This window comes from Mya arenaria, chromosome 15, assembly GCF_026914265.1.
Source record: "Mya arenaria isolate MELC-2E11 chromosome 15, ASM2691426v1".
NCBI lineage: Eukaryota > Metazoa > Mollusca > Bivalvia > Myida > Myidae > Mya > Mya arenaria.
Genome location: NC_069136.1, coordinates 392,060 through 511,360, shown reverse-complemented (window position 1 = coordinate 511,360; position 119,301 = coordinate 392,060). Strand labels below are relative to the sequence as shown.

At 35.0% G+C, this 119,301-nt stretch overlaps 6 protein-coding genes and 1 long non-coding RNA gene across 14 annotated transcripts; 3 read left to right on the top strand and 4 right to left on the bottom strand.

Annotated features, from left to right (window-relative positions):
* The first annotated feature begins 2,291 nt into the window (after positions 1-2,291).
* On the top strand, positions 2,292-19,015 carry LOC128220748 (excitatory amino acid transporter-like). 4 transcript variants are annotated; one of them, XM_052929256.1, is made up of 11 exons: positions 2,292-2,470; positions 9,932-10,084; positions 12,220-12,294; positions 13,121-13,243; positions 13,954-14,038; positions 15,152-15,300; positions 15,691-15,817; positions 16,356-16,589; positions 16,870-16,963; positions 17,554-17,688; positions 18,419-18,557. In XM_052929256.1, exons 2-10 carry the CDS (start codon positions 9,943-9,945, stop codon positions 17,677-17,679), a joined length of 1,155 nt encoding a protein of 384 aa, XP_052785216.1. In that variant the 5' UTR covers positions 2,292-2,470; positions 9,932-9,942; the 3' UTR covers positions 17,680-17,688; positions 18,419-18,557. The 4 variants fall into 4 exon arrangements, with proteins under 4 accessions (XP_052785216.1, XP_052785213.1, XP_052785215.1 ...); XM_052929253.1 differs by having other exon boundaries at positions 2,293-2,470; positions 16,870-17,064; positions 18,419-19,015; XM_052929254.1 differs by lacking the exon at positions 2,292-2,470 and adding an exon at positions 7,638-7,753 and having other exon boundaries at positions 16,870-17,064; positions 18,419-19,015.
* Positions 19,016-23,139: 4,124 nt separating this feature from the next.
* Positions 23,140-30,005, top strand: LOC128219959 (uncharacterized). Its single transcript, XM_052928173.1, has 4 exons — positions 23,140-23,297; positions 24,758-25,172; positions 25,768-25,920; positions 26,602-30,005. The coding sequence occupies exons 1-4, from the start codon at positions 23,166-23,168 to the stop codon at positions 27,162-27,164; spliced, it is 1,263 nt and encodes a 420-aa protein (XP_052784133.1). The 5' UTR covers positions 23,140-23,165; the 3' UTR covers positions 27,165-30,005.
* A 575-nt stretch (positions 30,006-30,580) lies between these two features.
* Positions 30,581-37,570, bottom strand: LOC128219960 (tumor necrosis factor receptor superfamily member 16-like). Of its 2 annotated transcripts, none has more exons than XM_052928174.1 (4): positions 37,329-37,570; positions 32,595-33,009; positions 31,898-32,050; positions 30,581-31,313 (listed from the first exon to the last, which is right to left on the bottom strand). In XM_052928174.1, exons 1-4 carry the CDS (start codon positions 37,461-37,463, stop codon positions 31,069-31,071), a joined length of 948 nt encoding a protein of 315 aa, XP_052784134.1. In that variant the 5' UTR covers positions 37,464-37,570; the 3' UTR covers positions 30,581-31,068. The 2 variants fall into 2 exon arrangements, with proteins under 2 accessions (XP_052784134.1, XP_052784135.1); XM_052928175.1 differs by lacking the exon at positions 37,329-37,570 and adding an exon at positions 35,122-35,265.
* Positions 37,571-41,189: 3,619 nt separating this feature from the next.
* On the bottom strand, positions 41,190-65,653 carry LOC128220489 (uncharacterized). 4 transcript variants are annotated; one of them, XM_052928906.1, is made up of 15 exons: positions 65,260-65,653; positions 60,042-60,110; positions 56,775-56,897; positions 56,158-56,256; positions 55,561-55,659; positions 55,126-55,224; positions 54,693-54,791; positions 53,952-54,050; positions 53,519-53,617; positions 53,081-53,179; positions 50,317-50,445; positions 49,638-50,010; positions 49,411-49,455; positions 48,941-49,024; positions 41,190-48,716 (listed from the first exon to the last, which is right to left on the bottom strand). In XM_052928906.1, exons 2-15 carry the CDS (start codon positions 60,102-60,104, stop codon positions 48,511-48,513), a joined length of 1,716 nt encoding a protein of 571 aa, XP_052784866.1. In that variant the 5' UTR covers positions 60,105-60,110; positions 65,260-65,653; the 3' UTR covers positions 41,190-48,510. The 4 variants fall into 4 exon arrangements, with proteins under 4 accessions (XP_052784866.1, XP_052784867.1, XP_052784868.1 ...); XM_052928907.1 differs by having other exon boundaries at positions 53,120-53,179; XM_052928908.1 differs by lacking the exon at positions 53,081-53,179 and having other exon boundaries at positions 65,260-65,652.
* Positions 65,654-70,806: 5,153 nt separating this feature from the next.
* Positions 70,807-80,529, bottom strand: LOC128219060 (uncharacterized). The gene is made up of 3 exons (XR_008258542.1): positions 80,321-80,529; positions 72,894-73,096; positions 70,807-71,726 (listed from the first exon to the last, which is right to left on the bottom strand). It is a non-coding gene; the product is annotated as an uncharacterized LOC128219060 (long non-coding RNA).
* Positions 80,530-81,054: 525 nt separating this feature from the next.
* Positions 81,055-101,763, top strand: LOC128220038 (uncharacterized). Its single transcript, XM_052928283.1, has 11 exons — positions 81,055-81,163; positions 93,004-93,033; positions 94,121-94,227; positions 94,952-95,105; positions 95,345-95,488; positions 95,686-95,853; positions 96,056-96,865; positions 97,225-97,309; positions 97,772-97,832; positions 99,710-100,085; positions 101,636-101,763. Exons 1-11 carry the CDS (start codon positions 81,055-81,057, stop codon positions 101,653-101,655), a joined length of 2,064 nt encoding a protein of 687 aa, XP_052784243.1. The 3' UTR covers positions 101,656-101,763.
* Positions 101,764-104,436: 2,673 nt separating this feature from the next.
* On the bottom strand, positions 104,437-115,626 carry LOC128219049 (trafficking protein particle complex subunit 1-like). The gene is made up of 4 exons (XM_052926859.1): positions 115,488-115,626; positions 111,893-111,963; positions 109,187-109,325; positions 104,437-104,789 (listed from the first exon to the last, which is right to left on the bottom strand). The coding sequence occupies exons 1-4, from the start codon at positions 115,584-115,586 to the stop codon at positions 104,652-104,654; spliced, it is 447 nt and encodes a 148-aa protein (XP_052782819.1). The 5' UTR covers positions 115,587-115,626; the 3' UTR covers positions 104,437-104,651.
* Between the last annotated feature and the right edge of the window lie 3,675 nt (positions 115,627-119,301).

The following is a 119,301-nucleotide window of genomic DNA, read 5'->3' as shown; positions in this document are numbered from 1 at the left end:
AAACTGCGAAAGATTCATCAGGGGCGGCTCCAGGATTCGATGTTAGAGGAGGCATAACTTAGGGGCGTAACCTTTTGACTTGCGACCTTCCCTCAAAAACTTTTTTTTTTTGGGGGGGGGGGGGTTCAAGTGTGTGCAGGAGGGCTTGGGGTACTCCCATCTGAAAATTGTAACAATATATAATCCGAAATGCACTTTGGGCGTATTTTATTACTTATTCACCTATATTAAAATGAAAATTGTACTCGGACGATTTTTTGCCCTTTTTCGACCCCCCCCCCCTTTCCCAGTCTATGGCTCGTAAGCGATGTTTAATATTCAATGCGTTAAACACAACGATGCCAATTTTATGTTAGTTTTTTACCATTTACATTTTTCTTGCAATTGTATCATCTGGTGTCTAGCCCCTTTTACAAGTCATATATTCTATTCCACGAGTTGCCGAAAGTCATGTAGCTTTGTACTGTAATATAATAAGCTTAGCAAGGACTCAATCGATATCTGGTTTCCAAATGAACTTTATAGGAGTTGATGATTTAGAACAGAAAATAGAATTACGATTAAATGGACTTTAAAGAGTTGTTTTAGAACACACGTTTAAGAGCACAAAACCATAACATGCTAAGGAAATATCACAATGTGCCCACGACTCGTATCTTTTTTAACTCGAGTGAACCCGCGTTTTACTGAGGTAGGGGTCAGGCCATCATGTGTTGATAAAGCTATGTTGATGCACGTGTTGTCCATCTGTGGTTGGTGGTTGTACGCCTGTGTCTCTCGTTCAGTGTATTTTGGGCATATTTGGTCTTTAAATCATCTTTCTAGGAGTTAATGATTTAGAACAAATATAAATAGCTGGATGAACTTGAGAGTTGTTTAAGAACACTAGTTTTAGAGCATGAAACATTTCATGTGATGTGCTCATGACAAATCGAATATGCGTTCCAGTCAAGTCGTTTGCATAAAGTCGCTGTCGTGCTGTACGCCTTTACTTTGGCGATATGTTGTTGTGTCGTCATGAGGAATGATTTCCTGCAAGTAACGGCACAAGCTCGTTCTATCTAGGAATGTCTCTAACGGTATGTTAGAGCTCAATTTGGCGATCGACAGAAAATTTAGCCTGCGGTAGAGATAGCCCGACCTTTTTTCTGAAGATCGCCAAAATTAGACATTAACTTATAATCTACGTAAAACGGATGAACAGAAAATTTGAAAAAAATCCTCGATTGTCATTGGCCCACACAAAAATGCAAACACCTTTTACTACTTACGCTAGTTAAACAAGATAGCCATGGTGAAAACATAGACTGGCCGAAATATACTCTGACACTATCGTTGGAGCATTCGTCAGAATCTATCATCTTTCATCTACATATGACTAATGAAAAGAAGATTACCCTCGATTGTCACTGACCCACACAAAAATTCAAACTCCAATACATACCACTGCATTACTGTTGCTACATGTAAACCAGCATTAGTAAAAGAAGATTCTAATCGTCTTCTAAAGCACCTCACATATATTTTGTTGGAAAGCGTCTTTCACTTTAGTATATTTCAGTTTAATATAAACACACACACTTTGTCAGGAGCTGGGCTGTTGTAAACACCTACACTCAAGGTTGTATATTTAGAATGCGATTATCCTACTTATCGGTGTTTGATTGTTCTACTTGTTATGGTTAGTTTTAACCGCAACATCACGTAAACTCTCAAGTCATTTCTCAATCTCAAGCTTGACTCGTGTCTTTGTGCACATTACATCACATGATACCCTCCCCCATCCCTACTCAATATTCTCACGAATTTGTTTTCTAGAGCACAGCATGTATTTGAAAAATAACTTAAATATAATAAATTGGACTCCGGCAGAATTCTTGTCCTAGAATAAGTTTTCTATGAAATATTGACAAAATATTTTATCAACATAATATATATCAGAGAATGCACTTCAAAAAGAAGACACATATTATTTTTAAATAATGTTATGCGGTTCAGTTGCAAAATAAGTTGAGATTGAGAATTGACTTGAGTATTTTTGTGATATTGGGCCTGCTTAGCATATGTTTGAGGCACAGATTTCAATTTTAAGCAAACAGAAATATTCTGTCCCCGTTCAGTTTGATATATATGTGATTTATTGCTGTAGCGACTACTGGTCGCTTTAAATCATCAACTTTAATCAAGAAACAACAATTACCACGCAGCATGAAACACACTGGAGGAGTTTCAGTGGCCTTATGATGATGTAGTACATTTATAGCCAATCAATTATTACGCGTAAAACAGAACATTATCCAAGGCCGCTGATGCAATAGCATTTATGTACATTATGTGTTTTGTACTTCAATATAAGTACACCAGTTTCATTGATCATTCGGTACATAACCTTCCGACTCGATCATTCATACACCAGGATAAGGATTTACGCCATAATAACTCGGAGGAATTTCGATTCGGTCCCACAAATGTAAGTTATCAATAATTAACTTTCACTAAAACATAGAACATCAATTGTTGAATATTTGATTCACTATTTAAATATTTAAAAACTTACAATTATGATATTCAAAATGATTATTATGATGAAAAAGTTAAGTTAAAATTGTGTACGACACATGTATTGCTTAAACTACTCGTTTCAGGTTTTGTTTACAAATCAAAGTATGTTTTTGACATCTTTAAGATGAAGGCTATGTAATTATAATTTGAGATAATACGTATTTACTTGCACTGTTATTGTATATACTCCCTTAAGATTAAATATCCTGGTTTCAAGGACAAGTGCAACCAGATGGACGCTTAGACAATTAACATAATACGAAGGATATATTTAAGAAATATAACACACCACTGAGGGTCATATGAAATTATAAGGACCGGTCAGTCAGCCCCCGAAGGTGTATATGGACCGAGGCGTTAGCCGAGGTCCATTCACTTTCGGGGGCTGACTGACCGGTCCTTATAATGCCATATGGCCCGAAGTGGTGTGTTATAATTTTTATATTATACCGAACATTTTTCATTACAAGTCAATATTTGTAAAGCGATTTAAATGGGTTTAATTGAACAAAGCTAATAATGTTTACTTGCGACAAATATTCGCCGTTGTGAAAATAGCAAGCCGCACTTACCAATTGTATGACGTCAGCGGTCCATATTACATTTTTGGCGAGGTCCGGACCGGCCAAAAATATAATATGGACCGCTGACGTCATTTAACTAGATTTTCATCAAAATACAGTGATATACGGACCGATCGAGTTTATATATACAAAGAAGGGACAAATTTATGTGAGGTATAATATTTAAGAAAAATAACACACCACTGAGGGTCATATGACATTATAAGGACCGGCCAGTCAGCCCCCGAAGGCGTATGTGGACCGAGGCGTTAGCCGAGGTCCATTCACCTTCGAGGGCTGACTGACCGGTCCTTATAATGCCATATGACCCGAAGTGGTGTGTTATATTTCTTACATTATACCGAACACTTTTCATTTCAATCCAATATTTGTAAAGCGATTTAAATGTGTTTTATTGAACAAAGCTAATAATGTTCACTTGATACAAGTTTTCGCCGTTGTAAAACTAGCAAAGCGCACTTACAAATTGTATGACGTCAGCAGATATTACATTTCTTGCGAGGTCCGGACCGGCCAAAAATATTATATGGACCGCTGACGTCATAAAACTAGATTTTCTTAAAAATACAGTGATATACGGACCGATCGAGTTTATAAATACTAAGAAGGCACAAATTTATGTGAGGTATAATATCAATGTTTATTTTGTGGTTCTTGTTTATGAAGTTTTCGTTTGCAGACAATCGTCGATAACTGTTGTGACAAGTGTAAGGTTGGGTATTCCAAACCAGTTTCACTGTCAAGTGTAAGGTTTGATAGTAGATACTCAAAAACTGTTTCGCTGACAAGTGTACCGTTGGTACTCGAAACCTGTTTCATTGACAAGTGTACCGTTGGACACTCGAAACCTATTTCGCTGACAAGTGCAAGGTGCGACACTCAAAACCTGTTTCGCTGACAAGTGCAAGGTTGGACACTCGAAACCTGTTTCGCTGACAAGTGTACCGTTGAACACTCGAAACCTGTTTCGCTGACAAGCGTACCAATCGACAATCAAAACCTGTTTCGCTGACAAGTGTACCGTTCGTTACTAGACATCTGTTCAAAACCTGTTTCGCTGATAAGTGTACCGTTCGGCACTAGACATCTGTTCAAAACCTGTTTCGCTGACAAGTGTACCGTTCGACATTAGACATCTGTTCAAAACCTGTTTCGCTGACAAGTGTACCGTTCGACACTAGACATCTGTTCAAAACCTGTTTCGCTGACAAGTGTACCGTTCGACACTAGACATCTGTTCAAAACCTGTTTCGCTGACAAGTGTACCGTTCGTTACTAGACATCTGTTCAAAACCTGTTTCTCTGACAAGTGTACCGTTCGACACTAGACATCTGTTCAAAACCTGTTTCGCTGACATGTGCAAGGTTGGACACTCAAAACCTGTTTTGTTGACAACAGGTGTAAAGTTGGGCACTCGAAACCTGTTTCGCTGACAGGTGTAAAGTTGAGCAATAAATCCTGCTTCGCTGACAGGTGTAAGGTGGGACACTCATGGTTACAATAGCGCAGAACACTTCAACGTTTTTTCCTGATGGTTACAATAGCGAGTACACGTCAACTCTTCGTCCCGATAGGTACAATACCGCAGTTAACACGTTAACGTTTTGTCCCGATGGTTCGATGGTTCAACGTTTCGTCCCGATAGTTACAATAGCGCAGTACACGTCATCGTTTCGTCCCGATAGTTACAATTGCGCAGTACAGGTCAACGTTTCGTCCCGATGGTTACAATAGCGCTGTACAGGTCAACGTTTCGTCCTGATAGTTACAATAGCGCAGTACAGGTCAACAATTCGTCCCGATAGTTACAATAGCGCAGTACACGTCATCGTTTCGTCCCGATAGTTACAATAGCGCAGTACAGGTCAACGTTTCGTCCGCATAGTTACAATAGCGCAGTACAGGTCAACGTTTCGTCCCGATAGTTACAATAGCGCAGTACAGGTCAACGTTTCGTCCCGATAGTTACAATAGCGCAGTACAGGTCAACGTTTCGTCCCGATAGTTACAATAGCGCAGTACACGTCAACGTTTCGTCCCGATAGTTACAATAGCACAGTACAGGTCAACGTTTCGTCCCGATAGTTACAATAGCGCAGTACACGTCATCGGTTCGTCCCGATAGTTACAATAGCGCAGTACACGTCAACGTTTCGTCCCGATAGTTACAATTGCGCAGTACAGGTCAACGTTTCGTCCCGATGGTTACAATAGCGCTGTACAGGTCAACGTTTCGTCCTGATAGTTACAATAGCGCAGTACAGGTCAACAATTCGTCCCGATAGTTACAATAGCGCAGTACACGTCATCGTTTCGTCCCGATAGTTACAATAGCGCAGTACAGGTCAACGTTTCGTCCGCATAGTTACAATAGCGCAGTACACGTCAACGTTTCGTCCCGATAGTTACAATAGCGCAGTACAGGTCAACGTTTCGTCCCGATAGTTACAATAGCGCAGTACAGGTCAACGTTTCGTCCCGATAGTTACAATAGCGCAGTACACGTCAACGTTTCGTCCCGATAGTTACAATAGCACAGTACAGGTCAACGTTTCGTCCCGATAGTTACAATAGCGCAGTACACGTCATCGGTTCGTCCCGATTGTTACAATAGCGCAGTACACGTCAACGTTTCGTCCCGATAGTTACAATAGCGGAGTACAGGTCAACGTTTCGTCCTGTTAGTTACAATAGCGCAATACAGGTCAACGTTTCGTCCCGATGAATTCAATAGTGCAGTACACGTCAACGTTTCGTCACGATAGTTACACTAGCGCAGTACACGTCAACGTTTCGTCCCGATAGTTACAATAGCGCAGTACAGGTCAACGTGTCGTCCCGATAGTCACACTAGCGCAGTACACGTCAACGTTTCGTCACGATAGTTACAATAGCGCAGTACACGTCAACGTTTCGTCCCGATAGTCACACTAGCGCAGTACACGTCAACGTTTCGTCCCGATAGTTACAATAGCGCAGTACACGTCATCGTTTCGTCCCGATCGTCACAATAGCGCAGTACACGTCAACGTTTTGTCCCGATGGTTACACTTGCGCAGTACAGGTAAACGTTTCGCCCCGATAGTTGCAATAGCGCAGTACACGTCATCGTTTAGTCCCTATAGTCACAATAGCGCAGCACAGGTCAACGTTTCGTCCCGATAGTTACAATAGCGCAGTACACGTCATCGTTTCGTCCCGATGGTTACAATTGCGCTGTACACGTAAACGTTTCGCCCCGATAGTTACAAAAGCGCAGTACAGGTCAACGTTTCGTCTCGATAGTTACAATAGCGCAGTACAGGTCAACGTTTCGTCCCGATGGTTACAATAGCGCAGTACACATCAACGTTTCGTCTCGATAATCACACTAGCGCAGTACACGTCAACGTTTCGTCCCGATGGTTACAATAGCGCAGTACACGTCAACGTTTCGTCACGATAGTCACACTAGCGCAGTACACGTCAACGTTTCGTCCCGATAGTCACACTAGCGCAGTACACGTCAACGTTTCGCCCTGATAGTTACAATAGCGCAGTACACGTCATCGTTTCGTCCCGATGGTTACAATTGCGCAGTACACGTAAACGTTTCGTCCCGATAGTCACAATAGCGCAGTACACGTCAACGTTTCGTTCCCATAGTCACAATAGCGCTGTTCAGGTCAACGTTTTGTCCCGATAGTTACAATAGCGCAGTACAGGTCAACGTTTCGTCCCGATAGTTTCAATAGCGCAGTACAGGTCAACGTTTCGTCCCGATAGTTTCAATAGCGCAGTACAGGTCAACGTTTCGTCCCGATAGTTACAATAGCGCTGTACACGTCAACGTTTCGTCCTGATAGTTACAATAGCGAAGTACACGTCAACGTTTTGTCCAATAAATTTTAATTGCCCAGTAAATCTCCACGATTTGTCTAACGGGTTACACAATGGCACTATTTACATTATTACGTACAAAACTATATACAAAATAAGAAAACCCATTTGTTACCGCCTTGGAAAATTCTACAAAAAACGGGGAATAAACTCTCAGAGGGGATAAAGGTAACATTTTTGTTATCAAAACATGACATGACCAGTGAGGCTTACGTGTCCTAATTTGTCCATGATCAATTACTACATGACCCATGTCAATGGGAAACCGAGAATATGTCCCTAACGTGTTTCTGTTGTGCTGTTTGACTTCACTATAGCGACTTGCCTGTTGTGTCAATGTCCTGGAGGCACAACCTCCATTTATCATGGAGTATCTCTTAAAAAAGCATATTTGAACCTTTAACCTGCTACATTATACCACAGTATAGCTGTCCGGGCGGCAAAAGCGTCGCATATATAGTGCGTGGCAATATATTTTTTTTAAAACGTGCCCTGCCTCTTCGCTGCTTCATTTATGGGGAGTAAGTATGACGTGCAACTATACAGGTGTATTCATAGTTGTGTCCCTTGTTTATACATATACAAGGAGCTGATGCAATACTGTTCATTAGAAATGTTGAATGAAAGCATTGAAGTATTCATTGCTAAAATTTATCAAACATTCATACAGAAAGGCCAGGTTCAGATACAACTGTGTTTGGATAATTTACAATTGAATTGTCAATATGTAAGTAGTTTCATATACTAGAATAAGGATTTACTCGCTAAAACTGGAAGAAAGTTCCGCTCGGTCACCTATTCAGTATTATAAAAGGTGTTGCTATTTTCAATAAAAAGTGTTGCTATTTTCAATTGTGTTGTAATAAATTAATAAATATTACCGAAACACGTTTATATACAGTTCAGACCGATTTTTGCAGTAAGGATTCATGTCTGTGTGTAATATAGGTAAATGCTTCAAAAATGCCATCGTTTTTTAGTTCTTTTTTAAATACATATCGATGACTCTTAACTACCCACATATAGTATTTAATTTCAATTAAGTATATATATCAGAATTAAAACTAACATACTGGTTTTGGTGTTGCTGATAATTTGCTAATGTTAACATTGGGTCAATCGTTCAGATTTCTTAAAGTTAACAACATGATTAACGACGCCGTTGTTAACTTTTAAACGTGAACTATTTCATAATGTGCTAATACATTAAAATAAAACAATTACAGCTGAAAGAGTTGTCTCATCTTGTTAGGAAAACTGCAGATCACAGTGTATTCATTAACTCTGCTGGCCCAAATTTCTCGAAACGTCTTAAGCTTAACAGGCTTAAGAAGCTTATTTCATTGAGCCAAAATACATACTTAAATTATTTTTTTATAAATGAAAAATGGTTTATTGTAATTACCATAAACATAACTCCTATCATATGTTTAAATACTCTTAAAGAAGTAAATATTATACAGATTATAGGAACACAAAAATAGTGAGCTTAGCTTAATTCTGTTATCAGGGACTTAAGAAGTTTCGAGAAATTGGGGCCAGAGCAGTATCTTTCTTATTGTAAAAAACGATGGCGTTAACAACGTTTTCGCCCAATGTTTACTACTTCAGTCAACGTTGTCGCCCAATGTTTACTACTTCACTCAATGTTGTCGCCCAATGTTTACTACTTCAGTCAACGTTGTCGCCCAATGTTTACTACTTCAGACAATGTTGTCACCCAATGTTTACTACTTCAGACAATGTTGTCGCCCAATGTTTACTACTTCACTCAATGTTGTCGCCCAATGTTTACTACTTCACTCAATGTTGTCACCCAATGTTTACTACTTCACTCAATGTTGTCGCCCAATGTTTACTACTTCAGACAATGTTGTCACCCAATGTTTACTACATCAGACAATGTTGTCACCCAATGTTTACTACTTCACTCAATGTTGTCGCCCAATGTTTACTACTTCAGTCAACGTTGTCGCCCAATTTTTAGTACTTCAGACAATGTTGTCGTCCAATGTTTACTACTTCAGTCAATGTTGTCGCCCAATGTTTACTACTTCACTCAATGTTGTCGCCCAATGTTTACTACTTCAGTCAACGTTGTCGCCCAATGTTTACTACTTCAGACAATGTTGTCGCCCGATGTTTACTACTTCAGTCAATGTTGTCGCCCAATGTTGACTTCTTCAGCCAATGTTGTCGCCCAATGTTTACTACTTCAGACAATGTTGTCGCCCAATGTTTACTACTTCAGTCAACGTTGTCGCCCAATGTTTACTACTTCAGTCAACGTTGTCGCCCAATGTTTACTATTATAGTCAACGTTGTCGCCCAATTTTTAGTACTTCAGACAATGTTGTCGTCCAATGTTTACTACTTCAGTCAACGTTGTCGCCCAATGTTTACTACTTCAAACAATGTTGTCGCCCAATGTTTACTACTTCAGTCAACGTTGTCGCCCAATGTTTACTTCTTCAGTCAATGTTGTCGCCCAATGTTTACTACTTCAGATAATGTTGTCGCCCAATGTTTACTACTTCAGACAACGTTGTCGCCCAATGTTTACTACTTCAGTGAACGTTGTCGCCCAATTTTTACTACTATAGTCAACGTTGTCGCCCAATGTTTACTACTTCACACAACGTTTGTCGCCCAATGTGTACTACTTCAGTCAATGTTGTCGCCCAATGTTTACTACTTCACTTAATGTTGTCGCCCAATGTTTACTACTTCAGACAATGTTGTCGCCCAATGTTTACTACTTCAGTCAACGTTGTCGCCCTATGTTTACTACTATAGTCAACGTTGTCGCCCAATGTTTACTACTTCAGTCAATGTTGTCGCCTTAATTGCAAAATTCATCAAGTTGATATTGACAATGGCAATAAAATAATATCTCTGTATGTAGAACAAACAGCCATGAAGACCTGCGCACTAATAACATCAGTCGTCAAGGAAAACGCTTTGTTGGTCCTCACGCTGGTTGGCGTGTCACTTGGTATTGGACTGGGATTCGCGGTCAGGGAGACAAACCCGTCTGACACCACCCTGATGTGGTTAGGTAAGGAGGAAAGTTTTCGTGTAAAACTTGATTTGTTTTAGTTCACTATAGTACAGAAGGATAATAGAAGAAAAGCATATTTGGCTCAGAATCAGATTGGCACATTCCAACTCTTAATGTCATCACGGTTGTCCATTTCGCGAATTCAAGTGTCCCGGGTTTGATTCCCGGCCATGGAAAGTGCGAGTTTGAAGGTCATCAAGCCGGACAAGGGTGTTGCCCAGTATATTCTTCTTTCTCCCGCAACATAATACCACATTCCCGCAGACGATCGTGTGTAAGCTGGCGTTATGAGTGAAACGGTGCAAATAATTGCCTACAATTGCCGTAAAGTAAATAATGAATTATGCTTTCAGGGATCGAATTTAACTTTGAATTGTTATTTAAAGGGCGTTTTTCTTGCTGTAAGTTGCCAAATTAATAAGTTGTTTTGTTGTTGCATTATGGACATCTGTTTACCAAGTGCACTAAAATAAGAATAAACCATAAACCGTAACATTTTGTTTTAATTTGTACATAGACAAAGTCATATACCCAGCTGGGCTAACTAAGCTTCTGGTTACTCAAGCCTTGAATCTCTAGTAGTAAATGACTACACTCCTCCCAACCTAAGATTATACTTTCAAAGTATAAAGTGGGGAGAAGTGTTAAAGTCACTTTTAGCCATTCAAGGCTACTGAGTAACCAGGTGCCTGGTACGTCCAGTTGGATACTTTTGAAAATTACTATGTACATTGACATTTACGATGTTAATGTATTTTGCACAACTGGCCAAAGCATGCAGAATAAAGCAAGTATTATGGGCAGGGTCCGAACTGTTTATTACTAAATAAAAACTAAAATACTGTAGTGCCTACAGTTGATGTTTTATCGCTGACCAACTCTTTACAATTACAAACATCACAGCACATCACAGCACATTTTGACAACAACATTGTCATCATTCTCTTTTGTTTCATACAAAAGTTTGATGTTCAGCTCCGTTTTCCATTTTTGACGATTCTGACAGATGCCGTAGAATCGAACCGACACTTTTTGGTTTCCGACGAAGTACCGACGATGGAGGCTTTTTCGCTAGATTAGAGGGTCTTGGGGGTCTTTGGTTAAATCCTTGCGCCTCCATCAGCCTTTTCACCTCCTGTGGGCCTTTTTCGCGTGAAAAAAACTGGTTATTTTGCGCTCAATTTTTGGCAGTTGCGAATTACAAACCAGACGAAAACAGTTGTCATCTAGGCGCTTACTTAAATATCCGACAATAACATTTGTACACAGCGACAAGCGTCCATACACGGTCACGTGATTATCTATAACAGTTTTCTCCGAGGCGCTTACTTAAATATCCGATAATAACATTTGTACACAGCGACAAGCGTCCATACACGGTCACGTGATTATCTATAACAGTTTTCTCCGAGGCGCTTACTTAAATATCCGATAATAACATTTGTACACAGCGACAAGCGTCCATACACGGTCACGTGATTATCTATAACAGTTTTCTCCGAGGCGCTTACTTAAATATCCGATAATAACATTTGTACACAGCGACAAGCGTCCATACACGGTCAAGTGATTATCTATTATAAACTTCCGGAAAGGAGTTTTTAAAGCGCAAAGTACAGTTTGACGAATTCGTCGCTTTTATACGCGGTCGCGGAAATATTCGAGTGCCAGGATTTTTATTTTTAGTCGCATTTTACGAGTTAGCGACCGTTAAATTCGATCACTGACTACTTTTTCGCTGTAAAGTAAATAATGCATTTTACTTGACTTCACCACAAACGAACATTATATTTCAATCAAGATTTTACGCGTCAACTGTATAATACATATAACTGTTGTCATGTTATGTTTGTTATACACGCAAAACTAATATATTATAAGTTTCGGAAAACCATATCGGTTAGGAGCGAAGTATATATCACGTCGACAATCAGTTAACATTGATCAATTTATTGGAAATGTTTCATTTATTCAAAGGAATCGGAAAATAGACGCCATGTTAGTACTATATTCTTTGGTGACCAAATATGTAAAAAATTGAGGTCACCGCGTGACAAGTCCTTGACAAATGTCATGTTGGAGGTGTAATATACGTATTACTTATGTCATTATCTTTTATTTCTACAACTCAGGTCTGCCTGGACACCTGTATTTGCGTCTGTTGAAGATGATGATTGTTCCGTTGATTGTTGCAAGCGTTATTTCAGGTAGGCCACTTTGATTCTAGTTAGCCATTTCATCACCTAAATAATTTAGTAAACATTATTCTGTAACCAAGGGCGTTTAAGGAAGTCATCGCACCATTTAAAAGCTTTCCACACACAGTTTGGACTGTATGAGCATGTTAAAATGTACCTCGATCTCTGTCTTCATAAGGATATCAAATATAGTACAAATACAGTCGAACCCCGTTGGCTCGAACTCCCAGGGACCAGCGAAAATACCTCTAGCCTAGAAAAATACGAGCCAAGCGGGAATGTTTAACTTCAGTTTAAAGAAACGGTCCTTAACATCTAGTTCAAGCCAACGAGGAATTCGAGCAAAGCGAATTCGAGCCAACGAGGAATTCGAGCAAAGCGAGTTCGAGCCAACGGGGTTTGACAGTAAACATGAAACTAAGAGACATCGGCGTTGAGCATTGCGAGCTATAAGATGATGCCATACCATGCACCGGTTATATCTTGAAGCCGCACTACCAACCAAATTGTTAGATTGGAGAGCTGTCGCATGTCCACGATGTACTAAATAAAAAATAACCACCCTTAAGCGTACTTAACTCAAGTTTGGAGGTGACAGTGACGTACTCGTCAGTGATTAAGTTGAAAACAAATGTTAAGTTCCGTATCTAAATTAAATAGCCATAGGATCCGTTTTAGCATTAAACGATCAATACATACTAACATACACTGAATGTATGCTACTAGACTAGTGTAAGGACACATATGTCGTTGACCGGGATGCGTAAAAGAGTAGTCTAGTTTTATTATGTCACCAACACTTAGTACTTAAAAATTATTTGCCAACATCTTCCAGGTACAGCGTCTCTGGAGCCACGTGCTAACGGTAAAATCAGCGTGGTTGCATTCACTTTCGTGTTTCTAACGAACTTACTGGGTGCTGTCCTCGGAGTTTTGGCTTTCCTTGCGTTTAAACCTGGTAGGTTGGGTTTGTTTTTTGGTTAATTAAGGCATGAACTCAGTTGAAGTACAACAATCTCAGTGTTTGGCCGTCAGAACAAAGGTTTGCTTGCATTTGCCCAAACAATAAGTAACCTCCAAAATATACCAGATAATGCATTTATATTACCTGCTGTCCTTGCTGTGCCTTTGCCTTGTGGCTGTTTGTTTTAGAATGTTTTGTTAATACAAATCTGGACGAGTGAGGTTGAGCTTTCGCAAGCCGGTGTAAATCCCCGATAAACCCATTATGTCACTAACTCTTTCAAGGTTTACACCCATCATTTACTGACAAGCAAGATATCTATTAATATTATAAACTAACGTACGGTTCGTGAGTGGTATACACCCATCCACTATTGCCCATATATATAACTAAATCAAACTTCATCGCGCACACGGTTGCTGCCGAAAAAATATATCGACGTCATTTCCGAAATGAAGCAACGTTCGCATAAATTTTGACGCGTTTTTCTTTAAGACTTCAATTAACTGCCATTTTATATCAGTTTCAGGCGTATGATAAACAAACGAATCTTGCAAAGAAACAAACAAATATCATCTATGTATACTATCTTTCGGTGTGTGTCCATATGTGTTACTAGTTGCATGTCTGTTTGGATTCTGGCTTTTGTTTTATTTGTCATGCAATAAGATCACCATTGGGTGATTCCGAAAAATTCATTTCAGGTAACAAAAGTGGCCAAGTTCTCAACCAGGCTGTCAGTATAAGCCACACAATTAATACCCCAGACATATTTGCAGACTTGCTAAGGTTTGACTTAACATTATCAAAAGTATACCCCATTATTCCGATTTTATAATATTGCGGTTGTTGACCCATAAGTAAGCGTAATTCTTCTAATAGTTCCATTTACCGTCATGTTAATGTTATTAAGACTAATAACATCATTCAATTGTGGAATTATTTGAATAGATTTTGCTTGCTGCTTCTTCATAGCATGTTATCTATATGACCGTAAAAACGGAATGGACAACGTTATTGTAGTTTACATTTATTCCAATTAAAATCTGACTTGAAATGTTTTATTTCGCAATTTCTTAAGAAAGAAAAATTCTTATCAGTGGAATTATTATAATTATAACGTTTACATTTTTTTCTTGACATATAAACCCCTTTGAAATGATAACTGAAGAGTGTGAGGTCACAAGGCATCCAACATTCGCATTATTGAATATCAGGCCCCAATATCACGAACAAACTGAAGTCAAATCTCAATCTCAGACTCAACTCATTTTATTATATAAAAGCATAGTATGATTCAAAAGTTTGAATGTTTTTATACTTTTTGATAACATACTTTTTAATGGAATGTGTTGATAAAAGAAATGTCAATGTTTCAAAGAAAAAAAAATATAGAGCAAAAAAATATACTTGAGTAATTGTTAAAAAAAATGAATTGTACTTAAATTATTTTTTGGCTGTTGAATACATTTCCATTGGAATCTGGACTGAATGTTTTAATCAACATATTCTATGATAGAACGCGCTATTAAAAACATATATAAAATTTGTAATAACTTTTTATGTGATATGGTACAATGAGCTGAGATGAAGATTAAGATCTGACTTAAGTATTCTCGTGATATTGGAGCCAGATATATTGAATAATGAAAGAAGGGGCTTAACTCACCTTAACAGTACAAATGGTAAAATAAGGTTTGATTTTAACATAGTTTATTCAACATATATAAACAAACTACACAGAATATGCACACACACAAAAGTTGTATGTGATATTGCAATGGATTTTAAAGAAAGCATAGCAGTTCCTCTTAATAAGGTTTACTGAGTCTAACAGAGTTAGTGCTATTTCTTATATTGCTAATATTTTTGTTGTGTGAAATGAATCATTTCCTTCTCCAGGAATATTATACCAGACAATTTGTTTGAGGCGACATTTCGACAGACGCAAACCTCATATGTAGAAACAACCACGGTGAACCTTACCAGCAACATGACAAACACACAATTGGTGAAGGAAGTAGGAAAAAGCGACGGACCAAACCTGCTGGGTAAGGATAACTGCCATAATTAAAATATAAACTATAATTCGTTCTGGAGACGTTGTCTTCTATCCAATAACTTAGCTGAAATGTTGAAATTAATCTGATATGTAATATCTTTTGAAAAGATACTGTTTTATAATAAACAACCTGTTGATTTAAGTGCAACATACCTGTGTGTGATGATGGCTTATTATTGTAAAACATGCCTACAGACAATTTAATACTGATGGTATTTTGAACACTCGTTCTACCTGAAATATTTTTTCGGTATTTGTTTAAATCTCAATGTTACTCTAATATAGGAATAATATAAATCAACTGTTAACCTATTAAGTATGAAAGTATGTTTTAATCTTAAGTGTCTTGTGGAATAAAGGGTCACATTATTTTTGGAAGGTTTGATTTTCGCCTGCACTCTGCTGGGCATAGCAGCAGCGTCATTGAAGAGCAAAGGGAAACCACTTATCGACTTCTTTGAGGCCGCAACTCAGACAATTATTGCCATTATAAGATGGTTTCTATGGTTAAGTCCACTTATTTTACTGTATCATCATTAACAAGCGAGTTTTTTAAACCTTTAACATGGCGCTATTTTTGTATTGTAAGTAATTGATTAAGAAAAGAAACACAGTGACGTAATTACATTACATACACAAGATCGAATACAATCCATCACTTGTCAAGAAGCGCCTAACATCGGCGATACTCCATTATGGCCGTCAACAATCAATTTTGAGCTGTAAAAACTTAATTGTTTTACCTTAAAATACATAAAACATTTAGACTAATCATCATGTATTATTTATAAGTTTTGCTATGAATGTACAAAGATAACATTTTTGTTTTTGATTTATTTTTGTGTTGTTTAATATATTTAGCCAGTTTAGAAATAAAGAAACAGCAATTGTGAATAAAATGGTATTTTAATACCAATAGTTAGTATCGATTTGCTAATTGATTACGGTTAACCATTTCGATATGATCGAATATAAAATTGTAACAAACACTGGCAACCTCTCTGCTACATCTGTAATTATTATCTTTGTCTTTGCGTTTCACAGGACAACTCCCATTGGTGTCCTCAGCCTCATTTTAGTTGCTGTTGCGGGTTTATCAGACGTTGCCGTCATTTTTAGCGACCTTGGCATATTTATAGCAGCAGTGACCGTTGCCTTGGTGATACAACAGTTGGTTGTTATGCCGCTAGTGTTATTCGGATTGACGCGGCGAAATCCGTATGGGCACATGATGGGTATTTCAAGGCCGTGGCTGATAGCTTTTGCATCCGCAAGCACGTAATACTTTACTTTTAAATATAATGTTCAGTACACAATTTCTTTTTCCAGATTTAAATAAGATCAATGAAAAAACAATAAAACCGTTTCAAAAGTCCCTGTTTGATATTCATGTAACTATTATAAAAGATGGAGTATGATTATAAGCAATCATTTATTTGTGTTAAATTCGAATTGCAAATACACTAGAAACATTTTTATCAACACCACTTATACGATATAAGAAGTTGGCAACCTGTTGAAGGCATAGAAAACTGCTAAAACGAGGTGTTTATTCCAGGGCGGTGGCGATTCCGGAAATGCTGTACGCATGTGAGGTGAAGCTTTCTACGGACAAACGGATAGCCCGCTTCGTGATCCCTTTTAGCGTCACTGTGAGCGCTAACGGAAGTGCAGTATTCATTGCATGCTCTTGCCTATTTATTGCAAACTTCTCAGGAAATTTCCCCTCTCTTGATATAATTTTCACGACGGGGTTTGTATTTTTGTCATCTATGTTTAATTGTCTATTTTTTGGTCTTTCATATTAAACCAAATTCAGCCTTTCCCTTAATGAGGTAACTCGATGCAGTTTCACGATATGTCTGTGGAACATTTTGTTCGGTAACTATAAATAATAAAGAACTCTAAAGAACACTGTTGAAATTGATGGCATTATTTTAGTTTTGTTTAAGAGTAAATGTAAGATATTCGTTCAGAACGGCTTGTTTGCAGTGTTTGTAATTTGGTTCGGTATTGTGCGACTGTTGTGACTAAACGCTAAACATGAAAGGCACATGTGACATTATCCTTATTCCAGAGGTTACACAAATTCGAGTCGGAACATTTCCACTGAGACTGTCGGGTCGCAACAACAGTCACACTAGAAGGACGGCCTAACGGCAGATATCATGACGTGCTTGTCATGTGCACATCTATTTTGTGTCCATTGTTATTTATAAGAACTTTGTTGTCTTCATTTCAGCATTCTTTCGACGGTGGCATCCCTTGCAATTCCGTCGGTTCCCAGCTCGTCTATTGTTACCATAGTGATGATTCTTACGTCGCTCAATATTCCCGTGGAAGCTGTAGCACTTCTGTTGGCAGTTGAGTTTTTCTTGTAAGCAGCAGTTGTCTATAAACGGGATTTGAACGGATATGTTTACAAGTTTACAAGTTTATTTCCATTATATATTAGACAATATGTCCATGAGTATACACATAACAAAATGTATATTTTAATACAAAGTCTTAAGTCGCAAGACAGAATGTAGTTACAACGAAAAGAAAATATGTTTTCTTCTCATAATGAAAAGTGTTTCGTAATTCAAACGCTTTATACACATACACAGCCAAATTCCTAATAACAACAGAATTTTGAGAGGTCATCAACTCAATAAGCTTAAACATATTCGGTCTTTTAAAGTAATATGGCTTGATATACATATTTCGTAGTTCGGCATACAATTGAAATTCAAGTCAAAATGACATTCGTCTTCAATTATGATAAACATAGACAATTTCTTTCATTACAAGGGGTTGCCGTTGGCAAATGCCATCAACCGGTTTCTATGCTTAACATATGACTTGACATTCCTAACCTAGACAATGTTTGATGTTTAGTTATTTAGTACATTTGTCATCTTTCTAGGCATAGCCTTTACCATAACACCAGCACAGTGGCTAGTGGACACTCTCCGCCGTTAAATTGTATGCTTTCTTGTTTGCTGAGTATATCTGAGTTTTTATTGTTTTCCAAATCAAGACAAATATAGGACACACTGTCCCCGAAGTTTTATGTTGTAACACAAATTGTTCATTGACTGTTGAAAGTATATTCTTTTTTTCAGAGACCGTTTGCGTTCCACAAGCAGTGTTGTTAGTCACACCATGTGTGCAGTTGTAACTCAACACATGTGCAAAAGCAGTTTGACACCGCTTGATGAAGACATCATCGTGGATGACGTCGAACTACAAGTGTTACCGGAAGAAAGGAAATTTCTTTCTCGAGACAATACTTGCACATGACATTCTATGTATACTGTTTCACAAGGATTCTGATAGTCGTAATTGAACTGATTGCCCCAAAAATGTTTAAAGTAACCACGTTGTTAACAGAATCGTTCGGTATTAACTTGAAAACGGTAAATTTATTGATATGCGCTCATATATTTAAATATAAACAAGGACAGTTTGTCTCAAATCGTGTTAGAAGTACCAAAGACCACAAGTGTATCCATTTAAGTGGCAGAGCAGACGAGGCAAACGATGACATTAACAACGTTGTTGATATCATAACCAAAATATGAGCAATCGAACCAATGTGTGCGTCATAACTATTGTTGAAGCATGCCATTTTCCATACCTTATCAGTGAAAACAGCGATGTGAACTTCAAATAAATGTCAACCTTCATATTTAATACATTATATTTGCTTTTAAAACATTTGTTATATGTTTGGTATATTTCCTCCCCTTTTCATTGGTTAAGACATCGACACATATTGTCGTCATTACAATGGGATATTTCCTCCCTTTTCATTGGTTGAGACATCGCCACATGTTGTCGTCATTGAATTGGGATTCCCTCCCCCTTTTTCATTGGTTGAGTGATCGTCACATGACAATTCACAGTATCTGTATCACGTTTTGTCCTCTATAAAATCGGATAATTACACGTGATAATCAGTCAATAACAGCATGATAATTATAATAGAAAGAAGATAGCCCATCCATCTAATATGTTATCAGTCAATTTGAGTTCAATTATAGCATATACAAGTACTAGTGTTAGTGCGAGAATAAGATGTAATCGATTATTCATGAATCATCGGCGATATGAATATAAAAAAAATCCAATTTTGAATCAATTATTTTGTCATTGAATATGTTTTGAATAATTTTGATACGTATTAAATACATAAGACATAGAAGTTGTATTTAGTATAAACAAATTTAATACACTTATCGATTATGGTTGTTCATTTCTATATCGATAATTTGTCCGACTTCTCAAAAATAACATATGCGTTGATAAAACACTTAGCACCTGTTGTATGTTTGAGTATTTAGCTAGTTGGTGTCGATGTTTCAAGTCACACAGCGTTTCCGATGCCGCATTAAGTCTTTATTTCCGTCCCGAATTACGTCTATAATCCCGTATCAGACGTCCGATCCCGTATCCTTTGTGCGCTCCCGTATCGTGGCATCAACGGACAACAATGAGGATAGTGTCTCACCGGTTTGTTTGAACGCTTATAATATGATGGCGACTAAACAATCTTTCACATGTGAAGCCTTGGAAATCAAATCTAACTGTATATCCATTACACTAGCGGTTTAAGAGGCGTGTGCCCCCTCTAAAATCATCGAAGTTTTCATCAATATGACAGAAACAAAGGTAATAAAATAAGCTCATAATACACCATCCGATTACAAATTGTTAGAATTTTCATGAGGGAGTGACCCCCAATCCCCATACAAACAGTTCATGCCATATACTTTCGGTTCTGAGGGAGGGACACATGTCGAAAGTTGCGCCCCTAAGTTACGTCCCCTCTAACGTCAATTCCTGGACCCGCCCCTGCATTATGACAAAAAAATGAGGTGATTTTAAGAAGAATGTAACAGCTTAATTCTAGCTCAGAATTCACGTTTAGCATATACATTGTGCATGGCAAATAAAATAACAAATAAGGAAGGACAAACGATACGAATACCCAATAATAATTCAACATGGAACCTTTATAATGAACAACACGTGCAAATACGCATATGATCCCTCAATGTTACATATTCGATATGCTGTTTCTCAATAAATTTAATTTATATGCAATACAACTATCATCTGTAACAGAAACTTAAATCAAATTGAATCAAATAACACTCATTTTTCATCTCGTTCTGGCGTTTGAATTCAACTTAAATGTGATCTTCATATGTGTAGGTCGTTGAAGTATTTGCTAGAAAGGGGGTATCCTATTTATCACTTATGAATGACCTGCTGTGGAGTGCTTGTTCTTTGTATGAACATTGTAGGTTAGGCCCCCTATCAAGATGTCAAGGTTGTGGCGACATTTGGTAGAGCATCGGTATCTACTCAGTTACTTTTACAATCCTTGTTATAGAGTTCCCAACCGTTGTGTAGATACATTCCTTATAATCAGATAATAATGCCCCATCCACGACGATGACTTTATTATGTTTTGCACGTGTGCTGAATGTTTTGCACGTGTGCTGAATTTTGCTTCAATAGGTCAAGGACCGGATAATCATCAACAGCTTTGAACACATGACAACAGTGGCAATATGCACATGTGTATCACGGCCCGTAACTCTTGACCTAGAGTGCCGCCATATAGCCGAATAGTGAGTATGAATGACCATGACGAAAAACTTACAAAAATAGCAAATTTTATAAATGTTTTGGCTTCAACTTTAGCAACAAGTGTACATACATGTATCCTTATAAAATTTGTTTAGTGCTAAAAGAGTACAAATTATTTAATGTGCCCATTTTGTTTACACTAAACCATAACCAATGTCTTGTGTTTGTTTTATAAGTTATAATTGAAGATATCTATTTTCATTTTAAACAAACCAACCAGGAAAATGAACTAATTGCACTATTTTACTTAAAACCTCATACATTGTCGAAATACTTCTGCGTTTGAAGGGCGATTGCCTTTCGATAAAAATGATAAAAATTTCCTCAAGTCATTGTCTACACAATAAAGCATGAATCAAAATAAATATCTACTTAAATGGTAAACAGGAAACACTGGGAATTGAGGAAGAGCGCAACTTCTTGATATTAAAGTTTTAAAAGAACTTAAGTATGTTCAATTGAAATGAATTATAAACCAGTAACCAATGTATATACAAATCAGGAGGTTTTTTGAATAGTTATTATTATGTAAATTTACTAACCAGTTATATGATTTTGTTTTGAGCGTGTTTGTTTTGTCTTTAAAAACAAATCGCTTAACACAATTAAGTAACTGTAAATGGGTTCTATAAAGATACCAACACAAGTACATTGGTACTGACAGTAATTTTATTTACGCAAATATATTGCCATAAGAATTTCATCCTCTAATTAATCAAAATTTTATATGCTAACCAATTTGCATTTTTATTTTTATCCGCAAGCCGATACTTCAATACGCATGTACAAATGTACAATTGCAGTTTGTTTGCTTGTTGTTGTATAGAATTTTGGAATGGTTTTCATGGTTTCTCCCGATGTTTGTGCTCCCATGAATCGTTCTTCAATCTTTAAATAGTTTAAGCACGGACACACTCTCATTATAGAGATTAAGATTTGCGATGAGCTACGGCAACTTAAGATGTTCATTTGCAGCCTTAGATGTTTATATGCAGCCTAAGATGTTTATTGGCAGCTTTAGATGTTTATTTGCAGCCTTAAAGGCATAATTTAAGGAATGTTTGGCATGATAATCTCCTGCTGTGCATCTCCTGTTAAATACTCTGGTGTCACAGTAGGGGTCATTTTCCTGTGTATTCATTTATTGGCTCTGGACCGTTTAGGTTCCATTTCTATAATAAAACTTCCGAAACTGCACAGCAGGACACTCGGATCGGAGATCTTATAAGAGGGATCAAGGCAAGTAGATTTATATCAATAAATAGAGGGTGACACCAGTGCGATTAGAAAGAGATGCACAGCTGGGGATTATAATGTCAAACATTCCTTAAACTTGGCCTTTTAAATAGGCCTTTAAATGTGTTTGGGCGGAATGCCTACTCGAAAGCGGAAAATAACACAATCAGATCCTAAAGCAAGTTCGTGATATGAATTTAGTCACTCGTACATCTAATCTAACTGGATATACGTTATTTATAAAGGGAGTGGGTTATCACTCCCTCTTTATCATAATTAGTCATTAAACATTTATCATCGTTAAAGGCCATACTTTAGTATATTAAACTTCCGTTTTATGACATGCTCCATATAGCTTTACCTATGAAATGATTTATACATTTGAAATAGAGTACTGATTTAAATGTATATGTATGGTAATAATTTAACCTGTATTACGTCATTCTTGTATAGTTTTGAGGAAGATCTTAATCACCAGGCCCCAATTTCTCGAAACTTCTTAAGTCCATTATAACAGGATTAAGCTAATCTCACTATTTTTGTTGTTCTATAAAATGTGTTATATTTACTTCTTCGAGAATTTTTAGAAATTCTATAGGAATAATCTGTATGATTATCAGAATAAACCATTTTTCATTTATCAAAATCCATTTTCATTATGTATTTTGGCTAATTGAAATAAGCGACTTAAGCCTGTTAAGCTTAAGAAGTTTCGAGAAATTGGGGCCAGTAGCTGACGGGTTTACAATATTTCTTGTAAATAAGCCAACATATCTTAATTGTGGTATAAAGGTTTGAGGTTTGGAATGCCAATTAAAATAAGCGTCAATAGAATTTCAAAACTCGTTATGAATAAAACGCAAAGCATACTTTAGGTTCAAATTTCAGTTATTTATATGCAAATACAATGAACAGAGTATTTATTGCGTGCTATACCATGCTATATTTAGAACTCGATCACATTTGATAAAGAACATGGAGCGAAACACTCGGTTTGATTTTAGGATTTTTAATCGCTTGAATACATTTAAATACCAGTTTCTGTCTTCCAAATTTATATTAATAATCATTTTTAATATACACTTTGGCGCTGAAGGATTTCAACCGGTAGGACATTTATTCATTATTTTAAATAAGTTTCGTTAATTATTCTAACCAGTATTTCAAATCGAAAGTTGAATCAGGTAAGTCTAGTTTCTACTTTTACTTCCTATTTCTATTTTTTTTTAATGAGAAATAACACATACCAAACCATTTCTATAACAGCTCATTGAAATTTACAACGCATACAACTTTTATAGATTTATAAAGTAGGACTCTTCCTGGTTTTAGGTTGTTCAGTTATCATTAAACAAAACTATGAGGGCCACGGTGGCGCTTAATTATTCTTAAAGCTGTAATCTCACAGATTGAAAGTTTTGACAACATTTTTTTTATTTTTTGTCTTGGAAGGAGCCAATTTATACAAAAATGCATGTAAACCAGTCATGAAAAATCTGCCGACGAAAATTAGATCGCGGATTTTAATATTTAAATTTAAAAAAAAGATGTTTTTATGCATTTTTCTTAAACCGTGGATAAAGCTTTTAGCCACAAAACATTAATTTTCGATCTGATCTTTTATCAGTAGTCTTTTATCACTGGTTAGCAGATATATACGCAAAAGAATGCTCATTCCAAGACAAAGAATATAAAAGTTGAAAAAACGGTAAGTCTGTGAGAGTGCAGCTTTAAGTGTTACATCCGACCAAAGCACCTTCGATAGTTATCTACTTTGTTTAACAAGAGAATATATTGAATCCAAGTTCACGTGCATTTGTTTGTCCACGGTTATCATGTCATCAAATAATCACCCCTTGGCTTATTTGTTATAAATATTTATATGTAGCGGTTTGGTGACATGTCAATGAATGCCACTTGTTAAAATTGTGCGATTTTTTTAAATACTCGAGTATACAGTGTGTAATAATTTTGAAACCAGTATTATGCTTTAATTGAGAGATCAAGAGAACGGTCCCCTTGTGGAAATCGAACCCATAACCTTTGTTTTGTGCTAGCGGAACCGTATGCCATTAACCCAACCCAATCCCAACTGTTCAGTTGATCCATTAGCGCCATTGCAAAAATGCTATCATATTATTGGTCAGTTGGATTGACTACTGGTGATTTGTTACAATGTTTGTTAACTACATGTATTTGACGATTTGTTTAACTTCTTTTTGATGAATACCATGCGTAAATGTTTAAAAATATGTAAGACACTCGGAAGAGCTTTATGTTTTAATTCCCACTGATCACATTAATTTTATTCTAATTTGGGACACTTTAACATACTTACAAAGGCGTGTTATTATTAAATGAAAGTAGTTTTTATGAGTCGACCTCATATCATACATCATCGGCCAGGTTGAACTACCCAAACAAATCATACCCTTAACAATCTCATACAATTTCAGTATGTATAAACGACAAGTTTCCCATATCTGTCAAGATAAACGTGTATATTCGCCCATCGATTTGCACGACATGAATAATACAACTATGTGTACATGTTTGAATTATTTCAGAACTACCACCGGGCAAAGCTAACAGCTGTGGAATGTCCCGTAGGATACTACATCAAGAATATTGAACACAGCGCACGATGTTTGCCATGTAAGCTATGTCCAAAAGGTTTCCAGGTCAATAAGTGGTGTAATGTGACCAACGAAACTGAGTGCACATCGTGTCCTAAAGGCACATTTAACGACGTCCGAGGTGGATCTTGTCAACCCTGTTCCACCTGCAAAGTGGGTGAGTTCATTAAAAGAAAATGTTTGCCAGAGAAAGATACGAAATGTCGAAGATGTCAAAAGGGAAAGTATTCAGTGAATGGACAAGGGCACGCATGTCGGCCCTGCACTGGGTGTCTGGAATCCAACAGAGAAGAGATGTTCCCATGTAAGCCTGAACACGACAGAGTCTGTGGACAGTGTAAACACGGTAAGTAGAATTTATATTGCTTCGTTGCACCGCAAGTTCAATAACGAGCGGCACAATCATGTACTGCATACCCTAAAACATATTTCTTGTAGTGTATTAACCAATTTAGGTCTTTCTGCATCCTTGTATGGCCAAATTATGTATAAATAAGAAACAAATAGAATGGTACATTTTCATAATTATCGGTTTGATATTGCTCAACATGTACATATGTAGATAAACAGCTATCATATAAGTTGCTTTGACATTCTTATTTAGATACTGTATATTTATTACCTTATAATGCTTCCCTTAACATGTCATTGTGTTTGTGTTTGAGTCGTAGGCCTTTGTAATCAATGAACCAAATGACCCCTAACGGGAGGGATGGGGGTCAACCGCTGTACCCTCAAAAATTGGTAGCAATAACTTGCATAGAGCTCACTTAATTACCCTATTTTACTTATATAAAAAGTCATTTGTTTATTATTGTTGGTTTTGGAGGGGTGGGTGGATATTCCCCATATCGAATGTAAAGCCTATTTGTTTTAGTTTACTTCCAATTCTAGCTCTGTACTTGGTAAATTATGTATAAATGATGTAAACATAATTTTAGGGCACTTTTCCGAACTGGGAGGACGATGCTTGCCGTGCTCCTTTTGTGGGTACATGTCCCAAAAAAGGTTCGTTATTGATTGTGCCAGACAAAATGGCGTACATGACCCAAACTTGTGTTGGCCAGATACGGGAATACGACTTCTTCAAGCAGGTAAATAAATTCAACCATTGGCTGTATTAATGTGTAAATATGTAATTACTGATTTTTTTTGTTAAAGTTGAAACATGTTGAAGAGATAACAATCGCCTTGTTCCTTAATAAGTATTAAAACAAACATGCATAATTATACTCAAATTCAATACTACTAAATTACATAATGAGATGATGTTGATACTTGAATGTTACTTAAATGTTTAAATCGGCATGATTTCTTTCTGGGAGATTATTACACATTTTAGTATAACAATATACAAAAATCTTTATTTGAAGTAGGGTTTACGCTTAAGGAAACATTAGCTCAATGAGCTATTTTCCAAAACAATAAGCAATTTTCCGATTAATTTAAAAGTGGCTGTGCTTAGAATAAAACATTTCTTACTTCCTTTTAAACGTCATCTAATCATTTAGTCATTTTTATTTCGAGCTTGTTATCAATAAGAAGCGATAATTCATAGATATATTATTAAAAAAATGTGCCGAATTGAAGCTAAATGACATGCAACCGGTAATAACGTCTTTCTAATGATTAATTTTCTTTCTAACACTGTCTGCCGTTACGTCCATTCCTCATATGAAAACGGGCTAAAATGCCAGAAACAGTAAAGCTATATATTGTTTAAATGAATGTTTCGAACAATCAACAAACCATAAAATATTATCATTTTTTTTCAGATTCAAAGGGACCAACTACAGTTGTTTCTAATGAAATAGTACTTGGTTACCACAATGACAACGTGATGCTTGTGTTTATAGTTTGTGTTTTTGTTATCTGTTGGATTGTTCTAGTTTTCACCGGTGCATGGGCTATGCGTTTGCCGAGATTTCAAAACAAATTTAAACTATGTTTGAATCATGAAGACTCTTCCGCAACACAATCCAAAATACCCACTCGAGACATGAATCTTTCGTTGTGTACGGAACACCCGGAAACGTTAACTGAACAAATACTCAGTGGAACACAAAACGGAACAGTGCCAAACATTATTGAATGTAGCAGGTTAAGCATCACAACTGATTCTGATAAATCTGGATCAACAATGAAAGCTTGTACAAATGAGCTAATCTCATATCAAAAGAAAGGAGCAAATGCGCTAAATCCAACAATTCAAAGCAAGATAGGAGAAACAAATGTTGAGCCGAGGAGAAGAGCACATACCTGGCACGGGGACCAACCAACGAGATGTTATATTGCGAAAATAATAAAGAACAAAGGCGAGATCTTCAAATCAATGTAGAAGTATTTGCAGCAAATACTTTCTTGAACAGGCATCACTTGGCGAGTTGTTATATTGCGATACAAATACGTTGACATATTTGATTCACATACACAATACAATTCTCCAAAATTAGATGCGAGAAATGTGCTTCAAATACGGAAAACGGGGATCAGTTTATTAACTCTATAATTGCGATGAATGTTTTTTATGACCACATAGAAATCTTTCCTTCAAACTCATACTAGAAAGAGATCATTCAGGAGGGAGAATATACCAACATACTGAAAAACAACCAGTTCTGGATTGATTTAGACTGTTAACTGACTGCAATGGTAAATCACATTTTAGTAACGGCCTAAGCGGTATTCTTTTTTCTAGAAGCACTTAGTTATACGTGAAGATGCCAACATTAGAAACACCATATACTGTAGGTTAAGCTCGGCATTAGTTACCAACGACTTTCAGCTTCGTCCCGTTTCAAATTAAGATTTTCTTAAACTATCCGGACAATACTTCTGTTTCTGTTCTGTATAAAACATAGGTCAAGTTCGACTTTAATAACCAACCACTATTTTTGTCTACAGAGCTATTGCTCCCTTGCCCAAAATCCACAAAAGCCAACGCTTACTGTGGTCGAAATTAATAATTAAAGTTCTTCCTGTATACCATGGATAACTCTTATAATTGATCTCTAAATATTACAAGTATTAGTAATCGTCAGCCTTTTCCCATCAGTTGTTGTTTACTGTTTTGCTAATGGTTCTCATTATGATTTGTCGAAACGAACGCGCTTAGGGAGCACAACGCTCATTTTAACCTTTCCTAATCGAATCGTCGAAGAAGTTTATTCTGGCAACCTATTTTTTTTATTTTGGTTCTGGTTTTTCGGCTATTACCCAGTCGCCTTATGGAGCAACTGTGAATTCTTTGTAGCTCTGTTCAGCTTGCCTTAGCATTTATTTATATTGAAAAATGTAATATTATATATATATTATTTTATGAGAAAACATTTCGGATTGTGAAAACCAGTGTCGGAATTGAATGATAGCGATTATATTAGTAAATATCTAGCCTTACTGTTAAACATCCACCTGAGCGGGCATCTGTAATTTATACCTTTCGCCCGATAGTCCGCGAGGGCGGGTATTCTGGCGTTTCAATTTCCCGCAATGATGACTGCGCGCATTCTCGTTGTCAGTGTGAATGTAAAGTTAGTGTGGTATAGTGGCTGGTTATTGATTTAAATAAAAAATAGCAAAAATCGTATTTATTACGATATCGTCGCGAATTTAAAGGTGAGGAAAGATGAAAACAATTCCTAGTAATGGCAGAAAATTATTTATAGGCTGATGAGTGGACGGAAGACGAATTCATCGATACTTTTAGCGATCTCGATTTGAAGCAGTTTAATGAAAATAATCGACGAAGAATTGAAATGTTTTGTAAGACCTAAAAGCCAAACATGACACAGATGCAGGTGACGTGACCTTTTTGAAGACTGCAATACAATGAAAACTACAGTGACAAGCACATGAGTAAAACATTCAAATGTAAACCCTGTATAGAGAGGCATACGACATATTAACACCACATATACCACATATGTCGTACCTGAATAATTTGTGTGGAGCTATATCATGCAAATTGTGTGAAAGGCATTTTTTTATTATTCCGAAAACAGAATAACATAATAACATTTATTTCAGACCCACTCCCCTGTATAAGTACATGTATTAATCCCAAAATCTCTTCACAAATTGTTCTACCACTATTTTGTTACAGAACTATATAATTTTTCTAATTTCTTAAATATGAAAAACTAAAATAAGATTTTTGTTTTTCGTTTTGTTTTGAAACATTTTTTTATTTGCGGATTAATGAACCCTTTGAACTTGTACACAGGTAGTAGTCGACCTGACGGCAAATATTGCCCGGAAGGTTTACACTGTCTTCGTGGTTACTTCCTACACGAGCCTAATGCTAGCCCACTTTCTATCAACATAACATAACATAACATAACATAACATAACATAACACAACATGCAGTTTATTCTGATGTAAGCATGTACAGCATATTATCAATTACACAGTACATTCGAACATACATGCATGTAAATGGAATATACTTATATAATAACTTTAATAATGAAAAAAACAAAACAGAAAGCAAATAATAAGTGAATTTTGACCTGATAAACACCTCTAATGTTTTTTTTTAAATAGTATATATGTACTGATTTGTTTGTGTAGTTTTGTGCTGTTGTCCCATGTGTCTGGTTTGTGATTGTTTGTTTTTGTATTCTATGTCGGGCGTTTACCCTGTGCCATTAAACGGGGTTTATGTTTTCCCAAGTTAATGTGTACTTTGATAAGATTTACCATTTGCGTTTTACTTTATTCGGGATTTTTTGGGATAAGAGTGAGGTTGTGCACACAAACTGGTTTAAACCCCCAGTAAAATTACATTTTACTGACCGTTCCAAGGTTGTACCTAACAATCCTTGATAAACATACCTAGTTTTTTATATATATAGTATGTATGCACTGTGCCTCTTGTGGAGTTTTGTGCTGTTTTTCCATGTTTCATGTTTGTGATTTTATGTTCTATGTCTTTGGTGTTAACCCAGTGCCTTTAAACCGAGTTTATGTTTAAACGTTTTGCTACTGAGCTTGTTTCTGTTTCTTTTCGCATTAATACTGAGAGTAATGTCACACAGGAATGTCGAGTGCAGAGTTCTTACTTCGTTTACCTTTAGCCAGTAAGTTGCTATTTTGTGTAGTAAGTGTTTTTGTTGTATTAACCATGTTTAAAAATTTGGACATATTCGGTCTTACCCTATTATAAAAAGGAATATATTGTTTCACGTAATTCCCTATATGTTAATCAAATAAGAACGACAGACACGTACATAATTGTGAAACGCAGTATACTAACCGCAACGGTAACCCAAAGGGTATAGTGAAGACAATTGCGGAAGCAACATCAATACGAATGACAGCAATGTGATAGTATTGAATTTTATAAAGATAACAAAATGGTGTAGTTTCTACACAATAGTTAATTCAATATATAATGCAAAAGAAGACATACAGGCGATAAAATAAACAGAGTAAGTACAATATAGAAACATATCAATAAGTCAGTAAGTTATATATGGGTTTCTATGGGTATTATCTTAAGGTCAGTTAAACTTAAAATGAGCACATTATCAAGTTGTGTTAGTAAGCTGAACGTTATACAAGTTGAAGTGTTACATATAATGAAGCGTTTAACAGCTCCGTTGCATCTAGCAATACTAATAAAAAAACTAAAAGACAAATATGCATGAAGGCAGATACCTGGTTATACAATGTAAGTATATCGTGGTATGGTGGACAAAAACAATCAAGTAATTCATCACATTGATAAGATGGGTTGTTTACTATGATGTTAGAAAATAGAATACCGACTATGCCGTCACTAAGAACATTACAAGTGAGACAATTACAGTGAGACATTTACGATTGTAGTCAATGAACGGTCGCAATGAAACCAAATGTGTGGGTGTATTTCTTTCGGAGAATCTTCTTTCAAATATGTATTTTAATAAAAAATATGTCTACGTTTTTTTATTTAAATAAATCATCTAAGTATCAATCCGGTTTATACATAAACTATTTTACATGGATATTAGGATCTCTCCTTCGTACTCCATTCGTTTTGTAATATAACAACTAGTCGAGTGACTCCCCGACCAAGTATGTGATCTTCTCCTTGGTTCTGGATTGTTTTCTCCCATCTTGCTTTGAAACGTTCGACTCAGTACGTGGGCTCAATTCGTTCGATTTAGTTGTGGCTCATTTTTACAATAATTAATAGTTGATCTAAATGTATCGATACCAGACGTGACGCTATAGCTGTTGTATTCACCTCACAAATCCACTACGGATTCGTGTTTTGTCCAGTATTTTGCAAAAACGGTGTGAAAAAAGTAGCATCGCCTGAATTTATCAAAGTTCGTTTTAGCTTATACCGACATCTAACACGATGCATGGCCCACAAAAGTGTGAAAATCAGAAGAATCGAACCGACTGCAAAAATGCAAACACCAAATACAATCAGCGCATTTTCGTTGTGGTATCCACGTTCAGCTTGATTAGAAAAAGTTGTAATTGGTGCGATCGAATCTGAAAGAAAATATAGAGTGCGTCTTTTTTATTTCATTGAAAACAAATAGTATAATGTTAGATGTTTCAGTCATCTTTAATAAAGTGATATTATTCTAATATAATTTTACTTTTTGTGACAATTCAATCCATTCCTTTGATGTAAAAACGACGGTAAAGTAACACACTGCTTTAAAGAAAATAAATAATGACGCTATTTCCGGTATAACGTAATGTAGCTACAGTTTGGTATAGTGTCCAATATCATATCAATTAAAAAACAAGCATGACATAAAATAATTTAAATATATTTCACGTTTGGAATGAAATAGTTAATATTTCATTCGTGGCACATCTAGGTGTGATTTTTGGTGCTCTCTAAGTACTATGAAGCGCGATCTTACACTGAAATAAACAACTATCTCCTATCTAATTTTGTTAAATATTTTAAGCAGTACTGAATGTAAATATACTTTTGCACAAAACTCTTAATCAATGAAATATTCGATCATTATCTCTTGCATAATGTTATGTGGTATCGACAGTATAAAGGTAATTGAATTATTTCCTTCAAAGAAGTACAGCCAACTTTTCAGTTTATTTACCTGTATAAGGGAGTCGTATTCTCGGATCTGGCCAACACAGGTTAGGGTATTCTAAGCCCTTCTGCTTGGCACAATCTGGGACGAACTTTTGTTTGGACGTATATCCACAATAGGAGCATGGCAGGCACCGCCCTCCCAGTTCGGAAAAGTGACCTTAATTACATTTTAATAATACAAATTTTTCTATAGGAGCGGGGTCAGCTACTGATTTAACCAAACACTATTGGCTTTACGCTATATAAGAGAAATCTCCCCAAGAAATAGCCATAATTTGCTAACATAAGTCTACATTGTGCTTTTTTGTTTAAATCTGCAAATTATTTAATCAATATTCTATTAAAAAATAAATTTAATCAGCTGGGATCCCCGAGAGGACACATGGTTAAAAAACTGTACAAGGCCTACAACACAGACACAATGACACCTAAGAGAACATAATAAATATATACATATATACTACATCTTAACAACATAGGATAAATGTGATGTATATTTGGCATCTGTCAACAGACACCCACTTGATAGACCAGTCAAACGATATTGATGTACAAGTGAGGTTTTATTTGTTTGTTGTTTTCAAATGTTTACACTATAAAACATAGCAATATTTATGTTTAGTATATGTAACGGAAGTGCAAATGTTTGCTAGTAATCTACTTCGACACTGTCGGAACAAAGCCATATGAATACTACTTACCAAGTTTACACTGTCCACAGACTCTGTCGTGTTCAGACTTACATGGAAACATCTCTTCTCTGTTGGATTCCAGACACCCAGTGCAGGGCCGACATGCGAACCCTTGTCCATTCACTGAATACTTTCCTTTAGGACATCTTCGACATTTCGTATCTTTTTCTGGCAAACATTTTCTTCTTATGAATTCGCCAACTTTGCAGGTGGAACAGGGTTGGCACGCACCTCCTGTGGCATCATTAAATGTGCCTATAGGACATGGTTCGCACTCAGTATTTTTCGTACCATTACACCACTTATTGACCTGGAAACCTCTTGGACATAGCTCACATGGTAAACACCCTTCGCGTTGTTCAATATTCTTTATGAAGTAGCCTACGGGACAGTCTCCAGCTGGAGTCTTTCTCAGGTGGTAGCTCTACAACATTACAAGCATATATGCATACATTACACATTAAAACCCTTCATTTTAAGGAAATCAATGGGAATATTGAAAAGAACGTTAATCTTGACAATCATAAGGTAATGTCTCGTATGTTCGCAGCGAAACATGATTGCAAAGGAGGTTCCTTTTTGAGGTTGAGCCCATCTGATCTTACAGGATGATATAAGGTCGACTCATAGAAAATACTTTCATTTAATTTGAACAAAAACTTCAGAAAAATGGCAATGTATTATAATTTGGAAATTTAAAAGGTATCTCTGTTTAATAAACACAAATAAACACAAACAAATGTCAACACATGAAACAAGGAAAACAAATCACTTTTCAGCAAGCACTGTAACAAAACAAGAGATCAGTCATCAGTTGGTAATCACATTGAATCATTACAGGAAGTTAATTGTTTTCAATTGGTGCGTGTTGGTCAACTAAACAGTGGGAGCGAGTTTTGTCTAATGGCTTATTGCCCCGCTGCTAACATAGTAGGGTTCCAACCAGAAGAGCGTTATCTTGTTCTCTCAAATATGACACGATACTAGATTCTATCTGATTTCCGCTGGCTTACTAATTTAGCTGAAACAATTAATTAAAGAATTAATTCACTGAAAACTCGCGTTTAGCAACATTGACAAGTTTCATTTAATGAGCCCGAACCGGCCTGAAATAAAGGTTCATAACTGTTTAACCAATAGAGGGATTTAACATTCACGTGATAGCCATGAACAAACAGATGCACGTGCACTTGCATTTACGTAATAGATACGTACGATTATTACTTTACTTCGCCTCGGACAAAACTACGTCTGTAAGAGGACACTTATGAAGAAAAAACGAGTAAATGTATCTGACTTATACGACGATAAGTGTATTGCATATATTAGTGAGCTTATAGATGCACATATAAATAAATAAATAAGTATAATAAATAAATAAATGAATAAATAAATAAATAAATAAATAAATAAATAAATAAATAAATAAATAAATAAATAAATAAGCATAATAAATATATAAATAAATAAATAAATAAATAAATAAATAAATAAATAAATAAATAAATAAATAAATAAATAAATAAATAAATAAATAAATAAGAAAAATAATAGAAAATTATAGAAAAAACACCCTGCGCGAGGGTCGGGATGAGCCTATCTTACACGAGCGGCTATGGTAGATGCTTTTTCTCCCACCTCAGTTAAACAAAATAAAGTAAAAGTGTATTTTTTGCAGGAACTATTTTGTGCTTAGTGAAGAAAATTGCGTATGGATATGCGATAATTCGTGGTTGTCATGGATATGCGCGCAGTGATTCAGAATATTTTAATAGTCAAATCGGTCTTTAAATAGTTCTAAGGAGAGTGAAGCATTATTTCTTGAAAGGTGCGTTATAACTGTTTTATTGTGACATTTGAAGCGAGAAATACTTAATTAGCGTTCTAAATATTGCTACAAGACAAGATTTCCATGATGCTACAGACGACAGCCTTCAACAAGGGAGGTAATTACAATGTGGTAACCATTAAAAAGGAGTTCCATACGGGCATTTTATCTTCGCCCGTGGGCAGATAAGAATTTCTAGCATGGTTAAATTATTGGATCTATTTATCTGAGGTGGGAGAATAAATAATAATTATGGCCTTTCTGAAAACAATGTATCGGCTAGTGGGATTAATCAAAATTCTCGTGCATGGTCCGCTTACAACTGTAACAAGACACTTTTTGAATAGCTCAGCTCGGGGTATAGTCGTAGATTAGATCATTTTGTTAAACAAAAAAAGTAAAAACCAAAGAAGGTTTTAATTTGATCCTTTTTTATGACGACTGGTCGGTTGAAGCATTTAAGAGTGATATAGCGCCACTGTGGCCCTCCTAGGTATGTACATTAATTAGTATACTACATGAAACTAGTTAAAGCTGTTTGAGTTATTAATAACGTTAAGCAGTTGTAGAGGATTTGTTATTTCTACTTTCAAGAGAAAGAAAATACAAAGTAAAAAGTAGAAATTATAATAAGTTGGTTCTTTTTCGATTTGTAATGAAGGTTAGAATGATAAAGAAAGTCATTAAAAGAAAACATTGATATCGTACCGGCTGTAGTCCTTCCACGCCAAAATTAAAATGCAAAATGATTAAACTAGTCGAATTCAGAAACTGATATTTAAATGTATTCAACGCTTTTAAAATCCTACAATTCATCAAAGTGTTTTGCTCCATATTTGTTATCAAATGTTTCCTCGTTCTATTCTTCCGTATAACAAGTCATTTATACCTTCGCCTTGAAAATACATCCATCTGTCTTTCTTTTTATTCCTTTACAGTGGTGGATCAAGGAATTGAAGTAAGAGGTGGCGTTACTTAGTGGCTCAATGCGCCACTTCCTCTGAATGAAAATCTATAGGGCTTAAAATTATTGTATGGGGTGGGGTTACTCGACGAAGAAATGATTTACAATTAATACCCGAAATGGTGCACTTATGTGATGTGATATGTAAAATTGTCAACATATTTGCATCAGCCTATATAGTGCGCGTCTAATAGATCTACCTGAAATACATATACATCTATATACTTCAAAACGTGCTGTTAGTGTATATAATCATTTTATATATGTAAAGCTTTATAGAGCATGTCAAGAGACGGAATAATAATACTCCAAAGTATGTCGTTTATGTTTGATACCTACCTATGATGAAAAAGAAGTTAAATTACTTCATTTACATAATACGTGCATATCGTATATTACCCATCTAGATAGTGTTAGATTAGATAAGATCTCAATTGTAAACAATCGTCTTCGTGAAAGATATCCTTGTTTCGAAATGACGAAGGCTTTTTGACAAACTCCATTCATCTAAGGTTACCGTAGTTGATGAAAGTCTTGTTCTCTCTGTTAAGAGCGTAGCCGGTGTAAAATTGAATTTTGACCCATTGTATATTCATTCACGGTGCCATTTTTTTCAACAATAAAGTGATCAATTTGTACTGTTGAAGTGACTCCGACTATTACTTGATGACTGTTCTTAACGTGAAAAGTTGCCCTCGTTAAAATATATCAGACTCAGTCAAAACTTTTGATCATACTTCATTAACTTTAGTTCATGTACTTGTTTGTAATCTATATCGCGCGCCAATTTTAGATCCAATTAAGACCAATGTTGAAAACATGTCTAACTGTAGTCGGGCCATTTTCCCACGTTGAAAACTGACACTGCTAGTCACATGGGCAAATAGAAAAGAACGTTTATCTTGACAATTATAAGGAAATGTTTCGTACATACACGTATGTTCGCTCGAAACTTTATATGCTTCCGAAGTAGGTTGATTGGTTCCATTTTGAGGTTGAGCCTATCTGATCTTACAGGATGATATGAGGTCGACTCATAGAAACTACTCTTAATTAATTGTAACAAAACTTTCAAATAATGGCAGTGTATTCTATTTTAGAAATTTAAAATATATCGCTGTTGCGAATTCTGATTTATAAGAAACACAAACAAATGAGAACACATGAAACAAGGAAAACATTTCAAATATTTCAGCAAGCACTGTAACAAAACAAGGGATCATTTATCAGTTGTCAATCACATTGACTAATTACAGGAATGTAATTGTTTTAAATTGCGTGTAGGTCAACTAAACAGTGGGAGTGAGCTTTGTCTAATGGCATATAGTCCCGCTTCTTAGTTGGAACCCGTTTGTTCTCTCAAAAAGGACAACATACTGGTTTCTATCTAGGATGTGATCCATATCTGAATTCATCTGTCTTACCAGTTCAGCTAAAACAATGAATTATATACTTAATTCACTGAACATTGAAACATTAACAAATTGCATTTACTGACCCCGAACCAGCCTGAAATAATGTTCATAACTGAATTATCAATAGAGAGATGTAGAAGTCACGTGATAGCCATGGACGAACAAATGCACGTAGACATAGATTCAATGGATCATTTTGCTAAACAAACAAGGTAAAACTCGAAAGAGCCTTTAATTTGTTAACTTATCGGTTGAAGCGTTTCAATGATTCAGGGCCACCATGGTCTTCTTAGTAGTCGTAATGAGTTTTATACAACCTGAAACCAGGATTAGTCATACATTTAATTCATAGAAGCTGTTTGAGTTATTAATAACATTGAGATGTTATAGATATGACTTGAGATGTGTTATGACTACTTTCAAGGGAAAGAGAATAGAAAGTGAAAAGAAGTAATAGACTTGATGAATGAAGGTTAGAATGATAACTAAACTCATTAAAATAAATAAATAAATAAATAAATACATAAATATCCTACCTGTTGTAGTCCCTCTGCGCCAAAATTAATATTAATAATGATAATATTAATAATAATATTTGAACACAGAAACCGATATTTAAATGCATTTAACGCCTTTAAAATCCTAAAATTTAACAAAATGTTTAGATTCATTTTTGTTTTCAATAATTTCCTTGCTCTAAATATAGAATGCTTACGTTTAACAAGTCATTAATACTATAGTCTTGACTACCATGATATCTGTTTATCTTTTCTGTCCATTAATACATGTTAACTGAAATTTAAACATCCTTTGCTTTGCTCCATATTCAATCCTAGTTTTAAATAGTATTGGCAATTAAGGTATATCGGTACATTTGCAAGACTATATGGTGACTGTTTATTTACAAATAATTAAGTACAAGAATCAAATACAGAATTTTGTTCTCTTCATCAACCTAAAATACGTCTTTAGAAGGCGCATTATATAGGTTGATGCCAATTTCATTTCAATGCATTATTGTGTTTAGACATGTTAATTGTGGCCAATCAGTTATAATTAAAAACGTTATTATTAAAGCTTATATTATTTTATCTGTACCAAAATCACATATGTTTTTTTTGTTTAAATCATTAAAGTCAAATGAGTTAAATAAGATAATACATAATAATAATAATGGACCAACATATTTTTGCATCAACATATACTGTGCGCGTTTAAAATTTGAAATACATATCCATTTATATATTTTAAAACTTACTGTACTAAATCATGTTATATATGTAAAGATATATAGAGCATGTCAGGACGGAATAATTATACACTGAAATATGAGCTTTATATTAGATAGCTACTTATGATAAAAAGAAGTGTTAAATCACTTCATTCATAGAATACGTGAATGTTGTGTAACCCAGCTAGATTAGGTGTACGCTTTGATATGATTCTAATTGTAAATAAGCGTCTTCGTGAAGATATCCTTGTCTCGAAATGACGAAGGCTTTTTGACAAACTCCATTCGTCTAAGGTTACCGTAGTTGATACAAGTCTTGTTCTCTCTGTTTAGAGCGTAGCTGGTGTAAAATTGAATTTTGAACCCATTGAAAATTCACACACGGGGGCATGTTTTAAGCATATAAGTGATAAATGTTTAATGTTTAAATATGACCAGGACGATTATTTGATGACTATTCCTAACGTGAAAAGTTGCCCACGTTGAAATATATCAGACTCAATCAAAAGTATGATCATACTTTATATATTTACTCTTTTCCATGTACATGTTTGTTATCTATATCGCGCATCAAAATTAGCTCTAATTAACACGTACGTGAAAACATTCCCATCTGTAGTCGGGCCGATTTTCAAAGTTGAAAACTGACACTAATAATCGCAAGAACGTTACTATACAAAACACATCTAGGTCGATAAACCTTTCTTGGACCGTATGCAATACAGTTTTCTTACTAAATTGTTGTGCTACGTATGCCTTAACGCTAACACATTGTTGCAATAAATGAAAGGAAATACCTCTATTGATACTAGTCAGATAATCATGTTGATATTAAACGTATGCTGCTACATGTGAATTAGCAATACTGTAAAATTTGGTTTGAATTTTATATTCACTTAATAGCGCTGTATTTGTTTCTTTATTGCGGAAGAGATATAAAAGATAGTTTTTAATAACGCTTTATCATACTGAAAGATCGCTGTATTTCCATGACCTCAAACATTGTTGTTGTCTTGATGTCCCTTTCAATTACTCAAACCCCGCCTTTTTCTCGAAAAGCATGTACCGTCTTTTTTTGCAAACCGGACGGTGCGTATTACAGAAGCATGTTACGATATTTTTAACATATTTTAACTTCAGTGTAAAATTTGGAATTGTTATATTTCTTTGAAAAACAAAATCTTTAAAATGGATTTTTATTTTCTTTTTAAAACGTAAGTGTCCATATTTCAATAACAGAATAAACAATTATAAAACTTTCTTCAAATGATATAAATCTGTTAAGGAAATGGTTTCATTTAAGAAAAAGGTAAATAAATAACTAAAGGTGCTTCTGTAATATGGCCCCAGTGCTGGAAAAACACGTCTTGCACCCACATGTAAGATGAGTCACGCGCAACAACGCACCACATCTTATTTCTTTTATTGTATGGTTTATGAAAAGTATAGTATGCCATTTCAATAAAACGCAATTACACACATAAGTATGCAAGACTTTTAATTAAAATTGAAAATAAATAATCGTAAAAACGCGATTTTTAGAGAAACTATTTTACGTCAAAAGTGATTTAAACTAACTGCGCTTTATGACGTGAGTAAACAAAGTCGCACGCGCTTTTTGGTGAAATTTACAAAAGTACGTTTTCTACGTCAAGTCTCGCGTGCCCTCGGGTCTGATTTTTCTATCCGTAACGGAAACACATGATAGATACTTATAATCTCCCCTGCATCGCGAACTACTGCATGTCAGCTTTGATCGCATTACGTAGTAGTAACTTTCTTTTGACAGTTAGTTTAATAACATTGAGATGGTTCGAGCACCCGATGGAAAGTTGTGTGAGCTCGGGCTCGGCGTTGCGAGTTTCTTTGTAAAAATACAAGCAATAAAGCTTGTGTATGTCGCAACTCATAGACAATTTTTGATACGGACAATAAAAAAACACTTAATATTTTTATTTTTTATTTTAAAAATTGACCCCATTCCTGGACAAAAGTAAAGGGTTTGATCACCTGTTCACTTTAAAATGGTGTCGCTGTCAATTTTAACGGTTCAAAATTTAATGTTACCGAATAAGGATTGTTGACCAATCAATCAAAGTGCTTGCATGTGCAAATTATCTCATAGATAACCTGCGGATAACTTAACCAATATTATACAATTTGTCCCTGGTCAGCAAAGGATAAGAACTTCTTGACGATCTAATATATTCTAAGAAAGAAAATTGAAAAAATCAATGAACTTCCTGGTTGGTTAATAGTTTTTAACCCTTCTTCGACTAAAAGTAACATTTCAAGAAAAAGATAATGTTGATTGGATAGCATCAACAAAATGAGAACATTGAATAATTCGTATTACAGAAGTAAATTATATATAATCTGGACATGCCTGAAATTCCAACTATTTTTGATAAGTGTATAAGCAAGCGTCTTAAGTATCATAGGCGGAAACCGTTCTTCCAGTGTAGTTTCTCATGGCCTTGATCGTTGACCTACTGACTCAAAATTAAAAAGGAATTATAATCGGGTCATTATTAATGTAATTTTAACGGTTGAGAAGTCTATAAAAAGCATTGTCGAAAATACTGAAAAGAAACCGTTGTTTTATCAAAGGTCGTCACAATCTAGACATAAGTATTTACTTCCACATCAGAGGTTTATATACTGACCTTACACAATGTGCATACCAAGAGCAAGGACTCCACAACAAGTCATTTTCAAATAATTGACCTGATTAATTTCTAGGAAATGTTCCCACGGCCTTGCCATTTGACTATCCGACCACAAATTCAAAAGTGGTCTTCTACTGACAATAGCCAATGTACTGTATTTTTGTGACCTTGTTTATGCCTTCTTATGTATATTCAACAGGTTAAATATTACATATTCGTCTTCTTGACATCTCTTTTGTCGGATACGTCAAGCAATCGCCAATACTATCTTCGATAAATCGTACAACATTAGTACAAACATTTTCACAAGAATTTCACCTACGACGGGAGGCTATTAACGACGACTTCTGTCTTAAGATTTGAAGCGGCTGGTTGTGTTAAATCTCGTGAAAATACGACAGGAGTGTAACTGATAATCGACAAAATACACACATTACACCAATGTTTTTTGTTTTGTTTTAAATCCAAAAGTTTATACGTATGAACAACACGTGGAATGGTGATTATATTTATTATAGGCTAATAATATATACACAAAATCCTAATTAAACATATCTACATCTAAGATAAACTAGAGATTGTTTTTTTGAAAAAAGCGCTTGTCTCCCCTATTGTGTGGTCGTACATGAGAAAAAATAAATGATGGACATGAAATTTGTAATATTGGACTAGAGACGAAACAACAGTGAAGTTTGGTTTATTCACCTGTATTAAAAAGTGAAGAGAAAAAAGTGTTGTTGATTAATCTTGGAAAAAGTTTGCATTGTATGAAGTTCCTGGGTGCAAGCATTATTTAATTATTGATCGGAAACCGTTTTTTTTTTCACCTCAAGTTCACTGCGACTTTGACCTTTGACCTAGTAATCTCAGAATCAATAGGGGTCATCTACTAGTCATGACCAACTAGGATACAAAGTATGAAGTTCCTGGGTGCAAGCGTTCTTTAGTGATTAAGCAGAAACCATTTTTAAGCTTAAGGTCACCGCCAAAATATCGTTTTTTTACCTGAAGGAAACCTTGACCTATGACCTTTTGACCTCAAAATCAATAAGGGGCATCTACTAGTCGTGAACAACTTACATACCAAGTATAAAGTTCCTGGACCCAAAGGATCTTAAGTTTTTGAGCGGAAACCGTTTTTTCACCTCAAGGTCATGGTGACCTTGACCTTTGACCTAGTGATCCCAAAATCAATAGGGGTCATCTACTAGTCAAGACCAACTAGCATACAGAGTGTAAAGTTCATGGTTCTAAGCGTTCTATAGTTATTAAGCGAAAACGAAGTGTGACGTAGTGACTGACTGACGGACTGATGGACTGACTGACGGACAGGGCAAAAACAATATGTCTCCCCATGAATGGGGGAGACATAAAAACAGATTCAGAGCCTTGAGATAATAAGTCATTAATACACATGTACTCAAATACAAAAAAATGGTGATTTTATTTTGGAGACTAATTCCATTCTTTAAATATACACTTATAAGAAATCTTAGTCTAGAATAAAATACAAAACAAAACAAAATATTACAGAGTTGATGTTTATGTTTATGATTAAACATATGGCTACTGAGCTTGTTTCTGTATTTTTTTACATACGTATTGAAAAAATGATAATTTTCTTAATTTTGTAAATGAACAGAATAGAAAGTTCATTTTGGCTCATCGTTACTGTATAGTAAATGTGTAGTGTAGTAGTTGTTGCACACCTTGCAAAACTATCCGATTACAGATCTATTTGATATATTTGGTGATAGACACTACATGAACATTAATATTACAATGGAAACTAAACAATACAAAAGCGCTTTTTACAAACGAACAATACATACACAAGCGTGGGATTGATGGAGATAAACAAACATGAAAACAACATGAGCAATTATATAACTTAAGATGTGAATCCAAAAATTCTTTTCAATCAATTCATGAATAAGTAAAGTATGATGAAGATGATGGGGATATTTTCAGAAAATAAAACATGAAAACAACATGATATTAATGTGACCTGCAAACGTCATTTGTGCGTTAAAAAGTTAGAGATCATTTTACAAAAATAAAAACTCCTTCAGTATGAACTATACAAAACTCGGAGATGATATTAATAAATCCAAAATAAAATGAAACACACAGTGATGAACAACCATATATTTACACCATTTTAAAAGTAGTAACAAAGATGATTATACTGTTTGTATAGTATTGTTTTAGTTGGTAATGAATGTAATAGACCTTTCAAAGCACTTAAACGTGTCCGATTAAAATATATATGATATATATTACATTTGAAATAAAACAATGAAAATACAAATATATACAGCTGGTTGGGATTGATGGAGATAAATAAATACAAACTTGAAAACAACATGAGAAAATATACAATGTGTATCCCAGGTTTCTTTTTCAATAAGCTCTAAAACAAAGGTAGTATAACGATGACGATGATGATTATTATTATTATGGTGGTGGTTGTGTTGGTTGTTGTGGCGATGATGATGATGATGATGTTGTTGTTTTTGATGCTGCTGCTGCTGCTATTGCTGCTGCTGCTGATGATGATGGTGATGGTGATGATGATGATGATGATGATGATGAGGTTCGGGACATAGGTCTAAATCAGCGCGACATATCCCAATGCTTATGCGGTCACATTCGACCATAAAACATGTTTGTGACGTAATCCTGTGAGTTCCGTACTTTATTTTTGCTACCCGTCCAATGTTTGAAGAATAGACTGTCAGTTTAAAATGTGGTGTGGACAGTCTGTTTAAATAGTAGAATGGACAGTCAATTTAAAAAGTGGTATGGACAGTCTGTTTAAATAGTAGAATGGACAGTCAATTTAAAAAGTGGTATGGACAGTCTGTTTAAATAATGGTATAGACAGTCTGTTTAAATAGTGGTATGGACAGTCTGTTTAAAAAGTAGAATGGAAAGTCAATTTAAAAAGTGGTATGGACAGTCTGTTTAAATAGTGGTATAGACAGTATGTTTAAAAATTGGTATGGACAGTCTGTTTAAATAGTAGAATGGAAAGTCAATTTAAAAAGTGGTATGGATAGTCAGTTTAAATATTGGTATAGACAGTCAATTTAAAAAGTGGTATGGACAGTCTGTTTAAATAGTGGTATAGACAGTCTGTTTAAAAAGTAGAATGGACAGTCAATTTAAAAAGTGGTATGGGCAGTCTGTTTAAATAAAAGTATGGACAGTCTGTTTAAAAAGAGGCATGGACAGTCGGTTTAAAAAGTGGAATGGACAGTCTGTTTAAATAGTGGTATAGACAGTCTGTTTAAAAAGTAGAATGGGCAGTCTGTTTAAATAGTGGTATAGACAGTCTGTTTAAAAAGTGGTATGGACAGTCGGTTTAAATAGTAGAATGGACAGTCTGTTTAAATAGTGGTATAGACAGTCTGTTTAAAAAGTAGAATGGACAGTCAATTTAAAAAGTGGTATGGACAGTCTGTTTAAATAGTGGTATGGACAGTCTGTTTAAAAAGTGGTATGGACAGTCAATTTAAAAAGTGGTATGGACAGTCTGTTTAAATAGTAGAATGGACAGTCAATTTAAATAGTGGTATGGACAGTCTGTTTAAATAGTAGAATGGACAGTCAATTTAAATAGTGGTATGGACAGTCAGTTTAAATAGTGGTATGGACAGTCTGTTTAAAAAGTGGTATAGACAGTAAATTTAAAAAGTGGTATGGACAGTCTGTTTAAAAAGTGATATGGACAGTCTGTTTAAAAAGTGGTATGGACAGTCTGTTTAAAAAGTGGTATAGACAGTCGGTTTAAATAGTAGAATGGACAGTCAATTTAAAAAGTGGCATAGACAGTCTGTTTAAATAGTAGAATGGACAGTCAATTTAAAAAGTGGTATGGACAGTCTGTTTAAATAAAGGTATGGACAGTCTGTTTAAGAAGTGGTATGGACAGTCAATTTAAATAGTATTAGGACAGTCAATTTATATAGTGGTATGGACAGTCTGTTTAAAAAGTAGAATGGACAGTCAATTTAAAAAGTGGTATGGACAGTCTGTTTAAATAGTATAATGGACAGTCAATTTAAATAGTGGTTTGGACAGTCTGTTTAAATAGTGGTATTGACAGTCTGTTTAAATAGTAGAATGGACAGACAATTTAAATAGTAGAATGGACAGTCAGTTTAAATAGTGGTATGGACAGTCTGTTTAAATAGTAGAATGGACGGTCAATTTTAATAGTGGTATGGACAGTCTGTTTAAAAAGCGGTATTGACAGTCTGTTTAAAAAGTGGTATGGACAGTCAATTTAAAAAGTGGAATGGACAGTCAGTTAAATAGTGGTATGGACAGTCTATTTAAATAGTGGTATGGACAGTCTGTTTTAAAAGTGGTATTGACAGTCTGTTTAAATAGTAGAATGGACAGTCAATTTAAATAGTGGTATGGACAGTCTGTTTAAAAAGTGGTATTGACAGTCTGTTTAAAAAGTGGTATGGACAGTCTGTTTAAAAAGTGGTATGGACAGTCTGTTTAAATAGTAGTATGGACAGTCAGTTTAAATAGTGGTATGGACAGTCAGTTAAATAGTGGTATGGACAGTCTGTTTAAATAGTAGAATGGACAGTCTGTTTAAATAGTGGTATTGACAGTCTGTTTAAATAGTAGAATGGACAGTCAATTTAAATAGTGGTATGGACAGTCTGTTTAAAAAGTGGTATTGACAGTCTGTTTAAAAAGTGGTATGGACAGTCTGTTTAAAAAGTGGTATGGACAGTCTGTTTAAAAAGTGGTATGGACAGTCAGTTGAAATAGTAGTATGGACAGTCAGTTTAAATAGTGGTATGGACAGTCAGTTGAAACTGTGGTATCATATCAAGACGTGTGTTAAATATTTGTTTATCTTGTAAATGCTATTGTGTAAAATACTTTTAAAACCAATTATCATGTAGATTAAATAAATAATTATGAGAATGAAATAGATTCCAATTTTTAGGTTGAAACAACTGAAGGTATGATTGAGGTTTGCGCAACCGATAGGGAGGAGGAAAACAATGTTATCTATTCCTTAAAGATTAAAAAACAACAATATCAAAGTATCCACGTTTAGCGAATAATGTACAATGGTATCACATTTTGCAATTGTAATATAACCATCGATGTTTAAATTTAAAGATGATTATTTAAAAAAATAACCAAGTTCATACGAATTTTATGCATAAAACTTATTTTGATTTGCGTAAGGGATTGACATGATTAGTATTTTTAATGGTCTTGAGATTGTCCAATAAGATGACAATAGCGCTAATAAATTCGTGATTTGGACCTCTTTGTTTTAAGTTAGTGAATCACATTAAACTCTCCATTTTGTCAGCGAAAACACTGCGTGTCTCCTCCAACATAACGAACAGTTTTCGGCCTTTTATCCTTAAACAAATGCGAATACTTTTAACCTTACAAAACCCTGACGGACCGGAGGACGTACAGACGGACAGATGGGCGGACCGACGTGACGGAATCAAACAAATAATCTTAGTATACGTTTAACAATTATTTCTATTGGCTGTAAGGCATACACGTGCTCAGGAAGAAACGAACTATACCATGTAAAATTACATATAAGGAGACAAACAGTGCGTGTGATTGACGTTAATTTTTTTTTACCCGGAATGTTTCCATGCCGGTTCAAATAATAAGTTATATTTAGGCTGTTTAAATTAATGCCATATATCATTGATTGTATTATTTCTGCAGTAAAGTGTGTCTATTTAAACGATACAATATAATTTGTACCTGAAGATTAAACAGCTTTGGAAACGCCTTATGATCAATTACACAACAATTAATAATACATATATATGTTTAAAACAAATAAAAGATTTTATTATTTCACACTTTATATATGCCATATCCTGATAAATATACCATTAAACACTTACGACATCAGATCGCATACATTCATACTACTAAAGCTTGTAGAGCACATATTAACACATGTGACACTCCATTATACAGCATAAAAACAATAGAACAAAAATCTGCAAACATTTACAACCTATCAAATAAAACAATTATAACTCATACGTATGTAAGCATTTAACATGTCTGATACTCACGTATATACCATTACAAACAATGGAACCCATTTTAGCAAACTTTTACAACGTATCAAATGAAACAATTATAACTAATACGTATGTCAGCATTTAACTTATGTGATAGTCCAGTATATAGCATTACAAACAATGGAACATAAATCAGCTTACTTTTACAACCTATCAAATGAAACAATTATAATGAAGACGTATGTAAGCAAAACAATCTCAGATAGGAAATTAAGAAAGCTGTATCTGTAGAAGGTCAAGCATATTGTTAACTACATCAAAGTAACAAGAGCAGTTATAAACTGTTATAACCTCCGCCAAATCAACAACAATATCAACTTCGCCATGGGTAAAGTATGAAAATAAGCAAAGGGCAATAAGTAAAAACATCCTCGGTCAGAGTTATGGTTTTAGTGCGCTGCACGTCGTCTGAATGAGATGTATCTGTATAAAAGGTTTGAACCAAAACCCGAGGGAGTTTAAGAGTTATGCTCTGGACAAAAAGTAGTATTTAAATTAACAAAGGGCAATAACTAAAATATATTGCAGCCAGATTTGTGGCCAGAGATTGGTTTACCCGGAAGAGCATCTGACAGCACCTTTTTATTATTAATTAAACATAGAAGACTGGCGCCGTAAACACAAGGCCACACAGACTTATTCAGCAGTAGATAGAAATTTTGACCATTTAAAATATATTGATTACATCATATGATAATGTCATGCTACAACGAATCGCTTAGCCCCGTACGTAAAAGTATACAAAAATGTAGTATTCAAAGACGATATTTGAGCAAATATCAACATTTGCTGAAGTGTCCCAGCTGTCAATATCTTAGTTACAACACTCTTATTGATTTGAACTTATTTTGTCATAGAAGAATTATTTTATAGAAAACTTGAGTCCATTCAAGACATGTGTTTTTAACAATGATAGATATACATTTAATCGGCATTTGTAAATATAAGCTTAAAATCAACGTATCTCAGAAGTTATCTGTGGACACTATTTCAATTAAAAAAACTGGCTGCTGCTGACTTTTGAACATTTTTAAAACAGTATGATCACAGCACACCTGCACTTATTGTTTAAGATTGATGATCCATTAACGAGAGTAATTCCGTCTAAAAACCTGTACAGCATCGAGTAATGGCATCAAAGCAAGCTAAGTCCAAAGTTATAGTCGACCAGGGGATATATAAACAGGTAGACGAAGGTTTCAGAATCATTCAATTGATGAACTAATTATACATGCCATGAGTAAGCCCGTGTAAAATATGCGATGGGCAATATCTGATTGGCCAGATTCTTACAAACTTTGAAGGCGACATTTAGCTGATGCAGTATTCGAACATTAAAATCTAAGTTGGGAGGTGCCATAATTTTTATAAATATCGCTTTATTGTGATTTTTTTTACACGAATACCTTGGCCGTAAACGCAACAGTGTAAAATGTGATAATGCAATCATTTTTTATCTCTTACTTTCGCTGACATTTAACATAATTGTTGAGCTTACAATATCATGCCGTATGTTCTTATGTGAGATTGTCCATATGCATTCTGATATCAGACAAGCTCATTTGAGCAAAACTAAAACAGTCAATGCAAGAATGTTTGATGCCTACTTTCTAAAAGGCAGCCAAGGTTTTCAAGAGGAGATGCTAATAAAATAAATGGACGACAATAGACGGCATACCAGTGACGCTCACAATGGCTACATGCCCGCGCTTTAATCTTGAATGAACACTTTCTGAATGATTAAACTCCTGCATTGACCACAATTTTTGATTTGTGGATCACACTGCCTGCAATACAGTAGATGTCCGCATGGAAGAAATACTACTTTCCGCACAAATCGTTGGCACATCATGCAAAGTATTCTGTGATCGTTTCCGTTGTTTCTCCGAGCAGCTTGATAATGTTGGTTCAATGTACCTAAACATGTAAAAGATGACTTACTATTATTGCTTTTTCATTGGAAGAAATGCTTTTTCAATTTGGGTGCGGTCTGGTTTTCCCGTTTTTTATTTATAAATATATTTTTTAAAGGCAAAGCATCCGAGCCATATCAAATCTGATGTAAGAACCATTTTGAACCTTCATAAGATTGACATTGGTTTAAGCTATATAAATATTTGAATTGTTTGTCTCATATTTACCTCCATATGCCTCCGGAACAAGAGTTGGTCCACCAGCGCCATCAGTCTCTTCATCGGTATAATTTTCAGCTCTTCGATATGTTCCTGAAAACCGAACAAGTAATTCTTGAACTTGATATCATAAACACTAACATTCTGATCAAGAAGTGCAACGTTATTTCTAGAGAATAAGCATTTGATATTTCAACATTTGACCTATTTACTTAAATTTTGACCCGACATCGTCCATTAAGTGGCATGGATATAGGGTAAACAATGTTAGATGGGATGTTAACGAATATGTGAGAGCATTGATTTGGTTTCTAAAAATATATAAACAAGTATTTTAACATGTAAAACATTTAAAACGCACAACCACCAATTAAACTATTTAAAGAAATATAAATAAATATTATTGAATTGGAAATGACATTCAATTGATAAAATTAAAATATACACATGTTTAAAATTTGACTTTTGATCAAACATACCTGCGTTTTCAAGAGCTGGTAATGGACACGCATGCGTTAAGGAACCTATTAAAAACGAAGCAAATGAACTGTTTTCTATCATTTTAACTAAGAACACCATTTATAAACCAATGTATGTAGACTGTAGTTTTTAATTCCCATACGACAAATTATGTTATTTACTGTCGAACTTTTGTTAAACATAAGCATTATGTCATCCATTTGAACTTGTGCAATATTCTATTTACCTGAACTACTGACTGGAAAAGGAATTGTCTCAAAGGTACAATGGATGTTTTCTGGTTCAATCAATCGGCCTGTCTGTTCAATGACATTTTGATTTACGTCATGAGGGAGGTCTTCCTCGGTGAATAGAATAGGATAGACACTAGACTTGATTTTATGTGACTCGTTCAAAGGTAGTAACGGCCGAAATAGGTTTGTCCAATTTGAATGCTTGGTGATTCTATCATCTTCATCCGATACTTTAAACATCTGCTGTCTTGTTACGATATTGGTTTTCTCTTCTTGATGAGGAAAAGTAACGTGACAAAGCAATGAAATAACTTTGTTGCACAGGTTCTTCATTATCAATACAATAGCACATGCTTCAATCCGCATCTGTAAAAAATACCAAATGACTTCGTTAGGGATCAGTCAGAATCTAACTGTTTAAATCAAGGTGAACTGAATATGCTCAGTTATACTTTCAGGAAATTGATTTAAGGTTTAAAACTATAAAACAAATATAATATGTAAAATTAACTGGAGTACAAATATTCCAGGTTTTTTTTTAATTCAATATCCCAAAGGCAAAAGATTACACTGAACAGTCTTAGTATACTTATATAAATGGACCAGTCATTGGTCAAAATTTATTACGGGTCCCGGACAATGAAAAAGAATATGTTTTGTATTTCGGTTTACCTGGAAATATATGAGCACAACTTGATGTACTGTTAAAATAAGCGGCGTTTCAGTATCTAGATAAGTATCAGATGTCTCCTTATTTTGAGTTGATCTTATATTTGTGTCGTTTCCCTTGAGTTTTGTAAACTGAAAATTATTTATTTTTTTTATAAATAAATACAAATGCAACATATTGTAAAAAAACACAACCTTTTAACTAAAAACACAGCAATGCGACGAAACTATGCCTTTAGCAATCATAAAATATAAGATCGGTGTACAAGCAACGACCTTCACATTCTTCTTTCCAATCCAAATTGATATCTATGCATCATGTTTAATAACTGCCAACCATTTGTAGTTGGCATTTTTGAGCAAAAAGAACACAAAACAATACGCTAGTTATAGCTTAAAGAATTGATTTAGCAACCTATTGACTATGTAATGGTTAGATATTAATATGAAGTAATTTCTATAACATTCAGTCATCTTACTTATTTAGAATACCACGTCATTGGCTGATACAGTGTCAACGCAGAATCTCTCACAGAGAGTGTATATCGGACGAGTGACAGTAGGCAGACTGTTAAACACCCTCAAAAGTAGAAATGCTTCATGATTTAGTCTAGTACTTAATAGTCTCCTAAAATATAATTTATATTCCAATTAATGTAAAAGCGGCCTCAATCTTTATTTCATTTATATAAACGCAGTCTTACATGCACATCGTGACAGGGTCTTGCTATATTCAAACTATCGTAGCGTGTATGATTTTATAAGCTCAAGTGATTAAACAAACACAATTTCTATTTTAGTCATATTTCCTTGCATTTGATCCCCATGACCCCTTAATCCAAACCAATTGTTGATCCATGTGTAATATGTCTGTTTTGTTTTGTATGGTGTTTGCGTGTTTGATTCGTACGTTGTGTGTTTCTTAAGTTAAGTGTATGTTCACCTCTGAACTAAGTAATTACTAAATGTTTGTCTTCTTTTCACTATACTACAATCATATATCATAACTATAACTGCTGTTTTGTAAAGCGCTGCCTTCGGAAACTGATGTCTTCCCTTTAACGGTAGCCGTGTTGAAAAGATATGATATTAAAAAGGAGGATGAAATAGATTTGGACAAAACTGTTTGAAAACAAAATTGAGATGAGAAGAATAAGAAGTTGAAGAATAACATATACAAATGTTAAAAACATTGCTTCAAATAGTTTTTGAGCAAGTGCTTGGACAAAGTATAAAAAATGAAAAAGATGAAGAAATAAATTGTCACAATGTGACCTGATATCTATGTTCCAAGTTTTAAGTAGTTTTTTTCAACTAGTTTTTTGAATTCTGCTCCGGACAAAAATGGCTTTAAGAAGAAAAGAATATTAGGTAGAATAAAAATAGCGAAACTGGTTCCTCCTAGAGCTCGGTAGAAAAAAGAATAAAAGTAGGGGTAAAATAGTTTAACATTAGTAATTCCAAAAAAAAACTGTTTCAATTTTCAATCAATATTCGAATTCCTTAAAGGAGTTTTTGAGCAAGTGACTGAATACAGTTTTTAGTAGTAGCCAGAACAAAGTACGTTATGGAAATACAAGGGGAAATAATTGAAATGAGAATTTTAAAAATAAACAAGGTGAGATTACTATGCAAAGAAGTGACCCATAGTTTTAGCTCATGTAAGGTGCACAAGCTCACATCGGTATCCATTCATATTCCAAGATCAATCAATTGTTCAGCAATGTTTGTGTGATGCTCCCGACAGAATTTGGTTGACGAAGAAGAAAATAACTATAAGAAGAAAAATAATAATGACAAATAGAGTATATCCCCCTTTCCGTCGAAGAAGAGGCATACTTGTTAATATTTCTTGTATTAAGCATTGTTAATATTTTTCCTTATACCAGACGTGCATTTTATATCAATTGTGTATCGGATTTAGTTAAAGGCACGTAACTATAAGTCATAGTGCTGATACGGTGCAATAAAGGCGCTAAACAAACTCACGTCTTATTTACATTTTCTCAAATAAAACATGCTTTTGAAAACATTATAATATTGGGTCGTATTAACACATAAACGTGAGACCATGTTTTCCATGTGTATATGTAAATCTAGGATTTCTTCTGTTGTATGTGTATATACTTGGACTCTTATAATGACAACTTCTAAAATATTGAATATGTATGTACATGTATTTTGATTTTATTGCCTTGTGATCTTGTGTATTTTTTTAAGTGTCTGTTGGGTGACTTTAAAAAGCTCAACGATAAATGTTTGGCTTTCGGGGTCATCGTCGAAGTTGCCCTTGTTCTTTAAGCAGCTTATTTAGCAGATTATCTACAGGCTATTATTAGGCAATGTCATGTTTATATTGGATCCATCCGCCCACCTATTAACACAACCGGCTGAAAAGATTTTTTCCCCTGGATAATGCAACGAATATTTACAAGCTCGTGAACTTTAACTTTAGATTCTCAGTTGTCGAAATATATTTCGATCGTTAACTGAACAAAGCAAATGTTATATTGTTATTCATGCAAACTATTAAAATATGTTAGAAACTTGAGTGTTAAAAGGTGTTCCCTTACAATGTGAAACACGCATAGTATCTTGCATTTTATTTGGCTGTTTTTTTGTGAAACGAGATAGAATATCGTCTTAAATAGATTGAAGTTGATAAATGTTAAACACTCCAAGAAATGAGTCATCATTATTTTCCACTCCAATTGACCGTCCTTTAGTATGCTGTATACATAAGTTTAAAAACAAACAATTGACTAACAGCGTTTTTAGGATTGGCCAAACCTTCCTTCCTACATACTGGAAAAGTTTTGTTGCAGCCAAAAGGTAAAGCGAGAACCTCTACTTCCGAAGATGAAGTCTTTCATTATGAAATATACAACAAATAATAGTAATATCTCCGTAATTAATTGGGCTAAGTGAAGTTTAACAAATAGATAACCTTACGTTTAGGTTTTATGTAAATTCAAAGTAAAAGTAGGCACGGACGTTTTTGTAAAACTGAGCTTTTTCTTTTCAGATTAACCGTCAATTAGCATGCTGTATACATCAGTTATTGGCTAAAGTAATGTTTTAGATGACTCGACGTTCTTCGTCAAAGCAAAGGAAGGCACAGAGGTTCTATTAAAATTTTAATGAATTCTATTCCAATTGACATTCGTTAAGCGTGCAAAATACATAAACGAAAGAACTGACTTACATCGCTTGGTGGAAAGGGCACGCCGTTATTTTTGTTATCAGAAACTGCTTCATTGCAACTGATAGGTGATGCGAGTGTCTCGTCTCTCGTCGATGAAGTCTTAAATTATGAAATATACAACAGGGAATAATAAAATCTGTAATGTATTGGGTAAAGTAAGGGCCTACAAATATATGGCCTTAAGTTCATTTTCAAAGTAAAAGAAGGCACGGAAGTTTTCGTAAAAAATGAACTTTTTTCAGCTGCGATTAACCGCAAATTAACATTAGCATACTGTTTACATAAGTTATTGGCTTAAGCAAGGTTTAAGGTGACTCGACGTTCTTCTTAAAACCAAATGTAGGCACATAAGCTCTTTTAACATTTTAATAAATTATAATCCATGTGACAGTCGTTAAGCATACTGAATACATAAGTTTAAAAACTGACTTACATTGCTTGGTGGAAAGGGCACATCGTTAATTTGATTATCGGAAACCACTTCATTGCAACTATTAGGCGATACGAGTGTCTCGTCTTTCGAATATTGAGTCTTAAAATATGAAAAATACAACAGATAATAGTAATATCTCCGAAATAAATATGGTAAACAAAGGTTATATTTTTAGATAACATTAAGTATAAGTTCTATTAAGAGTAAAAGTAGGCACGGACGTCCTTGTAAACCTGAGCTTTTTCTTCTTCTATGATTAACCGCAATTAAACATACTGTGTACATACGTTATTGGCTAAAGTAAGGGCTTTAGATAACCCGACATTCTTTTTGAATGCAAAGGTAGGCATGGAAGTTTCTTTCAACTGAAATAATGTCTACTCAAATTTAAAGGCATTAAGAATACTGTAAACATAAGTTTAAAACTGGCTTATATCGCTCGGTGGAAAGGACACAGCGTCGTTGTTGTAATCAGAAACTGCTTCATTGCAACTGATAAATGATGTAATTGTCTCGCCTTTCGAAGATGAAGTCTTACTTTATGAAATATACAACAGGGAATAATAATATCGCTGTTATGTATTGGGTAAAGTAAGGTCCTACAAATATATGGCCTTAAGACTCAACGTTTCTCTTCAAAGCAAAGGAAGGCACAGAGGTTCTATTAAAATTTTAATGAATTCTATTCCAATTGACATTCGTTAAGCGTGCAAAATACATAAACGAAAAAAACTGACTTACATCGCTTGGTGGAAGGGGCACGCCGTTATTTTTGTTATCAGAAACTGCTTCATTGCAACTGATAGGTGATGCGAGTGTCTCGTCTCTCGTCGATGAAGTCTTAAATTATGAAATATACAACAGGGAATAATAAAATCTGTAATGTATTGGGTAAAGTAAGGGCCTACAAATATATGGCCTTAAGTTCATTTTCAAAGTAAAAGAAGGCACGGAAGTTTTTGTAAAAAATGAACTTTTTTCAGCTGCGATTAACCGCAAATTAACATTAGCATACTGTTTACATAAGTTATTGGCTTAAGCAAGGTTTAAGGTGACTCGACGTTCTTCTTAAAACCAAATGTAGGCACATAAGCTCTTTTAACATTTTAATAAATTATAATCCATGTGACAGTCGTTAAGCATGCTGAATACATAAGTTTAAAAACTGACTTACATTGCTTGGTGGAAAGGGCACATCGTTAATTTGATTATCGGAAACCACTTCATTGCAACTATCAGGCGATACGAGTGTCTCGTCTTTCGAATATAGAGTCTTAAAATATGAAAAATACAACAGATAATAGTAATATCTCCGAAATAAATATGGTAAACAAAGGTTATATTTTTAGATAACATTAAGTATAAGTTCATATTAAGAGTAAAAGTAGGCACGGACGTCCTTGTTAAACTGAGCTTTTTCTTCTTCTATGATTAACCGCAATTAAACAAACTGTATACATAAGTTATTGGCTAAAGTAAGGTTTTTCAGATAACCCGACGTTCTTCTTGAATGCGAAGGTAGGCACGGCAGTTCCTTAAACTGAAATAATGTCTACTCAAATTTAAAGGCATTAAGAATACTGTAAACATAAGTTTAAAACTGGCTTACATCGCTTGATGGAAAGGACACAGCGTCGTTGTTGTAATCAGAAACTGCTTCATTGCAACTGATAGATGATGTAATTGTCTCGCCTTTCGAAGATGAAGTCTTACATTATGAAATATACAACAGGGAATAATAATATCGCTGTAATATATTGGGTAAAGTAAGGTTCTACAAATATATGGCCTTATAGTAAACATTCAAATTAAAGATACAATCTTACTCCCGAATATGATTTACCACAATTAATGATCTTCTTTTAATATTCCCAAAAGGCTGAATAAATACCGAAAACAATGGTCCTTATGAAGGATACCGAGGTTAATTTGAAAGAAATTAGCATAACACTCTGTATTTCTACCTAATGAGACTTTAGTAAACCGCAGTAAATCTTTTAGCATTCACCAATCATTTAATATTGATGCGCTGTCTGCTATTAAATACACGGTTGCATTATTTAGTAAGTAGTTAAAGGTTTATCACTCAAAAGTGTTCTTCTTCAAAATAATAGTATGTATGGAACGTCTATGAACACTGAATTAAATCATATTCCAATGTACAGGCGTTAAGCATACTGTATAAATACGTTAAAAACTAGCTTACATCGTTTGGTGGAATGGGCACAACGCTGTATTTGTAGCCAGGAACTGTTTCTTTGCAACTGTTAGGTGATGCGAGTGTCTCGTCTTGTGAAGGTGAAATCTTGCATTATGAAATATACAAAAGATAAATATAAAATATTAGTGTACTCGATGACCTGAAGTTTTTTAAAGCAAAAGCAAGAATGGAAATTCTTTTTTCAAAACTTAAAAAAATGATAAATATAACAGGTACAATCTTTTGCAAGTTCTGCTCATTGCTAAGTGGTTTGCTGTGCTGAGTTGACTCAAGTTTACAAAAGAATCCGCAAATTTTCATACTGTTCAATCAAATAATGCAGTTATGATTTAAACATCAGTTATCAAAAGGAAGCAACACATTAGAGTTTGCATAGAGTTGATCATTTGAAAAAATAAATAGATCACATTTGCATTTTGGCACTATTAAACAAGGGGGTCCTTTGAAAATTTGTAACACCCATGCTGGACCCTTTTAGCGATTTAGAATTTAAGCTTCTGTGTGTTTAATAGTAATAAGATGCTGCTTTTTTAAAAACGTATCGATCTCGAATGACGAAATATCACCACAAACGTATATATCGATATTACATATCGACATACCATTCTCGATTCGCAAACGGCTTCCAAATCTATATCTTCTTGATCCACATTCGTGCTTATGTTTGGACAGTCATGTCCCGAGTCAGTTACTGTCTGATCTGTTTTATAGAGCATCGCTTGAATCTGGAAATAAAAAGAGTTCTTGATAAAATGCGAAAATCTGTCTTTCATATTGAAAGCTCCTCATTCATCAAACGAACAATGTATTCACTAAATTCAGAGAAAAGAAGTGCTTACATATCGCTTATGGTGAAATGTTGTCCACAGTATGTTTACATGTACTTTCAAAATTGAAGACAGTGGCAGTTTGCAAACAATTTCTCGGTCGACTTTGTAATTGAGATGCCCGGGCGTCAACATAGCAACTGCCGCTTTCGTGATATACATTGTAACGAGGTATAAGAGTCGTAAATGTGTGCAAAAACTGTTATTGCATGGTCTTAATGTCGTTTTGATAGATATTGAGCTCTTTCCATGGAAAGGAACACATATCAAATGCCAATTGGTGTTCTAACGTCATTAGCAATGAACGGAATTATGCAATTGGTTTTCCGAAAAATGTTATTGTTTTAATTCACTTCGACATAATGTACAATTTCTAAAATGTTGATTTAAATTTTACGGGACCTGCTGACACAATACAAACATCCGAAGATGTTTCGTTCATCGATTGATGAACGCAATTGCCGAAAGGCAGTTCATTTAAATAATGAAAGTTTTTCTTTATTACGAGATAATTTCAATGCGGCTTTACAACTATAGTTTAAAATCAAGTCAATAGGCGAACATAAGCATACGTTACAGATCTACAAAATCTATGGAATGGAATTTGAGGTGTAAATATTTAAGGAATGAATTGCGGGGTTGATGTCATTATCGGGGTATGAACGCAATTGGTCTGGTCCGAAGGACTCCATGCGTACTTTGACCAACCCAATTGCGTTCATATCCCCGATAAAGACATCAACCCCGTAATTCATTCCTTATATATTTACACCATTAGTTCAATATATTATTCAAGAAACGTTACAAAAATGCTTCATTTCCTTTCGGATTACCTTTCATTAATCCTTTCTTACCCATTCTGTAAATAGGACGACCCGACTGTTACTGGAAACATTTATTTCAAATGACCTCACAATAACGTGGGAAAAGATCAACCACTTGAAATCACTTTTAAGCGTAAATTTGAAACACTTTTGGCAACAAAACGTTTAAAATATAATAACTTAGCACAAAATGATGATTTAAATTTTACGGGACCTGCTGACACAATACAAACAATAACAAGGTCAATAGTTTCCATGAATATTGTTATGCGATGAATTGCGATCCGAACATATCCGAAGATATTGATGAACGCAATTGCCGAAAGGCAGTTCAATTAAGGAATGGAAGTTGAGGTGTAAATATATAAGGTTTCAGTGTTAGGTTAGTACAAGATAATTTCAATGCGGCCTTAAAACGATAGTTTAAAATTGAGTCAATAGGCGAACATAATCATACGTTATTGATCTACAAAATTTAGCAAAGAAAAAGAGAACAGTTTAGGACTTTCGGCAGCGCATTAAATGAAAAATGAAAATATACACCGAAAAACACCGAAAAACATTTTTTCATGAAAAGCTCAATTCAACTCTCGACAAAAGGGAGGCAAATCGGTCGAATCTTTCATCAAACGGCTTTACCAGTTCGCTCAGAGAGGCGAATTCATCGCTGCCATAAAATCAGAACAAATTCGTGATGAAAAAGTGATCGGAATTATCGACAGAGTTTTTTTTAGAGAAAATGCAGTTAGAAGGCGATCTAACCTTGGCAAAACCTGTCTCAATGACGTGAAAGAGCGAGCAAGTAAAGGGACATGTTAGAGCACAATCGACTGGATAAGCTGATGTCTGAAAATTCACCACATGCTGACCATATCATAAAGAATTTAACGAAAGCTGCACCGATTATGCCAGTCGTAAGGCCGACTGAATATATCAGTATATGTGTCGGTCTAAATGAGCTTATCAAATCCTTAAAACGCGAGAGCAATATGATTGCAATTTTTGACGATGTTTCACCGGAACTCCTGAACACGACAGTTCTTAAAAATGATAGCAGCGAATGTGTTCGTTTAGTTACCGCCCGATGACAATAGCTCGCGATTAAAGTCATTAATTACGCGATTGGTCGACATGCGTTCAAACACGCTCCATTTGTGATCATGTTAGCTCAAGAAATGTGTCAAAGACATCTACAGAAAACTTCGCTTTTCAAGTGCTGAGGTCATTATGGATGACAATGTCGTCTAGGGTAAAAACAATTAGGGGCAATAAAGAGGTTGGAATCAAGTCCTGTAAAGGATAAAACATCCGGGACTGAAAGGTCACTCCTACCGGAAAAAGTCGTACTAAAGCAAGAAATGACTATTCGGTTGTAAAAGGATTGGTGTTGTACACGTGCAGAATATTTTATCAGAACAATAACATTCATTTTCACAACAATTGCATACAGGCCACCTAGGAATTACTAAATTTAAGACCCTAGCTAGTTTGACAGTTAGGTGGACATTAATAGCCAAAGGTATCGATTTAGTTAAAAACTGTAAAACTTGTCATAAAAGACCAAGTTTCGGGGGTTTACGCCACACTCTACTGACGGTACACCCTTCACGCCTGATAATCTCACAATTTTTATGGAAAAGCAGAATATGAAACACACATTCCATTCACAAGATATCCGCAACGGAATTCTCAATACTTATGCTTTAATTGACGAAAGGCTTTTCGAGACAACCTGATGTTATCAAAGCTCTTCAAACGTATTCAAACTGACAGTTTTGTTATTTTTATATTAGGAATTCACAACGGTCATCATTTTTATATCTTATACTGTGTTATTTACACCGACATCCAACTTTCATTACAGTTGAACTTGATAAATTTGAACTTAATAATATCGTAATACTCGAGTGATAACATCGGCAAAATGAGAGGTCAAACGATAAGATAATAAATTGCTTAAATATTTCATTAACTAAGGACAAACGCTTATTAGTTTTGCTTACATGCATCTTTTTAATGCGGTCAGTTTTTATTCATATATAAAATGTATAAATTCAAAGATATGTAATGACATAGGAAACATCTTGGATCTTTGCAATGAAGATGGCATGAAGTAGCGTCACTAAGCAAAGCCGCTAATTTATTAGGCCGCTAACTTCACGCCGCTAGACCACTAGGCCGCTTAGCTACTAACTTCACGTACATGCTACTACCATACCTTATATTCATTTTCCATGATGGCAGCAGTTTCAATGTCCTTTGGTGTGATCGGTTCCGTCATGTTTTACTGAAAAAAGTAGAAATGAGTCATAATTATCTATATATGACCCTGTGTTTATATATACATATAATTGAGTACTTCACGGAAAGGCTAATGTTTCTATATCAATATATGTGTACTGTTGATCTTACTTTTCAAAATGTCTCTTATTTCGGATCATTGATGAAAGAAGCTGATTAGATAACATCATATCGTATTCTAGTTGTTAAATATAGATGTTTACACCTTACACTTGATTATTCATGTATCCGATAGGAATGTGCTATCAAATTATGTCAACGCTAGAGGCTCTGCCCTGGTTAATACAGACAATACAAACAATTTTAAAACTAAGCTGACAATCACGAGTCATAAAAAAACCAGGTCAGCGGAAGTGTATTTATTGTTCGCATATTTGGCACAAACAATCCCGAAATCCTTTTAACCAAACTTGTAAATGAAATTCGACGAGGTAAAATCTATTGATGTTCCAATGCCTGTAAACATGACCTAACAAATCTTACAATTCTTGACAAACATATCTAGTTTTATATATAAAGTATGTATGTACTGTGCTGTTTGTGGAATTTTGTGCTGTTGTTCCATGTTTCTTGTTTGTGATTTGTTTGTTTTTGTGTTCTATGTCTTTGGCGTTTACCCAGTTGAATTTGGTCTGAACATATTTTTGTTTTGTTTTTAATTTACCTTCATCTTTGGTTGCAGAATCAGAAAACCACACTTAAAGCTGCACTTTCACAGATTAAACGTTTTGACTTTTTTGTCTTTGAACGAGCCAATTTATGTGAAAATGCATTGCAACCAGTGATATGAGACTGCTGACAAAAAGAGATCACAGATGTTTATATTTAAGTTCAAAATCTAAAATTTTATGCATTTTCCTTAAACCGGTTTAGTAACGGTTTAAGCCATAATGCATTAATGTTTGTACGGAAATATGAAACTCTGCGATCTGATCTTTTGTAAGCAATCCTCTTTAATCATTGGTTTGCAGATAGTTACGCAAACATTTGCTCTTTTAGAATTGTCAAAACGGTATATCTGTGAGAGTGCAGCTTTAACCCTACGTAGACTCACTTAACGTGCACCGGCGGCTGTGTTTACCCATTGTGTTCGACCCTCTTTCGAAATTTGTTATGAAATATATTTCCTCATTATCAAAAATGTCTTAGATGTGATGTATTTCATAATTCTAATCGATGCATGTCTTTATACTAGTATACAAAACAAGCATTATACATGCTATTAAACGACCTATTTTTATCTAATAAATATCCATGAACGTACCGAAATAAAGACAGATAAACACTGTATACAATGTCTACTACAGGATTGTTCTTCATTTACATTGTATACAATGTAAAACCTTGACCGTGTTTTGCCGTTTCTTTAAAATCCAATAAAAAATCATCATTTACAATTAATTGACTCGGAGATAAATGAATGATTTAATTCGAATCAGAGGTGGGGTCTATTTTATCCTTTGTGTCACCAAATACTGATGACTTCTTTTCTCACAATGTGGTAACTGCTTCGTTCTTTCAGGATACACTAAAATAATTATTCTGTAGAACACTAAATGGAAGATAAATCATTAAATGTGAAATTGCAATTATGCAATGTATTCAGCACATCCTTTTTATGTGAGATTAGTAAATGGACTTATATTTCGTTGATATGCCTAAAAGTTTCCTCTAGGGTAAATTTACCCCGGAGGATTAAATTCACACGTCGAAATAAATTCCTTTTGGGTGTTTTAGATGCATTTATGGCACTTGCACAATGAATACTTGAAAGAGTTGAAAAGTACATCAAACATATCAAACAGATGAAGCTATATTTACTTTATAAAGGTATGCCATACCAAGTTGTATAAGCTTGGCAGTATGTACACAATGTATGTGTCCTCCAAAACCTATATTGTAATAACGTCGGATATCATTTAAACCGTAACTGTTCTTTTTTTGTTTAATTCTTAAAACAAAATAATAATAAAATAGTGTTAAAAGGTCGTTATAATACAATGAAACCTATAATGCCAAGCCAAATAACGGAACAATGTTCGATGATTTCGTTTAAAAAATAACTGATCATAAAATTATGAGTTGAAACAAGAGTGCAAAACCTTTTAATGAAATGCATTTAAAAATAGAGCGCTGCAGTTTGAAACGAAAATGAGGCTCAGCGAAAGCCCAAATGACCTAACAAAATATAACAACATATATCAAACAAACATTGAAATGATAGGAACAGTTTGCCAAGTAATTAAAACAAGTAGAAAACATTTTAAACAATTTTAGTCACAGTCATTTCAGTTTTCGCTTTTTAAAAATCTATAATATATATATATGACATGAAATACCCAAGATGGCAAATTTACCCATCCTCCAGACAAAGGGCAATTGTGTCCCCTAGCTAAATCAATCACTGCGATTTTTCCCGAGATTAATCATAACAATTTCAATTACAATTCGAATACGAAAAACAATCATGATTTGGAAAAAGGAAGGCACCGCTTAAGTGCTGATTCGATGAACTGTAATGTAATTTTCTTTTGGTCAATATCAATATTATTCGGAACGAAAACAGAAGGATATACCTAATATTATTCTTCATTTTAAATAAAACAATTTGAGTATTTTAGAGATAAGTTTGAGTTTACAAAGCTTAAGTGTCGCAGTGTCATTATTGAAATGCTTTATTGAAAATACGTTTATTGTAATCATTGAAATAAACTTTAGATCTATTACTAAGTTTCATATTATCATTTGTCCCACCTACAATTAAACTTGCAAAACATTCATTTATGCATTAGATTATTGTAGCCAGAACGTAGATTACTAATTAAAGGAGTGTATACCTTTAGGGGTGGTGAGCTTATTTACCCTCGCAATCGGGTTAAACCCATTCGGCGAGCACGCTACGTTTTACAATAAAGCTACATATTTTAAAAACATTTTTTCTGCTTCTTTGATCGAAGCGTGGATGCTATGGACTAAATATACAAGTTAAATTCTACACAACAAGTAAAAATCTACGGTAAGAAATTCAATATTAAAATAATGTCTTAAGATTCTATCACATACATAATAAAGTCGTACACTTCAAATACATAAATAGAAATTATACTAGTAAGATTATTACTGTACAAACATTTTAGGCTGAGCCTACATTTATATAAAGAAGAGGTCTAAATAATAAAATAATCTATCAGAAATAATGTTTCATATATAGCTTTAGATACAACGTAACATTGGCATTATATTAACTAGCTGAATTGAAATTTTTAAAATGACGGATTTCTTACCAGCTAATTTCCTAAACCTCCACTATCAATGATAGTGGCGGTATGTGCTGGTTTGCACTGAGGACTATGCCTCAGTGCGTTTGCCTGGATTTTATAATAATATTTTTTTAATTGATGATTTCTTTTAAAATTTATTGTTATACAACAGCGACATTCAAAAGAAAAAAATAGATGTATGTTATGGAAATATATAAAAGTGTCCCATTGTTGATGTTTTGTTTTTGTTTTTTTTATGACCTTTTGAACCTGGAGCTACCCATGTGGTTGGTACAGCGGTGCTTAACTGAATTTGGATTTTAATAAGGTGCTGATATGTAGCACAGTGAATCTAAGAGGCCCCGTGTAAACCAACCACAGTGGCCGCCCCAGGTTTATTGAGGCATGATGGTTAATATTTTATTGACAATAAAGTTAGTGTCGCTGTGTAACCAGGCATACCAGGATGGAGAATGCAACCAATCCCAGCATAAGACTCCATCCTATGGTGTTACAATATGAGTTAGGCTTGCCAAGGATTTATTAACCAGAGAGGTAAAATAGAAATTGGTTGGTCCTCCAGGGTGAATTTAAAAGATACACTAAAACCGTTTCTGGTTGGTAATTAGATGTTGGCATAAACAAAGACTGTACTAGTTATTAAATTGAAAACGATCCTTTTCAATGCCACTGTTAAACTTTTAGATAGTATTTTAAAATGATACATACATTATTTACATAAAAACGGATTCTCCCCCGTGAGGAACGATAAATAGATAATATGCAACGGCTGGTGAATTATTAAAACAATATAGAACCAAACTCCACGAAGCCCTTCTCCCCGTAAATGTGTCGGATTTAATAATATAAAATGAAAATATGAAAAAGAGTGAATGCTTGTGCTATTCTACAGGGATGGCTCCGTTCAGTTTTATTAATTATTCCCTCGCTCCCCGATAGAGAGAAGAACGAGTTCGAGAGTTTCCATTGGTTGTGTTACCTGAACACTCTCCCCTAATGGAGGTAATATTGAGGAGAATGTGTAACGTGACAAATTCAGACAGTGGAGGAGAGATAAACAGACGAACTATCAAAAGGTCATTTTGCCTTTAAATTCACTTTGATTGTTCAATGAAACACGCACCAATAGTAGTATAATTATGACTAGACGTGTGCACTACTATGAGAGTACGATATATACTTCTGACCGATAGGTATTACTCACAAACTAGAGTACACACAAACTTGATCAATGGGAGTCACGTGACCGTTGGAATGCATACCTCTAACAATAGCATTTCATTTTTACCCATATCTGCATGCAAGTTCAACCAATAACAGAACCTATACACGGTCAAGCGTAGAGAGAGATAAAACTCTGTCATTATTCGTTTGACCATTGTTTGATAAGCTTCATTCACAATATATAGTTTACATATATACTGCAGGTACGTAATATCACTTGTTCTACCATTTCATCACGTCACCATTATTGAACCATTAGTGTCTTATGAATTTATATAACTTTATATGACTTTGTATTGCTGTTGACAGAATATTGTTATTAATGTATTGACCATTATTTGCTTGACCATTGCTTCGCATGATTTACAATATATAGTTTACATATATATTGCAGTCTGCCCGTCTTCTATAAACTTTCCGGCATTATAGGAGGAAGTAAATTAAAATGTGAATTCCCTTTTGATACCAATAATTATTATGTCGTTTTAACTAATTCTCTTAGTTTCTACATATCAGTTAACAGTATTTTAGTTCATCTTGAACTAAAACATTTGTAATAATCAATTTACAATGTAATCTTTACAGAAAGGTCATACTCACGAGTTTTAAGAACTTAAACAAATTACATACCTTATATTGAATGTTATCCTTTGCAAACCATCGGGGGAATTTGATATGAAATTTTATATTATATCTCACTTATATTTCTTTATATTTTATTTCCTTTACCTGAGCGGTAAATATTTTTGATACTGCCCGGTAATGTTGACTGGCAAAATAATATCACATGCGCAGGAAAGATGTGCGTTAGTTTTAGATATTTTAATGGCTGCCTAAATAATGAGAGCAGGTGCCCTCACAATAAATGTAATTGCACAATATATCCGTTCCAATGATCAACTAAGGAAGTAAATGGAACAAAAGACAATATTTAATCATTTGTCAGTGCAGATCATTGCGTTACAGATGACCTGAAATCCGTATCACACAATCGCTCATTGTGCTTTATGTACGTCACAAGGTCAAGTTTTATCTATTATGTGTGCATGAAACCTGTGATTACATGTTAAATTATGATCTATCTATTCTGCTATAATTGAAAAAATAAATATGATTTTTTGTTTTATAAAGTTTTTAGATGTTTAAAATGTATTTATTGAAAAAATAAAGTATTAGTGTATAAAAAAATGGTATTTATTTCTGCTTTATTTGGAATTGAAAAATGGTTAATCTATTATATACAATTTGTTGATTTTATTTGGTATAATAAAAGTATACATAACATTCCTGTGAGGGCGGAATTGAAAATTGTCAACTTATGTATGTAATATCAGCGATTAGCCCGGCTGAAATAAATGCGAACGTGACAAGACCGATGTCAAGGGTAAACTGTTATATTTAAGAACTAAACAATCAGCAATTGAAGTTTAGCAGTGAGAAGTGGCTTACGTTGTACATTTATCACCATCGTTGGATACTTGCCAATATTTGTATGACCGTCTTAGTTTTATCATCAGCATTTATCAACAAAATATAAAATAAGGGCCGTGTTCTCCCTAATTATTACAATCTACTCCTTAACAATAAGTGAATTTCTACATTGTGCAAGCTTTCAAAAAACAAATTTAACTAATATTATCGGGTGCTAAATATGACAATTAGGTGTGTTTGACATACATATTTGACCGGGAACGATTCGTTAATGACATTCTGCCGGCAAACCATTTATTGATTTAATAGCAAAGACCCACTTAACAATGTTCAAGTTGTTCAGACGTACTATACCCACATACACATAATACCTTCTTTATCTGTTGAATGGTTTACAATTTAGCTAATCATGATTCATTTTAAAAGTCTTTAAATATCATTAAGTTTTAAAGATAGGTCGATGTACATTCAGTACAAGTCAGATAGGAGGTCAATATTGTTAATGTTTATTAATCTTGTTAATCATGTATATGATAATAAAATAGTTCATGCCTTTTCCAATAATTACCAGAACGGCCTTTTGCAACAATATGTTAATTAAATATAAGGAATTTAACCTAAATTACATGCCTGGTACATGCCTGGTTAAAATACTTTGGCATATTTTAAAGCAGTTTCTTGAAAAGATGTCGGAAGGATCGACAAGACAGATTTTACGGTTAGAATACCGCAATAACTGATACTTAAATCGACAAAGTGATGCCTCGTTTCAAAAGTATTTAACCCGTTAGACCGTTTCAAGTTCTTAAGAGCATCTTTACACGACCGACAGTCTGCAGTAGCGATACGCAAAATTACACAAACGGTCAAGAAGTGGTTAAGTTGGTACCACCAGTATAGTCAAAATAACTTACTAGTATATATAGAGATGGCAATCAATCGTACGAGTACATTTCAATGATCACGTTATATATCGCTACCTAAATAAGCCCAGCATGCATCGTTTTAATGGCCAACGAAAAGCAAAAAGAAACGAAATAAAATCGTCAGCCATCCCCGGTCCCAAAGTGAATGTCTCAAACCTTGATGCTAATCACGTCTGGAGTAACATTTCCGTGGCTGTGCCTATGCTTTGAAGCTTTTGTGTTTGTGTTTTTGACGTTAGTTTCAGCATTGAAACGATTCATTGCGTTCGAAGCAATCTGTACAGCCAATGGTTTCACGAGCCCGATTCCATTATCCCTGCAAACCAAGAGCGATGCCTATAATATGAGCATCCCATCAACTCTACGGCTTGTGCCGGTCGTCTCCCAACAATGTCCATGTCGATTCTTAGCCACGATGACGGGAATACTAGCTATCTGTGCAATGGCTAAACAAATGGCACTTTTTGTAGACCATGCACTTTTACTCTGTCGCTAGGTGTTCGCTCCACATAGATCGCAATGCTCCGTGGGTTGAAACAACCGATGCAAGGGTAGTAGCACGCAGAACTTTTGCCTTAACATTTTCGCGCGCAAATATTAGAGCGCGATTACATCGGGTGTGAAAGTCAGGTGGCCAATGGCTGGCTATTGGTTTGCGATTTAGGCGGGATAATGCCTGTAGCGATTAGTACTACGCTTGAGAGTGATCCGAACGGTCAGCCTTTCTTAGCTTGAAACATGGCGAGGTCCGAAATGTCAGAGGTTAAGGACCACAAAAAGGACCAAAAAAACATGTAAGTAATGAGGACGAACAACCAGGCGTAACTCGGAAGTATCAGCGGGATGATTCCTAAGATAAGTGCTAAATCCTCGTCTTTACTAAAAATACATAAATCTTAAAGGAAAAGTAACGAGTGACAGTATACTATTAATACAAGGGTATTAGAATGAAATTGAAACGGCAGAAACAGGCGCAAAATTTAACCGTCGCTCATGAGGCTATTGTTCAAGGTAAACATAACATCCACAATATTTTCTTTCGCTATCATTCTTTGTGTATACATAACACGGATTATATTGACCACATTCATTGCCATTTATCAGATGGAAAGCATCGTGTATCTTTATCCATAGAAACATGCTCAAATAATAAGAAATTCACATGTAGTCATTAATTATGGCAGTTGTGTTATGTTTATCAGCTAGCGAATCTCCGAAACTTCAGACTCGTCAGCGTTTGGTTTGCGTGTTGTTTCCGAGTACAAGGCAAATTCTCGACGACAGTGAGGACGAGAAGCGCATGTACAAGGCCGTGGCTGTCGCCCGTATGAAAGGCAAGTGAGATAAGAAACGAGCAGGCAGCGTCCTGGATTATGTTTCGCGTGTTGGAAATCTGGCCTTGGAAAATGAAGTGCAAGCCACATACTGGACGCATACATTTTTCAAAATTTAAAGAAAAAGTATACTTACCAGGCAAAAGTTGGTACCTGAATCGGTAATTTATATTCTAAATCCGCCATTTTGTTTGCCATTAAACATTTCTCCCACTTAATGTTTGCATGAAACAAAATTACGTCCTCCCCCATGGTCAAAGTACCTTGAAGTAGAAATTTAAAAAGTACACGGGACTTGGGCTATTGCAGAGAAGGTAAAAAGTGCTACCTGGTGGAAATTGAAAGTTGTACGCCGAATCATGCACAATACATAAAGGCGATGATACTCATTTTATTTTGTTTGTAAAATTGATACCCAGAAAGGATAACGCTGAAGCTGATCATTTAAGCAGATGCTCAGATTAAGATGTTTGGTCGATAAGTAATTTATAACTTTATTTTTAAGACACAAAACGGACACTTTTTACAGGTGATAGATTTGCGTCACACTATTACAATAAATGTGATTGTTTCAATTCAAGGGGGTGGGTGAGTACCAGGTATGAAAGCCGTAGATTGATTTACGCAAAGCTAGGTAGGAGAGATAAATTGGATTGTCCCACCACCGAATCGTATTGAATCTGAACAAGATGGTTGCTGAAAAATGCAGCGGAACATTGGTTGTTCCTAGGTAGATATCGGCTCCATTTTGGCCGTTACTTGCTATTGAGAAACATTATTTTAGAAGTTTTGTAAAAGATGTTTATGAATGTCCCCTAACTGGCGCAGTCTTACAGAATAAAGGGAACAACTTGATATTCATAAACGAGCCCTTGCATTTCGGATTATTGGCGCTAAATTGGGATAACCTTGACGTTTAGAATCAAAGCGCTGAAAGCGCTGCAAGACTGTCGGTGACGTAACTGAAGCAAGCAAACACTACCGCAAAGTTCTTTCAAATGAAACGTGATCAAATGATTTCATACAAATGATGAACACTCTTTAAGGTAGATGAAGAAGGATAAATGTGATTACTAGTATAATAAGCACAAATATATTGGCCCTACTTAATCATGTATCCAATGGCCTACAAGATTCTTAATTCAAATTTCCTAATTTTGAACCGCTTTAAATTAGTTAAATGCATATTCATTATGTTAAAATTGCTTCAATTTATGACGTCGCTTATAACAGTTTCAGTAAGCAATTGCATTCCTTCATTTCATTAGGGTCTGTTGAAGCCAATGTCTTTAAAATGCAAATACAATACAAACTATACCCAAGATTCAAGGGACATAATAAAAATATAACTTTAAAATGATGCTCTTTCAAGCCTAAAAATGCCTCCCAGAACTTCTATCAACAGAGTCCACATATCTACAAAATTTGTGCTCGAGTTATTTTCTTTGATATAAAAGTGAAAACTAATCTGCATGGTGCTGTGGCATCATACCATGAAAAAAACTAATATCTTTAAAATTTGTTTTCTAGTTTGTTTTTATTATAAGTGTTAATAAATCTGCATGGTGCTGAAGAAAAAAACTAATGTCTTAAATTTCAAACCTGCGGCATTAATTAGCGCCATGTTGTCAAGAATATCTGGACAATTGAATGAAATATGCATGGACCGAAATGACAGCTGGTTTTTCATTGACAAAAGATGCCTTTGAGGCAGTTTTAAGATTATGCTATTCAAAGTATGAGGGTAGTTGGTACAGTTTTCACTCATATTCAGATGATGGCTGATATTTGCTGATAAACATGTATCCTCTTAGCAGCAGGCAATAAGTAAATGACATAGTTTTAATGACCAATATAGGAGATGTGACCTTGACCTCCAAATCCAAAGGGGTCATCTGCTGGTCACCCCAAACCTAAATTTCAAGTTTGAAGGCCATGGGTGCAGACTTTGTCAAGTTGTCACACAGGCAAGCTTTTTGCATTCAATGGTCTGTGACAAATCAATAGGGCTCACCTACTGGTCAGGCCCAACCCCAAAGTCAAGTTGTTCAAGGGCCATGGGTGCAGGCTTTGTCCAGTCATTATTAGTACAACCTTTTAGCATTCAAGGTCACTGTGACCTTGACTTTTGACCCAATGACCCCTTAAATCAATAGGATCTTCTAATAGTCAGACTTAGCCTCCATGTTGAGTTTGAGGGCCATAGGTGCAGGCATTGTCAACTTATCAGTCAGATGTATGGTTTGACACCTTCCTGTTCAAGGTCACTGTGACCTTTGACCATATTACCCCTAAAATCAAAAGGGGTCATCTACTGGTTAAACCAAACTTTCATGTCAAGTTTGACAATAGGTCTAGGAATTGTAGAGTTATCACCCGGAAAAGCTTTGGTCTACTGTCAGACAGACCGACGTAGCGGCCAACATGTGCAAAGCAATATACTCCTCTTCTTTGAAAGGGGCATAATAAATTGAAATTGATTAAATATTTTTGTTTATTATGTTAATTAACTTACACTACATACAACAAGTACCATTTTGATATTTTCGAATGCTCATTTGGGAATGTACATGGGTTTTGATCTGACTATGAACATGAAACTACAGTGATGTTCCCTCCTATCAATTCTATATTTAAATAACCATGAGAAAAAAAGAATGTTTTCACTGCACCTTGAATAAATATGTCAAACAAAATAAATGTCAAGTTATTCAAGATTAATTTAACACTGTTCTTTTGATGATTTCCGTGCATTCCTGACTGCAGGTTTTTCCCATTTTCCCACACAGTTATTTCATATTGGCCTTACAAGGTCAGATCTTGAGTTGGGTCTTCATTGCTGGACACTACATGTATCTCTTTATCTCCACAGAAAACACACTGGTGCAAGTTTCACTGCAACAACTGCAAAAAAAGTTACATTATTAATTATAAATGTGTTCTTTAATTAATAGACAAGTGGCAACAATTTCCCCAGTTAAAAAAGCTTACATTTGTATATCTGCAGATTATTCATTTGCATTTCTTTTGCTTTGATCATTTAAGTCAAATGAGTTAGACATGATAATGCATTAAAATAAGAAATATATTTTTGGGCATCAATCTATAGTGTGTGCCTTCAATCTAGAAATAAATTTCTTCTCAACAGATGCTAAATTATAAAAAAAATATATAAACCAAGATTTTGATTATGACATATCTGCATAGTTAGTGGTCTCCATAACTGCTCAGAAATGCTCCCTATGACAAACTAAGTGCTGGTGTATGGCTGGGTAGTAGTGCTGCTCCAACCAATAGCGCAATTCTTCCTACAGGTGGACCAGCTCCTCAATATGGTTTCTGTCATGGCAGTGATAACAGTATGTAACATGCCCTTTTCTACTTTCCAGAGAATGAATCTTCCAATCTAAATTGCAAATTTAAGAACAAATATATACATATGCACATGTAATGTTGTTAAAAACAAACCATTTAGATGCCACAAAACTATAAGATTTTAGGTGAAAATTGAGCCATATCAAAACATTTAGTCATTTAAAGCTGCACTCTCACAGATTTACTGTTTTTACAACTTTTTGTATTTTTTGTCTTGGACGACCTTTTTTTGCTAAAATATCTGCAAACCAGTGATATAAGGCTACTGACAAAATATTGGATTGCAGACTTCCATATTTCAGGTCGAAAACAAAGGTTTTATGGCTTAAAGCGTTACTAACGGTTTAAGAAAAATGCATAAAACATTTTGAACTTAAATATAAACATTTTCTGACAAATTTATTGTCAGCAATCTTATATGAATGGTTAACATGCATTTTCACATAAATTGGCCCGTTCCAAGACAAAAAATAAATAAAGTAGTCAAAACATTCAATCTGTAAGAGTGCTGCACTCTCAGTCACAGATTGAAGGTTTTGACAACTTCTTTTACTTTTTGGCTTGGAATAAGCTAATGAAAAGCAGTATGAAAACTGATGAAATAAGACTGCTGACAAAAGATAAGATCATGTTTTTTATATTTACATTTGTAACTATTGGTTTTATGGTTAAAAGCATTACTAACGCTTTACTAATAATGAGATTTTTGGCACAGAACATCATCTTTTGACCATATTAAAATAAGAAAACAGCGTTCCAATATTTTCAGTTGTCTTTTTTGACTGAATTAATAGAAGAAAGCAGCGATCCCCTTTTTCCAGTTGTCTGTTATGTCCAGTGTTCAGAAATTCGCATAAAATAATTCATTACAAGACCAAGAAATAAATAAAGAGTTGGTAAAGCAGACAATCTGTGAGAGTGCAGCTTAAACATATGATATGCATTATCAGCCAAGTGCAGACCTACTCACATCCTGGCTACACAACCAGTACATTCATCAGCTTTACTGATTCGAACCAGGCACATTTATATTGGTAGACTAGCATTTTACCATTCTGTGCTGGCCAGTCAAGTTCTCATTTGAATTAGAATTCAAAATGTATATACCTTTGTTCATTTTTTTGCCAACTCTGTTTCAACTGAACTTCCTAAATGAATGAGAAGTTTCAAAAAATAATTACAATATCTTAGTAAATACCTGCATTTATGTGTTTCTGGTGCAATCTGTCAGCTTTGGTAGGCTCAGGTTTCATTTTGTCCACCTCAATACTTGTAATCTTCTAGTCTGATGTACTGCCATCCAATTTTTAAGTCAGGTCAGGCAGCCATTTCAGCTTTGTTCCAGTTGATTGTATCAGATGATGTTAACAACACTAGCCTTGTATCCAGGCATTTCTCAATCTGAAAGTTTACAAAAGAACATGGCCTTTAATATTTAATAAAAAAATCATAACTGTTTACTCCTGGATGATGGGTTCTAAAGAAAACCTTTGAGAAAAGATGCTACTGGTATGGTGCTTGAACCCACGACCATGTGAACACTTGCATGGAGATCTGTCAAACTGAGCTAACTGGGTAACTGAGTTTTAGGCAGCTCCCAGCTTGGCTCTACAATTGACAGGTGCATTATACATTATAGAGACAATAAATCAAACACTTGAAGCACTAGTCCAAATAATAGTAACTTAACTGATCTTTTTACAAATTTTGAAATGGCATATCCTTCACATACAATTTTTTTGTACCAAAAGTGGGTAGCTATTCCGATTGGGATTCCGGGTCAGATAATTATATATATCTAAAATATGAGTTATGTACACAAAAAATAAAAGCTGACGAATTATTATGAGTTTGATGAGTGTTTTTCTTCATTTCATACTGTCAAAACATAATGATATAAACTGTTATACATGAAGATCACCTGCAAGGCTGCAGTGCATAGATTTACATAGATATAAAATGGTTGTGTTTAAATGCATTAAATGCTTGTTTTGTGAAAAAAATCTTTGCACTTACATGGTAATAACTAAAATACGAATATAAACCTTTAATATCTATTTCAAACATACAATACTTATCTAACTACGATTTCAATATCTTTCAACCCCCACCCTGTTTTGCACAAACCCGATTAGACGTAAGGGATTGGAAGAATCCCATATAACACGTCTATTTTTTTAGACTATTGAAGCATATATGTTCTTTTTTGATGGTTGAGACGTTTCAGGTTAAACAACAATTAAAAATGCGAAATAATTTTAGTGAATAATCAACTCTGAATTGAAAGTAACATGAAGATGTTGTAGTAAAGGATTTGCCATATATATATATATATATATATATATATATATATATATATATATATACATTTTTTTTAATCGTAAAAAATCAGCTAGATGTACCTTCTAGTCTAAATAATTGTACGTTGACAGATTTTTTTACGATTTTTGATACAGCAAATCCTTCACGTACAAATTGTTTTGTACGAAAAGTGGGTAGTTATTCCGATCAGGATTCCGGGTTAAAGCATATTGCATTTATAACATATCATAAAAACAAGAAATATTACCAGATAATGTTATTTTATATAAATTCCGTAACCAAAAAGTAATATCAAGCAAATAATTATGAGTTTGATGGTTTTTTCTTCATTTCATTCTGTCAAAACATAACAATATATACATGAAGGGCACCTGCAAGGCTGCAGTTCACAATTTTACAACAATCGGAACATTTCGGCCATCAATTGTAACAACTCGCCATCTTCGGTAAGCTTCGAGATAGTCAATCCCTGTTGGATACTGGCTGAGTTGATCAGATTGTTCGGCCAAGGCCGAGTTGTTACGATTGTATTATCTCGAAGCTTGTCGGAGGTGGCCGAATTATTACGATTGGGTCAAGTTGTTCCACTTGGCATAATTGTTGTCTGTGTCAGTCAACTTTCCTTTTAATGAAAAGGTGAATAATGTGTTTTAATGCATTAAATGCTTGTTTTTTTTGCAAAATAGCTTTGCACTTCCATGGTAATTCGAACATATCACTTTACGGTCATTCCCGTGAATGTTTCGGCAACCTAACTGTTTTCGCAGAATAGGATGATTATTTCAAAATAAGTTTCGATTTCTTTCCGGATTAATTGATGAATATTTTTAACATTGCATAAGCAGTCCGTCTTAAAATAATACGAAATGAAAGTCCATAAGGGAGGGAGGTTGTTTTCAATTAGACCAATTTTTTATGATTTTTTGAAGATGCTGTTGCATTTCAATGTTCTCAGAAGCTGTAGTACATAACAAATTAGGAATGTGTTGAAACTTCTTCAACTAAATGAGGGTAGGTTTTGGGTGGGAGTGGGGGATGGGCCATGACGAGAGCGCCTCCTCGTGGTGTGGCCTGGATATGGCACGGTGAATGAACAATCTGTTTTTCATCTAAATTAGAAACTAGAAATGTGTCCATAGGACACGGATGCCCCCACTTCGGTTTTTTGTCACAGAAAATAAGCCATAATGATTTTTGAAGTATTTTTGGCAAAAAAGGGCCGTTACTCCTAAATGACTAAAGCGATTTCCATGACTATCGAACTTGATCAAGATATTATGGTCACAAACATGTGTTTAAAGTTTGGTGAGGATTGGACAAACAGTTTTCAAGAATTAGATCGGAAACAATCTTCGGGACGTATTTTTCAAGTCTTTTTTTGCAAATAAAGGGCCGTAACTCCTAAATGACAAAAGCGATTTCCATGGCTAAGGAACTTGATCAAGATATTATGGTCACAAACATGTGTTTAAAGTTTGGTGAGGATTGGACAAACGGTTTTCAAGAATTAGATCGGAAACAATCTTCGGGACGTACGTACGTACGTACGGACAAGGGCAACCCTATATGCCGCCACTTTGTGGGGGCATAAAAAAATATATATAATACAAATCTTTGGTCCAATTCAAGTCCACATTCATCCTGCCATAACTGAACGCTCTCATATGGTCGAAAATTAGCAATATCACTTCGCTTAAGATCATCCTCTTTCATATAATATACCACTTCGGGACATATGGCATTATAATAACCGCCTACTCAGCCCCCGAAGGTGAACAGACCTCGGCTTACGCCTCGGTCCATATACACCTTCGATGGGTAAATGGCCTGTCCTTATTATGTCATATGGCCCTCAGTGGTGTATTATATTAAATTTCTTTAATATCGTAAACACTGACGTGCAACGTACTCTTGAACTGCATTACACTAAGAAATAAATATTCAGACTGCCGATGTTTCTTTCATACACCGCGTACTCTTACTTGTCACCTCCGTGTAAATACAAGATTTAATTTCTGGTTCACAGGAGCATTCCGTTTTGAACCAGAACGCCATTGATTGGGGTTCAATACACATCGTATTATAGTCATCAGTGACAGCATGGTTCCAGGTACTGACCGCACGATAAGAATCTGTCACAGCGGGTGTCATTACTGATAGATAACAGACATGTATGGACCAATATCTCACAATGACATGTTCATATCGATATTGAGACGTGTATTGCATGTATGTATTTAAAAGGTATGCTTTAGGATATAAAATCTTAGATTATGCCTTTATTCATTAATAACACTTTCCTATCATGACCAATGTTAATATGATGTTGATGATTCGTATTTAGGTGCAGTGATGGTATTTAAGTGAAATTGTACAATTTGCATTTATTTCTTCGCGAGATTGTGCAATGAAAATCACCAAGCGATTCCACATAACAGTTGAGACACATACAATTCGTTATGATACACATAAGGACAATTGTATAATCAACTCCCGCTTGATACCAGTTATTCACCTTTCTCACACAACTTGTTCACAATACACAATTAATTATTATTTATCGATTAACTTATACAGCACCATTTCTATATACACGTTCAAAGGCGCTTTCAACAATATAAACTGATAACTAATTACAAGCAATATCAATACAAAAGCTATTAAACAATCAATGTACGACATATTGAAAATCAAAAAATCAATAAAAAAATATAATGTGATATCAATTGAATTACTAGTTTGAAGTTAAAACATTAAATATCAATATCTACGATAACAAAATAACTCCAGCCCATGTAAAGTACACAACTTCTGTGTATCTTTATTATCGTCTGCTGTCTTACCAGATCGCACATTTAAGTGTCTTGCTGTGCGGTATCATCCAATACAGTACAATTTTCATAAACGAAACTGAATGAATAAATCTTGTTATCATACTTCGTTGGTTTTGATTACGTTTAAGTCACCCCAACACCCCTCCACCGACTCCCCTTCCCCTCTCTACAACCAACTATGGCATACAAGCGATGACACTAATAATAAGTAATTACTCCCGGCGTACAAACCACCTCGCACACTCGATGTAAAATGAAAGGGGGTCCCGGGTTTTAGTCACCACGACCCCCACCCCCACCCTCCCCAGGCTTCCCCACCCCTCTCCAACCTCCAACAATTACGGCATACAACATTCGAACACAATAAAGTAGTAAATCCGGGCGTATTAAAGAAAACGCTATATACCTCAGAGAATGGAAGGGATTTTCGGTATTTACGGGGATTTTCGGTAATTCCACCGACCCGTAAAATATGAATATAAATCTTTACTTTATTATCCATTTCAACCATAAAATACAGTCGTGTTACCCTTAGCGGATCAGTATGGAAACAATGCTGTGCATTGAACAAACGTTTTACATTCTGAGATTGCAACGTTTACAGTTGAAAAGAAATATATTTCCTCTTTTGATTGACATAAAATAATTCAATTTCAGTGCAGAAACCGATTAACTGACCGTTGTTTGCATGTACGAGTAAATGAGGCATTAGCGAACCAAATTTACCAATAACGGATCACGTGACATTCCGATATTGGGGGTTCTCTCAAGCGAGATTTTAGCTGTCAAAACGGCCAATCAGTTTGTTTATCTTTTCTGTTAAATATATTTAGTCCCTCTTTTATGCATTTTATAGGTGATATCATGATAGGATGCTTATTTGGTGGTCTGTATCACGTCAAGTCCGTAGAGATCGCATATATGTATTTAAAGATATCCGATTTGTTCAACAAATTTCCAGCTGAAAACACTCAGGTCCAGTTAATTTTGAGAGCTTTTGGACTTTTTATAACTGTATACAATTTTCAAAATGGATATGAATAATAACTGTGTATGTATGTGCTTGTAAATCTGTGAACTGTTTATGAATAGGATTTACTAATTCTATGCATAGAATAAACTCATGCTGACTGAGATAATTTATTTTCATTTAAAAATAATTTGACAATGATTGAGGATAACAGAATCATGAAATCACAGTAAATCACATTATAATCAAGAATTAAATCACAGACATTTAAAAAGTAAAATATAAACAAATATAATTTATATAAACACATAACAAGTTGACTAGAAATTCTGACCAGCTAGCCTGAGCTAGGTGTTGATATTATGGTACTAACCTATGCAATGATATGAGGTAACAGGTTAAAAGCTGTTAGAAATAGTACTGTATAAGGTAAACCTATTTCTTAAACCTGAACAAAATACACATACATCACGAAAACTGGAGTGAACAAGATTGATGGCAAAAGATGCAACAATTTGAATCAAAATTCAAGCTACTTTGAGTATAAAACATTGAACAACTAAACAAAACCATAACCCATATATAAAGTACTTATTACAATCAAAATTGTAATTTGGAGATTCTTTGATCAATAACATCAAGCAGTTTTATTGCAGGTGAGAAATAATGAACAACGAATTATCACTAGATTTGTTGAAAACAAAACAATGCCAATTAAATTCTAAATACATTCTAAAGACATATGAATTAACTGATTAGTTTATGAGTGTTTTTGAGTGTTTCTCTTAACATTTGTATAGTGTTCACTTCATCTTCTGCTGTAAATACATATTTACATGGGATAACAACGCCACCACCACTCTCGAGCAGGCCACGGTGGGAAACTGGGCGTCGGTTCACCAGTCATGATGGCACACACGTGTCCACCCGAATCAAGTACATTGTAAAAACAAAGAATGCATGGTACATGGCCAATTGGAAGGGCAGCTATATCTGACAACTTAAGCTGTCTTTTATCATCGGTTACCATGTCATGTAAAGTGATATCAAACTCAGAAAGTCCAGGAATCCACACAAGGCATGCATCTTTATCTTTGATGTAAGTATATTCCCTATCTACAACAAGCTTTGTCACAGGGTCAGTTATTGGGGTTTTTATCTTGTACACATGGTACCCCTTTATCACCGAGTTCTCTAATGTGATAGATGTGCAACAGCTTGTTGAAGACTCATCATGGGCTTCCTTGTCTGTGGAGATATCATGGTCTCTTCCTCTTCTGGCTTTGATGGCAGATATATTAGGTGGTGGTGGTACCTGAAAGAAAATCATTTCAATTAAATACAGAATTAAGGAAAACGAAGAAAAAAGTAGAAGACAGCTGGCTAGTCCACACGGCCACCTGAACTTTAAAGATTTTACAAACCATGAGCAAGTAACTTTGAGATTTATTTCAAATAATTTATTTTAAGTGTACCCTGCTACAATATGATAATGTTAATGTGATGTTCTGTTCCAGATTCAAATGGTTACTTACCTCCACCAACTCTTCTCAATAAATAATGTTGTCAACTCTGCCCAATTTCAATCTTCATTCATCTGTAAAACACAAGTGATATTTTTAAAAACAATCACAAACTGCATGGTATACACTTATGGAAGTGGCAATCCTCGATACCAATTAAAACACAGGCGTCTTTTAAATTAAAAGCTGATAAATATCATTTTTATGATATTAAGTGAGTACAGTACTGTACATCATATTTATGTATAATAAAAAGTCAAACATTTGAAACTAAACTAGATATTTGTGTTATAATTCATATTATAATCATAATTAAAGTAACATAAGTATCCAGCAATGTTTGTTTTATGTTTAAAAAAATCGGCAATGACAGACTGGTACAAATTCACTATGTTGAGAGAACCCCTCAGACTCACTGCATGAACAAAATGGCGGTCCGCTATTGGTTAATTACCCACACGTAATTATGACCGCCTAATTCTAACAATTCATTGATGAAAGAAAAGAATGTTATGCATTTTTAAGAGGTTATATATTGGCCTTTCATAAAATGTATAAATTGTTCACTTACACATTGTAGTTGGACGAAAGGTTCTCAGAAAAAGCATATGTTGCAATCAAATTGAGGCCGGAACAACTGGGTCACGTAAACAGTTGCATCGAACGTTCGTATGATACAGAAGATTTTGAAGTTCGATTTAACCAATATTTGTTGTGATTTTCACAATCACTTTAAAGTACATAACTGCCAATTTTCAGAAAAAAAATACAATTAAATAAACTTTATAGCGTGTATTCAACAAGAGAGTGATCCGCTAGTGGTTATGATCCGCTAAGGGTAACTTGACTGTACTTCACTTAATACAATTTCAATATTTTTCAAACACCCCCGCTTTTTGCACAAAACCGTTTAGACGTTAGGTATTGGAAGAATCCCGTATAACACGTCTATTATTTCAGACTAATATACATGTACCTTCGTGTCCGAAATCGATCACTCCCTGGCAGCTCATTTCTGGATTGTCTCCATCTAAATTTAACATTTTTAGACGCATACATTGATGCCATTTTTGCTTCGATTGATGTTGAAGCAATAGCACTAAATACAGGTCGGTTATTTTGTAGAAGAACGTGTTCGAAGTAACATTCAATTTCATTTCCGCATAATCGCCGCCATATTGTGTATGGGAGCGAGACAAATCGGCCCCTTACCAAATCGGCCTACTACCAAATCGGCCCCTAAGACGTTTCGGCCCTGCCATTTCGTCCCCTTAATTTAATTGACTCGAGACGTTTCGGCCCCTTACTGAATTTCAACAGAGACATTTCGGCCCCTTACTTTTTATTTTATCTTTTATTTTATTTTCAAGTTGTATTTCAAAAGATGTTGCACATGAGATCTGTAAAGTCACAAATAGACATTCATGAAATATATTGATAAGATTGCAAAAAAGCATTAAAATCTAAACCCTTATCTTGAATATAAAATTAAAAAAAAAATATAAGAATAAACTTTGTTAAAACTGTTTAATATAAATCAAATATAATAAAAACTTCAAAGAAAAATTGTCTTTGATCAATGCATTCTTTGCCAGGCAAACTGTTGGTGTTGTAGGTGTCAAAAAGACGTTCAAAGACGTGTGAGTGTGATTGAATAAGTGTCTTTTATTTCTTAATGTTTTGTGTTTTGGACTTTTGATAATATTTGTAATGTCTGATTCGGATTTTTGTATTGTGTGTGATAAGGTAGTGAGGCCGCTGCAACAGGCCATCACCTGCGATGAATGTGACAGATTGCAGCACCGAGTCTGCGTTACAGGTAAGTGTTAGCAATATTAATGTTTTGTAGACAACCCTAAAATGTATAATAAATATTTCAAGATATGGCTATGTATGTAACAGCGAGTTATCCCATAATTAATGTTATTTAGAATAAAATGCAAATGTTACCAAATATATCAAAGCTGTTGTCATTGACACCGGACTGGCAGAATATGTGTCAAAATGTTTATAACTAACATTGACACGTGGGCATTTGTGGACATTATACTTGAAACACACGCGTGTCTGACATGGTGTTATCAACATTTAAAGATATATATTAGCGGGTTTCTTTCATGTTTTTTTCTGTAAATTACTGAAGTCCAGCTTAGTTGACGATATTTATATCTCAGAATGGAGAGTGGGTATGGATAGCTGTAGTTCATTAAATATATATATATATAAAGAATTTAAATGTAATTACCAAGTTTCTAATTATATTTCTTTATTAGACAATATCAAATACAGACAAGTGCTTGCACAATTACGGCTATCTTCCCATAAGTTAAATATTGAAGTTGGCCGACATAATGGTATTGCAAGACATGATAGAAAATGTACCTATTGCAACCTTAACGATATAGAAGACAAATACCATTTCGTTTTAAGATGTCCACTATATGCTGATATTCGTAGAAGGCATTTGCCAAATTACTATTCAAGACATCCTAGTATGGAAAAAATATTACTTAACTGCAAACAGATGATAAACCTCTTCTGGTTAAATTAGCTATTTATTGTTTAAAAGCTTTCAAAGAAAGAAATGATTATGTTTGAGTACATATATGCTTTTTCTAGAAAAATTTATATCCTTGTACTGGATGTTATCCCATGTGTTTTGTAGATGTCTTAAGATTAGTTGTATTTGTACTGTTATCTTTGCGCTGATAACTATTTAGTGATCAAACCACTGTATTCTTTTAAAGTACCCTTGCCTAACATTTGCCTAAACGTTCCCCTATGGAGAGTAGGGAGTGAACACTCTCACAGGTATCTATAGGCGCGATGAAAGCTGTTGTTGTTGTTTTTTGTTGTTGTTTTTTTCTCTATCACTATATATATAGAAATTGAATAATGATTCATGCATTTATTCATCTATGTATTATTTATTTGTATGTGTATGCGTATTGTGTATGTTGTGTAATGTGACGATGAGCTGTTTATATGCTTAAAACAAAATAAATTTTCTGTTCTGTTCTGTTGATGTCAAAATGAAATTTCATGTCATAAAAGTATCAATAAATCTAAGATAATGCAGGATTAAATTTAAAGCTACGTGGCCAAAATTCAATCGTTTATATGTCTTGCCATATTTTGATCATTCAAATTCAACTGATAAATGTGGTAAACTGATTTTCCATATACCTTTACGTTTCAATGCATATTAAAGTTTGACACTGTTCCCAGAATATAAAAACAAAATACTTAATAGTTGTAAAAACTACGCTTTTTAAAATCATCTAGTTTAGTTAAAAGAATTATGTACCCTACTTATTTTAAATATAAAAATGCACGCTTATTCATAATTACGTTTCGTTGCTGTGGACTTTTTGTCATTTTTGTGACCTGAGTGTAGACGAATACACCTGTTAAGTGTCACAGTTTTCAACGCCTGACACACGTGTGGAATGTGACAATTCGCCATAAGACCGTCTGTCTCGAAAAAATATAACATATTATAACTATCAGATTTTTTTCATGAATTATTATCCATCTAAAAAGGTATCTTAGTTGATCAGAGTTGATAACTTCAAAGCATTTTTTGGTATATCAAAACGGGGAGTCAGCTAAATGGTGTCAGTCCGTTCTGCGCTACATTCAGCTCAGCGACGAGCCTACTGTTGAGGGGGTCAAAGAAGGTCAAGCGTACGCATCATCTCGTGTCGGAGGTAGCCCTTGGCCGTCAGCGTCGACAGCGTTATGTAAACATTGACGCCAGGATAATGACTGAGTGGGACTCATATGACTCGCATAATGTCACGTGAGAGGAAATTTGGAAAAATGTTGGTGCAATCTACGGCGGGCGATAGGTGCTTGATACAGTTTTTTTAGTGGACTTTATGTAAAACAAATATCATTATGCCTCTTGTAAATATTAGCAACATACTTAGTATATTAGTTTGAAGATTATTTCAAGATTTGTTTCAAGTATAAAGATACTTTTTTCACTGGAATCGATGTATTCTTATAAAATATTATCATGAATAAATGTATAAAAAAATATGTTCATATGTATATATGTGTTCAAGTAAAACGTTATTTTCTTTTAAATCTATTTTTTATTAATACCTTTTATACATATCAGATATATGGCTTTATGTCAATAAACATATCTCATTACAACTTCTATAAAAATAAAAATGAAATTTTATGTTTTTTTCTCTTATATTTAAAAATAGAAAACAAGATTAAAATAAGGGCTGAAACGTCTACGTAATCAGGGGCCGAAACGTCTACTGGATGGGGCCGATTTGGTAAGGGGCCGAAAAGGTAACCGTTTCAACAAGGGGCCGATTTGGTAAGGGGCCGATTTGTCTGGTAGCCTTGTGTATGACTTTAAAAGCTACACCCTATAGTCCAAAATAACAATAGGCATAACGTTGACACACTATGATAGGTATAATCCAAATAATTTACTCAAACAAATACAATAGTTCGATTGCTGCTGAAAAAAATCATTTGAAACATAAAAGCTATTTCACAAAATATTACATGACATGAACTCTTTAACCGCGTATGATATATTTCTTAATAGCTTTCATTTATAAAATAAGTTCTTTGCCGGGGTTTGCCGGGTCAGTCTTGAATGCCGGGATATGTGTGACGTCACACGGGGTGCAAACATGTGGTGTAGCTTACTATTGGATGTAGGGTAAAATGTCTTCGTATGTAAATGCTATACTTTCATTTTATTTTTCATTATTTTGTTCAATAAAACTCACCAAATTGCAACGGTACAACTATACTAAGAGTAACACGCAATGTTTGTCATAAAAAAGGCAATAACGCGTTAAATACACATAAGCAGGTACTTGACGCCCCACATTCACGTAAGTAGTTCTGTTGCTACGCAGGTGGTGTGTATTAATATATTCATGTTCAATATGTCGTGTCAGGCGACTAGTCGCGTTTCTGAAATACCGCTCTCTAAAGACTGTCGGCTTGCAGCCGACAGTCTAAAAACCCTCATAATTACGTTTTTACAGACTGAATCCAGTTTATCTAAATCATAAACTAATACGGAACATTTGCATGTTGTATCATGATATATTTGTATTGCTGTTATTGGCTTGAGAAAAGCGCTTAAACGAAAGAAGGGGCATTAACTGACAAATCGGAGTATGTGGTCGGTAGAATGGTAAGCCACCTTTTAGCTGCTAGGGTGGCCAACTTTGACTTGTAATGACATTAAACCTGAAAGTTAACACTTACTTATAAGCATAAAGAATAACAAAACATACATTTATCGTTGGGGAAAAGAGGTTTTAATTGCAAAGGGGTTGACATTGGTTTGTCCTGTTTTTATGTTTGAGCATTTGATGAAATGCGCCGGGTTAGAAGTATGATTAGATATGTTTTTTGAGGCCATCCTGCAGCTCAGGCAAAAACAAATAAAAAAGAACAACAATATCAGTTGTACCAGCGCTAGAGAATGTATAGTTTGAAAGTAATTAGTGGCTCCAACATTAAACTAAGGGAGCCAGTTTTAAGAGCCAGTGAAGCTACTGTAGCAGAAAATGCTTACTAAGCAGATACAGACGGGTTTTTAAAGAGACACGGTCGATGGAAGACAGATTCGGCCTAAGACCATGTGAAATTTTCATAACAAAGCAAATTAAATTATGAATGTTTCACGATTTGAATTGATTGTCGACTAAACTAACGTTTGTTTATTCTATCGTATGTCTTGCTCCGGCAAATGTGTTTGCTATAAACACAGTTTTCAGACTTACTAGTTTTGCACGTTACGTATTAAAGCGCAGAATATAGCGCACAAATATGAGTGCGCGGTTCAATCGGGTGTAAAGATCAGGAGACCTACTGGTTAACGGTTTAGGCGGGATACCGCTCATGACGATTATTTATACGCTCGAAAGCGAGCCATTGGTAAAGTACTTGACATGTCTTTCGATCCAGATTTGATCCGAATGATTCGATTGTGAATATGTTTTTACAAATATATCATACTAGTCTCATAACCGCTGGCTGGTCTCATCGGTTTGTAAGCGGAAGTCTGAAATGGGCAGGTGAGTGAAAACTTAATAATACCTAGTACACAAAGTGGGTTCTAGTATCTCCTGAGTGTGTTGGCATAACAAGTTAGTCCCTGAACACCAAACATAAAAAAGGGGGTCTTTTGCCACAGTCCAAACATTTGGAGTTGGGTTTTCTATTATGTAATATAAGCTTTTCAGAGTGTGGTAACGTGTAGTTGGTTCATTAAATAATCATACAGGTCTGTGTTTATATAAAACGAGAAAAACACTGTCAAAATATTTGGATTTCTAGACACGTCTCACCAGCACTGCTTTCAGCCACTCTGTCACACCCATTCGGGTTGCTGCTTGGTGAATAATTCGATTGTGAATATGTTTTTACAAATATATCATACTAGTTTCATAACCGCAGGCTGGTCTCATTGGTTTGTAAGCGGAAGTCTGAAATGGGCAGGTGAGTGAAAACGTAATTATTCTTAGTACAAAAAAGTGGGTTCTGGTATCTCCTGAGTGTATTGGCATAACAAGTTAGTCCCTGAACACCAAACATAAAAAAGGGGGTCTTTTGCCACAGTCCAAACATTTGGAGTTGGGTTTTCTATTATGTAATATAAGCTTTTCAGAGTGTGGTAACGTGAAGTTCGCTTATTCAATAATCATACAGGTCTGTGTTTATATAAAACGAGAAAAACACCGTCAGAATATTTGGTATTCTAGACACGTCTCACCAGCACTGCTTTCAGCCACTCTGTCACACCCATTCGGGTTGCTGCTTTTATCTAACATCTAACTTCTGTCCTAGCCATTACGACCTGGATTCCTCTGGATTTATCAACGACTAAATTATTTAAGCCGAGCGGCCTTTTATAAAGGAAATAAACTATAATCTTCAAGGGCATAACTCTGACCGTAAGCCTACTTACTAACTACTGACAAGAAACGGTTACATTACACTATTACTGTTCACCTCGTTACAAGAGTTTAAAATGGAAAAAAGTATATATGGTTTGGGTCTTTGAGGAGTCCTGAGGGACAAAGCAAGCGTTCGAGTATGGGTAGTTCCTACCTTTATAGAGGCATTAGGGACCAGTCATTGTAACAATCTATCTTATAAACGGATATGCTTCTGGTCTAAAACTTTTCTTTGGTGCTGTAGGATTTTATCAAATGACAAAGCAGGCGTTAAGGTGAGACACGTGCCTGCCACTATAAAGACAAGGGAGCAGGACTTTTAACTATATAGTTATATATAGAGAGGTTTTGGTCATGAGATCTTGTTTAAGTTCGTAGGTTTTAATTGCGAGTAGCACGAGAGAGTATTTGACATTTTAAGGCTTCGGGATAGTAGTATTGTGATTCGCTCATGTGTTTTAAGTTTCTGAGTTTTTGGAATTACTTTAGGAAGCCAATTTAAAGTTATTTGATAGATAGAATATATTATTGAATTTAACAGCTCAATCAATATTGTCAAAAAAGATCTTTATTATTTTACCAAAAAGGTCATGCAGCCAGAGAAAAAGACGGCGCATAATAATAGTTATGATAAGGGCACCGTCTGTGGTGATTTTGAAGAAGCGAAATTACTCAAGTTATCTATAAAGCAAACCAAAATTCATTATCCAATCTCTGCAATGATGTACATAACAACAATCTTTATCTCTGAATCTGACAACCACTAGATAAAGAGTTGTTTGTTTTGTCCATCAATGGTCAATGGCGTGCAAACCTCAAAAGTTTCACAGAATGGAAGCATGTTCGTGTGCTTTAATCACTTAATGTGCTTTTGAAAAACGCTCTATCGAATATACTGATGTTATTTGTAATAATTTTACACGGGCTGGATAATACGATTCCGATCAGGTCTAGCTGGATGAACTCGGTTTTATTTCGGGAAAAACAAGACTTTTATCTATCAAAATGGTTCTTTTTACCTATTTGTATATATCAATGATTTGTTTTATTTTTAAGTTTCCTCAAGTTAATGCATACTTTGATATGAATTACCATTTTTTTTTTTACTTTATTCGGGATCGTTGGGTTAAGAACGAGGTTTTGCACACAGACTAGATTGAACCCCAAGTAAATTTTCATTTTACTGACTGTTCCAAGGCGCTCTCTCACAATTCTTGATAAACACCCCTTAAGTTTTTATATAGTATATATGATCTGAGTTTTTTGTCGCGTTTTGTGCTGTTGTTCCATGTTTCTGATTTGTGATTGTTTGTTTTTGTGTTCTATGTCTTTGGCGTTGACCCTGTACGTGTCATTAAACATGTTTGATATTTAAACTTTCGCTTACTGTGCTTGTTACTGATGATTCTCGTAAAAATACTGTTAATGTATTACAACTACAATCCTTAAAGTGACACTCTCATTCAAAATCAATACATACACATGTATGATAAACAAAATTTGGAGTGTTAAACCTTTAACTACTAACTAAATAATGCATTTTTGGAATATACTAATTACTGATAACAAGATTGTAACCGTGTATTTGATAGCTGAAAACGCACACTTATTAAATTATTAGTGAATGCTAAAAGATTTACTGGGATACACTATAGTCTCATAAGGTAGAAAAACCATGCACTCTGCACTTTTTTCATCCAAATTAAACTCGGTATCCTTCATAAGAACCATTGTTTTCGACATTTATTCATTCTTTTTGGTTTATTAAAACTATTGTATTAATTGTGGTAAATCTTATTTAAGACTAAGTGTGCATCTTTAAGCTGTATCTCGTCTTTAAGTAATCAGAATCAGAGAAGCATGATTAACTAGTTGTTTGTAATCTTTACAACGACGAGCGGTTTCTGAGCATCATGTTACCATTCATCACCTTAAACTATGTATTTCATTGCATACAATCTGTTTTGATAAACTAGTTAAAGATGAGTATTATCTAGTAGCTCAGCAATGATTTCGTACATGTTTTCATCCTACCTGGTGGTGTACAAGCAAAAATAAAGAAATTGTGTTGCAATTAACATTGCTCCTATGTTGCATTGTATTTAAAATATTATACAAACGTAGATCGGTTGTCAGTTAAAATACATTACATCCAATTGAAAATCAACATGCCAAACGACAACACATTTGTTTTATTAAAAACAGTTTCCAGACATCGCTGTTGCCCCTCCTGGCTTCATTTTCATTCATTAAGATATGTTGATGGAGAAGTAAGAACAGAAACCTAAGAGTCCCTAAAACGTCTGTTACATAGGTGTATTTAACAGCATGTGAAGTATAGATAATACAAAAAAAAGTTCTTATACACGTATTCTGCTAGGTTCTACTTAATAGGCTGTAAAATCTAAGCAAGAATATATATATATATATATATATATATATATATATATATATATATATATATATATATATATATATATAAAACGTACTCCATCTTGTGTCCTCGATATAACATCGAGGCACAGTTTAGACACACATTATACGCATAACTCAAATGATAGTCACTCCGTATTAATATCTGATACAGATAACACAACATTATTTAGTGGTTACATTATTGGATTTTAAACTTGATCAATTTAACATTAACACCATAATTCCGAGACATGTTAGGTCAAATGTGGCTGAATAAATTGCTTTTTTTGATCATTTATAATCTTCGATAGAGGACACAGGCTCATACAATATCGAACTCGACAAACACTGCTTGAACGTCAGGCGCTCTTTTAACTGAGCTTACAACCACTGAAAACTGGCATATTAGATATTTCAAATCACAAAAATCTGTTTTTATACACACAGTAAAATTGTGTATGTATTTTCGATACAATCAAATTTTACATAAATATCGCTTCTATCACCTTGGAATAGGATCGGTTATTAATACAATGAAAAGTACATGTATACTAAGGGCCAAACCCATAGTACATCCAACACGTTCTTCAAACCAGCATCATTACTGAATAAAGGATTTAACTGGGGGTTAACTGGTATCAGAGTACTTACCACAAACGTGTCCCAACATTAACAAGTACAATACAATTCAATGATAAAAGCTTCGTTTGAGCGAACAGCTGTTTGGCAAGTATACGAGATATCAAATCAGTTTATACATTATCTTATACACCACAAGTAATCAACCAACAGATACACGCATCACCTGCAAACAGTTGCAAGTATTCTCTAAGGTACAACGTAATCTAGGGTTAGGGCACCCTACTGATACAAACTCGCGATTTTTAATATGATAAGTTTTTCACACTAATGAAATGTTATCACCACGTCTTCCAGGTAGTGCATTTTGTTCAAGTTTACTTTAGAACGACATGTATGATTACCGATAAAAATAGGAAGTGTCAGAGGATCAAACTAGTGTCTCCATTGGGAGAGGAAAGTGAGAAAGCACGAGAAATGCCTTAAAATAATTCCCTATAATTTACGTTGTTTGCGAAATTCCACTTAAAACAATGTCTGAAAAAAATACTTGTCGACCCACTTATCTTTCCTGGACGTATCCACTCTGCTGCAGACAATGAGTAGGTATACACTCATATAATAATAATAATAATAATAATATGTACGTGGTCAAACATTATTCATTATCTTAAGTTGTATATTATCGAACGTGTTGTTATCTATAAATACTTTATTTAGACTTCCTAGATGACACTAGGCAATTCCTAAGGAGTGAGCCGTGATAATTTATCATTTGGCACGATACAAATACTTGAAATGTTTTGTTGAAAGGGTTTAATTGTGGAAAAAACTTCGCTTTCGTCTGATGTGTTAAAAAGGAAAGTCAAGGGATAATTTAATGCTTTATTTAATTTATAATACGTGTCAGCATAAACTATTTTGAATGGATTTTAATTTATAAACATTTATGGAACGTATGATTAACGAATGGAGTAATTATATTGTGTATAAAAAACGAGTAATAGGTACAATGTATAGTAATACAAGAAACTTCCTGCCTTGTAATAAGGCATACCATATCTACGTTTCGAGTGAAATACTTATGGTGGGCTTATACGAGATTCTAATATAATTAATACAAAGGAAAGTACAGGAACAGTCCCAGGAGCTTGGATGAAAACATGTACTGTAACATAGTAGTGTTTAAAGGAACATAGGTTAGAAGCTCGACAGCCAGATATTAGGACTTGTGGATATGCTTTATTCTTGGATGTTATTTTTTTCTGAGATATATATTTTTCTGATAACGAGGGTGACAAACGACAACAAACAAAAGAATTATGAATATCAGAACTGAAGTTATGAATAAGGCGTGAGGTTTCCGTCTTAGAAATCACAACTGTGTTTAAAAGGTTGATGTTGTACGATACATTCGTTTAGGAAGAATAGGAAAGACTTTTGATGGGCGAAAAAGGATTGATATTGGCCTGGTCGCTGATAATGCACTTGTCAGCCCTCGGTGTAATAGATGGGCAAGCAGGTCGGTTTGTAATGTCGTCCCATGCTGATAAGAGTATTTGTTCTGTCAGCAAGATTAATCTTAATCAACTACAAATATCAATAGACTTAAGTAGATGTTAAACCATTTCTTTCTTTAATCTACATGCATTTGTTAAATTTTATAATAAATAGAGAGATAAAATTATGATCTAGTATGTATATATTTATGTATGCAGTGAATATCGCCATATACTATATACCTGTATATGACAAATCCACTTGAAATACCTATCGCAAATTACGGTAGTACTTTTCCACTCCAGTGCGGTGTTAAAATGACGTCATAAAACCAATTAGTGCATCAGTAAAATGAAATTTATTCAGTAAATATGTGTATTTTAAGTGATTTAAACCAGTAATTAATAAAATATAAGAATTTATTATTACTGTATTTTGATCCAGAATGTCGTATTGTAATCTTATTTATTTTGTAGATATTGATTTCACCAGCCTATTCCCTCGTGAAATCTGAACCTGAAAAACCCCACTCGAGTCAAATACATTCTTCCGGATCAAAGAGCTGTACTAATACCCCTATAATAGCATGCGCTTTACTGTTATTGATAGAGTTTTATCCGTATATTTAAATAAATGATATTTCAATTCTGAAAGTAGTGAAATGACGAATTGAAATAGTCCACTATTTATAAATATTAGCTTCCAAGTCAAACGTCAGCGTGCACTGGGCTGAAACACGGATGAAAATACGTCATTTAAGAAATGACGTAACGTTTACACACGATTTTGCACCTTTTAAAACTACTATTAATTTTATTTTATATCCGTTGGAGTTATGTATTTTTTTTTTTTCATTTTAACTCAGAATTGCAATATATTTCACCTCGTGAACGTTATAAGAAGATATCCCCTATTGTGTCTACGCAAGACATGCAATTTAGCTTTCGGTGGTCAATCGGTGAAATGGTGTGTTCCCACTTTCCAAACCACTATTTTTTTCGTTTAGAAATTGAGGTAGGGGTTGGGGAGATGTATTGTGTGTTATAACAATAGAGTCGGTCGTTGATGATTGGCGAAAATTGCTATACTGTGCTGAAAAAGTCGCCTTGCTCGTTTTGAGAAAGTTGTTCTTAAATTTCATAAAATAACACAAATATAGAGCTGGATTTTTTTGCAATTCATAAAAGTTCATATAATTAAAAATGCAAGAATGTACTATACTATAAAGAAAACAGTAAAATAACAAAGCACTTGAGTGAAATGATGAATATTTATATATAAAAAACATAAGTGTACAGGACTATTAATCAGAACATATCAAAGAATTGATAGTAAATTGTAAAAATATAATTACACCGCACACTATAGATATAACTATATTCTTCAACAACACATTTTAACAGTAATTTCGCATCGCAGATTTTGTTGACACAGTTTAAGTAGCGAAACCCCGTTTTCTGGTTTTCAGGCTGTACACGTAATCATTTAGAACTAGAGTCTGGCCTCCTCTGCTATTCTCTATAAACCATTTATTTACCAGTTTGTTTGCACTTTTAGGTGGATTATGAATGCTGAAAAAATTGACCCTCTTTTTATGCTATGATTTACAGTTATTAAGTTCTTTTTTCTTAGTTACCAACTGTTGATTACCAGGGATGTCTTAAAAGGACTCATCAGTATTGTTTCCAGAATAAATTGCAATCAGTTTTGAATGGGGTTGTTTTACAGTTTGTATTTTATCTATACACAAAGAAATTATTTCTGTTTTAATAGATGTGCATTGCAAACAAATGACAAACTTATGGTTATATTCTACAATAAGTATGTATTTGAAACAGAGTGAAACAAGATATCCGTAACAAAAAATAGTGCAATAATATACTGCAAGTATACTCCAAGTACAAGTTTTTGTGTGTTGTTCATTTTTTGTTGAACAGTAAGGAAAATACAGGTACGTTTGAGGTGCGAAGAGATAATTAGTGATTATTTGAAAGTGAGAAAATTAGCGGTTGGGAAAGGGGGAACAAACCGGTGAAATCTATCTAGATCTTACACTGAAAATAAATAAATTATCATTTAAAAACTTAAAACAGTCGAATTGCTTAGTATGAAGTGAAAGCTGAACATTTAGTACAATAACCCATTACAATAAAGCAAGCAAGACAGATTACACACGGACCTGTATTGATTAAATATGTCTCGATCATTACTTCAGAGCAACACAGCGAATGGATTAGGACTGAAGGTAGGTGCATCGTTTTGATTTGTTTTCAGTTTCCAGATTAAGTAGCAAAATTAGAAATAGTATTTCAAGAATTATATATGCCATGTGGTTGTGTGCTAAATTTGTAAAGATCGACTTATTTGTTTGGCTTTATCTTAGAATTGATTTTAAATGGTGCTTTGGACATATGTGCATGTCACACTTCACGTCATATGTCAACTGTATGCTTTGGGCCTTAGAGGCAGTCATGAAACAAAAATGTCCGCCATCTATACCCGTGTATTACGTACACCTCTCTTAGCACCCAACTGTCCGCCACCCATATCCGTGTATCACGTAAACAGTTCATGGCACCCAACTGTCCGCCACCTATATCCGTGTATCACGTAAACAGTTCATGGCACCCAACTGTCCGCCACCTATATCCGTGTATCACGTAAACAGTTCATGGCACATAACTGTCCGCAACCTTCATAGGTTTATGAATTACACCTCTCTTTCACACCCAACTGTCCGCCACCTATATCCGTGTATCACGTAAACAGTTCATGGCACCCAACTGTCCGCCATTTATACCGTATAGTACGTACACCTCTCTTTGACACCCAACTGTCCGCCATTTATACCGTATAGTACGTACACCTCTCTTAACACCCAACTGTCCGCCATTTATACCGTATAGTACGTACACCTCTCTTAACACCCAACTGTCCGCCATTTATACCGTATAGTACGTACACCTCTCTTTGACACCCAACTGTCCGCCATTTATACCGTATAGTACGTACACCTCTCTTAACACCCAACTGTCCGCCATTTATACCGTATAGTACGTACACCTCTCTTTGACACCCAACTGTCCGCCATTTATACCGTATAGTACATACACCTCTTTTGGCGTCAAAATGTACGCCACCGACACCCGTTTATTATGTTCACCGATTATGGCACCAAATTGTCCGTCACCAAGATTCAAGATTTAGCTTATTTATCAAGTAACTTGTACACAAAGTGCTCCTCATTACATGATAGATATAATACATTCAATTAAACATATACAACGATAACATGACCACCACCAATAACCATGATCCACGTACTTGTCTAGGTTGCGTTCGAGTGACGAACTGGACACAGGAGTTCAACCTGACCAACAACTGCCCTACAGCTTGTTTTCGAGCATGTGGATCCGCTGTGGCCTCTGTGGCCCTGCAGGTATACATTATAAACATTAGCCAGTTACCGTTCATCGGTCTATACCAACTCATTGAATGTATAGCACGTGAATAATTTAATATGTTTGTTATGCTTGGTGACCCAGTAACGGTGAACGTAAGACTTTCTCAACATCTATTGAATTCAATTGATGTCTTTATTATTTTATGTCTATGCTATCAAACGCAATAAATGTATTTACACTTGCATGTGAAACGTGTATGTAAACATTATTTATATCAACCCGGGGTCATTCTTGTTTGTATTTTGGGACTTTATTACTGTGATTATATATTCAACAAATCCCCTTCCCAAACGATGCACGATAATTACAAACATTTTAAGTTAATCAAATGTTTCAAAAATACCATATACAGAACATTGGGGCTAAATTTATGATTCTGCTTGTACTAATTTGACAGAAAAGATCACCATACACCATAATTGGGAATAGACTCGCCTGGAGTTGTATTCTATGTTCACTTAATCATAACAGTCATAACACCACCACCATCAACATCATGATCAATATGATCATCATCATCATCATCATCATCATCATCATCATCATCACCACCACCACCACCACCACCACCACCATCATCATCATCATCATCATCATCATCATCATCATCATCATCATCATCATCATCATCATCATCATCGTTTATGAGCTTAAATGTTAACCAGTCTAGATGTTAATCCTTTGTTTATTAATTCTCAGAATGACTCATGTCGGTGCAATGTGTCATCGAAGGCTGTCCTACAGATGAACCCAGTAGTCTGTACTGGGGATGTCCTCGCCCATTGTGGCTGTGTGTACAATAATTCTGCATCCGGTGTTCGTCGTTATTGGTCTCTGCACCATGTTGGTATATGTACGTTTTAGTCAGAATTCAGATTTTGGATATAACTTTTGCTTGATGCATTAAGTGGAAATTTCAAACGATTAAGTGCGAACAAATTGCTTTATTCTACTTTCCTAAAACAAGAAATATCTCATAACGGTTCTATCTTGGGCTTGACATGAGAAAAAAACATTTTTGATGTGATGAAATCTGAAATCAGGTCTGCACAACAATGTTTGTCTCTGATTTTTATTAACATTATTCTTCAGTAGATGATGATCATCTACCAAGTGGACTAAGGGCAGGTTCTCTCGCAAACAAAGGCTGTGTTTCTGTGACACTGGAACCCAGGAAGCCACCTTCCTACCATCTGGATAAATGTAGTGAACAGCACCAGACCTTATGTTATGAACGTGAGTATAAGAAATGGCTCTAAGATACATTTTTACTTATAAACCATTGACGTTGACCAATATAAGAAACATTCACCACGCCGTGCATTGCTACACGTTCGCGTTTTCGACATCGGAGCATTAGTTCTTCAAATTTAAAGTAAACATTTAAGTTTTCGTATTCGTCTCATTAAATTTTGATTTTGTTCGAATTTCAGACACATCTGGGGAATGTTTTGCAGACATATTGTTAGCATCGTGGGTTGAACGCACTTGCCACTCGTTAGTGAGCATACCGATTGGAGATATTACCCGCGTGAATACGTGCACAGAATTAAATCTTAGAGGAACGTTCTGGATGGGCCTCTCACTCCTTCTGATGAACGGCATGTGCTTATTCATACTATTAGAACTATACTATACTTTGATTTACCAACCAGGTTATTTACAACATATTTGAATGTCAGTGGAATTTTATCCAAAATTAAAGACGTCCGAATTTTAAATCAGAATACACGATGTGCCTTACAAACTTTCATAAACTGTTCATGAATTGGTACTTATATATAAGTATACTTTTCATTTCAGACCCAGTGTACGCACCAGCTTTGCCAATAGGGATGCATTCAAGTATTGGTGAGCTGAAAGCAAGTTTTAACTTCAACATACAAAGTGACATTTACACAACAATGACAATTGAAACGAGTGAATATCAAACAACAGTTGTAAGAGTTACATCTACGGAGGCAAACATCAAAAGCAATGAGCCTCGGACTTCCTACTCTAGTCAGTCAATCGATTCAATTGAAACTGAAATAAAGTTTTTGTCAGAGATGGTGCATGATATGTCAAAGACGGTGCATATTATGACAGATAAATTGCCCCATTTGTCAGAGATGGTGCCTGATTTGTCAGAGATGGTGCCTTATATGTCAGAGAATGTCACTGGTCTGTCAGAGAAGGTCCCTGGTATGTCAGAGAAGGTCCCTGGTATGTCAGAGATGGTCCCTGGTATGTCAGAGAAGGTCCCTGGTATGTCAGAGATGGTCCCTGGTATGTCAGAGAAGGTCCCTGGTATGTCAGAGATGGTCCCTGGTATGTCAGAGATGGGCACTGGTATGTCAGAGAAGGTCCCTGGTATGTCAGAGATGGTCCCTGGTATGTCAGAGATGGTGCCTGATATGTCAGAGTTGGTCCCTGGTATGTCAAAGTCGGTACACAGCGTTACTTCACGTAATCATCATAATTTTCACGAATCTTCTTTGATATCACCTACTACCAGCTCTCATGTTGTGACCGAACGTTCAGATATATTCGACTCAAGCCAAACATTCAACCGCGAAACGGCTGGCTCAGAGATACCAAAGGCGGATGCTTTGCATGGAAATACAAACTCCGGTAAAAATTTCTGTTGTAACATTAGCACACTGTATGAAAGCAGATGAATGACAGTAGCATTATTTACACATTCAATTTATGTGATATTTACTTTTGATTTTCTTTATTTCAAAAATATGATTTCTTGTGTCATTCAAAATAATTATATAATTATGTATTATGTATATTGTAACACCATAAAACCCACTTTGAGAAAAAAAACAAAAACTGTGTTAATACATATACAAATAAGGATAAGAAGGCTTAACTGATATGTGTATAATTATTACTCATACACTGTTATGGGTTTAAGAATGATTATCTGATTTGTGAAGGATATAGTACCTATCTAGTTACATGGGTACAAATTTACGTTTCAGGTCTACAACAACTTGTTATCGCTATTTGCGTGCTCACATCTCTTTTGGTCCTGGTAGCCATCGTTGGTATGGTATGTCTGCTCAGGTATTAACCCTACCTTTCGCATTTATTTTACATGTACAATTGATGCATAATGATAATGTAATAAACATTATTTTATACTCGGTTATCTCAGGTCGGTCAGCTTTGTTAGTTCCAAACTTCATTTATTTTACATCAATATTAAAGAAAGGAAACACATGCTAAGTCACTCTCGTTGACACGATGTTTCACGAGAGGGTGGTCGCGTGTTGTCATTCTTCTTAGTTGTCATAGGCACGCTTGGTATGGTATGGTTGATGATGTACCTGCCGTACATTCTTTATATAAGAAGTCGTTAGGTCGATATTAAAGTGACATCTTTGTTTTAATATTTGCAATAAATGTGCAAAAATGACTGTTTAAGAATTGTACGTAAAGTGGTTTATGTTAGTCACTCACCTTTAAACGTTTGAAAAACTAATCACGTATTGGCCTTACCGTAACATAGCATAACTTCTTTTTCAGGAAATTGTCTGAAATACACAAGGATATGATCACACTCTCCAAGAGCCGACGCTTTAACAACGTACGTTCCCTTTCTTAGATTATACAAATGTAATTAACCAGGCTTCAACAAAAAAAACTCAGGTTATTATGCACCAGTGAATTGTAACCACGCCCCCGTCAGGTCCGGGGTTATACCGGGGAAAGCGGGGGAAATGGGTCGTGTTTTACCTTCCATGTGCCGCAGCGCCGAGTGTATGAGGTGGTTTTCTTTTCGCGCCAAAAATAGCGGGGAATGGGCCTTACCTAGGATATCCCCGGGTGCGGGGGCATTTGGCGGGGATTTTACCTGCAGTTTGTCCCAGCAAGGCGGGGATTTTACCTGGGAATGGCTGGACCGAAAGTCAAAGTCCCCGCTATTCCCCAGACCTGGGGGCCGTGGTTAGAATTGACTGGTGCATTAGAATGAGGATGTTGTTAAAAGAGTGGTCGGACGTACGGATGGTGATAATTACTATACTTATGATTAATGGGTAATGATGGGACTTGGTGTGTATGTATCTTATGCGAAGAACTAGCTTGGGATTGCTATTGAGGAGGATGGGGGTCACTCTAGGTCACTGTAACTAAAAATAAAAAAAATGGTTTCCACTCAATAACTTATGTAAGGATTAATGGATAGTTATTGAATTTTGGTGAGTAGGTAGCTTGTATATGAAGAGCTAGCTTGCGATTGCTTTTGAGGGGGGTTTGTGTCAAATACATGGTAAAGATTTTTGAGTAGGTTGGGGTCAAGGTCACTGTTACTAAAAAAGAAAAACAAATGTTTTCCGAGCAAAAACCTTTTTAGTAAGGATTGGTGGATAGTGACTTGTTGTGCAGTAAGCGTTGTGCAGAACTAGTTTGGGGTCATATAAAGGGGTAGGTTCAATGTCACTTTTATTAAAAATAGAAAAAGGATTTCCGACCAATAACGACGTAAGTACAGTCGGATAAATAGTGAATGAGTGAGATAGGTACAATCTCTGTTAAGTATGTAGTTTATGTGAATCGCTAGCTTGGGAAATCTTTGAGGGTGATGTCAAGCTCATGAAACGTATTTTGAAGCTGCAGCGAAACTAAACACATAAGATACTTAACTAGAGTAATTTTCAGTTATTTCTCTTGTTCATAAAAGTAAAGTGAAAGTCTGCTGCTCATAAAAAAACAATGGGATATAATTTCTACATTTCCATATGGAAAGCGTGCTTTTGCCGCATAGAAGCGCTTCTAGTTACAGCACTGTATTTATAACCTCGGTGGCACGATGTTACGGGAGATTGGTGATGTTTTGTAAAGGAAACCGGAGTGCTCAGGCCGGGAATCTAACCCGGGACGCTTTGGTGAGAAGCAAGTGCGCTTACCACTGCGTTAACAGGACAATGTACATATGTTGCCTAAGACAATACGCACGCGTTCGACCCATCGCATAATAATGAGTTGATTTAACAACTCAGAGCCGTTTTAGCCATGCTTCTAATTTGATGAAGAAAGTCCTTACAAAACTTTCGAACTACCGTGTTGAGATATGAACCAACTCGCACATGTCTGCATGTATATATTTAAACATTTGACCACTATAAACGAACAACTGAAACTTGTTTAAAATTTTACAAATGCGAGTGTATTACTTAGAACTGTCCAGAGTCGGCAGTTGAAGGCAGTGCCTTATGTCATGATATAATTGCCGTCATCTTGATAACGCTTAAGTCTTGATACGATGTAAAGTTTTTCATGAGCAACAACTCGATATTTTGAATCATAGCATATCTTTCTAGTACATAATTCTGAAATAAAAATACTTTAACAACCCGCCATTTTGTTCCGCATCCAACATTTCCCTCATTTAAGCTTCTGCAAAAATAAATGACGTTGGACCTCCTATACAATGTCATTGAATTTCTTCACGATATTTTGTAGACATTAACCGCTGCGGAAGATCAAGCGAACGAATCTGTGACGAATGCTCGGACACGCCGTGCCCGATATGTCCGGAACTTGGATGATATTTCGCCGGAAGGCATTCAGGACGGTAGAAATGGTGACGCTTATCACTTTGAACACACGCGGGATCAGCAATTGAACGAGTATGGTCCCCAGATGGATTACTTCCACTCTCAAAATGACCCTCAACATTCACGTTACAGTCCTGAACCATGGCCACAGTTTTCCAGAACTCACAGAGCTAACACTAGATCGTACGGCGATCATTCGCAGTATATGTACTCGGGGGGACGGGATTATAACTACGGGTATAGAAGTAACCAAGCCAATCACAACCCTCTCTACAACCAAGGTTCTCATAGAACCTTTTCATTTTAATATATTAGAATAGTTCTTTATGGAAGAGTTATGCGGTGAAACTGTATCGGTCTATTCCAGAAACATACCTTTAAGGTTGTCTTAAAGGTTTCGTTAGAAGTGCGATGGTTGAATAGATTTGCAACATTATGTTTTATTACTATAATCTAGATGTTTTTTATCTGTCTGTTTATACAAAATCAGTTTTATGTAACTGTCTTTTCTTAATACAAAATATTTTTAATAGTCTAGTTATTTATACGTATTACTATTGATAGAATAAATTTTCGTTATCTATAGTTTTTTAAATTATTATCATTATTAAGTTTGTTCATCCTCAATTGTGCGCCTTTACTAGTTTACATAGAATTATTATGATAAATAAGGTTCAGTCATTGCATTTTTGATTATATTTCAATGATCATTTATTAAAATCTATCATCGCAATGATCTCTTATTGAACAACCATATTAGCATAATGCACCAGTCAATTCACGCTCCCCAAGGTCCGAGAAAAAGCGGGGAATTTGACTAAGCGGTCCAGCAAATAGCGGTTCAATTCCCCCAAACACAACGGGAACATCCTAGTTAAGGCCAAATCCCCACTGTTTTCGGTTCAAAAACAAAACCACCGAATTTGCTTAGCACGGCCCTTTTCCCAGCTATCCTCGGTATACCCCCGGACCTGAGGGAGGGGGCGTGGTTACAATTGACTGGTGCAGAACTCCAGACTGAATAATGTAATCCGACTTGTTGATCAATCAAACTTATTCAGTACAAAGTTATGCGCTTAAACAGTTACCGAGGGTAGTTAACATTAGATAAGTAATTCACAAGTTAGGTAGTGGACAAATTGAATTTGGTAAAATTTGACAAACAGCCAGAGTTAATCAATCGAAATAGAATTCATGTGGTGTATTTGATTGTCATTAACATACCTACCAAGAATGCGGTCCTTAAGCATTCATAAGTTATTGATGTGGAACGAACTTTAAGCTCAAGGTCACCACAACCTTGATCTTTGACCAACTGACCTGATAATCGTGAGGCTTCATCACCTGGTTATGACAAATCTGCATATCAAGTTCGGGATTCCTTGGCCCTAGCTTTCAAGTTATATAGGAAACAGGTTTCAGCTCAAGGTCACCATGACTTGAGCATTTATCCCACTATAGTGGTTGAAGCATCATTATACACAAGTTGAAAAACTATCATAACATAGAAAGATAAATGGGCTGGTTTAAGAATCAATTTTAATGTATATTTGAAGCCATAAAATAAAAAAGCAGCAATTTAAATTCAAATACCATGTGTATAAGTAGTAGAGGAGTAGGTTATTAGGTTCTACACTTGTCAATGCAATCAATTTATATACCAAGTATCAATTTGATCCCTTTAGGACGTTCCAAACAATGTCCTGAACAAGCACCAATTATGGAAAATATCAGGTTAAGGGAGCGATACATTTTACTTTTGTACTGTACTTCCTCTTATTTACATCCATCTACATTTCAAGTTGCATTTCAATCCCTTTTGTTCTTTCAGACAAGATCAAGGAATGGTAAAGGGAGGATAACTAAAACGATGCAGCGCTAGAATATCTTTAGTACTTTCCAAGATATGAACCGGACAAACTCAAATTTACAAAAACTATCAGATAAGGGTAGTTTTAGGGGAAATTACAAAAATACATGCATGACAGGTTATGGTTTTTGGCTTCTGCACTTCCTCGTATTTCAATATATCTACATGTCACGTTTTATTTCAATCCCTTTAGTTTGTTTCTAAGATTTGGCCCGGCAAACGTCAAGTGTATTAAAATGGTTAAGGGGAGATAACTTATTTGATATGCATGATAAGATTATGGTTCGTGTGCACTGCACTTAATCTCATTGTCATCTATTTGTATACCAGGTGTTATTTCAATCCCTGAAGTGTTTTGAAATAAATAACCTCGACAAGCGCCACTTATGAGAAACTGGTAAAGGGGAAATAGCTTCATAAAAATGCACGACATGATTATCGTTCACTTCCTCTCACTGCCATCTAACAATATACCATTTTTTAAAAAATCTCATCAGAAGTTCAAAAGTTATTCCCCAGCCAAGAGCGTGACAGACGGGCGGACGGACAAAGCGGCCACTAAATGCATTTCCTTCTGGGAGCATAAAAATCTGACTTCTGAAAACAACGTATTTAAAGTTTAAAGAGTTTGTTTCTGTAGCTTTTTGCATAAATATTGACCAAGGTATTTTCCCCGATATCCATTTTTGTACTTGAACGAGACACAAGGGAGTCATTCTGATCAAGTTTCGGATATATCAGATGAAAAAGCTGCCTCTATTGCGTGAACAATTGTAAGTTAAGTGAAAGAAAACTTTCCTAAGATTTGATTTAGGTTTTACGTGGTGACTAACAACTTATTGAGACTATCAAAACAGACTAAACATGCGTCAAATAACTTAAAACTAAAAATGAAACTAATTATTAACATGAATTATTGACCCTGTTTTTGACATTATAAATCTGTCATGATTTCGCGCTGTATTTTCAGTGAATACTATTTAATTTAACGTTTTGTTTGGGAGTTAGCATAACTTTTTATCTTTTTCAAGGACACTGGGGTTAGTTGTTTTTACTTTTTAATTCGGAAACCATTTGATTGCTTAAGGTCACTTTGACCTAAACCTTTGTCCTCAATACCAATGGGGTCGTTTTTCGTCATAAAAATTCCTTCGTGTTAATAGTATAGCTTAGTTGATTTTGAAGTGTGATAGAAAAACATTTTATTGCTACATGTCAATTTGGCCTGTTCGCCTCAAAATCTACTACTAAGGCCAACTTTGAGTGAAATTTGAGGCTCTGGCATTGTTCACCAGAAATATGTGTTGCCAAAGTTTACTGTGAACATGACCTTAATCGTTTAAACCTCATAATAAACAGGCCATATACTTATATTTTTATATAATCTAACGACGCTGACTTAATTCATATTTTAGTTATTTGTCTGGAATCTAACGGACTGTTTGACGGGCAGTCGGTTTGGGCAATTTAAATAAGTGATGGATAGAAATACATTCATGTACGGAGAAGGAAATCTCTAAAAGGGTTATATGCTTCTCTTTAATTAATAGAAAGCACCCATTGTTACACCAAAAAACTATGAGTGTGACCTTGACCTTTTACGTACAGAGTGATGCTGATATCACACAGTTTTGCAATTGTGACAATGTGTGCCAAGTTATTTTGAAATCCTTAAAAAAAATAACCAAGAAACAATTTTTATAAAAGACAAGAAATTATACAGGAAATTTTGGGTGAAGAACTTTATATGTGACGTTTAACCCACTAAAAAGAGTGTAGTCATGACATTTGACCTTGACATTTGAATCTGGCGACAGATTTTGTAGGCATGGTTAAAATTTGTGCCAAATTATTTCAAACCTTCTTATGCATGTCCAGGTTACAACTAATGACCCTCTAGTGCAACCTTGACATTAAACCTGCACACATGGGTTTTGCACAGGACACATTGTCTTATGATTTGTGCAACGTTAATTTGCAATCCCCATATGCATAACTAGCCAGGCCGAGCCAAAATAGAAGGCCTGTTGATCAATGAACTATAAACGGCCTTGAGCTTTGACGTAAAGGCTTGTGTCTTCTTGTACTGAAAGCGACACTCCGTATTGTCATCGAAAACCCTTGTGGCAAGGTATTTTAAATCAGTCTTTTCTTATCAATGTTACTGCTCGACCACAAAGTTCAAGGCATTTCGGCCAATGACCTTTAATTGTGACCTCGATCTGTCATGTACCTCGGTCTTGTACCAGGCCCACCGTCCTGTCATGGAAACATTTTAGCCAAGTTAATTTAAATTCTACTATGCTTTGCAAAGATAAAGCCCGAACATCGACCACATGGCATTTTCACCAGTGACCTTTCACTGTGCCCTCGACATTTTATGTACGGTTTAAGTTGGGCCCTTAACTTAAACCTAATGTCGTTTATGAGTGCTCGGAGAAACCCGTAAAGGTACGGGCATAATCTATGCGATGTTGTTAACCATAGTATTAGTGAAACGCAGTTAACGCCAATGGCGGGGTTACGCTCTTAATAATACAATAGAAACTACAGGGACGAGCCTTTTGATCTTTATAGAAGCGGGGCTCTGGGTCTTGAGACACCATCACTTGTCATGGAAACCATTTTGTGTTTAGTGTTTTTTATTCTCTCTATGCATGACAAAGTAAAGACTGAGCTCGAACTGTTGCTGACATGAAGCAGACATTCCCTAATCTACATGCCCAGGTTTCCATTTAGGTTTATTTAGTAAAATAAAGATATGTGTGTACATATTGGTTTAATTTGAAAATTCTCATCACATATATACAAACAATCATCAAGGTCAACATATTGCACTTACAAATGTTTACAGATACGAGTATGAATCCACATACCAGTACAAAAATGAAACAAAATATACACACGAATTAAACACAACTAACAAAACCTGATCATAATGATATTCATTCGCTAACTGTTCACCATACACTCAAACTTAGTCTACTTGTGAAACCTTGGTGGCAAATATTGAAAGACCTCGAATGTACTCGTCCAGCTTTTGTTTAAACAGTTCTGTCTCAATAGGTTGGCTCAGCTCACATACTGGATTCTTCACTACATATTCCACATAGATCTGAAAATAACAATACCAAGCGATACAAAAACATAACAAGAGATGTTTGTCAAACATTATGACATCAAATTCCTTAAGAGTCATCATCTGGTCACCAAAAATCTAAATGTCGAGTTTGAGGGCCATGGGTGTACGCATTGACAATTTATCACACAGACAAGCTTTTTTCGTTCAAGGTCACTGTGACCTTGACCTTTGACCCGATGACCCCTTAAATCATAAGGGGTCATCTACAGGTCAGACACAACTCCAAGTCAGGTTTGAGGGCCATGGGTGCAGGCATTGTCGAGTTATCACTGGAAACATTTTCGCATTCAAGGTCACTGTAAACTTGACCTTTGACCCAATGACTCCTAAAATCAATAAGGGTCATCCCCTGGTCAGGCCAGACTTCCATGTCAAGTTTGATGATCATAGGTTTAGGCATTGTTGAGACACCACTGGAAGGAGATTTGTTATAAAGGTTACTGTGACCTTGACCTCCCAAAGTCAAGAGGGGTCATCTGCTGGTCAGGCCAAACCTACATGCCAAGTTTGATGACACAAGGTCAAGGAATTGTCGAGTTTTCTTTCAAGATCACTGTGACCTTGACCTTTGACCCCTAAAATCAATAGGGGTCATCTACTGGTCAGGCCCAACCTCCAAGTCAAGTTTGAGGGCCATGGGTGCAGGCATTTTTGAGTTATCACTAGGACAACCTTTTATCATTCAAGGTCAATGTGACCTTGACCTTTGGCCCAATGACCCCTAAAATCAAAAGGGGCCATCTACTGGTCAGGCCCAACCTCCAAGTCAAGTGCCATGGGTGCAGGCATTGTCAAGTTATCACTCAGATAACCTTTTACCATTAAAGGTCACTGTGGCCTTGACCTTTGACCAGATGACCCCTAAAATCAATAGGAAAATGGCAACTTGCCCTAAAACTTTAACCAGATGCCTGCCAGGCCGAATGGTAAAGCCTCCTTATTCTTCGAATAGTCAAGCTAACAAGAGCCGTCGTAAGACAGCGCGCTCGACTATGCCGCTTTGACTAAGAATACATAACCAAGTTTGGTCTCTTTATGTAAAACCTAACTAAAATTATTCGATACATAAGGTGAATTTGATGCTGTCCTCCCACCAGCCCGCCCAAACAATGACGCAAGTCATTCAAATAACTTGATTTCCCATAATGAAAATGTGGTTAAAAATATACAAATATGCCTTTCAAAGGAAAAAAACAACAACAAAAAAAACAATAAAAATAATCAAGGGCCATAATTTGTATTTAGGCTTAAAACGGAGTTATGTTTCTTGTTGTAAGATGGTCGTCAATAATTTTGAATTTTATTAAGTGCATTTAATGAACGGTATAGAAGTTTTTTTTATTAAAATCCCAACTTGCCCTTAACTTTTACTTGCCTCAAACTTTAACCTAAGTCAATCAGGGGTCATAACTTGTATTAAGGGTATGGAGTTATGTAACCTCATTGGGTGATGGTCCAGAACAATTGTGTGAAGTACTAAGTCAATTGAATGAAGGGTATAGAAGTTATTAAACAATATCCCAACCAGCCCTAAAACTTTAACCTAAGTTCTATAGTCAATCAGGGGCCATAATTTGTATAAAAGATAATATGGAGTTATCTAACCTCATTATGTGATGGCTCTGAACAACTGTATGAAGTATTAAGTCAATTGAATGAATGGTATTGGAGTTTTAAGTAAAAATCACAACTTGCCCTAAAACTTTAACCTGCCCTAAAACTTTAACCTAAGTCAATTAGGGGCCATAACTTGTATTTAGGATAATATGGAGTTATTTAACCTCATTGTGTGATGGTCCTGAACAACTGTGTGAAGTATTAAGTCAATTGAACAAAGGATATAGAAGCTATTAGTAAATATTCCAACTTGCCCTAAAACTTTAACCTAAGTTCCATAGTCAATCAGGGGCCATAATCTGTGTAAAGAATAATATGGAGTTATCTAACCTCATCATGTGATGGCCCTGAACAACTGTGTGAAGTATTAAGTCAATTGAATGTAGGGTATTGGACTTATAAGTGAAAATCCCAACTTGCCCTAAAACTTTAACAGGACGCCGACGACGCCGACGCTGGGGCAAGTAGTATAGCACACCTTTTCTTCGAATAGTCGAGCTAAAAACTACTGGCATTATCATTATATATATCAAAATGGTTTTGTATATTATTGTGTCAGTGGATCGTACTCATACCATGTATTCTGACTTACTTAATTATATATCTAATTAGTGGATGCTATGGTTGTTAAAATCAAATTTTTTAACCTTTTAATTATGGAAGCACTTGTTAATTATTAATTTAATGGATATTTAGTTCAGTATGCATATTGCATAATATACATATTAACATAATAGCCATTAGACAAATATCAGCCATCCAAATTGACCTGTATAATATGTAACCTTTAAGCAAGAACTTAATAACTGCATGTATAAAAGAAGCAGACATTGAGTTCTTGCATTAAGGTGACAAAATAAATATAATGCTTAAGAAAGTTATTGAATGGGATAAAGTGGTTATTAACTGCGAGGCATACTATTTCATTTCAACATAGGGCACTTATTCGCCAACACTGAAGGGGGCTCTAATCCACAACATGAACATCAACTAACATCTCAACATTTAGTACAAAATAACAGGAATGTCTTCCTCGGATACCTACATTTTTCATCACCTAATTGTCACGCTAAGTATGGAGCGTGAGTGACAGTTAAAAAAACTTCAAAAAGTGAAATCTAAGGGTTCTAATAATGTGGAATATAAGAAACACCGGCCATTAAATGTAAACATTCAAGTTTCTGGGCAAAGAAAGCTCATTATTTGTTAACAAAATACCATAAAAAATTTGTTGATAATCCTAAATGGACAAACAAAAAGAAATGCATTACATTATTATTACAAAAACATGTTGGATAAAATGTTGATAACAAGAGGCCCAACAGGGCCTATGCTCTACTGGCATGGCTTTTGTGGTCATATCAATCCAGAGCATGTATGTATGGGTAAAAGGCAACAGACATATATAGTTTATGTTTTGTGTTTGGGTTACCTGAAAACGTAGCACGTTCAACATCTGAGCCCAGAAAGTATTGTAAGCAGATTAGTTGCATGAACTATTTTAATATGTGCCAAGTAAAAGTAATCTGACAAAAAAAAAAATGCTTTCAAAACTGTACTCATAGTAAAAAATTCTGTAGTTTTAAAAGTTTAAAAAAGTTGGTCAAAAGGTCAAAGTCGAGGGCATCCTAGGACAACATTCGATCAATTTGAACAAACATTCACAATCAATTGTGCTGAGATGGATGCACGAACACACAAAAAGATTTTCAAACCTTTCCAGATTTATGTTTACCAAACCTGTGAACCCTGGGTGTGGCCAGTAATGACACCAGGTGCATAACTTAAACATTCACAACCAATTTTGTTAAGATGAATGCACAAACTACAGAACTTAAATCTAAAAAATGGCATTTGGGCTTTCAACAAGAACAAGGCAGAGTAATTCACAAAATCAACTGCAGAAGCAAAAATTCAAATTGTCTCTCAAAATCCTAGATTTGCAAATTGTCTCCCTTAACTCTATACTTGATTTTACATGTACATGTAAACTTGGCTAAAATAGAATTCGCTCATGCAGACCTGGCTAAAAATAGAAAGCATTTCTTTAAAACTTTCATGGCCCATAATCTAGGCATTCATGGTCAGATCTGGCTGGTTTTCGAAAGGAACCGAGCTCTTAATGGATATCTAGATACTGTACAAGTTTCATTGAGATACAATCAAAACTGAAGACTGTATCATGTTCACAACCAATTGTTTACACAATAACATTTTTTTATACTATCAAGGGCCATAATCTAGGCATGCAAGGGGTACATCGAGATACAATCAAAACTGAAGACTGTATCGTGTTCACAAGCAATTGTTTACAGACGCACGGACGCACGAACGCATGGATGCACATACTACGTACACATAACCATCGCATAAGCTCTTCTGGCCTTTGGCCAGTAGAGCTAAAAATTATTAATGTTTACTCCCCACTTCGTTATAAATCATTTCAATTCTAAAAAAAAATCTTCAGTTTAAGGCGGATGTATTAGGTAAGGGTATAATAGTTGAGACAATTATCTTCATATATTCCTGGTGAACGTTACTAGTTTTTGTTCAAGAAAATATGAAAACTAATATGAAACTTATGTTTTGGTTTAATATCTTTAATTATTGCATTGTATTGCATTACCATTCATCAATAAAATTTTCAAGAAAATATGAAGTAAAAATCACAAGCAGAGATTAAAAAAAAGGATTAAGAAGCTAAAGAATATGTTTTCTTGTCCTTTTATATGATACAAATTATAAACACTCACATTTTTGTAGATTTCATGGAGAATGTCCTTGACACTGTCAACCTTCAAGTCTGTGTTCAGCACAATCTTCAACCCACTGGCTGTCTCATAAAAATGCAGTTTGTACTTGCTTGTCTTAAAGTTTAAGAACCCATCTTTGCTTTGCAATGGTTAAGGAAATTCCATGGCCATTGATTTACTCATATTAAAAACATGAATGTATCAGGGAAATACATTAAAATGGGAAGAGGTCGTAAATAAATGCTGGGCTTTTTAAAGCTGCTAGCCTATTTGGCTATTTTCTCTACGTTAGAAGGATATATCTTTCCCGAATTGAATTGATTGAATGGAAACCTTTCCAATGAATCTTTGTAAAAGAATTTAATCGTGTTTGACCAAAAATGAGACTTGTCTCACAAAAGGTTTTTAAGCATTTGGCATTAATCAATCAGTATACACCTTCACATGATACCTTAAATCTACTGGTGCAGTAATATTTGAGTCTTTCCCCCAATTTCAAACAAAAAGTGTACACACCAGGGGCCAATGGTGTAAAAATGGATAACTTATCTGCAGGTTATCTTTTGGTTAGTTTGCACATGCAAGCAAATTAATTGGTCAACAGCCATTGTTGGATATAATATTGACCAATCAATAAACATTTCGTCACTTTTAACCAAACCAAAGAATTAACCGGTTTTATACAACAATTGGCTGCAGAATTCCCAATTTGAGCTTCCATAATGGCCTTAGGCCAAATAAAAAAAATGTCTTGTTTCTGGTCACATGCCTCAAAAAAAAACAGGGTCGGTAGGTAGGTTTTTTTTTTTTTTTTTTTTTTTTTTTATTCAAACCTTTGGAATGAAATAGTATAGCGTTTGAAAAATGATGAAATATTGTCTGCCAATACAACATCATCAAATATGGCTTAAAGGAAACTGGACACAAGTTTATAACCATATTTATGTATTTATTAGTTTAACAGAACAACAACAGCACTATTACATGACAAGAAGCAACAAGTCCAAGACTAGAATTTGAAATAATCTCAAGAAACAATTGTCATTCTTTGTCAGAAAACAAATATAAACATGGATGGAAGAAACCGTAATACTGGGTATTTAAACATCACAGAGACAAAATATCATTTTATTAGATTCAGTGATTTATGCAATGCATAAAACTATGGTACTGCTCGTTTCATCTGGTGTTGCAGTTACACATTGCAGTTTCAGTGATTTGACAGGATAGAACCCCTTTAGGTCACCAATTGTTAGTTCTGGATCAATCTCGAATAATTCAGAATCTGGCCGTACATCGGTCTGTAAAAAAATAAATATATGCAGAGCTTCACATAAATCTCTTTTATATTTATCCAACAAACCCCATCTTCTATGTGAGCAGGACTAGTATTGCCTCAAAAAGCTGGGTGTTACAAGATAGGATTTGATGGATACACAAAGAAAATATTTATCATGAAAACACAAAATATGTTTTATATCTGGAGCTCTTTTTATCTAAATGACCACAGTTCCTACTTTATTTATTAAAAGCAAACTGATCAAATAACCCAGATAAGAGATCGCCCCTTCATTCTTCTATCTGCTTTAATTATAGTATCGGGCACCTAACTAAGTGTAATGTCAATGGTTCTTCATACAGAAAATTAATTTTAATCCTTTAAAACATTAAAAACGAAGGTCCAAAAATGAAACGTTTTAATATGACGTTCGGTATTTGAGAGAGACGAAGTATTTAAATCCATTCACTCAGCATAATGATTCACGCTTCGTCGGCATTATTTTGCCTTAATTCGTCCGAATCAAATAAACCTTGTATATATATGTGTATAGATAGTCTTTTGAATTACGAAAATGTCGGTGCCAAAACTGTCATTCTCGGTCGAGGCATTATTTGTTTTACGATGGCCCTTTTACGATATCTAAACAACCATACAACTTACCGAACATTTAGCTTCAAGTCGGACATTTTCTCGCTCGCCATGTAAATCGATGAAAAGACTTTTTTATTGTTGTTTGCGAATGGGCAACTTTAATGACACTACAACCGTCGAAGTGCGAACATTTGTCTATTTTTATGGCTATCAAATGCGTAACAGACGTCGTCTGCGCAGGGCCAGCCATCTTCGACACGGCCGTATAAAAAACACGTCACGAATATAATATTACTGTCGGATAGCGCGGTTTACTCTTCGGCGCCGGGACCGGGAATCCCGGCTCACTTTACGCTAATTATAAAAAACAGTCTTTACGCGATAAAAAAAAAACGGTCGGGGGGTAAAAAGTAGGGTCGGTCGGGTGACCAGAAACAAGACATTTTTTTTATTTGGCCTTACAGTGCAAAATAACTTATTCTCAAACAAAACTATATGGGTGGAGACCCCACTTCCAACTAACTGTGCATCCCCACCCACACCGAAAAAACACATGAAAAACACTTATGAACATCATTAATTTACGATAGACCTCTTATTTATCAATCATGAGGGTCCAAGGACACCCAGCTGAAAATTAAAGGGAAACCTTGTGTAATTTAAAAACGGTATTGGTTTATAGATTTTCATTCATTTTAGTTTGATTCTTTACATGATAATAATGTCATGTTTAACAATTTATTAAGTGTATAACAATCACCCCCACTACCAGCCCGTCTACCATATGAAAGGACACCCCCACTACCAGCCCGTCTACCATATGAAAAGGATACACATCAGTGGGACTTATTCTGCTCACGAATGACTTGATGGAAAACAGCATACCATACATCAGCTTGTATTCCTGCAATAAGATAGAAAAAAATATGACACCACATGTAATCTCAGTAATGTAGGGTTAGAATTAAGCCATATTATGCACTTGCATTTTTAGAGCTTACTAAATGAGCAAAATGACGAAACACACTCGCAAAATCAATTTGACAAACATTTAAAAAAAATAATGATGCATGCATCTGTGAAGTTCCTAGGGTTTGGTTTTTTGTGTGTCCCAAGACCCAGTGTAACCAAAATCATCGTACAGAAGATGGCCATTCAGTTTGAAATATATTTTATACAAGTTCATGAGTATTATGAGATAATTGTGCCCTAGCCAATGGATTTATAACCGTGGCCTATTTGCTACTATGTCTATTTAAAAGTGATATGGCTTCGGATGAGAGTTTGTAGTACGTGATCAGTAACATAGAAAGTAGTGCCCACTATTTGGTACTAAGCAATTTGCACTTCAGACATTCACATGGCGCACATTCCCCCATTTTATGTCAATATGGAAGAGAAATTAATTTACATCAAAATGCATCATGTTGGACTTAAATTAGGCATTGCTTTCTTCAGAGCGGATCCCAAACCCCCTTCATACATGTATGTTTACAGCCTATTTGGGGAGTTCATAACGAGGGAATGCACGCCCAGCCCTCCAGGTGTGCCCCTAGGGTGAGCTCTCTCACATCAAAACCTGGACCTGCCCCAGTGTTGCACTGTCTCTAACCATGAACTTTAGTTTAAAGGACTTACACATTATCTTAAAATAATAGAGCAGACATGCTGAACACTACTACAAAGCTTCATGATGTTTCCTTTTCACAAAAGTCACTTGTTGTACAACTTTTTTTTATCTGTTTATAGCACTTATGATAAATTTGAATAAAGAGAAGAACATTTTTGATTGAAAAAAAATTACAAGTTGTTTAGAATGGTTGTCACTCGTGTGTCTATGTATTCGAAAATCAGTTTTGCACCCAAAATCTGATTTAGGAATATTGAACTAAATGTTTTGAGTACATAACATTGAGATACTTAATATATATAAAAAAAATCCTTTGACACTTTGAAACTGCTGTAGCTTACTGAAGATTTAACGACACTAATTTTCATGTAAAATTTGTATTTTACATATCAAAAAGCCAAAAGTAAACTGAAATTATAACTGGAATTGTAAGAAAGCAAGAACAGTGAGTCCTTCTAAATTATCCCAACAAAAACGATTGTAAACAAATATCAGCTTTCTAGTAGTTACCCGAAGTGGACTTTAGAAATTCTAGGTAAAAACAAATTCTGGTAGAATGGGAATGAATTAACATTTTTTTAAAAATATTTTGCGAAAAATGCACGCTTTTTGACGCACAAACCAATATTTGGCCTTAAAAATAGCCTCAAAAAGATCACTGCTTCAAAATGCTTGATTCTAAAACATGAATGACAGAATCAGATTTTGAGTCCAAAACTCATTTACATTTAAACAACCATTTAAACAAGACTTCAAGAGTTTATTGAAATATATTATTTTATTATCAATGACCTGTAACAGCAAATTGGACAATTTTATTTTTGGCTGACTTTATCTGACACACATTTTTTAGCCACAATAATGCACGTATAGGGAACTTTTTTTAACATCTGGATATTCATTTTGTTCCCTAAATGCCACAAGTCGACTGATTTATACCAATGTAAAATATATTCTTAAACTGTAACTCCACAATATTTAACACTGCATTGTTAAATAAAAACACATAAATTAGTAGTTGAAATTAGCTCAAGCTAGCAAGCCCTGCACTAGTAAAATGTCTTCCGGGCTTGTTAAAATTCTGAATTTTATATAGCACGGCTTGTTCAAAAATTTGTTCAAGCAATAGTATAAAAATTCAGGCTTGTTCATCCAAAAGTATAATTTTGATGACTGTATCATAAATTATTTCTAGCCAATACCTTTCTCACTTTAGTGTTTTATGCACCAGCCAATTGTAATCACGGCCCCCCAGGTCTGGGGGTATACCGGACAATGCGAATGTCCGTCGGACAGTCTGACATGTCCGGTATATTTCCATTTTGACCGACGAAACTTTTGTTTTGGTCGGTCACAATGTCCGGTGAAAAATTACAGTCAGCACCGTTAAATTTTCCGAAAATTTACTTTCAGTTTCTAAATAAATGTTCAGAGTTATTTTTAACTATTATATCATGATTATTCAGCATGTTAATCCGTGTATCACTATTTGTAAACCCCGTTTTGCACATGTTTCCGTAAAAGCCGAAAAAACATGTAAGGTTCCGATTTCAGCTCGTACTCTAATACTTTTTAATAGACGGAAATGTTCAGAAATTACAAAATTTCGTATGTATTTTTTTTTCCGCGAAGTGGTTCCCGGCAATCATGTTAATTTTAATATGATGAGGAATATATATACCGAGCTGACACTCTTTCCGCTCTGTTTAATATTGCCAATAACAAGAACTCTACTTTCGTTTTCACATAAATGTTGTGTCTGAGTTTGACTTGTAGTACAATTCGTTATATTGTATAACCGTACTGTAATCTTTAATTTAAAGATGAATTAAAATAGTAAGATCTAGCTGCTCCATGGGCAGACGAACCGGATATAAGTTTTTTTGGGAGGCAAGGAAGGAAAAAACATATAATGACTTAAGATCCAAAATATTGAGTTTTTTGACCTGATGTTAAGCTTCTTTTTTGTAATTTATAATACTACGACACATCTTACCAAGAAGATCTAAACCTGTTATAATGGGGAATTACAAAACTTATTTAAATAAGAGGCTTAAAATCAAGGTTTAGGCCGATGTAACTGAATACTGTTTGTAACATTGCGACAGGTAAAAATTTGGTGCGACAGGTAAACTTTCAGTGTTTACCTGTTGTAATGTCCTGTGAAGAAAAAAGTTTTCACGTTGTCTGGTATACCGGGGATAGCCGGGGATATGGGTCATGTTTCTACCTTTCAGGTGGCCTTGCAGTGCCGGGTGATTGCGGCGGTTCTTTCTTCACTTTAAATATAGGGGAAGGGGCCTTACCTGGGGTGCTGGGGCATTTGGTGGGGATTTTATCATCTGTTCGTCCCCGCAGAGCGGGGATTTTAGCCGGGGTTGGCTGGACCGAAAGTCAAAGTCCTGCTATTACCAAGACCTGGGGGGCCGTGGTTACAATTGACTGGTGCATTATGAAACACAAATTCAGATCGATCTTTCAACACAGCTTCGCCAGGATCTGTCATTCTAGGCTAGGAAAACAACAAGTGGGATATGGATGCGTAATGTCGCAAAACAAAAATCGTCATATGACTCTGAGGCGGCTGTTTATATGGACTAACATTTTTTTTACGTAAAATCATTCAGCTTGCCTGTATTTTTTTTACAATTTCGGTAGGGTGATTGAGCGTGTGAGTCATTTAAAGTTAATTCTTCATTACCAATAATATTCGGATAGAAAATTCCGAACAATGGTACCATACAAATACGAGATAATGAAAATATATTTTTTATTCTAACATATTATCTAAAAAGTACTTCTTCTCTTGGCATTCCTGATTCTTTTTTCCTGTTCCATTCAGCGTAGTGCAAACACGTTCCATTTCTGTCAAAAATGTATAAATTGTAAATCGTCATATTTGGGAGTTATAGGGTAGCAGACAACACTTCTTGTTACGTACAGAAGCATCGATTATTTCCCTTTGCAACATGTTTACGTGAGCGCACAGACCTTTCGATAATGTGGTATTTGCGACAATATTTCATTAACAATAAAAATGGAACTATTTCCAGGGGCGGCTTCAGGAATTGACGTTAGGGACACAGCCTTTTGACACTTGAAAACCGAAATTCAAATAGTTTAAAATGTTCGTAGGGGGGTTTCTAAGGTGTACGCCCGCAAGATTTTTTGTTAACAATTTATAAAAATTGTGCATTTTCAGCGAATTTTATTACCATTTACTCAAATATCGACATGTATATAATACAAAATGCTTGTGATTTAAAATGATGGATAGTTACACATTATTATTATGAAGTAATTTGAAAAAAGGAATATTTGTGTATGTCAAAATGCCTTAACCGGACACCGACGCAGACGCAAACTCCGAACCCGGGGCGAGAAGTATATCCTAATTCCTTATTCTTCGAAAAGTTGAGGTAAATTGCAATTGAAAAACGGACTTAAGACATTCATGGGTTTCTCAAAACTAGCCCATATTCAATGATTCAGTTAAAAAGCTAAGTTTATTTTATAATTGATTTTTATGAAATGAGGACCGTAAGTGAATACCCATGTTCATGGGTTCGTTTTCCTCAGGTGAAAAAGTTAAGAAAGGATCAAGTTTTATTTTCTGTCAACCCACAAACACTTGAACAGAGACATTACATATTATAATAGGATATGTTATATTAAAAAGAATAAGAATTAAGAACCATTAGAAGCTAACACACAAGGCTTTAGGGTTCAAATGTAACATATACTATTTAAATATACACTTACTTAATTAACATATAAACTAGTTATAAGAACAAGAGCTATGGTAGGTCAGCACGCTTGACTATATGCCGCTTTGTCTTTGAAATGAATACAATTTGAATAATGATGTATTATATGTGCCTGTCAAAAGCAATAATAAAGACAAACTAAAATCCAAAGAAAAGTCTCCGTAAACTCTTCCCATATACTAAGTTTGGTCACAATATGTCAAACGTAACTAAAATTATTCGATACCATCTAGGTGAGTTTGACGCCGCCCTCATACCGGCCCGCCCAAACAACGGCGTAAGTCATTCTAATAATCATGTTTCACTTTGGATAATTAACAACATCAAAAAGTATTAAACCAAATAAATGACGGGTAAAGAAGTTATAAGTAAAAATGCGTTCTTGCTCTAAAACTGTAACCGGATACACTGTGCACTTAAACTTTAACCTAAGTTCCTAAGCCAATCAGGGGACACAATTTGTATTAAGGACTATTAATTACTATGGAGTTATGTAATCTCATTGTGAGAAAGACCTGAACGACTTAACAAATATTAAGTCAATTGAATAAAGGTATTGGAGTTATTTTGGTTACATTAAGTACGTCTTCGGTGATTTCTTTCAATACCAGGCCAGCGACCTTTTTGAACAAGCAGATGGTTATTACAGAGCCTAAATTTCATAAGAGGCTGCATGGATAAGCATGCCTTGAAAAGAAATATAAAACTTTCAAACTTTTGATCAATTTTGTTAATCCTCAATTTATATCACGCAAGAGAATCATTTAAACACTGCATGCTAAATGTATCAACATGATTTAACAAAGCCAGTTACTCTTTAAAAGTTGTCAATATGCACTGTTATCATCAAGGCAGTCAATATCTATATTATTATTATTATTATTATTATTATTATTATTATTATTATTATTATTATTATACCGAACAAAAACTGTCATGACGTCATAGGTAACAGTGCGGCAGATGGGTATTTTGGCAGGGATGTAGTCGAAAATATTACCTTGGCGCTTTTACAATATGTCCTACAGAAATGAGGTATAATAATGCTAAATATATCAACAATATTTAGCAAAGATTATTTTGAACCGTCATAGTTTTAGTTTGCCATATCTAACGTAGACCTCATCGAAAATAATTATGTTTATTATTACCTGGCCATGCATGTTTGTGAGGTTATGCGCATATAAACTGGTTAACACCTCAAGTGAACTTATGTACCAATTAACTCGTATTTCACTCACCGTTCCTAGGTGGTCATACCGTCATTTATTGATACAGCTAGTTTAGATCACGTGTGGTCTGTTTGTGGTGTTTGTTTTGTGAATCCCGTTCAGTGCCTTTTAGACAATAACCTTCTGTCTCTATACAGGGTGTCACCTGATGCGCTTTTACCTTTAGTTTCCATTGTAGTATTATCATTGTTGACATAATAAGCAGAGTTGTATTACATGTGTTCACTTGAGGTGTTAACCAGTTTATATGCACTCTATGTTTTCGAGGAATCATGTAAACATAGTTTTAACAATTGACAGGCATTGGCTTACAGTAAATTTGACGCCAGCTGCCACGCGGGAAAATTATCATGGACCCATTTTCTTGTTTTGCTTAAAAATAAACGACAGATGAGTTACAAATCAGAAATGACGTACACACATTTTTATTATTGCTTTATTTGTAAACACTCGTATTCGGCAAAATCATTCATCGGGTTACACGCTTACATACTGTCTCTATACAGGATGTAAACTTGATGCCCTTTTACCTGTAGTTTCCATTGTAATATATTATTACATGTGTGCGCATGTTTTCAAGATATCATGTAAATATCGTTTTAACAGTTGACAGGCATTGGCTTTATACATTAAATTTGACGCCAGCTGCCACGCTGGAAAATTACCATGCATCCATTTTCTGGTATTTCTTAAAAATCAACGACAGATGAGTTACAAATCAGAAATAACGTACACGCATTGTTATTATTGCTTTATTTGTAATCACACGTATTCGGCAAAATCATTCATCGGGTTACAAGCTAACATACAAGTAATTGTTTTATCAACCTTATATTTCTGATAAAACATTTGGCTACTTTTTTATAGTTTAATATGCAAAGTAGTACAACTTAAAACAATTCTAAGGACGCTAACCAAGATGCAAATGGTTTTGAGTTTGTATTTTCTTTTTACGTTTTGATAAAAAGGTATTAAAACTCGCTTTCTGAAACTTTTATCTATGTTGAATGGCAATAAAAGTTTAGCATAAATAACTAATTATATGACTAATAGGTATTACATGTCTCAAAACAATCTACTTGTCATCCAATCTCATATTTACTATAATAATAATAATAATTGATGTACATGTATTATAAATAAGGTTTATGGGGAAATATGAGTTTAATATATGAAACGAGTTACTAAATACATCGATAATGGAATGGGGCGATTGTTCAGGACTTTGTTAACGCTAAAGAAAAAAAACGTTGTTAATTTTCAAATATATATTTCTCTGGAAAGTTTATGGATCTATATATGATATCCAGTATTCCTTAAAAGACTTGATACAACTGTTCCTACTATGCTTATATTATTTAAATATATGAGCGCATCATGAAATATTTCTCCTTAAAACGACGTCGTTGTTAATTTTATCGTTGTTTACTTCCAAATCGTTACTTCTCTGTAAGTTTAACGGATGCCTTTGAGATCTGCTGTGTTTTTAACAAGATTTGAAACAGCTTTTCAGCAGTACTTGTTCATAACTAAATATGTCAGTTCAATAATCCAATAAGTCATGTTTAAAAGTTAACAATGATGTCGTAAATCACGTTAACCTGAACAAAGTT

Coding starts and splice junctions, on each gene's coding strand:
- LOC128220748 (XM_052929253.1), top strand. CDS start 9,943: ATGAAGACCTGCGCACTAATAACATCAGTCGTCAAGGAAAACGCTTTG. Junction 15,301..15,690: donor CGACGGACCAAACCTGCTGG/GTAAGGATAACT, acceptor TATTTTTGGAAG/GTTTGATTTTCGCCTGCACT. Junction 17,065..17,553: donor GATATAATTTTCACGACGGG/GTTTGTATTTTT, acceptor TCTTCATTTCAG/CATTCTTTCGACGGTGGCAT.
- LOC128219959 (XM_052928173.1), top strand. CDS start 23,166: ATGGAGCGAAACACTCGGTTTGATTTTAGGATTTTTAATCGCTTGAAT. Junction 23,298..24,757: donor GCGCTGAAGGATTTCAACCG/GTAGGACATTTA, acceptor GAATTATTTCAG/AACTACCACCGGGCAAAGCT. Junction 25,173..25,767: donor CTGTGGACAGTGTAAACACG/GTAAGTAGAATT, acceptor ACATAATTTTAG/GGCACTTTTCCGAACTGGGA.
- LOC128219960 (XM_052928174.1), bottom strand. CDS start 37,463: ATGAATCTAAACATTTTGTTAAATTTTAGGATTTTAAAGGCGTTAAAT. Junction 33,010..37,328: donor GCGCAGAGGGACTACAACAG/GTAGGATATTTA, acceptor GTAATGTTGTAG/AGCTACCACCTGAGAAAGAC. Junction 32,051..32,594: donor CTGTGGACAGTGTAAACTTG/GTAAGTAGTATT, acceptor AATGTAATTAAG/GTCACTTTTCCGAACTGGGA.
- LOC128220489 (XM_052928906.1), bottom strand. CDS start 60,104: ATGACGGAACCGATCACACCAAAGGACATTGAAACTGCTGCCATCATG. Junction 55,225..55,560: donor TGTCCTTTCCATCAAGCGAT/GTAAGCCAGTTT, acceptor TCATATTTTAAG/ACTCTATATTCGAAAGACGA. Junction 54,051..54,692: donor TGCCCCTTCCACCAAGCGAT/GTAAGTCAGTTT, acceptor TCATATTTTAAG/ACTCAATATTCGAAAGACGA.
- LOC128220038 (XM_052928283.1), top strand. CDS start 81,055: ATGTCTGATTCGGATTTTTGTATTGTGTGTGATAAGGTAGTGAGGCCG. Junction 81,164..93,003: donor GCACCGAGTCTGCGTTACAG/GTAAGTGTTAGC, acceptor TCATTACTTCAG/AGCAACACAGCGAATGGATT. Junction 96,866..97,224: donor GCATGGAAATACAAACTCCG/GTAAAAATTTCT, acceptor TTTACGTTTCAG/GTCTACAACAACTTGTTATC.
- LOC128219049 (XM_052926859.1), bottom strand. CDS start 115,586: ATGACGATTTACAATTTATACATTTTTGACAGAAATGGAACGTGTTTG. Junction 111,964..115,487: donor CAGGAATGCCAAGAGAAGAA/GTACTTTTTAGA, acceptor ATCTTATTGCAG/GAATACAAGCTGATGTATGG. Junction 109,326..111,892: donor AGAATAAGTCCCACTGATGT/GTATCCTTTTCA, acceptor ACCATTGCAAAG/CAAAGATGGGTTCTTAAACT.